This window comes from Oenanthe melanoleuca, chromosome 5 (genome assembly GCF_029582105.1).
Source record: "Oenanthe melanoleuca isolate GR-GAL-2019-014 chromosome 5, OMel1.0, whole genome shotgun sequence".
NCBI lineage: Eukaryota > Metazoa > Chordata > Aves > Passeriformes > Muscicapidae > Oenanthe > Oenanthe melanoleuca.
The window spans coordinates 19,158,456-19,302,634 of NC_079339.1; the positions used below are offsets into that span (position 1 = coordinate 19,158,456).

The 144,179-nt window shown below is 41.8% G+C and overlaps 2 protein-coding genes across 3 annotated transcripts; one reads left to right on the top strand and one right to left on the bottom strand.

The window, feature by feature from the left end:
• The first annotated feature begins 10,318 nt into the window (after window positions 1-10,318).
• Window positions 10,319-112,748, top strand: LDLRAD3 (low density lipoprotein receptor class A domain containing 3). Of its 2 annotated transcripts, none has more exons than XM_056493674.1 (6): window positions 10,319-10,417; window positions 44,015-44,161; window positions 60,221-60,346; window positions 62,718-62,852; window positions 105,518-105,863; window positions 107,974-112,748. In XM_056493674.1, the coding sequence occupies exons 1-6, from the start codon at window positions 10,384-10,386 to the stop codon at window positions 108,233-108,235; spliced, it is 1,050 nt and encodes a 349-aa protein (XP_056349649.1). In that variant the 5' UTR covers window positions 10,319-10,383; the 3' UTR covers window positions 108,236-112,748. The 2 variants fall into 2 exon arrangements, with proteins under 2 accessions (XP_056349649.1, XP_056349650.1); XM_056493675.1 differs by having other exon boundaries at window positions 107,977-108,379.
• Window positions 112,749-136,062: 23,314 nt separating this feature from the next.
• COMMD9 (COMM domain containing 9) lies at window positions 136,063-140,636 on the bottom strand. The gene is made up of 6 exons (XM_056493202.1): window positions 140,521-140,636; window positions 140,318-140,443; window positions 139,899-140,038; window positions 139,128-139,162; window positions 137,851-137,954; window positions 136,063-137,034 (listed from the first exon to the last, which is right to left on the bottom strand). The coding sequence occupies exons 1-6, from the start codon at window positions 140,569-140,571 to the stop codon at window positions 136,894-136,896; spliced, it is 597 nt and encodes a 198-aa protein (XP_056349177.1). The 5' UTR covers window positions 140,572-140,636; the 3' UTR covers window positions 136,063-136,893.
• Between the last annotated feature and the right edge of the window lie 3,543 nt (window positions 140,637-144,179).

Consider the following 144,179-nt stretch of genomic DNA (forward strand, 5'->3'; position numbering starts at 1 on the left):
TGCAGCTTCTTTTCTTTCTGCACAGCTGCTATTGTCATGCAGCTGCATGTGGAGAAACAGGGATCTGTGTTCTGCTACATCTTCTACACCTGCTGTTAGACTGGTATCTTTCCTCCAGCCTTTTGTGCTGAGGTTTGATTGTAAGCCTACATGATAGAAACAGCTTCCCTGATAGTGATTCTGTGGTGTTTCCTTACATCCATGAAGTCTGTTCATTGTCTCTTGAAGTCAGCTGGATAGTCCTTGACTGGGTGTCTCACCATGCCCCTGTGTAACATGAGCTTCAAGTTACCACGTGTGGATGTGTGGCTTTGCACAGTGGAGTATGAGAAAAGATGGCTTCTCTCCTCATCAGCAAGGCTGGAAAGAACATTTCATAAACATTACTATCCTTTATTGTAACTCAAAACTATTCTTTTTGTTGGACAGAGAAGAAGAGGAGAGGGTTTTTTTGCTGGGGACGTCCTGTTGGCCAATGCTGTGCCAGCAGGAATTGCTGGCTGGAGGGTTTCAGGTGAGACTGGAGTTTCTAGGGCTCAAATTCCCATTCTGGTTTGTGGCAAAGTAATTCACTTTGTTCTTGGCCCTGCTGATGTTGCAAGCAGCTTCTGGACCTGAAAAGTCTTCTGTGCTTCTGGCAGGTGAAACAAATACCAATGAATGCATAAGAGAGGTCACTTTGGATTTCCATACAGACAAGTTTTCTTTTTTATTTTTTTCTCTCTTTAATGAGATTTCAGGAGAGAGTGAAAGGGAAAGTGAGTGATAGAACATTATGATGGAGCTTGTAATTGCTTATACAGCTTTCTAATCTACCTGTATTAACAAGAGTGTGATGGAAGAGAGGCAAGGGGCTGACTGCTCTCTGTAGAGTTGTGGGGAAGGGCAGGGATGCATGCAGGGGTAGAGAAGGGCCCTTCTGACATTGCATGCATAATCTAATCTAGGCCATAATAATTTTCTACTGGCTCAGCATCAGTCACATCGTTAGCCTAATGCTGAAATTAGATCTTGTCTGTCACTGACATTTGTTTTCCTATCTGGACCATCTCTGTGCTGCAGTACTTCCTGGCTCAATTCATGTGGGACCAACAATCCCAGTTATGTCGATCCAGACATAGCAGAAAGCTTTTACTGAGCACTCCCTGCAGACAAGGGAAACCATCAAAGTGAGTGTTTCAATATGCCATTGCTCTCTGGTGTAAAATAAGAGCAGCTCCCCATTGCAACTTGGGGTCTTATTCCCATCCAACACCCTGCATTAGTCACAAATAAACAGTCATTAATAAAAATATCACAGAATCATACCCCTTATTGTCCTGGGTTTGGCTGGGATAATTTTCTTCAGAGTAGCTGGCATGGGGCTGTGTTTGTATTTGTGGTGGAAACAGTGTTGACAACACAGGGATATTTTCCTTGCTGATGAGCAGTGTTTACAAGGAGCCCTTTTCTGCTCCTCACACACCCGTCAGTGAGGAGTCTGGGAGGGCACAAGGAGCCTTGAGGGCAACACAGCTGACCACAGGGATGTTCCAGACCACAGCACCTCACACTCAGCACATAAAGTAGAAGGGGAAGTAGAAGGAAGGGGGTACATTCAGAGGGATGGTGTTTGTCTTCCCTAGCTCCTGTTATGCATGACACAGCCCTGCCTTCCTGGGGGCAGCTGAACATCTGCCCATGGAAAGTGGTGAATTCCTTGCTTTGCTTTGCTTGTGTGCGTGGCTTTTGCCTTACAAATACAAACCTTTTCTCAACAGACAAATTTTCTCACTTTTACCCTTCTGACTCTCTCATCCATCCCATACCTGTGGCTATACTGTGTGCAGCCAAGCTGAGATGACTGAGCTGGTGGGACACATCCATTCAGCTGTTGCTCCTCTTCCTCTAAAGGCTCCTCTCTAGGAAATAGAGATGCAGCATTTCTGACCCCTGCATCAGACCTTGGGTCATACAAGTTTATGCTGGGATCTTATATATTAAACAGGATTTAGCCATTATATTTCTCAGTTAGGAAGTATCCAAGTGTTCAGAAGCTGGGAAATGGAAGATGCACTTTCCTCAAATCAGGGCTGCTAGAACCACCACACTGAGAATGCTGCATATACTAAAGTTTTCCTTTTTCCCAAAAAGGGAATGCACACAAAATTGTATTTCATTAAGGGGTTCTTGCAATGAAGTGAGTTTTTCATCCTTCAGAAAATTAGAGAAACCTGGACAATTTCCTGTGTGGGTCATAAATTTCTGCTGAGCCTCCTGTTCTTCCCAGGGTGCACACTTCTTCACAATGATTGTACCTCAGGGGTGGGAGAAGGGATCTGAGCCCCAGTTTAAGCAGCCCCTCTTGCCCCAGGAGGGCTGCAGCTCACAGGGTGTTGGCTCTGCATCTGTATAAGCTCCAGACATTTCCAGTGCAGTTGTTTCCACTGGAACCAGACATTGTGGGCCTTTTTCACATTCAATTGAGAGAACTAGGCATTTCTGGGGATTTAGCTCATCCTGAAGCAGACATTTAAAAAGCCAGATGAACCCTAAAAATGCTTAAGAGAACTTTATCTGTGAGCAGCTTGAGGAACATTAGCCACTGAAAAGACTAAATTTTGGACAAACTCAAAATTCCAGATTATAATTTAAAAATAAAACATTTTAAACACGCATTTAATGTTAAAAAAAAAAAAAATCAATTTATCCTTGTTAACAAACATAAAATTATTTAATTCACAGTTTTTCAAATACCATCCAGGTTCCCACTTAGGAACTGCAAACACCATGTAGGTTATCTTCTTCTGACATCTTGTTGCCCTGTATTTCAGGAGAGCTTCGAAGAGATAAGATGCATTCCTCCCTTCACCTCTTACCTAATCACAAAGTAATTTTGTGGTCAAGACCATTTTAAAGGAGTCTGATTTAGAACCTCAGGGTTCAATTCCAAAAGAATTAATTTAAGATCTGGCACTCAGAAAATTCAGTTTTAGCTTAGGGCTTATTTTCCTATGAAGTTTTTGGGATCCTGGCTACTCCATTGCCTCCCACCTTGTGTTTTTAATTACTTGCCTGCTTCTGGTTATATTTCCTCTACCCTGTATACAAAGGCATCAGTGCAAGACAGCACCAAATATTTTGTGAAAATATTTAGAAAAAGATTCCCACATATGCACTTAAAAGGCAGCTTTCATTATGTGATTTTTAATTTTTTTTTTTTTTTTACATGTAGCAAAAGTCAAGACTCTACTTCTAAAATAGGCATTAAACCAGAGGCAGGAGTTAAACTTTCAGACCTTCAGATGACATAGACACCATGGGAGGTGTAACATTTTACATTAGCAGGGGATTTACATGCATAATGTAGTTTTAGGTCATCCAAATGTCTAAATTTTCATTATTTAGACAAATAAATTTGACTTTTATATATTAATTTGTTAGAATTTCTTTAAGGGACAGCTGGAGCTAGACCACTAGGGGATATGTATTGATCCAGGCATTCACCTATTGATTAGCTATTTTACTGTCAAATAATCCCCCCTGTTTACTTGTCTTCATCTACTTTAGATTCTGGAAGGAGCCTGGAAATTTCACATGCTGGCCATTACCTCAGTGGAAAGTATTGATATGCTGATTGTCCAGGAGGCGATTGGATGACTTGGTAACAGCATAATCATCTTGCTGTTCTACATGCTGTCTATGATTACTTCTTTCAAAATCATCGGCTAAAAATATTGATATTTTAGGTAATGAATAAAACTTGCATTTTGAATTAAACCCAGCCATTTCCCCCTTAAATGCAATGGATTTTTAATGAGTCCCTCCAGAAAACACAAGTACTCAGAAGATCAGGTATAACACAGCTGTGACCTGAGTGGGTGAGAGGTGGGGGGTGAGGAGCTTGTAAACAAGAACTATGTCTGGCTTTGTAGCTAGAGAACTGTAACTATAGAACTTCCTAATTCATCTCCACATCTATAAATAGGTGACAACAGCCAAGCCCCACACAGCCACTCACTCCATTCCCTCTAGTGGGATGGGGGAAAGAATCAGAAGAGTAAAAGTGGGAAAACTCATGGGTTGAGACACAGACAGTTCAATAGGGAAAGCAAAAGCCATGCTCATGAGCAAAGCGAAATAAGGATTTTATCCATCACTTCCCAAGAGCAGGCAGGAGTTCAGCCATCCCCAGAAGAGCAGGGCCCCCTCACATGTAATGGTGACTTGAGAAGAAAAATGCCATCACTCTGAATGTCCCCCTTCCATCCAGCTTTTTATGCTCAGCATGATGTCATATGGTCTGGGCTACCCTGTGTCAGCTGGGGTCAGCTGTTCCAGCTGAGCAACCTCAGCCTCCTTGCTGGTGGGGCAATAGAATAAGCAGAAAAGACCTTGACACTGTGCAAGCACTTCTCAGCAATAACAAAAACATCTCTCTTTGTTATCAATGTTTTCAGCACAAATCCCAGACATAAACCCATGCTATCACTGTGAAGAAAATCACCTCCACCTCATCCAAAACTGCACAACAGGTAAAACAGAAAGGATACAATATTTTGGAAAATGTTTTTCTTTGGCAATTGATTCTGCAAGTGTAGCCTCCTGTCACTCCACAGAATAGGATTAAAAGATGAAACAGCTATCAGAACTTTCCACCAGCATTTCTGATTTGGAACACTGTCCTTTGTATCAGAATAGCTGGAACTGGGAATTTACTTGGCTTAAGCAAGCGATGTAGAATAGTATAAATAGACTGGTGCTGGCAAGTATGGGGAGGTGTGTGTGGGGAGGTGGCTGGAAGAGGGAAAAGTGCTCTGAAACTGACCCAACTGAAATTTAACATAGCTCAGAGCGAAACAAGGATGAGGAAAAACAGCTGTGTGCCATCTGAGTGAGAAAAATTAGGGGTGAGATCCTGCACCTTTTGTGATATCAGGGAACACAGAGACATCACCCAGTAATACTCCCAAATTGCCATCACAGTAGGCAGAGTCGTGAGCTAAGCCCCTTGCCCTGCTGTCAGGAAATGCTGCTGCTGCCAAGGCATTCATCCTCCCACCATGGCTTTGGCAGTGTGGGACAGCTCAAGACCAAAAGCATTGCACTATCAGTCCTACTTGCCCAGGTTATGGACAAATTGACCTCACAAGACTTTTCATCTCTGTTTTCCGAGTCCCAAACAGGGAGTGTTGTTAGAGCTGCAGCTCAGGCCAAACAGGAGCTGTGCAGCAGAGGGCCCTTTGCAGACTGGGCAAAGAAGGAAATGAAAATGAATGGGCCAAAGCTTTGGGACCTCCTCTTTTCATAGCACTAGAGCAGAAAAGAGAGCTATGAGTCTCTAACTTGCTGATCCCAGAGCCTGTCAGGAGAGGAGGAAGAGGGTTCCACACTTAAGATAGCCTCATTCATACCAGCAGAACATCCCAGGTTTGGTCCATCATAACATCCTCTTTCTGGAGGCTCATTAAACCCCTTTAGTGCACACAAAGTATGGAGTAGCTCACATCTCTAGAGACCAGTCCTAGAACTAACCATTTGCATGCCTGAGGAAGCTGTGAGAGTGTGCTCCTGGGAGCACAGAGGCAGGCCAGGGAGGTTGGGTGGATCCCTGAATTCAAGCCTGGCACTGCTGGAGCTCAAGGGAAGATGCATGAGTGTATTCAGGTGCTTCCTGTCTCTGCAGGCTCTGGAGCCCATGGTATGCAGGGGGCAGGAGAGGCTTCTCTCACTCACTCTTTGAGCTCCATCCTAGTTCAACTTGCTTTCTTTGAGAAGGCTGCCAATGTAACTGCACATGTCTGAGCACTGTCCCTTGCTTTTGATTTGATCCTTATGTTTTAAACTGGCACAGTGATGAGGCCACGTCCACCCACACAGTTCATACCCTTCACATGTCAAGATGAGAGAAGAAAATCAGTCATTTCAGAGAATGCAAATAGCTGGAATGACTCCTTTAAAAACTTATCTCCAACCCTGTTTTGCAGAGAGAATATTGCTTCAACTGCCAAGAGACTAGAGATCAGGACATTACAAAGCCCTAATGAAGATGAATTCTAATGGATAGATGGATATGGGCTGATATGCTAATATACCTGTTTAACCTGATAGATGTTAATGCTGATGACAAATTCATAAATATATTTGGATCTACATTTATCATTTTGCTGCAGTGTGTTAAAAATTTGATTATTATTATATTGAATCCTTCAAAAAGCTGTTGCTAACCACAGCTTCAAACTCCCAGACTTGCTAAGTGTCAGTTCTGTCATATACAAAATATTGCAATATATTATTATAAATTTTTATCCTTAATTACAACAGTCTTGACTTTTCATCATTATCAATCCTGTCACTGGGCATGACACATATAAATTACTAGTATTAATTTTGATCAGAGCCCTATTTACAGATTGAAGTCAGCAAATTTAGATTGCACTTAGAGACATTGCATTTTGCTCTTTTGCCTCAAACCAACGTCAACTCCCTAAAAAATCAACTTCTACTTTATAATGATTGTGAAATTAAATATGTGTTGTATACTGAGCTGATTAGAAATGATAAATGAAAATTTGAGCTTCAGCTTACAACATGCTGAGCATTGATACTTCCTAGAGAGGTCAGGTTCTCTTGGGGATCCAGATCCCTTGCAATGTATTTAGGAATAATAATTTGTCCCCCTTGATAAGAGCTGGCAGGTATGCCAATGTGAATTGGAGACACTCCATGGCCTGCAAAACCTAAAAAAAGAACAATTTTATACTCAGGCTTGCTGCTGCCACATCTGGAGAGCTGGGTCCAGTCTGGGCTCCACAGTACAAGAGGGCCATGGAGCATCTTGAGCAGGTCCAGTGGAGGGCTACAAGGATGATCTGGGGACTGGAGCATCTCTCTTACAAGGGTTGGAAAAGGAAACTGTTCAACCTGGAGAAGGCTGAGAGGGTTTTTCATCAATGTATCTGTACTTAGGTATCTGAAGGGGGTTGCCAAGAGAATGGAGCCAGGCTCTTCTTGCTGGCTCCAAGCATTGGCATGAGAGGCAACAAGCAGAATCTGCTGCACTGCAAATTCCACCCGAATATATGGAAGAATTTTACTCTGTGGGTGTCTGAGTACTGGAACAGATTTCCCAGAGAAGTTCTGGAATCTCTCATGGCAGAGATTCAAAAGCTGTCTGGATACAACCCTAAGTGATGTGTTCTAGGGAAATCCTACTTGAACAGAGAATTTGGACTGCATGGTGCCACCAGTGGTCCTTCCAAACCTTACCCATGTTGTGATCCTGTAATTCTGTGATCTTGTAGGAATACCAATAGCCTTCTGTGATGAGCTTATCTGAAGAAAATTTCCCTTTCTAGCCTTTAACCACAGTGCACAAAGCTAAAAAAAATGTGGCTTTCTTGTAATGGATCCTATGACAACTTGTCATTACTTCAGCATAATTTACTATTAAGCTAATCTCTTTTTTGGAGTATATTCTTTGTTTGTCCTGATAATAGGCTGGTACCCTGCATTACTGGTAGCAACCACATTCTGAGCAACCTGAAATTATTTATTTATCCTTTATCTTTGTGGTGTAGTTTCATCGAGAGTCAAAACATGGGTTGACAAGAGTGACTTGCTTGAGGCCACACAAAGTCTGCAGCAGAGCTGGGATCACATCTTGTTTTGAGAGACAAACCCAGAAATCTCCCCTGGTGAGAGGGGAGAAGGCAGTTCATGTGAGGATAATCTGAGTGTGAATTGTTGACCTGAGGCCTGCAGTCCTATTCACTTACACATACTCATTGTTTGTTGGCTGTTTGAGGTTAGTGTTCACACATATCCCCTCAGAAGTGATAGTGTGTAAGGATACATGTAAGGTAGCTAGAAACAGGATTTAATTAGAATATAGGATAGGCTGTGGTGATCAAACACAGGGCTCAGCTAGATCTGGCCAGCCCCTTTCATCCGGTTTTTCCTTTATTTTCACACATTTCTTCCTCCTCAATCCACCTCATAGATTTCCTTCTCCCTTCCTGTGTTCTTTGCCCTAAACATTGTGTGGTAAGTCTTGCAGGTTCCCAAAATGCTGTTCCCATTGCATCTCTTCATGTGTTCTATACCATAGGCAATAATCACCTTTAGTTTGCAAGGCATCTGGGAGACAGTTTCTTGGCAGACTTCACATCAGCTGCCAAGGTTTAATCTGATGTGCTTGGGAGCAGCCAGTGTTGTGCAGTCCATTTTCCCTGATGAAGTTACTGAGGTTTCTCTGCCTGTCTTTGCTCTCCCTGCATCTTTGTGTTAACAGGGATTACACTTTTAATCACGTAACCCAACATCCAAAAGGTAATGAGGAATCACACTGGACCTTTTATTCTGTGCTGGCTAAGAAACTGAGGTGTACAAAATGCTTTTACAGACAAAGAGCTTCCCACTTAATCTGTCAGCAAACTAGAAGATCCTGCTTTTTGGGAACTGCTAAGGAGGCTCCCATCCACCTTGCTTTGCCTCTGCACCCCAATTGCTGCATGCAGTCAGGGTGAGTTGGCTGGAGCCCACCAGGTGGTGAGATAATCACGCTGGGGTGTCACACTGGGACCCCAGGAAGGGAGGGCAGCAGCTGGAGATTGGTGCCCTAGCAGGCAGAGGAAATTCCCACAGCCACATCCCTCAGGAGTCAGAAACCACTCCTCCTTCTCAGACCCCCTTCCAAGCTGACTTCTTTGTGGGAATTAGCTATCAGTGGTTAATATACAGCTGAAAAACTAACAGAAGCTACGTCTAAGTATTCAAGTAAAAGCTTTATTTTAAATAAAAAATTAAATTCATCATTGCAAATGCTGTGAAATCCTTATCAGTCAATCTTCACAAGCTACTCTGAGTATGTTGAACATGAATAGTAAGAATTCTGCTTGAAATATTATTGTGCAGATTAGCTGAGCTCAGTTTTAGAAATCATTTGGCAGCTCTTTACTGCTATAAACTGGCTTTAATTCTTAGCTAAAATACCTTCTGCATTAAGCCTTCCTCTTCAGCTCTTAAATACATGCTGCATGCTTTTTAGAGAGTTAAACTTCTTTCTATACACATGCAGATCTACTTATGTACTTGACACACACACACAGGGGAATATTTTACAACCAAAAGGTGCCACTTAATGAACTGCCCATGATTTTTGCATGAAAGCAGAATAGCACACGGTAGTGTGGGCTTCTTCCTGGTCTCCATATATTGAAAAATGTTGTTCCTTAAAACAAGGCCCACTCCTGCTCCCACTGAAGCCCAGTAGGGTCAGGATTGGGCCCCTAGATTGAAGATGCAACATAAATGTCCCAAATGCTGTGTTTCAGAGCTTTACTAGAATAGTAAACCCCACAGGCTGGCTCTGATTTCCCTCTGTACTTGGCACTTCCCCCTGAACTGGGCACTGGTGAGGCCAGACTTCGAGTACTGTGTGTCCAGTTCTGGGCCTCTCAATTCAGGAAGGACATCGAGGTACTGGTGTGTCCAGAGAAGGGCAACAGAGCTGGGGAAGGCTCTGGAGCACGAGCCTTGTGAGGAGTGGCTGACAGAGCTGGGATTTGTAGCCTGGAGAAAAGGAAGGTCAAGGGAGAATTGACCACTCTCTACAACTGCCTGAAAGTTGCCAGGTGGGGGTTGGCCTCTTCTCCCAGCTAACCAGTAACAGGATGAGAGGACACAGTCCTGAACTGAGCCAGGGGAGGTTTAGGTTGGGTATTAGGAATTTCTTCACAGAAAGGGTGACAAGATGTTGGAATGGACTGCCCAGGGAGCTGGTGGAGTCACTGTCCCTGGAAATGTTTAAGAAAAGACAGAACGTGGCACTCAGCGCCAAGGTCTAGTTGGCAAGGTGGAGTTTGGTTATAAGTTGATGATCTCAGCTTTTCCAATGTGATTCTGACTGACTGGCTATGGAAATACCTCGTCTTCTAGTTAGGGAACGGAGTTTAGAGGAGCATGCATCAGAAGATGTAATGGGAGCTTATTGAAAGCAGTACACCCCATTGTCATTGCAGGAGGTGTTGAGCGAGCATTCATGCCCCTGCGTCTCCGCAGGGGTGCAGCTCTGACCCAAACTCTTTCAGGTGCTCCTACAGGGCTCCTGTCCGCCGCTGCACGGCGAGCGGAGAGTTTGCTGTGAGACACTCTAAAGCCAACGCCAAACGCGTCCGACGGGCAGCAGGGGAGAGCAGGCTGAGGCGGCCCCTCGGCCGGGACGGCAGCGGCGGCGGCGGCGGCAGCGGCGGGTGGGCACGGCCGCGCAGCGGGGCGGGGCGGCGGCGGCACCACCCCCGGGCCCTCCCCCGGCCGGCCCGCACCGCCGCTCCCCGCCGCAGGCTCCGTCGGGCCGCGCTGGCGGAGCAGCCCCCAAGTTTGCGGGGCGGCCGGCGCGGGGCCATGTGGCTGCTGTGGCTGCTGCTGGGCTCGGCGGGTGAGTGCGGGCGGGGGCGGTGCCCCGGGGCGCTGCCCGGCAGCGAGGGGGCGGCTCCGCTCGGCGGGGGAGGGCGCCGGGGCCTCCCCGCCGCCCCCGCCTCCCGGGCGGCTCGGGCGGGCCGGGGGCGCCGCCGCCGCCCCTCCCCGGGCCGCTCCGGCCGCTCTGCCCTCCCGGGCTGCCCGCGGCGGGGGCGCGGCGTGCGCGTCTCGGCCCCTCCGCCCCTCGGGGCGTGCTCGGTGCTCCCGGCCCCGCGGAGCGGGCGGCGGCGCCGGGCCGAACCGGGCGCTGCGCTCGGGCGCCCTTGGGCCGGACCGGGCGTCGAAGGGGCCGCGGCTCCGCTGGTGCATCCCGGGCGGGCCCGTGTGCTTGGCGAGGCCGCGGCGGGTGCGGGCCACCCTTCCCCGGTGGGCCCGCGGCGGGTACGGCCGAGTGGAGCGCTCGGCTCCCGCCCGGCTTTGCTTGGGGTCCGGAAAGGGGATTTCATACTTCTTGTTCGCATTCATCTGTACAGGAACACTTTCCCCCGCCACGGTCGGCATATGCCTGTCAAAATTGGCAAGTTGATGATGTTTTGTGCAGCTTTGCTGCAGGTGTGAATTATTTCTGCAACATGATCTTAGCGGGCTCTTTTCCAGACAGTGTAAGTAGCCTGGCTGCATGCTGCTGTGTCTGTTTCCGAATCACGCCTTGGCGATGAAGTGATGACACACAGTGTGTAAAACTCAGATTATCAAGCTCAAATTATTTTCTTCTCTTCTATTTCAAGAGTATTTGTTGTCACGAAGAACTTGTAAGTTTCACGGCTTCCGTGGTAAATGTTCGAGTTTGTTGTAGATGGGTAGGAAGGAGAAGAGTTACAGGACTTGCACTGTTTTGAAATTACACAACTGCAAGCTTTGACTGTGGCGTTCATAAGTCTTTGGAGGTTTAGGTGTCTTTGCAGAACTATTTCCGCCGTTCCATGTTCGGGAGACTTTAGACGAAGCTCAGGTTTGTTTATCTGAATTGTGTTGCATTCTTCCTTATTAATTTCCATTCTACTGCTGCCAAAAGTTCTTCTAATTATTCACAGCAAGTTACATGTTTCTATGTGTTGAATATATTTGCTTGTAATACCACCCTTTAGATTAACAAGGAGGGTTCCCATCTAAAAGATACTGATCTTTACATCTGAAGGTTTCCCAGCCACCCACACCCCATGTTTCTGCTCCACCTTGGCTTGGGGGCAGTGACCAAGACCTGTTTCTTGTGTGGAAGTTGGTACTTCAGCTTTTTGACTGCTGACTGCCATTCTTGCACAACATTCTTGCAGTTACTTAACCAGAGGCTCTGGCTTACTTTGGGGCAGATTCAAAGAAATTTCTGAAACTATTTTTTCATGTGTTCTGTTTTTCTTTTGAAAAATAAAGTAGGGGGTCTTCAGGGATTTGTTTTTTAGATGTTGCTTCCTCTGTATATTTTGGCACTCCTGCAGGATTCCCACAGGGAGCATAAGTTTGTCTCTGCCTGGCCTTCACTCTGTTTTGAATTTTACTTCTGGTAATTCCTGATATAAAATATAAATGCTTCTTTTCCTATTGAATCTTTTTTTGGGTACAGATGGGAAACCTTGAAACTCCAGGGGTGAATTTCAATTTACAGAAGATAAACAGCGTATAGTGTCCCTGTCTAAACAGTTGTTCTGCTAGCCTGCAGAGGTAACTGTTGACTTGCATTGGCAGTGAATATTTAAAAGGCAAAATTAATCTTTTATTTTTGCCTTTGTTCATAATATTGTAGTTGTATCAAATAGTGCTTTTCATCCTGAAAGAGCCTATCTGCATGGGGAAGGTTTTACTTTGTTATGACATGCAAGTTTGAGCTCACACCAGGCTGATTAATTTCAGTCAGTAACTAACTGGTAATTGATCAGAAAGAGACCACTGATCTGAAGTTTCAGCGTCGGTTCCTGGCACAGGAGCTTCCTGATTGCCTTCCTTTCCTTTCCTAGTCCCCACCTCATTTCAAGTCTCATCAAGCTCTTGGGCAGCTCACACACCATGCACACCCAGTTTCTTTCATCTCTCGTGCTCTTGCCAGTATCAGCAGGTCAGGCTCAGCTCTGATCCCCCTCCTGCTGCCCTGTACATGTCATAGTGTGACCCAGTTTCCAGAACTTTACTTTGGCTCAGTGTCAGCCCAGGAGTTCCTGGATGTAGGTTGGGTCCTGCAAGGATTCCTGTTTTCAGCTCAGACTGTAACAACATTATTGGGTTAAGTTAATATAGAAGAAGGTCTGTTAGTTAGCAAACAGACATCTATGTTTATCTTCTTCTACTGCTTGCATGAAGTAATGCAAGCTGATCTACACACAGTTACAGTGAGTTTTGGAAAGGATTGTTTCAGAAAATTGCAAGTGCGCTATAGCTGAAAAACCAATAAAATGTAAACAGTCCCTAACAGAAAAAATGAGTTCTGTAATCCTGACTGCCACTGTACTGTGTATTCAAGACAATTCTTTTATTCAAAGAAACCTAAATCTACTGAGTGTGTTTTGAACATAGATTGATGTGGGTTTTTTTTCTTCAAGCATTTTTTTTCTATCATCCATTAAGGAGAGAAATGATGGCAGGAGTCACAAGCACTCAGGTAAATTAACTGCTTTTAAAAGTAGGATTACAAAGTGAGCAGGAAAGGGACATTGTTTTTTCTGACAATTACAGACCTTTCTGTTTTAACTGAAGAAGGTTTTAAAACATTAATCTTAAACTGACTGGAGAATCAAAATGCAATGCACAGCTGGAATTTCTGAGTATCATCCCCAGGTGTCACAGTACAGTATAAGGACCTTTCTGATGCATAAGTCAAATATATAATGTAGATGTTATGCCTCTTAAGATATACTTAAGATTGTTCTGTATTAAGGGGAGGCTTCTGTGTGTTATTCCCTCCAGTCTTTTGGTCTAATATTGTTAGAATCAAGACCCATTCCACAGATAGCATAAACATGAAGAGTCACACATGCTTTCATTACATTTTGCAGCTTCACCTCAAAAGCTTGCAAAAAACCAGAACATCCCTAAAATCAAGCAGGGGTAGGAGCTATTTGAATAGTTACCACATTAGCCTGCATTGTGTAATATCTGCTAACTTAAAACTTCTACATGGTGTTAAGGAAATAGCCATTATTTCCTTACATGGGTCTCCATTTGTGCTGACATTCAGAGGTATTGCTAATAGTGGAATTTCTTTGCTGAAAACCTTAGGTACTGCATAGCAGGAGTAATCAGCACTGCTGAGTACTGGTCTCTACTGTTGGATAAGCAGGGAGAGAAGAAAATCACTCTCTACTTGAAGACTCATGTCTGTATTGTGTATTCAGTAGGTCTGTTTTGTATTTTTCAGGCAGTCCTCTTAAAAGCTCTTAAACTGAGTCTAGTGCTTCATAACCAGTGTTTGCATTTCTTGGTACGTAAGCCAGCTGTGGGCATGGGTAGCACATCAGTGTGGGAGTGATGGAGAAGGATTCCTACAGTTGGCAAGTCAAGAAACTTCCTGCTTGGGACAGTAATAAATAACAAACACTGGATGTTTTCTGAAGATGTGAGTCTGCCTGTGGTCAGAATGAGAGCAGCCAGGAGTAGTCACTGTAATGCAAAGCTCCACAGCCATGCTGAGGAGGATGTGGGATTTCTCACAGGAGCCTGTGCCCACGCACAAGTTGTCTTGAATGTTGGACATTTTGATGTTTGAGGCTGTTGTCAGACTTTACTCTTGCAAGTACATTTTTGTTGCAGGGACAGAAATAAGCAGAGGATGACTTGGTGGGAGTGTGGCCTTGGCTAGATTTAAACAGATTTCTCTTACTTACTGAATGTGGGGAGTTGCAGGGTCCAGGAGCTTTCAGCCATCCCATCTCGCTTGGGATAGTTGCTGCAGAGTGTCACCAGTTGCCAGGTTGAGGGGATGGAAGCATGACTGCAATGTTGCAGTCACATGTTGTGATAGGAAGTGGAGATTATTATAAAGAAAATAGGTAGTAAAAATGCACCTTTCGCACAAATGTGAAATAAATTGTTACAAGCATGCAGTCAGTCTGTAGTGCCTGATACACAGACCAGCAAGCTCCATACTTCTTTAGAGGAAAAAGTTTCCTAGTGATACTGTAATATTTTTATTGTGACAACAGGAACCTGCATCCTGCTTTCATTTGTGATTATCTACTGGGTGAGGAATAAAATGGCTCCCTTTGCTATAAATCTGGAAGACTGTAACAGGGATATGTTCATTTGTTAAGTAGCAGTGATGAATTGAACTGAGATTCAAAGCATCTCTGTGTTTCAGGGCTGTGTGAGAAGGCCTAATTAGAAATTAATTTCTCACCTGGGTAAAGAATTTGTTTGTGTTTTTGTTTGTGTTATTTATGTTTTTTAAATTTTAATTTATTTTTCCAGGCTGGTACATTTTACCAGAGTACTGTCTGTCATATATCCTGTTCTGTGGTTACTCTCTGTCCGTGTGAGCAGAAATGCAATAATGGAGTAGCCTGACTAATCTGTAGCGTGAGATCTGCTCTGATGGTAGCAGTGCTCTCCATTTCAGTCTCTTGTCTGTTGTGGAGGCTGATGAATTTTATGAGCTGCTAGAAAGCCTTGTAGGCTGTTCAGTTGTCCTGCCTACTGCAGACTGGAGCTGTGGATATTCTACCTTTGGTACAAGGCATTCTGTGATAACTATTTCAACTGGCATTTTCAGGGTCTGAATTTGAAAACAGCTTCATTATCAGTTGGCAGGTTTTGAAGATGAGGAAGGAGAAAGATCTTGGGTCTCAATAGTAGGGTTTTGGCATTTTTGTTTTTTCAAGTATTAAAACATAATTCTTCTGCTCTGGCAGGACCTCGTAATGGACTATGTCTAAGATGCAGAATGGAATAGTTCAAGTGAAAACAGTTTTAATTACGTAGTTTAAGGTAGCTGTCAAGTGAAACACAGAATGACAGGTTGCCCTTTGCTTGAAATGTAAATAGATCATGGCTGGAGGTAATTGTACAGTCAGCCATTAGGATAATCAGTTTATCATACATTTACTGACTGCTATAGAGTTTTTGAAGGGGAGCTCATATATGTTAAGAAATAAAAAAAACAACAACAAAGAATGAAAATTAAACAAATAGCTTAAGAAAAGCAAGCAAACAAAACACCATGGCAGAAAGCATTTGTCTAAATTAGTTATCTCTGATAGTGAAACTTTTGACTTATATGATCAGTGGAGTTTTGCATTTGCATGGACTCTGTGTGTGTGTCCAGATACTGGATTATCTGACATGTAGAATCTTGTAAGCTGCAGTAACTTGATCAGATGTTTAGTTTTTTTCATGCAGCCTCTTGTGCTAGTACTGTCAGACTAAAAGGCATTTTAGGCCAACCTTGCCTTCCATGCAGTGCTGTCTGTCAGGAGGGGAGAAGATGGTGTAGTAGTAGGTGGCTTGGTGTGTGTGTGTGTGTGTGTGTTTTAAGTTGCACATGGGAAATGCTGAAGCAATGAGATTTCTAAATGGAGCCATTGGTCTCTCCTTGTTCTCGGTTGTTTATGCAGATCCTCACCCACTTCTTGGTTGCAGAGAAACTTGTGAAATTGCATACTTATTTTACTTACAGCTTATAGAAATGTGTACTCTTTGAAAGTTGAAGAGAAATAATAGGTAGCTCCTGTTAGTGTGAGAAATGTGTTAAAGGATTGGGGAATCATGTGGGTGGATATTCAAAAGGGCCCAGATGAACAAAATGAAAATGGAGGTGGCTGCTAACTTTTTCCTCTGTGTTCCTTAAGCCTTCTTCCAGCCATGGGCTAGACAGCTGTGAACTTGTCACAATTAAAACATATCAAGCAAAGCTGCTCTTTGTCAGTGTGTAAATGGTTGAGTAAGTTGCTGTGTCACATGTCAGAGGGAACAGGGAGCTGAGATCATGAATGGAAGGTGATGTGGCTGTGAAACTCTTCTAAAATCTGGGATCATTTAAGATTGGGAGATAATGAAATCTGGGATCCTGATACTATGTCCTCTTAGCCAAAAGATTTGCATTTTTGAATGGTTTTGGTGTCTCTCAAGGAGGCTGTGAGACTTAATTTATTAAAGATTGAGAAGCATGTAAGTTGAATATGGTTGAAGTATGCTGTTGTGTTATGAAATAGGTTGTTTCAATAGATGCAAAAATACAAATTTTCAGGTTTTAGTGCTATTTTTGTTCTCTAGTAGGGATTCTGATTAGTTTTTTCCTTTTAAATTAAAGGAGAAATCCCTAAGTGCCACACCTTGCTTTGGGTCTCTGGTGTTATTGTCTTTCATCTACTTAGACAGGTTCCAGATGGTTCCTAGGGAATGTGATGGGCGAGATTGCTGGTTCAGGGTTCTCTTATTGGAAGTTTTAGATGGAAACCAGTTACATCACATGAGGTAGCCCTATGTTGGTCTATTTTGAAACTGTTAGGTTTGTTGGATGAAAAGTTCGATTTTAGGTAACCTTTTCCTATGAGGATTTATCTCTATTTTGATAAAATGTAATACTGTTACTGCAGCAAGTAGGTTATGTTTCCATTAAAAATTAAAATGTGAATTCTGGCTACTAATATCACTTTGTGCTCAGATTCTTTAGTTGCTTGGAGTAATTTCTCTTGCTTTATGTATTTTGGATGAATTTATCACTTCAATTGTTAATGAGTCAGATGATGCTTATAGTTCCAGACAGCACACCATTGCCAGCCATATGTCTCTGTGTCAACTGAAGACTTGTATTCTTCTGGGCAAAGCTGTTCAGGGTCTTAGTGCTGCAGGATCTACTCCAGGGTGTGTTGCTGATCAGCAGTATGACTTTGGGCAAGATAGAATTCTTTCCTTACTGTACTCTCTCCCCTTTTACCTGTTCAAACATTTTTTTTTTTTTGGACACCAGTTCTCTTCCCATCTTTCTCTGATGTTTTCTCTAGTGCTACCCTAGTTTTTAGTCGAGAGCTATATGCCACAAATATCAGGCATATGGTTTTACAGTTAAAAATAGTGGGTTTTTACCTTTAAGACATGTTCTGCCTTGCCTGGTATGGATTTGATATACGGTAAGTAGATTTTTCTTGATATGATAATTTTTAGTCAAGTATTCCTGGTTTTTTTCATTCTTTTTGTTGTTGTTAGCATAAAGGCATTAAGATTCCTTGAGCACAGGAGTGTTAGATGTACAAAGATGTGAAGCATGATAGAGACACACAAATTGAGATACTAGTGAAAATCCATGCATTTGTCAAGTTGCACTTCCTCTCCCTTTTGTGAGGCAGGGCAAGGGTTGACAACTTGAAGGGTTGTTGCTGTTCTTGTTGCTTGTCTGGGGTGCTCTGCACAGGTAACCCGTGGTTCAGACTGTGTTGAACCTGTTAAATAGTGGCTGCTTGGCAGGGAGTGGGGTCATTGCTCGCACATGGCTACAGAAGGTAACACTTGAGCTTGCACTTTGGAGTTCCAAGGCTGCTGATTCAGTCTCAGGGCTGCTATTCTGCTGCTGTCTCTCGATGCAAGAAGTTACACTAAGGGCTATTAAATGTTTCTGCTGCTCTTTGTATAAGCTTAGCTAAAACTCTGCAGCTAAAGATAGCCATTATTTCTCAGACTGTGAATCCCTTTCTTGTCAGATTCAAACTCCTTTCTTTTTCCTTCTTTGCCTGCCTCGTTCTCTTGTTCTGAAGCTGCATGCTGATGACTTAGTCTTTACATGCCTCTTTTCATAGATGATTTGTGTCACTTCCTTCTTCCTCTCAGTATCCTTTTCTTGTTTTGTCCTTTGTTTCTCTGACCTCACCAAATTGTACCCATTGATGCATACAGCTAGCCATGGATTTCCTCATCATGCCTCTGTACTTAAATATGCTGTTATGTATACTTATTATATCTATGCCAAACCTGCAGTTAGGGATTGTCATTTTTCCCTTGCCTCTTCCTATTGCAAGTTCTCCGCTTCACTCTGCCACTGGTGCTGTGCTTGCTTTTCTTCTCCCTGTCTGCCCTATCCATTGCTTAGCTGTGCTGTGTGCTAAGGCTCAGCTTTAGGCTATGTGGGACTTTACTGCTGCTGAGTCTGGAAGGTGGAGTTTAGTAAGGGCAGACTACTTGGGGCTTGGTCTTACTCACTCTTACAATTTCTGAGTGAATTGTGCATCTTAAGCAAATGAGCTGTTTCTCAGGGATCATTTACAAAGGACAGGTAATATTTACTTGACACAATGCAAGGTGTGATTTATAAATGGCTAAAGAGTTAGTGAATGCATTGTTAAATATGTGCAGTCATAGACTGGTTAGAGAATTACATATATAGAGTTGCTTCACCTGCCAAAGCACATCAGTTCTTCATAAACACATAAATTGGTGGAGTCAGCATGTATGACCTTCAGTTCACACTACAATCAATGAGTTTCAAGGGCCAAATAAGTCCTCACTTGTTAGCCAGCCTTCTGCCAATGGCACAAGTTGCTCCTGTGTCTGGGCCCAAAACTGTCAAGTCTTAAAAACTGGGTGAAACTGACTCTCCTAAACTGAATATATGGTTATTTGGAGCCTGAAGTGCATCCTTTTGCAATCAGATGGGGGACTTCCCTCTGTTATCTGCAAGCTTTATTTAAATTTCAGGAACCTATTCTTTTTATCTCCTCTGAAAATGGAGCCTACCGTGTGCAGTATACAAATCAGGAATGTACTTCTGTCCAGAATTAAAGTGGTCGGTCTAGAACATTAGCAGAGTACCTAGAAGATAAAAAGGATGTTGATAGTAGAGTTCCTAAGAGTATTTATAAACAATACAAGTTGGCAGTAGCAGTTGTACCCTGAAAATCTTCCATGAGGAATGTGAGCTTCTAAATTTGAAACACATTTGAAGTAGAGTGTTGTCAGATTTTTTTCCCTGTAGGGAAATTACTGACTGTGTCATATTTTTTGAAATGTTTTTCATTGCCACTTTTCTTTTCAAACAAAGAGTCCAGAATAGTTTCAGTGACTTTATTGCATACTTGAATTATATGTCCATTAATGTTAAGAGCACAATAGCCATTTTTCTTCTTCAGGTTTTCATAAAAGGAGAGATGAAATGTTGTGCAGTGTAATTTCCTATTTGCACTGCAATTTCAAGTGATTGAAATGCCTGCCCTTTTCAACAACTGAGGTATTTTTAGTCATTTCACAGAATACTCCTGATTCAGAGGTGCTGTATGTAGGCTCTTTTGAGGTAGCATGTAAGAGTGTGTATCTCTTAGTTACATCAACAGAGTCCACCCCAAAGCAGTGGGTACTCGATGACATTGGTTTGCACAGCTGTACCTTTTCATCAGTCTCACATTTTTTAGTATGGTATAGAAAGGGTTTGCCATTCTTATGCAAAATTGTGTATGTTAGTTACAGAGGAAAGGCACAGTGTCTCTTCCTGCTGCGGCTTTGAAAATGTTCAGGCTTTCAAAGCTAAAGACTCTTTACTTATTAATGACTTCTACATGAGATAGATTTCAGTGTCTAATCAGGTTGAATATCCTTAAAATTTCTAATGGGATCCCTGAAAATCTGCCAATGGACTATATAGGTTTTCTGATTAATTGTTTTAATTGAGCTCTGCCTTGCTATTTGGTTAACAGTTTTCAGGGTAGCCTCAGGCTGCTTACTTTCCAATTTCCTTGTGTTATCTGTAGATAAATGTCCACCCCATTGGAGCTTAATGGCCAATTAGCTGAGTCAAATAAAATCTGGGAACACAAGCAACAGTGCTGATCATTGGCAGGATATTTGTGTCCTAACTGAGGTTGAATCCAGAGTTGCTGACCTGCTGACTGCCACTGCTCCTTGGGAGTAGTCTCATGGGGAGACTGTTCAGCCTGTAAAGCATGGTTTAGCTAATTTTTCCCTGCAGTGTTGGTGCTTTATTTGTTTTCTCATCAGTAGTTGCAAAATTAGGCAGATCTCTATTGTGAGCAAACTCTCCAGTTGAAGAAGCAATCAATGTAACTTCCTTTGGGCCTGTATCAGAGAGACCTCTGTAAGGTCTGTTAGATCCTGTTAAAATTAAGCCCACATACAGTCAAAGACTCATCAAGGTTGGGAAAGCCTTCTAAGACCGAATCCAGCCCTTGACCGAATACCACCCTGTCAGCTAAAGTAGCACTAAGTGTCATGTCCTGTCACTTCTAGAATACTTCAGGGATGGTGGCTCCACCATCCCATTCCAGTGCTCACCCTTTCAGTGAAAAAATTCTTTCTAAAGTCCAACCTGAACCTCCCCTGATGCAGCTTGAGGCTGTGTCCTCTTGTCCTGTCACTGGGAGAAGAGGTCAAATCCCACCTGGCTACAACCTCCTTTCAGGCCTTTGTAAGAGTAATGAGGTCCCCCTGACCTCCTTTCCTCCAGCCCAAACAACACCAACTCCCTCAGGACCTTTCACTTCACCTTGTTGAGCTTCACACAGCTGGCTTTGGCACATTGATCCAGCCTGTCCAGCAGAACAACACTCCAGCCCAAATTAGCACTGTCTGCAAACTGGCTGACAGGACCCTTGGTCCTCTCATTCAGGTCATTGATAGAGGTTTTAACAGACTGGCCCCAACACTGAGCTCTGGGGAGCATCATGTGACTGGCCAATAGCTGGATGTATGTCCATTCCTTACTGGGCCTAGCTATCCAGCCACTTTTTAATCTAGTAAAGACTGCATGATTCAGACTTCTAAAATATCAGGTGGTTATCTCCATTTTGGAAAGGAAGCATGTCTGATGGAGATGTCCTGAAGGAGCAGTGACATTGAGGAAATAGAATGGTCTTTACACCTTTGCCAGTCTGGCCCTTGAAGATGGTGTGAGTTGGGTGTTTGCAAACACAAGCCTTCCAAGCTACTTTGCACATTCCTGTAACAAAACTACCTTGCCACAGATTGAGTTACTGTTCCAGTGTTGTTTGCTTTGGTTTAGAAAGACTGTGTTGGCCCATTGTGTTGGAAAAAATGTGTTACTGAAACGTTGTAGTAAACGTTTTGGTTAGAGAACAGTTTGAGTGAGCTCAACTGTCAAAATTAAGCCTTAGGTGTAACAAGAGCTAGTCATTGTGTGTTTCCATGGCAGAGTGATTTTGGATACTTTGAAACATACAGATTCATAATCTGTTTGCAAACAAGCTTCCCAAGTTGATCCCTTTTGGCACTAATCACACCCTAGCATTAAACAAAGTGACAGGTAGGTGCAAAAGGAAAACAGATATTGAACCCTACCAGGTTCTTGTTGGAGCTGTAAGTGTTGAATAAGAGGGCAGTTAGTTTCTGTATCTAAAATGCTTTGAGTTTCTTAGGTCTAGGGGATCACTTATCTCTTGAGAGTTACTATGTAAACAGTTTAGCTGGTAGTTGAAGCTGTAATTTCCCAAACTCCTTCCTGCTTATCTGTTACGGGGTAGTCCTACTGATTTTAATCAGAATTCTAGAACTGGGTATTAGCTGCATGCCTGCATTCCTCAAAGATTTTTGGTTATAAAAATATAAAAATGGCTGTTTACTGTTGAGGAATTAATGGAACTTGCAGACAACACCAGGCTGGTGGGAGTGTTGACCTGCTGGAGGCCCTTGAGTCACAGCAACCCCATGCAGTGCTGTAGGCTTAGGGGGAAGTGGCTGGAAAGGCACCCTGTGGAAAAGGACCTGGGACTGCTGGTTGGCAGCAGTTGAACACGAGCCAGCAGTGTGGCCAAATGGCCAAGAAGGCCAATGGCATCCTGGCCTGGATCAGTAGTAGTGTGGCCAGCAGGACCAGAGCAAGGACTGTCCCCTGTACTCTGCACAGGTGAGGTCACACCTTGAAACCTGTGTTCAGTTTTGGCCCTCTCACTGCAAGAAAGACATTGAGGTAGTGGAATGAGTCCAGAGTAGGGCAGTAGAGCTGCTGAAGGGTCTGGAGCACAAGTCTTGTGAGGAGCAGCTGAAGGAGCTGGGGTTGTTTAACGTGTAGAAAAGGAGGCTCCTGGAGGAATCTTACTGCTCTCCACAACAAGCAATAAGACAAGAGGAAACAGCCTGAAGTTGTGCCAGGGCAGGTTTATATTGGGAATAAGGAAAAAAAAATTCTTCACTGAAAGGGTGATCAAGCATTGGAACAGATTGCCCAGCAAAGTGATGAAATCACAATCCCTGGAAGTGTTCAAAAAACATGTAGATGTGGTCCTTAGAGATATGGTGTAGTAGTGAACTTGTCAGTGCTGGGTTAATGTTTGGACTCAGTGATCATTGAGGCTTTTTCCCTCCTTAATGATTGTATAATACACAGATTTGCTTTAATATTAATAGTTTGCATTTTTAATGATATTTCTTTAAAAAAAAAATTTATATATTTGGCAAACAGCTAATCAGTATATATCTTCAGGTACCCATCTTCTCAGCATCCAAGCAGGGTGGAAACATAAATTATGGATGTTGGCAGTATTCCCATGGGATAGGAGAGCATTAGTAATCATTAACAGATAAGGAAAACTGAAGCCAAGGGAAGCAGAATAATATGATCATGTAAGACATCTGTGGCAGGGCTGAGTCCTATCTCCAGTCATCTCAAGTTCCACACAGAAAGCTGCCCTTTCCTGAAAGGCATCCTGTGTGCAAGTCTGAACTGTGTTGCAGGTACTGACATTCATCTTCCCCCTCCTGAAGCTCATGCCACCAGCATTCCTGACAGAGAGCTGACTGCAAGTCAGCACACTCACAAACATGTAACCATTGTGGTGTTTGAAGGGGCATCGTGGTGTTTCATACCAGTTGGATGACGTATGGCTGCTAATTTGTAAAGCTGCATCTGTGTCTGCCTCAGCTCTGGCAGCTGCTGTTGAGGGTGAAAGCTGTAGAAGTGTGAGAGACTTACCTGTAAGTGCATGTAGACAATAGCCTGTCTGCTTGCTAAGTCTGATGAAAAATTGTGAAGGGGCTGGATAGGTAATAATGTGCAGTGAATGCTCACATCCTCCCCTGTGTGTTTGGTTTTTAATGGTATAAATTGATAATGGCATCAGTTGGAAAGGCCAGGTATGAAGTATGCTAGGAGTAGAGTGATTTCTCTTTCCTAGAACAGTTTTATGTGTTAGTGATAGGGAATATTCCTGTGTGGCATTACTGACAGCCTTGAGTGGCTGGCAAGAGTGTTTTAAATCCAAGACTAAATTCTTGGCTTTCTTCTGAGTTTCTAGTTGAATATATTTGCATTGGCAAAAAAAGTTGGCTGACTTAAAGACATGTTAAGCACAGACTTAAAGTATCTTGAAATAGTAGGGCTTGAATACCTTCTTTGCTTTCTCAAGGGCAAATTCTGCCACTGAACATACATTGTAGATCACATTTTAAAGTGTTTTTTCTGTGGCTCCAATATTGCTACCATTTGCATTAAGCAGCATTTTTCTCCCCACCTCTGAAAAGGTAGTAGGATGTGGTTACTGAAATTATTGAATTCTGTACCTGGAGCATTCAGTGTGCCTCTCTGGAGCAGGAATATGTTACAAGTCAGGGTGATGTATGACCATGTACAAACAGAACTGAGATAACATGCTAGAGATAAGTGATCCTCAGCAAGGCGTGATGTCATGGAATTGTTTGCTGTCTGCCTAGCTTTGTGCTGTCTGCAAAATGGGCATAGCACTTACCCACCTCAGTTTCTTTAGTTTCATAAATGCTGGTAAGTGCTCAGTTCCCTGAAGTGAATGACATCAATAATTCATTATCACTTAATTGCTGGAGCTGATTTCCGATTGATTAGCTAAGTAAGACGCTAGGAAGTGGTAGTTTGGTAGCTGTCACTGTCAGTTCCACTTCTCTGCTTTTGCCAATGTTTTATGAGGTTGTTGTGCACATGCCTTTTCCTTTCTCCTCCATGAATGCATTGCCCTGAAGCCACAATAAAATTGGAGTAGCTTACAAAAATAATGGGGCAAACAGCATCAGGTGAGGTGGTGGATTTCTTTTTGCATCAGCAAAGCAGCAAGTCCAGGAAGGGCTGAAACTTGGACTGAACTTGAAGGACTCAGTGCTGCATGTGTGACACGCTGTCCCTGTTTGTCACTTTGGCTTTTCTTTGTTCAATAGGCTACTCCTGGACTGCTTTTTCTTCTTGCTCAAAGTGCTTACAGGTCATCTGCTTTTGTCTAGTGCTGTTGTCTCTAAGCTTGTGTGAGAAGGCTGTTTCAGTTGTCCCTTTTTTATCCTTACTTTGAATCAGATGTGAGTTACTTCTGATCATTTTTCATTATAATGGGAATATGTAGGTTGGAAGTGGATAACAGTTGTATATGTTTTGCTTTTTTTATGTGAGGAGTCATAGGTGAGGATTTGAAAGTGTGCAGGTTCTTCTTCCAGTGTTTCCTGATAGGAAGAAGTTAGTTCCTCCAGTCTTTCAGGGTGGAGTAATGGCAGATTTATTTTCTGAATACTAGAGAGGGGAACTTTAAAATAGATGTCCTGGAAAATATGTGGTGCTTATTTTTATTAGCATAGGGTAATCTCTGTTCCGTGTAAGATGCAAGCTAAAATACAAATGGGGAAGCAGGGCACTAACACACTCTCTCTTATGTAGAGATGAGAGATGGGGAAGTAGTATTCATTTATCTGTATAGCTTATCCTCTAGGACACTGCAAGCATCTTTCATCATTTCCTAGATTAAGGTCCAAAAATAAATAGCTACAACTGGATTTTATTCATAGGTTTTCTGATTACTTGCTTAAAATTTAATATATTGCCTTACCTTGCAGAATCTGAACTGTTTAACATTTGTGCAGCGTTTGGCAATGCCAAATGTTTTCAAACACTGTGCTGCTTCCTAAAAACCAGTGCACAGCCTGTTGGAGCATGTCTTTCATCTGAGTCTGGTTTGCCAAGGAGGCATTAAAGGGAAATACACAGTTTGTTTTTTGGGATGGGTTTTTGAGTTTTTTATATAAACTTATATAGCTTCCAAAATGATTCAGTTCTATCTTAAATACACATCAAGAATGATTTTGTTACTATTTTTATACATTCTTTGGAATTTGCATCATGATTCTTTAAAAGAACCTAGATGGGTTTGTTTCAGTGCAGTAACTTTTTGCCTTCAGCTGCTGTGGGTATAAAAAATAATTGACAATTCAGTTCTCAGAGATCACAGAATATCCTGATTTGGAAGGAACCCACAAGGATCATCAAGTCCAGATCTTGGCCTTGCACACTCTATGCCTGAGAGCATTGTCCAAATGCTTCTTGAACTCTGGCTTGGGACTGTGACCACTTCCCTGGGGAGCCTGTTCCAGTGCCCAAACACCCTTTGTTGGTTTTGTTTTAATGTGTTCTGATGTCTTTAAACTTCATTAAAGGGACTGGGCTGGGAAGAATATCAATGTCAATCAGCTGCTTTGTGGGATTCCTTAAAGACCTACTGCTTTCTTGGCTTCAGTTTCCATTTACCAAGCTTCCTTTAAACAGTATTGGTTTCAAAATGAAATTTCAAATGGTGACATTTCATTAAAATTAAAAAGTTCATCTTTACAGCCTGCTGCACTTTGTTCTGTCTGTAGTCACTCTTTCCTCTCTTCAGGGTAAAAGGAGGACACAAAAGATGCTGCTACTTTGAGTAAATAGTTTCCATGGAGGAGTTGTCAAACTGAGAATTTTAGCTTCAATGTGTTGCAGCTAGGATGTTTTGCACAGCAATGTACCTGCATTTTGCACAGCAATGTATCTGCCTTATGTTCCTGAATCTATTAAAAGGAATATTTATTGTCACTCTTTCTAGGCATTCAGAATTCAGAAAGGGAAAAGAGTATTTTTCAAGTCTGAGTACAATGGCTTAAAACTTTACTTTCCACAAACAAAAGTAGTCCTTGAATCTATGCTTTTCTCAAGTGAGATTTTTAACAGCTTCAGTGGAGCAGCTGTGATATAAAGGTGCAGCAGAAAAAAGAATTAAGACTTGGGGAAGGGGTAATTAATTTCTGGTTTGCAGAGGCACAATGAATTTTGTGCTTTTGGTTTGGGAATACATGGGGGAAGGAAATTTTTTCTGTCTTACGTTTAAAGTTTTACTGTGGTTTTGATCTTGCCATACTAAATTTTTTCAGTGCTAAGTAAGTGTTTGATCACAAAGCATCTCTGTCAATGTGTGCTTCTTGTTGCCAAGATGCTTCTGAAACACAGAAGGTACAAGGACATCCTGGAAAAGTTGTCACCACCCTTCTGGAAGTCACTGTGATTGACAGTCTGTTGTGTCTGAGTGTGATGAAGAATGTCAGCCAGGTACAGGGTTATCTGCAATACACTGAAAAATTCATAATGGCCACTCAGATGATGACAGTGATGAAGCTGCAGAGTTACCTTGTGGTAGCAGTCTCTGTGAGAACATCTTCCTGCTTTTTGGATGAAGCTTCCAGACTGCTGAAGGATACTCTGTACCATTTCTGATCACATGAATGAACTTGTTGATCCGGTAGGGCGAAAGGAAGCAAGAGCTTTTATCCTCAGCTTAAGGATATCTGTGTTTGGGGTGTTGTATCGTAGACATTTTCACATGACCTTCTTTTAAGTTCACACATGGAATGAACAGATGCTGTTTGGTGGAGGTAACACTTCAGTTAAGTGTGTGCAGTCATCAGCTGTAATGCAGTCAATACTTAGCATATTACTTTTAATTATATTTTGTGGAAAATATGGCGAAAACACAGACATAGGTCAAAGAGCTAATAGAAAATATTAAGTTATTCTGGTTGAGCCATATCATCTACTTTGTGTATGAAACACAACAATATGATCTAGGGCACTTACAGCTTGAACAAAGTTTCTTGGTCCTGGGTGAATTTTCGCACTCCATTATATTTTCCGTGTTAGTTTTCCCTTTATACTTTGAGATTGTTCACAGAATGTGGGTCAGTGTACATGGTCAAAAATAATGCTGTTTTTTGTGTTAACCCCTGAATCAAAAACATGTATACATGTAATGAAGCAACAAGCGCATAAATATTTTCTTTCAATGTTATAGACTATATTGTGATTGAATATGTGAAAATTAATTGCATAGGAGATGAGGAAAATGGGAAAGGTTATAGTAATCACATTCAACCTTTCTTGAGTGATTAAAAATGAAGTTAAATTAATTCTACTTACTAGTTGAGCTTCACCTCTTTTTTTTTTTTTTTTTCCAAAGGGACTAAACCTTGAAATAAAGAGAAGTCCTGTTGCTCAAGTAGAAAGCAAACACAATTGAAGTGCTTTCAGTGTAACAGACAACTATACAGTTAATTTTTCCTGCAGCCACTCCAGTTACATGGCTGTTAACAGTTACATTATGAATGAGGTATTCTGAAGGAAGCCTCTCCTGACTCTCAGCTATCCTCTTTTGTTTGGGCTGGTCACCAGGGTCACAGGAGTCTCATTCCACATGAAGCAGTATGAGATGCAGACAGGCTTTCTTCCACACTTGAAGAGAATGCGACTGAGTTGTCGGTGTCATTCACAAAACTCAGTTCTTCTGGGTCTTGAATGCAAGGAGTTCACGTTCTTTACGATGAATGATGAGCATCCTCGTACATACTGACGAACAAAGGCTTGTCTGGAATGATTTGGGCTGCGAGGTGCTTGCTTGGGGGGTCTCTGAAAACAGAACAGCCTGATGTCTTGTATAATATATGGGGTCACAGGTTAGCCAGTGACATCACCATTCTCATCAGGTTGCTTATGCTGTGTCCTAGACAGTATGGCTTATTGTCTTTTTGTGTTGTGTAATGTCTCCTGCTAACAGGATGGCACAGCTGTCCTGCTAAATTGAGCAGTAGTGATAATAACAATGAAAGCATCCTCTTTTTGGGAGCATCTTGAAGGATAGTGACTTTTTTGTGTGTAATAAAAGGAATATTAAAGGTGGTCCCAAGTTCATGGTTTTTATGATATAAGCACAGGATTTGTCTTCTTGGCCAAATACTTCTTGCTTTTGTGAGACTGAATTTTTAGCTAAGTGCTGATCTCCACATACTTCAGTAATTTGTCAGTATGGGGAAATAAAACTGAAGGGAAAATTTAGGGAAGATAATTGTGTTGAGTGAAAGCCCCCTCCTACTTTACTTGTAGGAGGAAAGTCTTCTCTATCTTTAATCTTTTTTTTCTATTTGCTTTACATCTTGTCTGATGCAAAGTATGTGAAATCCTTCTGAAGTGTTTAACTAATTTTCCAAAGTTATAGCAGGGTCTGTTACCTCAGAGCTTTGTACCTCACCTGTGAAGCCTGTTTTTCTGGTGCTAATGGGGTGGCTTCAGAGAACAGCAAAACCTCAGTGTATGGATGGTTGGAGTTTACTGGGCTTTCCAGCAGTGAAGGTGGGAGCTGTGACTGCAACTCTTCAACACAAGATCTGAGCAGAATTTGTCACCTTCACTTTTAAGAAAATTACTGCAGTAACTGGGAATCAAGATTAGAGAAATGAGTCTGTGAAGAATCTCAAGTGCCTTTTTAAGAACTTAATTGCTCCCAAATGTCTTCGATTCAGGTTTCCCCAGGAGTAAAGTAAGTTTTGAATGTTCAGCAAGATTCCCGTTCTTTTAAATAGGGGCCGGTGTTTTTAAAGAGAGGGTATGTGTGACAGAGGCTCTGGTGCTGAGAGACTGAAAATCTCAGTAACTCTGGAGTAAGTTTGCTTAGCTATTTGGTTAAAAAAATTCAACCCTAAATGAGCAGAAGCAAGTAAGGACTGTGAGTGGGTTGAGACATTGTTCTGCCAAGGAAGAATCAGAGTTGTCATAACAGCAGTGATGCACTGCCACGCTGACTCGTGGAAATGCAAAGGCTGGAGGCTGCTTTGCTTTTGTTGCTTCTGTTGCTCACTTCTGTTAAGTAGGATAGACCTTGGCTAGAGTCTGCATGCATTACCCTGGTGGTCTCTTTTGATGGCAGTGCCTGTCAGTCTGGCACTGCATATTACTTAACAAAGTGTCCTTAAAAATACTATTATGTACAGTTTTCATTGTCTTTTGAACTTGCAGTGTGTGAGAAAGTCAGGAAGGTGCAAATGTGTTTGTGAGTAGTAGTGGGAGAGCCACAATTAGAGCTAGCCAGTCGCTGATTTCTTGGGGCTGTGAAAAAAAAAATGAACATTTGTTGTAACAGAGAAAATATGTTCAGGTTGTCCTTGTATTCCAAAGACATCTCGTGCTGCTTGTTTTGTCTTACCAAGATTTGATAGCTGCTTGGCAGAAGTCTTGGCATTGCTTGGCACTAGCAATTCTCTGTTCATCAACTTGAAAAAAATGACTGCTGAAACTCAGAAATGCATAGTTTTGAGCTGCACTGTTTTCATCATTATCAAGTCAATACAGTTTGATTTTTCTTACTTCTTTCTTTCCAGAGATCTGGGGAAAAACCAGAAAAGCTTTCATAAAGTGTGGTATGTTTATTTTAATTCTCATTAATCAAATAGTCTCCAGCAGTAAAAACATGATGTGAGACCCGCTATGCTAAATATACACCCTGCAATTTTCAAACATTAGTTGCCACTAAATTGGCAGAGTGACTGGAACCAAATATACCTGCTTTGCAATTATATCTGCTGGGTTGGTATTTATGGGAATAGCCAACCAGGCTAACAAGAGTCAGTATTAAAATTAACCCTTAATGGCAGCATGCTGAAGCTACTGTTCATTACTGTGTTGAGCAAGGTGCTGAAGACCCTCTATTCTGGCCAGCCTCAGGTGCCACTGCAGTGATAATGCTTAGCTTCCAAGAGCTTGAAGAAAGATTGGCAGATTTATGAGCTTAGTGCACTCTAAGTTCCAGTTTGGATTTTGTGTGAAAACAAATGCTTCCTGCCTTGGGACCAACTAGTATACACTTTGAGAATAAAAAAATTTATTACTGAGTATGTAGAATGTCTTTTGTCTATGCATTTTGAGTGCTCTGGCTTACTGAGATATGAAGATTTTTGTTTTGTTGAAAATTTATGAGGTTCCTGAGATCTTGTGTGTTTCTCCTGATCCCAGTCTGTGCAGTTCTGTACGTGATTCCCCAGCTCATGGGTTTGCTCCACAGCTCTCACAGCGTTTGCTAGTTTGGCACGCTCTGTCTGGACATGTCTTTGCTCCAGCTTCTACAGAATGTACACTTTGTAGCATACCTAAGTATGATAGGTGCCAGAAGGAATGTGGACCTTTCAGTTTGTTCAGCCAGGAAAATTATGTGTGGGGTTACATCATGGGGCTTCTGAGATCTCCTGGGTTTTGATTTGGCTCAGTGGAGAATACCTGATGCAAAAATGTTGAATGAAGCCTTAAAAGGTAAAAATGGTTTTGTAGTTAACCAGAGATGTATTCATTTTTGTTAGCTGAGTTTGTCCCCAGGATTGACCCATCTGGATGAAACACATCCAGGTTTGAAAGTTGCAAGAGGGCTCAAGTGAGACACCCAAAATATTTGAATTAGGGGCTGAAGTATGTAATCTCTCCTAGCTAGAGCATACTGGGAAGCTTTTTTTATGAGGCTTTTTACCTCATAGGCTCTTTGAGTAGGGTGGATATTTTTTTCTTTTGAGACCAAGATAGGTGTTCTTTGCTCTTTGCTGTGCTGTTAAATACAGCAACTGTTAAAATAGCCAAACTCCAAGATTACCTGTATTGCACTCAACCCCCTGATTTTGCTGCTAGCTCAGAAGCAGTTTGGGGTATATGATGTGTGGAATGGCATCTTGCTAGGACAGTATTTGCTGGTCTTGTAGGAAGATTGCAAAGCCCCACTGTGCTTCCCATGTTAATATCCTGTTGTGTGGAGGCACTCTGTACATTCCTCTACAGGGAAGCATCATTGCTCTTGGCTATGGCTTCTGGTACAATAAGTGAAAGACATAAGGTGAAACTGAGCTCCAGTGAAAAGAGTGAGACCCTCAATTTAATATAATCCCTTCCATAGATCTGCCTAACAGCATGTTTCCTATTGACAAAATGCAAATGATATTTATTTTTCTGGTTTTGATTTGCTTACAGAAAACAGCAGTAGTCTAATCCATGCAGCAAACACTGAGTAACTTTATCTTCTGGATATTTTTTTATTATTGCTGTATAAAGCACATCAAAGAGCTCAGTTTGAATGGGAAAAAATCATACTTTAAGTAAGTGGATATAAAAGCTGTTATTTTTCACTTTTTCCTGTTTTTCATAGGAAAAGGGCAAATACACAGTCTTCTATAAAAAGAAACCTCACAATTCTAAAGTAATGGCAAAATCTCTTCAAGTAGACCTGGGACATGACATTTGAAGAGGCTTGTGTCCTGTGGTTAAATTTGACCAGTATGTTAGCAGGAGTCTCCAAAATACTGTAAGAGTGGTGAGAGCTCCTGGACAGTCTGGTTGCTGTGGCTATTCCATGGCTTATCATGGTTTCATATATATAGGGCAGATGAAAATTGGCTGATTATAACCCAGCCTGGTGATGCTCTGATATCAAGGCTCTGCTTTGGCTTGTTTTGTTGAAATATTTTTTCTAACAGGGTCCAGTTCTGCATTCTGCAGCTGGTAAGCAATGAGTTGCCTTTCTCCTTAAAGGTTCAGCGCTGTTCTAAGTTCACTTTGCATCATGTTTTGTCAACCAGTACACATGATATTCATGTATTCCCTCTTTTCACTCTCTTACCTCTTTGTTGGATTTGCATGTATTTGAAGAGGTTATCATACATTTTCAGGTGATGCTTCTATTTAGGAATACTATCCCATCTTTGGTGTCTATGTGCTGTCACTACCACCTAGTAACTATTGCCTTTCCTTGACTCTTGATTGTCTTCTGATAATTCTCATAATTTTAACTGTTGTTTCAATGTATTTAGAAAAATATTCTTGTTCCTCTTCCAGATTTTTTAGGAGCCCCAGCAGAGAGGTTTCTGGTTTCCTTGTTTTCTTTTCTTAGGGCAAGACTTCAAAGCAGGAGCTGAGTTGCTTTCCTAGGCTAGGGAAGTCTGCAGATCTGTCTCTTGCCTAGATGAAAATCATGGTTATCTGTCATCAATCTCCTCACACTTGGAAATTAGCTCCGTGTTGTTGAGTGAAGGGTTATGAGATTTTTCTTTGTTGTTAAGGACAGTGTTGATGTTTTGTTTTGTTACTCTGTCCTACATCCTGGCCTTCCTTGGGCTTGGTTCCTCTGTGGAGCCTTTCACGTATCTGTCTCTTCCAGGATTTTTTTGAGGTGTGACCTTTTCACGTAGTGTCAGAGCCTAAGTTCTCCCCTCATTACCGGTGCCACAGCTTATCTTCTCCTCCTGATGTGGTGTCACATCCTAAATGCAAACTCTCTCGATGGGATGGTCCCTCTGGCTCTCCATCATCAGGAAGATGATCATTACCACAACGTTATCTTGGTTTACTTTCTCCACCGTTATTACACAATGAGTTTGCTTTCAGAGCCCTGTGCTTTTTGTCTCTAGCACACCTTTGGAATTGTCAGTGACGGTGCTGGGGGATACTCTTGGAGCAGGTACTGGGTGTGCAGCTGCAGGTTGTGCCCTGGGTGGGAAAAATGTTGGGAGCCCCCGACAAGGAAGGGGCTGTGACCTGATACTGACCCTTTGCACAGCAGAGGACACAGCGGCCTGTGGCACCTGCCAGGTGAGCAGACACTGGGACCCAGCAGGAGCCAAGGGCTCTGCAACAGGACCCCAGACAGTCAGCAGCACAGACTGAGGGTAGGAAATCACAGGGATTCCTTTGTTCAGGCTCCCTCTCCAGAGGCACCAGCTTGAGCTGGTTTTGTGTTATGCACCACGATTAAATTACTTAAAGGAACCAGAAATTTGGGACTTTACTATGGGAAACCAGGGTTAATGTGGTCAGGAAACCTTATCTGGCAGTGTGAGTGTGGGTTTGGGTCACTGTAGCCACCCACTGTGTAGGGGTTTCAGTCCCAGCAGTGAAAGTGTCTGGTAGTAGGAGTGTGACTGCTAGAGTGAGTGACACCAGTAAGGTGTCAGCATGGGAAACCAGCCTTTACCATTTGCATGTATGCTGGGATGCAGAGTAGCATGTTTGGTTCTGACAGGCAGCTTTCCTTACTGAAGAAGACTGATAAACTACTGATAAAGCTACCAAGAAGAAATCAGAGCTCTTGAAAACTTTGCTGCTTAAAGAAGTAATTGTGGCATAGTGTTAAAGATAAGGAACTTTGTGAGACTAAGTGGTGCCTACTGCATTTGAAAATGGCAGAAGTGTTCGCTTTAGGTTACCTGACAGCCTGAGAAGAGGCTACAGTGCTTTTTGTGTTCTTAATCTGGAGGGGGTATGCATGTTCTTTACTCTCTCTTCTGTGATGACATAAGCTCTTGGAACTTTGTGGTGGGTTGGTTCAGAAAGCACTGAGAACTACAGACTCTAGGCTAATTTTTTTTTAAAGCTTAGTGCTCACCTGTGGTGGAGTTTATGCAACAGAATAGTAAGAGGAAGACAGGAATTTATGGCCAGGCTTATAGAAAGATGGGGCTATTTGCTCTGATTTAAATCATCTCGAACTATTGAGGATATGCACCCTTAGGTTATCACAGCTATGTACAGAAAGCAGCATAGAATAGTTTGACATGGTGTTTCTGCCCCTGACCTGCTGTACCATTCCATACTGTCATCATTGCATGGACTTGGATTCTCTGGTCTCTGTAGGTGCAGAGTGTCATTTTGTATGGTTGAAACATTCTTTTGCCTACCAGTTAGCCACATCTGTTAATTGTTTGTTTGTATGTTTGTTTTTCCTGTAACACGTAGCTCTTGCTTTAGCTGCATTCACTTACAAAGGTCGGTTCTATGTCTGATCTGTGTGGTGAGACATAAGACTACAGAAATATTAAATATTAAATATTTTTAGAAGTGCTGAGTGACTACTCATTGAAGAAGAGGCAAGATAATACTTTGTTAGCATCCTGCTGAAGCATTCTTTTTCCCTTCTGTGTTTTTGTATGCTGGGATGTAAAAGAGGAGGGAGTGTGTTCAGTATCAGCTACCACCTCCAAAGGACTTCAGTGGTTTTTCTGCCTGTAAGTTACAGCATCCTTTAACTACTGCCATAGTGAAACGCTCCTAGAGCAACTGACATTATGGAGTTATTTTTTTTCAGAGAATTAACACTTTTACAGCCTCACTTCTGCCAGTCCTTGTGATGACTTCTCATTGGAGCAGTGCTTTAAGTGATTGTCATGTGACACGGCAGAACAGCTTGAAGTACCACTTGCCTGTGAGGAAATAACCTAATAGTGAATTCAGTTGTTATCTCCAGTCAGAACAATTATGGGATTTTTCTTACATCATGTGTAAGGCCTAGATGAATTTGCCCATCTAGTAAGACTCAACATCCCAGAATTGCACAGCTAACCATCTTCTCTGAAGGCCTCGAAATGCAGGTAATTCAGTACATGTTTTTAAGCAAGAAAATGTGGTTAACTGCAGCCTTTTATTATCTCTTGCATCTGCACACTGCAAAAAAAGTCCTTGCAGAAGCACGTCTCAAAGGGCAATTAAAAGCTTTTGATCTTTGAAAGCGAATATTCTGATTCTGATTGGGAAACTTAATTGTGGAAGGTAGGTTTTTTTATTGGCATAGAATATCATGTGAAGAAATTTAAACCTAGCCCCTCCCAATTGTTAGAAAAACAATAGAATACTCATAGTACTTCTTGTTAAATGGAAGGAGTTTTTTCACCGCTTCTGTTACTCCTTTAAATTTGATGCTGAATGAATCGGACTCAGTCTTGCTACTGTCACATTTCAGGCATGATCTCAGTATTTTCTGGGCAGAATGTCAGCTTGGCCTGTGTTTTGGGAAATTGGAGTAATGTGATGGATCACATGAGCTTATTATCTCCTTGTTTACCCCTACTCCCCATTTAATTTCTGGTTGGTACATCTGTTTGATACAAAAACTGATGCCAAGTAATTACAAGTGTATTGTTAAATGAAAGACAGGAATAATAAAATCTAAATTCTGTCCTAAGATCTGTTGTAGGTTTTCTGCATTATTGTCCGTAAATCCTTTAGTCTTTTGTTTTTGTGAAGACAAAAATAATATTTTCCTTAGGGTGGTATTATAGCAGCATGCCATCGAGTCGTAGAAATGTTGAGTTGGAAGGGACCACCCATCAGGATCATCAAGTTCAACTCTTTCCTGGCTCTGCACAAGATGCCCCAAGAATCCCACCCTGTCCCTGAGAGCATTGTCCAAAAACTTCTTGAGCTCTGTCAGGTTTGGTGCTTCCCTGGGGAGCCTGTTCTGGTGCCCAGCCACCTCTGGGTGAAAAAACTTATTCTAATACTTAACCTAAACCTGCTCTAAATACAACTTCAGGCCGTTCCCTTGGGTCCTGGCACTGGTCACCAGAGAGAAGAGATCTGTATCTGCCTCTCCCCTTGAGGAGAAAATTGCAAACTGCAGTGAGGTCTCCCCTCAGTCTCCTCTTTTCCAGGCTGAACAGACCCAGTGGCCTCAGCTGTTCTTTATCCAGCTTCCCTCAAGGCCCTTCCCCATCCTCATGTCTCTCCTTTGGACACTCTCTAACAGCCTTATGTCATTTTTATCTTGTGGCACCCAGAACTGCCCCCAGCACTGGAGGTGAGGCTGCCCCAGCTCAGAGCAGAGCAGGACAATCCCCTCCCTTGCCTGGCTCTGTGCCTGATGCCCCCAGGACAGGGCTGTTCCTGATGCCCCCAGGACAGGGCTGTTCCTGATGTCCCCAGGACAGGGCTGTGCCTGATGTCCCCAGGACAGGGCTGTTCCTGATGTCCCCAGGACAGGGCTGTGCCTGATGCCCCCAGGACAGGGCTGTGCCTGATGTCCCTAGGACAGGTCTGTTCCTGATGTCCCCAGGACAGGGCTGTGCCTGATGTCCCCAGGACAGGGCTGTTCCTGATGCCCCCCAGGACAGGGCTGTTCCTGATGCCCCCAGGACAGGGCTGTTCCTGATGTCCCCAGGACAGGGCTGTTCCTGATGCCCCCAGGACAGGGCTGTTCCTGATGCCCCCAGGACAGGGCTGTGCCTGATGCCCCCAGGACAGGGCTGTGCCTGATGCCCCCAGGACAGGGCTGTTCCTCCTGGCTGCCAGGGCACAGTGACTCAGATCCAGCTTCCCAGACCAGGATGCCCAGGTCCTTTCCAGCACTGCTCTCCAGCCTCTCATTTCCTGATCTATCCACACAAACAGGGCTGCCCTGTCACAGGTGCAGAATCTGGCACTTGCTCTTGTTAGACTTCACATAGTTGCTGTCCTTCAAAGGTATTAAAAATAAAATGTTTTAATTTTTGCTGCTTCATTAAGGAATGGGTGTGGGTAGCTCTAGCTTGGCTAAGAACAGCATGAAATCTTCATCTGACCTTGCTGGGGAATGCTTGTCTTTTGAGGTGCACCCAGTACTGTAATCTCAAGTATTCCATCCTGCTTCCTTTTTCTGTTTAAACCTGTACTAGTTTGGAGCTGTGTTCACTCTGCACTGTTCATGGCCCACAGCCTCTTTCCCTTCCACCATGCTAAGTGTGCCAAGAGCCTGCAGACCTGGGGGATGTATTTTTGGTGTGTACTCAAGCAGCTGCACTGCTGCTGAGACAAGCAAATGTGGAAGCTTTAGTGAAATGCCCAGTCCCCCAAATATAGAATCCAGCCATGAATGGTGCAGGATTAAAGTAAGCCTGTTCACTTTGGCTCACTTCCTGCACATGTTATTGCAAGGAAAAAAAGCAAATGGTTGTTTGTTAGGGAGTGGTTTAGAAGATTATATTTCATATAAAGGTGCTTGCATGGCTAAGTGCTGAAATGCAGCCACCTACTACAGGGAATGTGCTAGTTGCTTCAACTAATGCTACAAGGTATTTAGAAGACACTCTGGTCTAGGCATGTTGTGTTATTTATGGTGGGGACCATGGTGGATTAATTTATCTCCAGCTCAACAAAGGCAGGTTTTGCAGTGAGGAATTAATGGGTGAATGATGGGCATTGGATAGTAGTCAGAGTTCCTCACCACAGTAGTTTTTCTGTCTAAATTAAAAGAAGCTATCCATTTTAGTGTCTGAGAAGGTTGGTTTTCCCATTGTTTTTGACTTGCCCCTCAGTAATATTTAGTGTTTAATTTGAATTTACCATAGGAGTTCCTGATCTTTTGACTAGGACTGATCCATTTTAAATCTTGAAAATGCCAAATATACTGCATCTCATGGATGATGGCTGGAAAACTGAAGGAAGGGAAGTCGAACCTGATCAATAAGCAGTTCCTTGAGTAATCTCTAATTACCTGCTCCTTCAGTGAAGAAACATTTTTGGGCACTCGTACTGCAGTGGGACTATCAATCTGCCTTTACAAATAACCCTCATAACTTCTAATATATCAGGCAGTTTAAATGAGGATAGGGAGGATAGAGATTAAAACTGTTCTAGGGGATTTAAGTTGTCAGATAATTAGTGGCAGGTGTCCTTCACTTGTGGCAGATAGCTTAGGTGTTGTCAGAGATTTCACTCCAGAGCAAGAGCATGCGTGTCTTTTTCTTTGCTTCCCAAAGCCAGCCTGAATGTGTGCTGGTGTGCTTTTCTTCTGTTCTGGCAAGGACCTTTGCAGTGTGCATAAAGCAGATCAAACTGAAGACTGCCATTTTTGCTGATTTACATGATATACTTCTGAACACTGAGCTGCAAACAACTTTTGAGGTAATTTCAAAAGCGTTTATTTGAGAGATGGAAAGTAAACTTCACCCTCATTGATGTATTTTCCTTACATTTTGGTACTGTTAATGAGCAATCTTTTTATACCCTGTGTGTTTGAATTCAGCATTGGCACCTTCCTCTCAAAGCTAGTGCCTTGTTTTCATTTTAACAAGAGGTGAAGTGTAATAAAGAGTTTGAGCAAGTTTGTCCCACAGTCTCTGGGTGGCTGCATGAGTCCTGACTTTCTCCCATGAGCACAAATTGTCTCTGCCTTCATTTTCAGTGCAGTGAGCATTAATCCAAGTGTACCTTAATGCCACTGGTGTAATCTTGCTGACAACACACTTCTATTGCCACTGAAGTTTGTGCATGCACATGTTAAACTGAAGTTTATAGGCAAAGCACTTTCTTCGTGCTCAGCTTTTGAATTCCTCCTCTGAGTGCATCACCTGCATTAGTAGATCTCTGTAAAGTAGGCATGGAGTGAGTCACATGCTTCATCTCAACAGAAAGAAATATGAAAAAAAACATCTGTCCTGAGGGGCTAAATTCACAGAAGCAACTGGACCTGAATGTAAGTGTTTGGGAGTAATTTTGTGTTCTCTGAGGAATCAAATCTTGTAGTAGTCTACCAGACACTTGACAGTGCTTATTTGCAGTCTTTTTAGATGGCAGGGGAAGATGATAAAATGTTTGTTCAAGTCTGCTAATATTGTTGGCTTTTCTTTAGTTATGATATGTTTTGCTGGTGATGAAATATTGGCAGGTATTGAATGTATTTCTTTTGGATGCTATCTTGCTGCAAATTCCAGTAACTGACTTGCTATAGTCTCTCTCCATTTGTTTTTGTAACGTTGCAGATTTCAGTAGAGTTAAAACAGATTTTTGATGTGCTGAAATCAAACCTGGTGTGGATTTACACCTGGCAAAGGTTTAAGCAGAAATTAAAAATTAATATGGAGTATAATGTGTGCATGGTGTGACAGGAAAGTATCATCAGTAACCCTCCAGCCTCACAGCTACGTACCAGCCTGATCAAAATAATTCTCTTCACATATGAAAAGCTTTAAGCAGCAATCCATTGAAGGTATCCTGTGAAGATCCCATGATTCCTACAAGACATGCCAAAGGTTTGGCAGTGGAGTTCAAGCTTCATCCTTGGAAACAGATCCTTTTTGCCACAGGCTGATGTTACTGGCATTGTTCATGAGGGCAATGAACACATTAAGTGTCCTGTATTTCTTCCTCAAAACCTCCTTGGCCAGGCTGATTGCCTGCTCTTACTGATTATACTTTCTGATACAGAGCTGTGTGATCAGTAATGATCTGTTCTGTAATGTGCACAATTCTCTGGAGTGCTTTCAGGTAAAGGTGTGTTTGTGAAGGATATCCTTAACTTGCTTTCTTAATACAGTGTGAAGTGTTTGCTCAGTATGACTTGTCCTTTCATTTATTTTTTCCTGGTTCTTTTTTTGGGAATATTAAATATTTAGATACCAGTATTTTTGGAAGTGGCTGCTAAAACAGATTGATTTTCCTTACTGAGTCCATTTCAGAGTGAAACACGAGTCCGTTTTTTTATATTCAGCCCAGATGGTATGCTGCTTAAAGTGAGCAATGTGTTACAGTGAAAATGGACTGCTTTTCCCCTTCTTTCCTTCCTCCTTTACTTAACTGAACACATCCGTGTAGCTCCTATTTGGGTTGAATTCAAAATTAATCAGAGGCTGCAGGGTAAATATGCCAACTATTGGAATGCCAGCTCTGCCAGATTGAAGGAGTTTCTGCCCCTGCCAACAGGCAGTGCTGCAGGTTGGCTACACAAAACCTGACATCTGTATGGACCTTGTTAGAAAAATGGACATAATGATGTGGTGTGGTCCTTTCCATGTCTGCTCTGAGTGTGTCTGTCAGACTGCTCCTCCTTGTGCCCATGCAGTCCTGCGCTGGGCTGTGCGCTGAGTGGGCAGGAGCATCGCATTCCTGAGGGCTGGGAGCTGAGGGCAACACTGAGGAGTTCTTTGAGGGTTTGTTTTTTTTTTTTTAATCCATTAGGAGAGTCCTGCAGAGTGAGGGAAGCAGAAGAGAGTAATACCATTTAAAACAGTTCCACATGTGCTGTTGTTTTGACAGTTTTTTATCCACCAATGGATTTTTTGGGCATGGAGTAATGCACGAAATGAGTTTCTAGATGCATTGGCTGTTACTCTCAAATTGCTCTCTGTAACATGCAACTCTCCTAGGAGCTGATGCAAGTCGTGTTTTAAGAAAAGTGTTGGTTGCTTTGAAACTGGACTGAATCAGAGTTCCCATGTTCCCATTCCACAGCAAAGCTTGGGCAGGGCTGTCTGCAAGTATCTTGAAATACTATCACGCCACTATTCGGTGAAAGGGTTAGTAATACAGCCTTGCTTTAAAAGGATATTGAGGATAAGGCTATTATATGACAAAGGAAATCCTGTAAACAACTTACTGGGTAACAAAATTTGATACCTGTTCCTGGAATGTTGCTTCAGTCTAATAGGATATAAGTATGGCATTTATTTAAAGGAGTTGTTAAAAGGAACAGGGACTTGATAATGCTTTTTTAGGGAAGTTGTTTTTTGTTCATGGTTTTTGCTTTTTGAAACTATAAACATTTCTAAAATTGGTTAGCTTGGTCTAAAATCTTTTCATTAAAAGAGTGTCGAGATCATGGCTGAAACTTTTCAGCAAGATAACAATAGTAGCTCTGACAGGAGCTGACCTTTGATTATTCTGCACAGGAGGTGTTACAGTGTTTGAGGTGCATCCAGTTATGTTTTTTTCTCAGGAGCACCAGGATGCTTCGTGGGGCAAAGGCAGTTCTGTAGCTGGGGCAGGTGGCTGTGAGACCTGCTGTTGGTTCTTAGCTAGCAGCTTGCCCAAGTCAAGAGGAAGTCTCACTAAAATATGCACAGAAGGACTTTTCATTTTTTATAGGTGCTGCCTCTATGTGGAAGAGGAGTAGGTTGGATGAGACATATATGGGGTTACATAAGAAGGTAGTGCAGAGCAATGGAGAGAAATACCATGAGTTTGGCACCTTTTTGATGTTGCTTCCTAAATGTACTGTCTTAGTTGCTTAAGTTCTGAGAGGGCAAAATCTTGGCAATTTCTAGTTCTCTTGTCAAGCTTGAATAAGCTCTGTTTTATATCAGAGATTTATTCTTAGCCAGGACATTTCAGTTTTGTAATATCTGAGAACTTGTACATTCTTGGGAAAGTTAAGAAAATTACCAGGAAAGTCTCCCAGTAGTACCATACTGACCTGAAGCTGCTTTTTTGGGGGACTGTGGAGAAGGGAGTTAGATTTTACTGTTGGAGCTCTTATGTGCCTTATAACTAGTTTGACACTAGTACATTGAAATTCTACATTGCCAAGAATACTGAGGTATCTTTCCTATCTTCATCTGACAATGGCATCCTGTATTTTGTATTACTGTGGTAGATTTTCTCCAGTTGCAGACAGAGGTGGTTCCTGCACTGGAATGGTTTGCTAATAAAAGGTTGTGTGAATGCTGGGAGCTTCACCCTGCAGCTATTTAGGTGTGGTGATTTTCATTTGGTCATTACTTAGCAGGTACAGGTCAGTGCTACAACGACTGAGTTGAATGTGTTTGGTTACTGTTGCAAGGGGAAAAGAACACCTTAACCAACACCAAAGGCCTCGCTGGTTGAACACAAGTGCAGAAGTCAGTTAACAGTGATGCTGTAAGGCTGCACTAGCCTGGGTGTGCCGACTGGCAGCACGGTATCTGTTCAGTGTTTCATGGCAGGAGTAGCCAAGGACAAACTGTTGCCATGGCTCATTTCAAGTCGGGGATTCAGGCATGAAGCAAAGTTGTGTGTAGAATTTCCCCAGGAACTGCTGGGGCAGTGAGGACTCTGCCTGGCTGGGCTGGAACTGAGCCTGTTCCAGTGTGCTGTAGGCTCTAACAGTGTAGAGAGCAAACCTGCTGTTCTCTGTGTGAAGAACAATGATCCAGGGCATGAAGCTGAGGTTTGAATGACACTGCTAAAAGATGTCTAATTGCCAGCTGCATGCCTTAGTATGCTTTTTGGGGGCTGTCGCTCTCTTTCTTTAAGGTGCTACATGCAGCAGAAGAATTTTACAGGTGGCTCTGGAGACCTTATTTCCACCTTTTTTTCCTGAACTACATTGTCTTTTAACAGCTCAGGGCAAATTTCTATTAAAGCATCTGCTCTGTGCTGGCAGATTCTTGAAACATCCCCAGGAAAGTCAGCCATTTGCAAGAAATAACATTTGAAAGGAAATACATTGTTTGAGAGAGACATAGGCTTAGAGAGTACCTCCCTGAAGCATTTCTCTCTGTCTTTTGAAATAGTGATGTGTAACTTAGCAGTTTTGCCTGTGCCATGGATGCAGCATTTTTATATCTTGTGGGGGAGGAAGGGAACAATCTACATTTGGCTGATTCAGAAGTTTCTGAAAAGCCTCATGCACTAATCATGCTGTAAAACTTATTATTTTGGTCAATATGTTCTCCAAAAATGTCTGTACAAAGCAGATTCCTTCCTGGGACTTCAGGAATGAGTTAGGAAAAAGGTCTTACCTGAAGCTTCTTATGCTGGCAGTTGTGATCTGCTCTGTGCCCTGTGCAGCACTGTAGAATTAGGCACTTGTTATGTTGTGTTCATAATAGTTTTCCTCACCCTTGGTGTTCAGGCCTTTCTGGGAGGGGAAGGAGTTGGACTCCAAGGGCAGCAGGAAACAAGGTGGCGTAGGGATGGGCAGTGGAGGGAACCAACTACAGCTCTGCCATTCCCCCAGAGTTCCAAAAATGATGTACTTATCCTCAAAATAGATAAATGATAGGTAAATGGTTAAGCTTTGTGTCAGCTTAGTTTGTTCTTCCTGGTTCTAAACCATGAAAGTATGCAGGTTGATAGGGGGGACATGTTTTTGTGACTCCTCCATCCATACCTGGGAAGGTTTGTATTTCTTGGGCTTTTTTGCCTACTCAAGTGCATGTTGCCTGGGACTAGTCTGGAATATGACAGGAAGACAAGGGGAAGAATATTATTTTTCTCGCTGTCTGCCTTGTCTTGCAGCTTCCCCCAGCTCTGTGACAGGTCGTGCCATTTTGATGCTTATTAAAGCCATCGAGTGTCATTATCCTTCCTTCACTGAAGCTAGAGTTTCTCTGATATCTGCATTCCAAAAGACAATGCACAAAGTGTGAAAAATGATAGATTAAAATGTCTGACTAGCATTGTGTCTAACCTTGAAGGCAAAGCTCTGGGTTCCTTTCTCTTGCTGTTCTCTGGATCTCAAGTATCCTGCTCTACCTGGCAGACTCAATGTGCCAGCTGCCTTACTGGCCTGTGGACAGATGTGTGCCAGGGGACTGTATTGACACCAAGAAGCTCAGTTCTAACTTTGATCAGCAGCACTGTGTTTAAAACATAATTGAAAACCTGGTATGAATCAGTCAGTGTGTTACCTTGTGCATAGCTCTCTGCTAACAGCAGCAAAGTCTTCTGCAGGCTAAGTATTAATCTGACAAAAGCATGGGAGAATAAAGCTGAATTCATGTAGCCTCATTCATTTGACTTTTGTATAGACTGACCCTGTGAAAAAGAAAGATTTTTTTTTTTTTTTAAATTGTTGCTTTGACCTGAGTATATATAGAGGCTGCATGTGTGTTCTAGAAAGAAAATAGCAAGATAAAATCTGCAAAATATTGTGTGAGAATGGAGAACAGGTAAAATGAGAATTTAAGAAAAAGAAAGTACTACCATGATTAGGATACTGATAGGATAATGACAAAATAACCAGGGTCAGGGTCCATTTGTTTCATTTTCATTCAGCCACTGATAAACAGCTTTTGCTGCCTTTGTTAATACTCAGTGAACTTACCTCTCTTTCATTTGCCGCAGACAGCCAACTGTTGCCTGGGAATAACTTCACGAATGAATGCAACATTCCTGGAAACTTCATGTGCAGTAATGGACGCTGTATCCCGGGGGCCTGGCAGTGTGATGGGCTGCCAGACTGCTTTGATGACAGTGATGAGAAGGAATGCCGTAAGTGACCACTGCTGTGACCTTATCGTGCTTTTTATCACAGGGCTTGGCTAACGAGTGTTACCCTGGCTCCTGTGTTAGAGGAGGAACAAAGCTGCTGCCACTTTCCTCATTTAGATCTTGTTGGAAAAAACACTTAGGCTTTATTGTTTCAGGTCTTTAATGTTCTTCCATGTCCAGTTTTAATACAGCACTTGGGGAGGTACCTGAACAGATGGATGAATTGAGCTGGACTTGACTTATGATTCTTCCATGATGCTGTGTGGTTTTTAGGGATCCTGCATGTACTGCTTCAGCACACTGGTGTAGTGCTGTAAGCTGACCTTCACTACTATCAAACCTAGTTCCTTCCATTTCAAAATTATTGACGGTATCCTGTGATTTTTTTGTTCTCTCCAATCAAAATGGAATTCTTAACTCTATGAACTTTAACAATAACTTTCTAAAAAATAGGCTAAAATAATTTGCTAATTGGTGTTTTTAAGTTTTAATCCTTCCTGAAGAACTTCTAGTTCTAGAGAGCTAAAAAGTCTGGTCTGGTTCTCATCTGTGATTTTGTCTTTTCCTTAGCATTAAGATTTAGTTAATGTTACTCAGTCATAACGTGAAACTTTCTAGCCTACATGTGTTAACCAGGCAGCAAAATTATGCTATAGCATAATGCTGTGATTTGAAATCCAGTTGAGAGTGAAAAAAATCAAATTTCATGTGATTCTAGAGCAATTGAGAAATTCCTGAGATGCTACCGGTTTTTATGTAGCAAATGTGATTTCTCTATATGTGTACTTTACAGAGGTTTTCATTACACTTAAACTGAATTTAGAAGAAGCTTACCTTTCCCAGGACATTTCCAAGACAATCATTAGCTTTGTTGACTGAGCAGAAGGAAAAAAGAATAGCTTCTTTCAAATTACCTGACTAGAAATACATGTGTTGTTAAATGTTCTTGCTTTTTTAAACTTAATTCCTCTTCTTTAACCCCAGTAATCCATCCCTTTTAAATAATGGGCCTTTAATAACTGTGCTGTGTAAATCTCCATATATAGTTTTGCTTTAAGCCAGTGAGCTTTGCTCGTTTTCTAAAGAATTAAAACTATCTGTATGAAGTAACTAATGCTTTGCAGTCTTTATAAGGCATCAGGCTTGTGTTGCAACATTGAAGACAGGTTAATTTAATTTTCTTTCACACTTAAATGTTAACATAAAAGGATAAGCCTGTTACAAGGATTGATCAGTGTCATCATATCTATTTAAACCCTAGCAGAAATTATATCAGTAGGAGCTCTGGCAAGAATAAGAATATCTGTAGTTCAGCCTGTACCTTTCAGTGAGGTGTTCCTGGTGACAGCAGCTGTGTGGCTCAGGTTCCTCATTACTTGGCTCCTGAATAGACTGCTGGCATGACTTTGGGTGTGCTGCTGCTTCTTTTTAAAACATGCTGAATGACAGTACTTCCTTGCATTTATGGGATACACACCAGGAGATTCTGTGTCTCTAAGACTGTTGTCATTATTTGCCTTGCATAAGTTTTTTTTCGTTTGATATAATTAGATGATATTTATGAAGTTTTTCTTAATGAAGGCTGGACTGGGTATTTACTCAGGAATCAGTAAAAAGGAAATATGCTGTGTGACTCTCTGTTCAAAAATTTCCTTACCAAAATCAGTTGGGTCTGATGAGTTACAGACAGTAGTAAACTGACAATAAAATATAAATAGCTGTAAAATGGCAGTTCATAAAAGCTGTTCTTGTCACCACAGACTCAAATAAACCTCAGTGATGTAGACTAGGCTGCAACTATGAATTTTAAGTTGCTGCAGAACTGTTCTTCCTGGGTTTTTTTTCCGAATACTTTTATCCAGCTTGATTGGCTGACAGTTTCCTGGATGAACATCCTTTTGATCCTATACAAATTGATGGAGATAATTAGACTGTTCTTTCCTCTTGCCATACATCTATCTGCTATTGGATCACCCTCACAAATGTAAAATTAGCATACAAAAGAGACTTGCAGGGAGAGCAATTGATGTGAATCCTATGCTGGCCTGCTGTTAACAGGTCAGATAAGCCAAAACAGAATGGAGATAGTGCTCACTTGAATCTCCACATCTGTAGTGTTTCCAGCCAGTCTTTCACATTATAAAGTAATCAGAAGTTGGATGGGCTTATACAGACCAAATCTGGTGTTAGATTTGTTCCTAGCTCAGAGATAAGGCATTGAAAAGCAGCGTTATAGCTATACATGCTTATTTTTTTAATCAATTTAGTCTACACTTTGTTGCATTCCTTCCATCTTAACAGGGCTCTACTTCCTAAAACTTACCTTGCAGCAAAATTAGAGTTCTTTGTTTTCTGCTGTGGTATTGCTTTGCAGTCGCTGAACTGTTGGTGGTGAACACAAAGCCATAGGAGTTGCATTAGCAGCATGAGATGGCTGAGTTCCCAGTGTGTTACTACTCACAGCTGTGCTTTAGGCTGCTTTGTGTGTGAATCCTCTGCAAGTAACTATTTCACATTAAAATGTCTGTGTGTGAGTAGGAGCTTGGTTAAAGGGTTCATTTGTTGTGAAGATAAGTATGCTGTGTTGTGGCCTGACCATGAGGAAGTAGTTGTGCACATGTGTGTGGTTATCTGGGAAGTCCTTCTCTTCTGATTTGTCTTATGGTTGAATGTGTATGTCCAGCAATAATTTATCAATTCTGTTGCTGTAACATCTCATCCTGTCTGTCCCCCATTTAAACAGGAAAACTTTGAACTCCAGGTCTGGTTCTCATATTTTGTGGCAAGCAAGTGGAAGAGTGGTGGTCTGGGTGAGAGGAGGAAATAAGATGCAAAGTAGAATTACCTGCACATTGTCCATTCTCTTCTCGTGTCTTATCTCTTCCCTATCTTCCTTTTGTGCCTTTTCTGTTTCCTCTCCAGGACCATCTTTGTTAACCATGTCACTTTGCTTGTAGGTTTTCCTTCATCTCCTACACTTGCCAGAGCCCACATACCATCTGTCATCTTCTGTGGTTCCTCTGTGCCCTTACCTGTCACCTTAACACGTCCCATGCCAGCTGTCTTCGTGCTGTTTAGTGTACAGAACATTTCTCATACTCTTGCCTTCTCTAATGGTGATGTGATGACTGAAAATGTTGCCTGTTTTTATCTGGGGAAGAGGGTTGAGGAAAGGCATGGAAGCAAGGGAATAAGCTGAGACAGTGACTTCTCATTGTTGTGCATAAGAACTGCTTCTTGAAGAACTACCTCGCTTTGTTCTTTCCTCCAAGCAACTAATTGAGCTTGAAAAAGATTAATTTACCATATCAATGTGAACGTTTTGTGAGTACTTCCAGTTCTCTGTAGTTTGAGTAAACTGCTATCATCAGTGTATTTCCCAGTGGAGAACTGTTTTGCAGTTCATCTCCCTGTCTTCTGGTTCTCATTGGTTGGATTGCTCCTCTGCCTATGTAGTCCAGTATCTGTCATTCACATTTCTTTTTAGTGTTGCTATTACTACTGCTTTTCACCATGATGATTTTTAAAGGAAGCTGAGGCTGTTCTTAACAAATACAGAATCTTTACCAACAGGACTTTCCTGTGAAGCTTGGAGGGATTGATTGCATAGGTCCTTAATCCTCCTCTGGTTGCATACCAGACATTATAGATACCTGGGTTAGTGCTTGCCCTGATCAGGTTGGGAGCTGCATGTTGTCAGCACTCAGTTCTTTCTGTTATCAGATATGGAAGATCAAAATTTTCCAAAATAGGCAGCCTGAATAATAAGAGCCTAGAAATGTGCTTGCGTGTTTCGAAACATTTTGAGGTAAATGGATTATCTCTAGTGCTGACTTTGATACCTACCTGCTGACCTATTCCTTTGGAGCTAAGACCTGTGTCTCACTCTTGGAAGGATTCTCATCCTGAGATTTAAGAGTGCACTAATATTCTTAGTTAAGCTCATAATTTACTCTGTCATCTCTGTTTCCTCTTTCCTTTGCTCTTTGTACATCTTTGTATTAGATTATTACAGAGAGAACATTGTGAACACAGAATGGCTTTTGTCCCTAATGAGCAGCAGCTAGTGGGGAGATGGCATGTGCTGCCTTTGTCAGCTAACGAGCAGCAGATGGTGGGGATTCAGAGCATGGCACATCATCCACGCTAAGTGCCTGGCATGACAGCAGCCAGAATTAGAGACATACCAAATACCCAGGAGCCTAGATTTTCCTTTGTCGCTCTTCTGAGGGATGCCAAATTTGTATGTTCAGCTATGAGCAAATAGTGGCACACAGTGGATCAGTGACTATCTGTGTTAATCCAAGGCCTAAAGAGTGTAAGCTGTGGGCTAGAAAGAAACTGTGTGCAAGGATAGCCTTGGGGCAGTGTGTTCTCACGTTCGAAACCTCCGTCTCACTTGTTTCTCTTTCCGGTTGGCACTGTTGCTCATCCAACACAAACGTAAAGGTAAAGCAGGTTTCTGAGTCAATGTTAAAAGCTGTGACTGGGTTGTATAGATGTCTGAACCAAGGGGCATCATCCATGCTTGTAAGGATGTGCTGCCAGCACACTCCTGGGCTGGCTAGCAAGAGCTGGTCTGTAGGAACATCCGGAACTGCGGTAATAAAAAGCTCATTTCATCACCAGCAATCCATCGTCATCAAACCTTGCTCTGATCGTCCTTCAGACAGAGCAAGTCTCCTCCATGGGGGAGAATGTCTTTATTAAATGTAGTGCTGCATGAAAATGGTCCATTATCATTAGGATTCCCCAGACAGGTATTGAAGCTACCTGCCAAACAGGCTTCCACTAAAGGTCAGTTTTGTCTCTTTGCCTGAGACACGTGTGCTTGCAAGGAACCCAGTACAATCAGAACAGAAGGTTTTGTAATACCTGCAGTCCTGGGTTGCACTCAGAATGGTGTGGTGGGCCAAGCTTCCCTGCAGTTTCACAGCAGCAGGCTAGCTCTCATGGTCCTGAACACTGACTTGCATTTGGGCAATCTGAGAAATCAGTTTAATCCAACAGTCCAGTAGATCTGGTAAGAACATTTTTGTTTCTGTCAGAGAATTTAAGCCCTTGGCACTGCTGCTGAAGCCAGGGTCCTGGTGACAAACACCCTAGGAGCTCCTTCACCTGGTGGGCTGCATGCCATAGTGCAAGATGAAGGTGTGAGGTGGGAGTGTGTTCTGGTTACAGTTGTGACCATGCTTCTGTTGCTTGTTTTGCAAGCATTTTTAATTGTCTTTGTCAGGTAAGTAGAATAACATTTGAGATAATCCTGTAATTACTCGTTCACTGCTGATATGTTAGCATATTAATCTTTGATTTCATCCTCTCTTGTGTCTCTTAACTATATTCTTGCTTTTACCCTGTAGAGTTGGAACTGTGTATTTATGTATAATAAACATGACCTATTTTGTCACATTCCATTCTGTGTCTATCTTTTCTATGTTGAGTATGTTTGCATTTCCATTTAATCTGTCTAAATGCACACAGGGTTTTGTATAAATGCTTTATAGTCTCAGAAGATTTTATAGGTCTGGTTTTGTGGTGGTGAGGAGTGCTGGGGTGGGAGATGTGGCATGACTAAGCCTGCATCATTCAAAGTGTTTGTATCTGCACGCTTGCTCTAAATCTTCCTTGTCTCTGCACTGGTGGGGACTTAAACTGGATTAGCAGTATATTGTAGTTGGAAAGTGCAGCCCACAGTAACCATTTTTTAGTTTCCCCGAGGTTTGCTGTACCTTATTTTTCTTATTTTTTCCATCTCCAATATGAAGCTTTCTTACCAGACAAGTGTTTACTGCTCCCTCTGGTGTTCACTTGCAACAGGTGTTGGAGCTCCCTACCCTGAGGAGCAGTGTAGTTTGTAATGATCAGTTACATGCAGCCGTGGAGGAGAGAGAAAGAGTCTTTCACAGGAATGCCAAATGAAACCCATGCTCTGCAATTAGTAGCCCAGGTTTCCTAGATCATGCGAAGAATATTTCCCTGTGCTCTAAACCCTTTCATTTTAGAAACTGAAACTCTTGGAGAACAAAGGCAGATTAGCTTGGTTTTCTTCAGGTGAATTTTGACTGACTTAATTGCACTCAGTTTCTACAAAAGAGATAAGTTTTTTTAACAACTACATTTGAGGGCTGGAAAGGATTTAAAAAAGAAAAAAATCCCACTGAAACCAAAGTCGTGTCTGAGGAAGTTGGTCTGTCATTGGAGAAACTCTTGAGTGCAAAAAACTCCTACACTTGCTGGCACAGGCTGCAGTTAGGAAGGAGGTGGATTGAATGGGGACTGTAACAGCTTCAAAGCCGTGTCATAGGCTTGGAAGCCTCAAATGAAACTGTCAGACTGCCTTGTCCTGCCCTCTTTGATGTAGGGTATATTTCAGGAGGCAGCCTCTAGATTTGTTGCTGTTTGCTGCTTTAAAAAAAAAACAAAACCAAAGGCAAATCATGGAGTTTGCCCTCAATCAAGAGCACGCTTTGAGTCTGCTCTACAGGAAGCTCACAAGTTGATATACTAAGGCACATGATGTGTGCATGCTTTTCCCTTTGTAAGTCCCAAAATTGTAGTAGAGGCAAAGGCAAAATTCAGTACTAAATGGTCATTGCTAACAGCTCAAATCAATCTGGTGACAGTCTGAATTTAGATGTGTGTCCTCACCTTGTGTTAAGGTTTGCTGTGAGAGCAGTCAAGATCATGACTTCTCCATTGCTAAGAGTAGGGAACCAGCTTTAGTAGCCACTTTAAAAGATAGAGAAAAAAAGTCTTGTAGAGACAATGAGTCCTGCAATCTTTATAAGGTATTTAATAAGTGCTTATTATGATAGTATAGTTATTACAGCTGAAGACATTTTGCATGAATTTAACCACTCGGCAGGGTCAGTCTAATGAATGGCTTTCATGTACAGGAACAAAGGGCACAAAGTAACTCTGGCTCCTATCCTTTTAAATACCAGGCTTTCAGTTCAACAAGCAGAACTCAGTGCACTGAAGAATGAGATACGGTGTTTTGTTAAAAAGGAATGTCTGCCCCATTCAGAAGGGATTGTCTAAACCAGTTAAGATCTAGAAATACAGCAGTGGGCCAGGACTTGGCTCACTACCTATCAGTAAAGATTACTGACTTTGAATTAGTATTCATAGCCCCAGAAAATTATTCTTAAAGCATCAGTTAAAGCCACGTTAGACTAAGAGTAATTCTACAGAAGATGAGGAGCAGGGTGATGTTTTGGAGATGCATTCAGATTCCTGGGATTAAGATTCAGCATTGCATACCTGCAACAAGTTTTTGGACTGCCCCATAATGTATAAATGTGAAGGCATCTCAGCTGCTGCAGTCTGTAGCTTCTAGCCAGGTGCATTTTTTAGCTTTGAGAAGTTCCCATTGCTGATAAGTTGTATTTTGTCTTGCTAGTGAACAGCTTATGCACAGTGTGAGCTAAATAGCTGTGAAGTGGTCTTGTATCAAAGCTTACTGCATTTTGGAGAAGATAAGTATTCATTAGTCGCTTATTTGCAAGTAAGTGATTTAGTGATCTGCTACTTAAAAAAAACTAGGTAAACCTAGAAAATCCTTAAAGGGGAACTCCGGCATTGAAATCCCTTTTTTACATCTGAGGATTTTGTTACAACCTTATGATTGTAACACAATTCAAAAGTATTAGAGCTGAACTTGTAGTCTTTAGTTCATCAAATCTCTGTCTGCTACTTTGGGAAGTGTGGAAGGCTGTGATAAGGTTTGAAGTACTTACCAGAGGGATAGGTGGCTGTGAACTTCGGTCATTGTCTGTGTGTAGTTGTGGAGGTGATGACAAGCCTCTTCTGCAAATGGATATGTCCCAAGACAGAGGAATGGTCGATAGGAACAGTGGAGCTAGCTGTCAAATTCTGAGGGATTTGAAGTGCTCTGTGATCCCCTGTGAGCAGGAAGGAAGGTGATACAGGCACAATAAGAAAGGTAAATAGTAAACAGATTAATATAAAAGCAGTATGTTGAAAAGTATAATTAGAGCAGATTGAATGCTCGATAGCTCTGAGTAGTGCTAACATCTATGGGAAAGGTGGGAGTGTGAGGCTTGTGGCACTTTTCGAGAGTGTGATCTGGGAGTTTGACTTGCCTTGTGAACAGGACTAACAGTCTACCTTTGTGGTGCCCTGCTTTACATCTCCATCTAGTGCATTTTAAACGATTAGAGAGAAAACAAGAGGAGTCACAGAATCTCAGTATCACAGAATGATTGGAATTGGAGGGGGTTTCTGAAGGTCAAAGTCAAACCCCCCTGCTAAAGCAGGTCCACCTGGAATGAATTGCACAGGATCATGTTCAGGTGGCTTTTTAATATCTCCAGATGAGGAGACTGAGCAGCAGTCACATTTCAAAAATCATTAAATGCTTTTAAGTCATCTTCTGTGTCTCTTGCTGCTTCCTGTCATCTCCTGGTTGACCAGGATTCTTGCAGATAGGTAAAATCATCAGAATTCTTCAGCAAAGCTGAATATTAAGCAATGCATGAAATGAGCATCTGTATTAATTGGAAGATTCTGTAAGGCAGCTGCTGATCTTTTTGCCACTTACTTAGATAGTTCTCAGACTTGGAATATCAAACTGAAATTAGCTCTTGTTTTTACTCATGATTAAGCAACCAAATACTCAGTAGTTATAATAAGATTTGTGATTAAGTGACCATGGTGAATGTTTCATTTGAAGCTCAATTACACATGAGAAAGGGTAAGTGCAAGAGCTGCTTATGTTTGTAGCTTTTTATGCAGGGAGATCAAGAGGGTTTGTGGTGTTAATTATTTAATCCTCTTGATGGGGGTCAGTAAATAGCCTAGTTGGAGAGCTTGGAATTGGGCAGGTTTAACAGTTGAATGGAATCAGGGGCACAGCTGAAAGAAAAAGAGCAGGTAGGTGGTATCCCAGAATGGAGTGAGGAATTGTAGCCCATCAGACACACAGATGCTCCTGAGGAGTACTGCTACTGAAATGCCTTAAGGGCGGTGTTCTGTCCTGCCTGTTTGCATCCTCAGTAACGTAATGAGTTTGAAATTGTGGTTACTTTGTCCTTTACTATGATGTTATTGTTCAGGTTGTTTAGTGAGTAGTAACTTCTAAAATACTTCTCTTAGTGAGAAACTGCTTTACTGAATGTCTGAAACCAAGGTTTTTGTCTGTGCTCTCCTCTGACATTTCTGCTTTGTGATGATTTTGAAGGAGTAGAACATAGACTCCTAGACCATGAAAGTTTACTTTAGGGCCTTACTGTCTGGCAAGAATTAGAGGCCACTGACTCATGGTAGTTCAGTTCTGAAGTGCTTTCTTTTTTCACCCTTTTAGAAGAAAGCCATTTACTCTTCATGGCAGCAGACTCCCTTGGCTTTTTTTGCTTTAGCATTGTCTTTTTCTCTCTTACTGTTAACTATAGTGTAAATATTACTCATGTAAGTGGTTGATGGTTTACTATATTGGAGGCAACCTCTGATGCTTCCTACTGGGCTAATTTTACTACTTAAAAAACTATAAAATTGCTTCCTTTAAAATAAAGCACATTTTAGGCTTTTTTTCTCTGTGTTTGCATTAGCAGTTTAAGAATAGCAACTCTTTCACCTGCCTTTTTAAACAGGGAGCAAAAGCAAGAGTGAGGCAAGGGCTTTTTGTAGATGCAGTAAATGCTCTGCAGTTGGCTGTGTTTTATATCATATCTCAGTAAATTAAATAGTTGTTTTGTTTTGAATTGGAGACGTTCTAGCCTAGTGGACTGTTGTGGGTGCATTTTATACTGGTAATATTAGTCAAGTGCTAACTTTTTTCTACATTAAAAAAGCAGGATAAAAAAGATAGGAAAAAGCTAGCAGAGGAAGTGAAACTTCTCTGTGTTGTTCTGCAAGACAGCCTTGTTCCAGAGCTCTGTGAACCAACAAATTATATATTTGCCTTCAGTGCTGAGGTAGCTGAGTGACTGCAGGTAGCAGTGGCTTTCCCATTGGGAACAGAACTGAAAATACTGTAGGGCCCAAACAGCAATTAACTAATGCAAAATAACTAAGTGTTCACAGGGTTAGGGTTTATATCAGTTCTTGGGGTGAAAACAATCATATTCTGGTGCCATCCAGCTTGTGTTACATAATGTTGTTAAATCAATCCTTCTTTGTTAATTAAAGTTAAACCTTTATCTCCTTCACATAAAGCCTTTACTGAAATGCTGCATCTCACCTCACATTCATCAAAATAATCTGGTTTTAGAGTGCTGTCTGATGTTGCTGTGGCATCCCTTACCTAAATTACAAACAGCAGAGGAGTTTAAGGTGGTTCAGTATCAAAGTCAGGAAAATACTGACGGCTTTGCAATAGTGCAGCATCTGCATGCAGTGGTTTCTGTCTGGAGAGCTGCTCTTGTCACATGTAAGTAATCAAGTTTTGATTAGCTGAATAAATCATTGTCTGTTGTTGACTTGAGATGTGTAGCTGTGAAGCAGCATAGAGTTACTTTGCTTGATTGCTGCTTGGAGACGTTCTGAGGCAACAATTTAGTTCAAAGATGCTCAGGTTCTGTGCAGTTTGCTTCTATCTGTACGTTGTCACAAAATGCCAACTCTTATATCTGCTACATCCTATTTCCTCACTTAAGATTATAAAATGATTGAGAAACATTTTAAAACAGAAATATTTGTAAAGTTAAAAGAAGAAAATAAGCTTGTCTACTGTCCACATCATGTAGAGTGTCTGCTGTGTGCTCTCTTTGCATGTTGCATGCAGTGATTAGTGCCCAGTTCACTATAACTAGCTGTGAAATGCTTGAGGTGCAGATAAGCTGGCTCAACACTAACAGTCATAGAATCACATGGAATGGTTTGGGTTGGAAAGGATCTTAAAGATCACCTAGTTCCAGTCCTCTCTGCCATGTGCAGGGATACCTTTCACTAGACCAGATTGCTCAGAACCCCACCCAGAATGGCCTTGAACACTTCCAAGGATGAGGCAGCTGCAGCTTCCCTGAGCAGCCTGTTCCAGTGACTCACCTCCCTCACAGTAAAGAAATTACACCTTATATCCAGTCTAAATCTACTACTGCCTTTCATCTTAAGTCCTATCACCACGTGCCCTTGTAAATAGTCCCTCTCCATCTTTCTTGTAGATCCCCTTCAGCTACAGGAGGGTCACAGTATGGTCACCCCAGAGCCTTTTCATCAGGCTGAACATCCTTGACTCCCAGCCTGGTCTCATAGGAGAGGTGTTCCAGCCCTGTGATCCATTCTCTGGACTCCCTCTAACAGATCAATGTTCCTCCTGTGCTGAGAACCCCAGAGCTGGATGCAGCACTCCAGGGGTCTCACAAGGACAGAGTAAAGAGGCAGAATTCCCTCCATTGGCCTGCTGGCCATACTGCTTTGGATGCAGCCCAGGATGCATTTGACTTTCTGGGCTGCATGTATACATTGCTGGGTCAATGTCCAGTCTCATCCAGCAGAATCCCCAAGTCCTTCTTGGCAGGACTTCTCTCAGTCCATTTACCCTCCAGCCTGTCTTGACACCAGGGTTTTCCTCAACCTAGGTGGAGCACCTTGCACGTGGTCTTGTTAAACTTATAGTTAATATTGTTAATTATAAAATGGATTTGATGTCTTTGCTGCTCCATCAATGAAAAGAAAAATCATCTGCCCGTTGCAGATCAGTTGTAACCTTCTAAGCAGGTTCCAAGTCGTTGTAGCCATGAGTATCGAAATTGCTTTTATTCAAGAGCATTATCTATATACAGCATAAGGCTTTACACAGCATATGCCAAATCTGATTTCTTTTCCTCTGCTACTGTGCATCTCTGCTGAGAAATAATAAAATGGATCACACTTCTTTAAAAATAGTACAATTTCACACTTGGATCCTAAAGATAGCAAAATGTTTTTCTGTTACTGCTGTAGAGCTATGCCTGCAAACTGTCACATCCTCAGTGGAGTATACTACTGGTCCTGATGGGAGGCTAGTATTTTTTTAAGAGCTTTAAAAGAAGAGAGTGGGAGGATTGGGTTCTGTGTAGCATAAGGAGCAACTTCATGCACTCACACATACAACTGCCAAAATAGTTTTTTTGAACTTAGGCAAAGCAACCTGGAGGGAACATTTGGCAAACTTGTACTGTGGCCAGCAGCTCTCTGCCACCATCTTCAGCATTTGCTTCATGTTTGAACTTTAAGAGATGAAAAGAATATTTTAGTGAAGAGCATTTTCTTCCCATGGGTAATGGAGTCACAGGAGGCTCCTCAAGTTCATGGAAATTCACTGGCACGTCTTTTAAAATACCACAGCAATTCCCTTTTGTGTAATGTAAATACTGATTCACATTAATCTTCCAGTTCTGGGTCACTTCTGCCAGGAGTAGGTAACAAATGAAGGGTGGAACTGTAGTGAATTGATCCTTTTTGCCATAGGCTCCCAAATTGGTTGAATGGCAGTTTTTTGGGGTGTTTCTTGTACTTGCTGTATTGAATCCAGACAGGATCTGTATTTGAGTAGCCTTTCTTTAGCCACACTTTTGCAAGCTGCTGTGTGGTTTCTTGCTGTATTTCACCCCTTCCTGTCCAATGTGTGGTCTCTATTTCTTCCTTTCTGGAGACATGGGTTCAGGGGGACTTGCCTGTTCCTTTAAAAACAACCAACTTCCTCCCTTTCTTTTAACTAGTTGTAAAATAAGGTCAAACAATCCTCATGTGCCTGTGTCCTTTTTCACTTCTCTCATTTCCTGATATCCCTGTAATTCTTGATCATCCTGAGTCTATTTCAACCAAGTGCAGCAGAGAATATAGAGTGCAAAGACAATGCTGTCCTTGAAAGCTAATAATTGAGGCTGAAATCACTGAAATAGCCAAATAGATAGCTGCTGTTAGATAAACATAAAGCTTCTCACATACAGATCTGCCTGAAAACTTGAAACCTGTGCAGTAGAAGACACAATGATGAGCAAAGGAGAAGAAAACTCTTTTTGTGACAGTCATGTAATGGGACTTGGAATTGCAGAGGAATGCTGGGATAGTACAGCATATGACTTGAATGTGCTGTAGTGATCCTGATATATGTATCTACTATTTGTTGGGATGCCAAAGAACTGAAGAAAATTATAGCACTTCATGTTTAGGGTATTTCCAGAGATTCTGCAGAGTGGCAAGGTAGGTTTCTGCTCTGGAAGAAATTATTGTCCCTTCCATAGGAACTTTATGAGCAGTTACCAAAAAAGTTACTTGAAAAACTTGGAAGACTATGCTGGGGGACAAGAAGGATGTCAAATTAAAAATAAAGCTGAGCAGAGTTCTCCAGAGTCAGGGGACATGACTTGGACTAAGTCTTTAGTGGTTTCTCATTTTTCCTGCATTTGTGTACAGCATAAGAAAAATGCATTTTGTGACTGGAATTGGATCTAGAAAAACTAAGTTCTATTTGGGAGCAAGACTTGTATCTAGTAAGCAGCTGACTGAGTGGCTAGTGAATCACCTTGGTGGCTAAAATGCTCTTTTATATCCCTGGTGTCTCTAATGTGGGTATGAGCTTGAATTTGGATTGATTTATATATCACATCTGTTGCAAATATAGAGAATTGCTTTTGCGCTTCGTTTGTTATTTTTTCCTTCCCTCCAATTAAAAAAAATATAAAATCAGTGGATCAGCGAATCTTTTTCTGTAAAAGAGAAAATTAGAAATAATTTGAAGTTGTTCAGTTGCTTGTTTGTTTTTGGTCTGTGGTTACTAGTATGCGGTTTTTTTAAAAATAATTATTCTAAAACAGAATTTTCTGTTTTCTCTGGCTGCTGTCTCTGAAGGAGGAGGAGAAGATAGAAAAATGTCTGGGGATAAAATGTTTAATTAAACATTATATAACTATCTAAGTAATACTTACATTAGATAATTGTCCTAAATGGTTTCTCTCTCTCTTTTGGTGGTGTATCTATATGGTTTATACAGAAGAAAGAGTTCATCTTCCAGAAACTTGACTTTGTTCCTGGTCATTCCAGCATGGTTTTCTTCCAGGTGTGGCCAAACATTAAATATTATTTATGGCTTTACTGTGGTAGCCCAAGGGAATGTCCCAGATGTGCTTTGTACACTTTGGGGGCCAGAGCAGCTGAGGATGTTGTGACCTATGCCTGTCATACCTGAAATGGGGCTCTTGCAGGGCTCACAGCTACTTCTGGCTGCTCACTCTGCTTGTGAGCATGCAGCCACATGACCTCCCCTCTTTAGAGGGCCAGAGACTGGTTTTGATGACTCAAGCCTGAAATCTGTCAGGAAGAATAGGCTACCAGAGTAAGAGAATGATCCATGCTAGAAATGTTAGAAGTAAATAATTTTGAAGCCTTAATTTGTCAAGATTTTCATTGAGAACAAAGAGCATCATTGAGTGTGATTTGCGAGAAAGTTGACAGCCTCTGAATTCAGGCCCCAAGTGACTAAAGTAAACCTGCTTGGAGAAATGGGATCCAGTAAATGTTAACAAAGGTAAAAGCACAGTTGCTTCCCACTTTTCTTATTTCTTCTTCTTCTTGAAACTTCTTTCTTTTGTCCCCCCTTTGGCTCAAAACACATCTTTCAAGTAAGTTGTCTGGAAGCACTTTGGGAATGTTCACTGTACGGTTTCAGAAAGATGTTAGCTTTTATAGAAAGGAAAACAACAAAAGCACAACATGTGAAACATTGGGCATCTCTTCATGTACCTGTGCTATTATCACTCTTCCAGCAGCATCTTGGCTGGCTTGTTAGTGCATTAATACAGACTGCTTGCTTTGATGACACTGAATCTGTTGCTGAGGTTGTTTTGCTGCTTTTGTTTAAAGACTGGGAGTATGATGGTGCCTCACACCTTGTGGTTATTGAATTATTTAGCTGAGATCAGTCTGTCTCAGAACTCTAACACAGAAGCTGCTCTTTGAAGTTGTGTGAAGAATTGCAGGGGCTCAAATGTCTCTGCTGATGGTTTTCAATTGCAGAGGTTAAAAGCACGGTGGCTACTTCAGGGTAATTTATCATCTTTTTCTGCAAAGTGATGGCTCACTTTCTTTTCCCCAAGTGGACCTTGGATGCTCTTCAGAAAAAGTGATAGTTGAATATATGAAATTTAGTGATATATCTTCATTTATACTTCATAATTCTAATTGAAAACTACTAATAGAATACCATGTAAAACTGTGCAGGTTGGTGTATTGATCCTTAGGGCCGTGTTAAAAAACTTGCCTCTTGCTGTGATACCCAGTCTGTCGTATTTCAAACCTGTGAGTAGTAAGCACATCTTAGATTTGATAGATTTTGTGTTGGAGTAGGAAACATTTGCTTAAAAGACCAGCAAGCTCTGGATCTGGTTTCTTCCCTGGTGTTATCCCATCAGTGGTGTTACCACATTGCACGTACACACCTTCCTGCAGTTACCAGCATGCGTCTCCTGCAGAGACTGCCTTTGCTTTAGAGTGGACTGTCTGAAGACTTTAGTGTCTTGTGGTGTGGTCCATTGAGTCATGAGATAATTTGAAAAAGCAAAAATGTAATCTTTGTCTTGTAAAATTGCTTTTTTTTTGTTGAGAGTTCTTTTGTTGTAGGCTGGTGATAGATAGCACAGGATTTAACCAGTGGTTGCCTTGAGCATCATGGTGGCACCATCTGCATTACTATGGCTGAGGGAAATGTTCTCTTGCTGAGAAGAGTTGTTGTGCAGTAAAGTAAAAAATGTGTAGTACTTAAGATCTTAATGAGATTCTGTAATCATGTGTTAAACACATTTTGATGCTATTGTTAGTATTTAATGTTTTATGAATAGTTGTGCTGTGCAGCAGGAGATACAGTGGTCCTTTTGCACCCAGTTTTATATAAATCATGTTAAATAAAGCCAGTGTTACTTGAATTTTCAGCCTGGAAAATACTTTTCTGAGGGTCTCATGTGTTTCCTAGTCTCAGAAAAACACTGGTTCGCTTGGAAAGCACCTAACATCTGTGCCAACAGCACTGCATAGAGCACCCTTAACTGTACTGCTACAACAGGATCTCCAACCATTGTAAATTGTTTCCTCACCTCTGCCCATTTCTGTCTGTTCTGGCAGCAAAAGCCAAATCCAAGTGTGGTGCCACGTTCTTCCCCTGTGCCAGCGGGATCCACTGCATCATTGGCCGCTTCCGCTGCAACGGCTTCGAGGACTGTCCCGACGGCAGCGATGAGGAGAACTGCAGTAAGTGGGGGCCTGCTTGTGAGTCGGGCACTGCTGCTTGCTTCTGCTAATTGGTGCTGCTTAGAAGGGAAACCTTCAGCAGCCTTCAGTTTCTGAGTCAAATATTCTCCCTGTCATTTACAACCCAGATGATCCTTGGCTTTTCACTTCATGAAAATTAGTCTGTCTTTTTTTTTAAGGTCCATCTCAGTCTTGCTTTGTATATAATGCCTGTGTGATACTTCAAGCCCCTGAAATGAGTTTTAAGCTGCATGTTCTCTGTACTGAAATGTAACTCAAATTGGACAAATACTAAATATAATTTGAATTGTTCCATTTCTATTTGCCTGTTTCTTGTCACTGAAGAATATGATGTACTTGGTCATCAGCGCATCTGGATTTCTCTGTTTGTACACATTCTCAAACAACAAAAAAGCACATAATGGCATATTTAGTGAAACAGGTTTTTGGAAGGAGAAGCAGATTCTTGAATCCAGACATGCCTGCCAATGCACAGCAGCAGGAAAGTTGTAGCAGAGAGATGATCTGAAGTACTGCTTGTTTTGGGCTAAACCCTCTGTGTGTGGCTGCACAGATCCATTTGTATCTGTAAGTCTAGCACGGATATATCATAGCAGTAGGGAAAAGCTATGTTGAATCCAGCAGCTCTGTTGTTACTATTGAGAGCTGGTAAAAGCATGGGTCTCTAGGTGAAAACTTGCAGCAAATACTTGCTCATTCTCCTGTCAGAGGCATGCTGAGGTTTTGTTTTCAATGACTTAAAGGTCAGGAGGAGGACAACAGACAGCAGCTTTCAAAGATAACAAAAGGGGCAATCTTTAGAGTGATCTATCACTGTCTGCTTTATGGAGGACTTATCTTTCTTGTTGGTGGTTGGTGTGCTTTCCACACAGCATGAACATCTCTTAAAGTGGCATCTGTTGTTGTGCTGGAGAGTTTGGTTTTGGTCCTGTGAGGACTGTGTGACTTTGGCAGGGAGTCAGCACTTCTGTGGAGGAAGGAAAGCCAGTGAAGTGTTTAAGGCTAAGGAGATGACTCTGGCTTATGCTTGAACAAGTGGACTAAAAATAAGTTTTGTCGAAAGTGCTTTGAATATCCTTAAGTGGTGGACTGACAAGTGGCAGGTCTCAATTGAAAGTACTCCAACTTACTGAGTTCATTAGGAGTGGCATGATTTCCTGTGAGCTTGTAGTGTGTAGCTTTAATGGGACCTTACAGCTACTGATCTCCCCATTATTCTGTGCCATTGAGGCACTTGGTAGTTTTTAGTGTGTCTAAATTTCTAGTTACTGCTTATGAAGAGGAATGACCGTGTAAGTTCTAAGATGCCCTCAAAAATCTCTGTGGTGTGCAATTGTGCAGCAGTTTCAAACCAAAGGAGTTTTAGCATGTTTGTGCTAAACAAGCTCTTGGGGAACTGGAGAAGTTGGGGGTGTTTGTTATTTGTCCTGCAGTGTTGTGCAGGGCAGACTTTAAAGTTTTATTTATTTATTAAAAACTCATTAAATGTAGTTGCTACTTTAAAAAAGAAAAAATGGAAGCCAGTTGGTATTTGGAAATTGTAATCCCCTTTGTTATTGTGACAGGCTAGTAGTAGATAGGGTACCTAAGCAGCCTTTTTAAGATTTTCAGTTGGAAAGTTGCATTCTCTTTCAGTCACCCCATTAGCAAGAATTGCTTGGAGTTCAGAGAAGAGTGCCAAAAAGTGTTAAAGGACAGAGATGGATTTATGAGTAGATATTAAAACCAGCTAAATTATGCACATCTCAGCCAAGAGGTGACTGTGTTGGAGGATATGATTATATATGACCTATATGAAGGGTGCAAGCATTATTTCTTAAAAAGGAGTTGAAATTCAAACAGTGAGAGGCTGAGAGATTTCAACAGTGCCATTGTATCAATTCAAAATACTGAGGAGAATGGGGAAGAGAATAGAGGTAAATAAACCACTGCCTGGCAGTTCTCAGTCAGAATTGTTGTCTTATAATATGGAACTTCAGCTAAACTGAGTCTTCTGTAGTGGGAATCAACAGGCAGTGTTTATGGTAGGCAGTTCTACCCTCCATATGTCTTCAGTGTGAGCAAATGTGTGGAACAGCGATCATGATTGGGCTCTTAGGAAAATGAACAGAAGGCTCATCACAACTGTGGGTGTGCTAAATCTCTGCTAATTGTAATGAATCTTGCATAAATTAGAAGGTTCAGCTCTCCCTGGCTAGAGGGCCAGGGCCGGTTTGATTGCCAAGTTACTCCCACACACCCAGCAAATTGACCAGCTGTTGAGTTGTGACCTGTGGTTGATGCTTACCAGCTATTTAACTACCTGGGCTAGAGAATTCCTAATGCAAGGTATCACTTTCTCTTTTTGCAGCAGCAAATCCCTTGCTTTGCTCTACTGCCCGATTCCACTGTAAAAATGGTCTTTGCATTGATAAAAGCTTTGTGTGCGACAGTCAGAATAACTGCCAGGACAACAGCGATGAAGAGAGCTGCGAAAGCCCTCAAGGTAGGCACGGGGGTTTTATTCTCTTCTGCAGTATTATACCAACTCAAATTAACACAGAACAGGCTCAGCAGGAAATATGGTTCTATTGGCTTGCTCTGTGTTGGCTAGCACTGCATATAGAGTGAAATGTGTAGAGAGCGTGCACGTGCATACATTGCGTTCTCAGTGCTCAGAAGAGTGGTATCTTTTTCAGGATAGTAAAAACACACTTTTGCAGGAAGTGCTTGTAATCTGTGATCCACTGCTCACTGAAGTTGTTGGGAGTTCATCTAGTACTTCAGTGAGATGGATTGGACCTGGGGGGATTGATAGTAAAACTCGAATTGGAACTGAATCTGTTTACCAGACGAGTAAATCTTGTATATGCTTAAAGCTTTAGATCTTCATTGCTCAGTTATCTTCTGAAAGACATGTTTAACTGCAGGACAGGTCTAGAGTGAAAGCATTTTTTCCTAACTTTCTCTTGAAGACAGGGAAGAAAATTTTTATTTGAGAATTGTTGTGTATTGAGTCTTGGGAGAATCTCAAAACACAGTGACATTTTTATTATTTTTACCTATCATGTAAGTCTACAGGTAGTGGTTCTCAGTTTTATTTTCTGTAACTTAATACCATAGTATTTTATAAAACATGAAGTATATATAACTGACTTGAGGTTAACAAACAGTGTGTATTGGGCATCTTAATGTCTGAGTTACTACTGAGAAACCAGAGTAGAAAAAAGTATGGGAAATGGTGGATATTTTCAGGGGAGACGTGGTGTGCTTATAGAAAGCAGGACAGATAAAGAGAGATATGCATATGAAGGAAGATACAATTAGTGAAATTGAAGGAGAATTATTTTACTGTGTACATGCACTGGTGAATTAATCCTTTGTGGAAAATAAAATAATCCTGATCTTAAGATGTTGATAAATATTCTTGACAACTCACAGAGGAAGAGGAGAAACACACAACAGCAATGCCAACAAAACAGAGTTTATAGTAGTGGTGTGTGACAGTCTCTTCTGTGTCATACCTCTGCCTAACCTATGAGCTCTTTCCTTGGCTCCACAGGTAAAGGTTAGCGGGGTCATCTTGGTAGCTCTTCTGCATGCTGAGCATCATCACAGCCTGGGAATATAGCTGTGCTGGGATCAGAGCCTTGGAGAGGGTCTGGCCTGCCCCTGCTCTCTGTTGGGAGTGGGACAAAAGGGCTGCCAAGGGCCTAGCACGTGCCCAGGGCTGGACTGTTCTTCACTACAGCTCTAAGGCAGCCTAATCAGATTAATGTGGGTGGTAAGGTTTCTTTTACTTTCTCTCTTTTTCTTTTTTTTTTTCTGAAGCTTAAAGCAGCAGTGCTATTCTTCTAGGTTGAGATGACTGCTTCCTCTGCAGATTAATTGGCTGGATTGCCTCCAGGTTGTTTGTTGTCATGACAATCTGCTTTTGGAACTGACTGTCAGGCTCAAGAGAAGAAAAAAGCTGTATTTCATGAAGCTGTTACTTTTGTCCTCATATTTGGTCCTTCTGGAAATGTTAGATTAGTAAGAGGGTAAGCAAAGTAATTCTTTCTGACTATATGTGTGAAAGAGGCTCAAACAAGGAAGAAGGAATTCTCTCCATTCGGGCAAGAGCAGCCTTGGTTGCAGGCTTATTTGAAAAAAAATGGTCCAAGTATGGGGTTGGGAATGAGGAGTTCCCAAAGTGAAATGCTGGTTGTGGGGAGCCTGTGTAATTGGCTTTTCCCTTTGGCAGCTCAGAGCCTCTCTGAATTGCCATTTCACTATCTGTAAATGGACGATGTGTGGGTACCTGTCTTTCAAAACTGGGATTAAAACAATTCCCTCTGGGGTTTGCAGCTGTAGGTATGTCTGTCCTGGCTTGCAAACACACCAACTGCTTTGTGTTAGTTGGGTGTTAGATGCTACTGTGGGCAGTGTTTAATTTCTCACAATTCTTTCTACACTAGATCTTGTTACTGTAATTACAGTGTGTTCATGTTAGCACAGTACCCAAGGATCCTGATCATCAGCTAGAACTCAAGTGCTCTGGGTACTTAGGAACAGAGCAAGGCAGATCTGTGTGGTGTTATAAAATGAGGATAGAGGGGTTTTTTCCCACTGGCTATGTTATGTCAAATGTGGTAGCTTAGTTCAGTGTGACTGAGTGTAATCTGACATATGAGATTGTACTCATGTGCTGTTTTTCTATCTGTAAATGTGTTGATTTAGAAGTCACTAAGCTTCTGAACCACTGCATGATAGTGTTGTTATCACCATTTAACAGATGGGAAAGAGAGGGCATAGATCAGCTAGAGAAAATGCTCCCAGGGTGCCATCCTGGCTGGTAGGAGTAGTGCTTCAGCTGTGCTTGTCTATTTCAGGGGCATGTCATTAGACTTAATCAATGTTTGCAAACTGTTTTGAGATACTATTATAACATGGGAAATAGAAGTGTGAATTATTAATTGATACTTTGCTCTCCTTCTGCTCTTGGGTATACTGACAAGCTTTTTAAATTATCACCTCTTCCTGCTCTTCCACGAACTTCAAAGGCCTCCTTTATCCTGCTGTCATTGCTGCAAAGCTGCAGCAGCATATCAGCTTGGTTTGTGTCAGATACTCCTCCATGCATAAGGATCCTTTCAGCGAAGAAGGGTCACTCTGCAGACTAGGAAAACAGGAATGTGGCCTCCTACTGAAAAACATATTGACCCAGCTTTGACATGGAACACTTCAAAATGTGTCATCTTCGATTAATTACAGTTTTGCTAGCATGCTGCAAATTGAGATGATCCTGAAGATGTGCATTTATAAAGATAATTTTAGTCACAAATAAGAGAAGATTCATTTAAGAGGAGGGAGGGCTCCATGATTTAGTTGTGAAAATGAGAGGAAGATCAAATTTCAGAGGGCGTTCCTACCCTCATTTCTCCTTACCACTTGTAACTGAGTGCTGTGTATTTTACAAAGGTTTGCATGTCGTGAGGAAAGCGTCAGATCAAAAAGCACCAATTTAGCAGCAAGTCAAAGAGTTCTTCTCTAATTCCTCATAGAAGTTATCTCTATCTTGTCACTGCCATGATAAACTTCAGAGCTGTACTTTGGTCATCTCAGTTTTCCAGCAGTGAAGTAGCACTGCAAATATTTCCCTTAATCTGGAATGTGATGTATTCATCAAAGTATGTGCTTGACTCTTGGAATTGGATGAAGGATATAATTGCTTGGATTATCCATATCAGTCAAATATATTAATTACTTAAGAATTGTTCTTTCTAGGGCATTACTCCAGGTTTAACACCACCAGCAGTAATTAGAAATTTCTGCTCCTGTTTTTTGTTTAATTGATCTCAATTCAGAGGAAAGTTTCTCTCCCCCACACACTTTTCTCCTGTGCCTCTATTTAGCTGACAGTGTTAATCTTAATCATTCATAGAATCTACTCTGGGTGTACTCCTCAGGCCTGTCTGTTGCTGAGGGGATTTCCTATTCTGTGTCAGGCATCCACTCAGTTGGAAAGGAATTACTCATTTTCAGTATCTTTCAACAACCATGTAAATTTGTTCAGCTCTAGGACTGTGTTTAATTTAGTCTCTTAATTGGTTTGGGTTTTTTTTAATCCAAATTGTCCTCACAGTGCTTCTTTTCCTCCATTTTGTACTTTTAGTTTAGAAGACTTCAACACTAACAAAAGCATACTGTGTAGTTTAATTCAAACCTGTTTTTCTTTCAAGGCCCTTCTTTTCTTTCCACCTAAGTTGCTAAATACCTTTACTAGCTTCAACCCTGTTGCCTAGGAAAGGGAGTTTTATTGCTGCTAGTCTGTATTCTACTCTGTCAGCTGCTGTAAAGAGAGGCTCTTGACTTCAGTAATATTCCTGGAATTCTAGCTCTGCAGTTGTTTGTAAACAGTACCATTGTGGTCAAGTTACAAACCAGATATTTCACAAGTGTTCAGAAGTTAATTCTTGTCCTGTGTATTTGGTAATGTCCACTGCTGTCCATGTGGATACCTCCTCCTATTGTTTTTTTGCATATCTTTTCATTGAATTTGCATTAGAATTTTTATATACTCCAGTATTCCAAAACAAATTTATAAGCATACGCAATTTTAGAAGTCCCTGTTCTTTTCTCTCCGGCATTTATAAATTGTTTATATAAAGCTTGTCAACACAGTAAAAAATAAAAATAATGTCTCAAATAAGAAGAAAATCATTCAAATATTGATGTCTTAAAATTATTTTTCACATGATAGTATGAAGTCTGTAATGGTAATTTCTGTGGATTAAGTTATAGGCAAAGCTGGAAGTCAGCTGGCTGAAGAGGTAAGCACCAAGGCCATTGCTAATGTTCGCACGATTGAGTTGCAATGCAAAATGGGGTTTAGAACTGACAGCTAAATGGAACAGACATACTCTAAATTTCAGTGAAATACCATGAAACCTAATTTGTGAAACACAAGTAGCTCCCTGAACATCCCACTCTGTATGGAGCTTGTAACCAGCCCTTTGCACGTGGTAAATTAAAATTCTGAAATTCCCAAATGCTGCGGTATCACTTAGACATCCCAAGGCTTTGTAGTCTGATCCTGTCTGTATACAGGATTTTATTGAGTCTCTCTGACTCATTATTGTTTCAGTCTGTAAACTGAAGCTCAACTTGCAATTATTGTGCATAATCTTAGCCTGGATTCAGCCTGCAGCAGGAATTTAATACTCAGAGGCAGACTGAATAGAAGTGGAAACATAAGGAAGGATACAAATAAAATGTTACTGAATATTTTATTAAATGAAAGCTTTGCCTGACCATTTAGCTCTCTAATATCCTTCTTTTGTGCTACTTGCTAGATGGAAATGGTTTTGTTAGCTGTGAGTTTTTTCTTTCCTGTGTTCCTCCATTCCCTGAATCCACACTTCCTCCCTCTTTTTTTTCTCCTCAAAAGATTATTTATTTGAGAGGGTTCTTGTCAAGGAAAAAATGGATCCGTCTCCATGGGAATTAACAGGTAAGGTGAGCTACAGGAGGCAGGTGTTTATGTAGTTGGTACTGACCTTTCAGTGGTGAGTTCAGCTCTATGTTAATTTAGACAACACATAGACTCTGCTCTGTGCTGCTTCCCAGGGCCATTATTTGTAAAATGGATTGTTGATCACCTGATAAGAACAGCTGATAATAACCCTGGCATTACTGTAGATGGGCCCAGATTCATTCAGACACATGGTATCTTCTGAGTGGGATTGAGAGAGGAACTCTTACTTCACTGTGCCTGGAGGCTTTGGAATTAAAGCAGTTTAAAACATGTGGGGATCTCAGGGAGAGGTCCAGACAGCTGGTACAAATGGATTTGAGTTGATATGTCTCTCAGCTCCCTGAGCTTGTATTGATTGAAGTTGACAAGATTTTGTTGCAGAACAGGCAGATGTAGCTGAGGAATAGTCTCCTTGTAGACCAGCATGTTGCTTCTACAGGCCTGTTACTTTGGCAGAAAAATAAAAGACATGCTGCCAAAATGTTATGCTGCCCCTGTTTGGAGAGCAGATGTTCTATTAAGAGCAACTGTAATGTGGCAATAGACAAGCAATGACTTCAAGCCTTCAAATGGACAACAAAAAACCAAATTTACTTTAAAAGATCTAGATCTGGGAGGTGTCCAGACTCTTCACCCAATCTCCTGCTCAGCTCACCTTTGATGGCTTCAAGCTCAAAGCTACTAGATGATGATGACTTGACTACTGTAAAATTCAGTTTTATGATCTAGGTCAAATCTTGGATGGGGCGTTGTGTCACAGGAGTTACCATGTTTACCAACAGCTTTATCAGGGATAGTAGGGAAGAAAAATAGGATCTGGCAACAATTATCTTGACCTGAAAGCAATCCCTTGAAGATAGTAATGATGATAACTACCATTGTGCCTCCAGCTTGTGTTAAGTATGTTCTGTAGACAGATGTACTTCAGAATGCCTTCCCTCAAGGCACAGCTTATTCCCATCATGGACTCATTGGATTTTTACTGGAATACCATCATTTTTAATTTTGGTTGGTAGGTTGGTTTTTTTTGCTGCTGGAACTGAAATTGCAGTTCTCAGGCTACTTAAAAAAACAGGAGGTGCAGGGATATTTTTCTTTCATCAAATGGCTGATGAGAAGAACTGGGAACTGAGCCTGAAAAGGCATGGGGTATTCTCACCTGTGCCGAGATGAAATGTGAGCTCTGGACGCTTGTGTCTAGATATTCTTACCTTCACTTTTTGGCATTTATGTCTAGTTAAAAGTTCCAGAAAGAGGTGATGACATGGATATCCAGTTTCATTGCCTGTGCTTCAAAACTTCAAAAACAGGTTATAAAATGTTACAGTTGAGGAAGACAAGTATGAAATAAAGGACATTCTTTTTCCCCATTGATCTTGAGGCTCATTAATTCTCTTGAGCTCTCATTAGTAAAAATAAATAAATTCCTGGGAAATACATTTTCCACAAGTTTATAGCATCATGTTGGTGTTTGAAATACACTGTATGTATTGGCTTGTGATGCCATGCCCTGGCTGCTGAATTGCATTAGCTTTTCATTTGTGTCAGTGTGATTTAATTGTGCAAAAGGCTCCTGTTGCTGGACTGTAGGTACCAGACCCAAGTCTTTTTGCTGTCACTGGGGTTAATCCAATAAAAGGCACAGATGTTAATCTTTGACTTGCTGTGAAACAAAATCACTTCCAGGTAAGGTGACCAAGTGCATCTTCTACTTAGTTACTGTAGGAAGTGGTTATAGCATTTGTATTTAAAATTAAACCTTCTGTTAGTGAAGTTTCAGTACAGAGACAACCTGTTTTTTGTTGGAAAATGGGAGTTGTGATAGCAAACATGTGTCATGGAAGAGCCCCAACAAAGGTTTCCTGGGTTAAGTACTGAAGAGACACTCTCACTAGCAGAGGGGGAGTTAGCTTGGCTCTGTCTTCTGCTTCACATTCTAACCCTCATTCATCAGGCTGGCTTGCCCCAACCTGTAATTCTACTTTCAAGCCCAGCTGGGAGCTGGTGTGCATGGCTCTCCCACCAGGTCTGGCCCCATCAACCCTGCACTTTTAGTTAACCTGTTTAGCCTGATTATTGCCATTAATCTCAAGTAAGTAATAATGCTTTAGCCTAAATCTAGCTTTGAGACCTGTGTGCATTAACCAGGTCTGCAAAAAGTGTGAGGTTAATTTATGCTTCAGTGCCTTTGTTAATCTTGGTCTGGCATTGCACGGCTGTAACCTCTGGTTAGAAATTATTTCCCAAGATAATCTATTGAGGATAGTGGCTGCATTCAGCAGCTTACACTGGGACTCGGGCAGAGAGCACCGCTGTCCCTTTCTTTCTTTTTAGGAGTTGGGCTGGTTTTTTGTGCAGCAGTGGAATTGGCAAGAAGACCAGTTTTGTTGTGTATACCTGTGGGGTGGGGTGGGGGGGAAACAGATTTTGAGTGTCAGACTTTGGGGTAAGTTTTTTATCTTGGTTTGGTTTTTTCCTCCTGCAGCTGCCAACAGTAAAGTTGGAAGGTGTGGCTCCTAAAATGTCAGGCTGCAACTCTGTCCCTAGCTGTAACTAGTTTTGCATGTGGTTAAGATCTGTATCTTTTCACTACTTCTGTTATATCTGGGAATAATCTGTGGCATGTGTGTGTTGCAAAGCAAAAGTCACAAGCAGCACCAACATGGCCAGGTGTAAAAGGGTCTCCATTCAGATGCTGTAGCAGTTTAGTACATAGCCAATTATGTGATTGACCTAAGCAGTCTTTTCAGTGTAGACAGTCCCCTAGAGCAGGGTTACCAAGCTCTGCTCAGAAGTTTTACTGATACTTTCTCAACAAGGATAAGTGCAGTGACTGCAAGTTGCCAGATGTCCCTTTAGCTAGAATCTGTGTTGCTGCAATGCAACACGGGTTCATAGGAAGGAGAGCAGGTAGAAATGCAGAATTGTCCCTGGAAATGTAGGTGATCCCTTGAGTGGAAGACCTCAACAGGACTTGGCAGTTTGTGTCTATTAATTTGAAAAATCCTTGATTAGAGTAATTCTTGGTTTTCTCTAAGTGGTTTCACTTCACTGTGCTAGGATAGCTGCAGTTTCATTCTGCCTTACAAAAAATATGATTTTATATCATGCTATAGGACAAATAAAGGTATGGAAAACTGAATTGTAGGGGATACCAAATCACTGAGGTGGTATTAATGTCAAAGTGCATCTACTAGACCTTACTGATCTTCATTCCCACTCCTTCCAAATGCTGGTCCCAGCCAGGTCAGTGGAACCATTAACTTTCTGCAGCTGAAGCTAAAAGCATTTGTTTCTTTATTGTAGATCACACTTAAGTTGCTATGCCATTGTGCTGTATTCACTGTGGAGCACAAATTGCTTGAGGGTGACTTCAAAGCCCAAGCAAGTTGCCAGCCAGGGTTCCAGAGAAAGGTATTTCATACTGCCTGAGCTAAAACTAGCAAATGAAAGTTGGTAAGTAAGTGGATTATCATGAAAAAGGAAGTTTCTTGCCAGGCTTTAGATTAAGCTGAGATTCATCCTCAGCCAAGCATTTCAGTATCTGTAAATGTGTGAAGGATGAGGCTGTTGAATTCTAGATTTTCCTTCTTTGCTGCTCTTGCATTAAAACCTGTGTCCCAGAGTCTGGTCATGCTTCCTAGCAAAGCTGGGAATTGCAGCAGATTTTCTTCTGCCTGCTGAAAATTGTGAAGTGATGAGAGACATCTCACCAGTATTTAGTCTTCGTGCTGTTCCCTGAGCTTGCCAAAGTAACTCATGCTCCCATCTCACATTACTAGATTTTTGGTGCTAATTTTCTGTAAAGCATTGTGTTAAAAAATCCATATTTATGAGGGATGTTAAAACATAAAGTAATTATATGGTTTTCAATTACATAAACATCAACGTGCAATGCGAATTAGAAGCTGAATAATTAATTTTCTTTTTATTTGTAATATAGAGTCTATGCAAAAAGAAAAACCTGGAGTATGAGCAGGGGGGAAAGTGTGAAGGGTATGGTGCCATAAAGTGCTTTTAGCATCTCTGCTCAAGTTCAGATGTCAGAACAGGTAATGGCTATTAAGGGAGGTCACAACCTGGTGAGTGGAAGCACTGGGTTCAGAACTCCTGTTGATGTGTATACCCTATGATTAGTGTTTTCATTAGCATGGCTGAAGGCAGGGACACTTGGGAGTGCCTGTTCACATGTCCTGAGCACAGAGGCGGCAGCAGCTGGAGCTGCTTGATGCTCACTGCTACTGGTGTGGTAAATAACCTTGGGCAGTTTGGGTTGTGTGCCTCAGCTCTGTTTTGCATGGGAAAAATACCAAACTTTTAACTTTTGAAAGGTATGTAAAAGATTATTAAGTAATTTCAAGAAAATAAATATGATTAATCATTTCTGAATATTGTCAGTCACCTGCAGTGCACCAGTCAGTCACTGTGGGTTCTGATCATTGATGCTGTAGTACATCCTCTGAGGCTTCAAAGCAGAAGCTTTCAAAGCTTCATTTATTCTAACAGCATATACTGTGCACTACAGTAAATGCAGTGATTACTGAGTTCTTAAGTGGAAATAATTTTGAGGATCTGGTGGTTTTTTTAAGAGGTTAGGAAATGTGTTACACTGCACTAAAATCTGGAGATTCAAAACTAACTTGTTCCATTTGTTCAAGTATTTCTTTGTAGATTGTCATTTCCCTCTGCCTCCATGCTGAATAGCAAGCAAATACCAACCTTGATTTAGTGATGGCTGTCAGGAAAACACTTTTAGACTTTTTGAGGTGGTTTTTCCATGGCAAATTGTGTTTATGATTCTCTAGAGAAGACTAAGGACTGGGCTGCAGCACAAGTTCTAGATCTCAGGTTTTCTGAACTAAAACTTGAACTGTTCTGTCAGTCACCTTTGAAGTCCATGGTGGCTGGAGATTGGCTGACTGGTTTGTGAGGATGTGGTTTGGAGTTAGTTTGAGGGAAAGGGAATATTATGTGCAATTAAAATGGAAGCTCTGCAAGGTATCTTGTACTTATACTTGTAAGAAACCATAGTTATGGGAATACTGTACTGATGGTCCTTACAGTAAGTGGCCATCAAATTTAATTTTCTTTTTCCTACTCTAGAATTAGAAAACAATAAGTATGTGACTTCAGGAATGCGGTGCTGTGAGGGAAGTTGTGTCCTTGCTTAGAAACTGGTCAACTTGATCAACCACAGAAAGAGGGATGAGAAGACCATATGTTCCATTCAAAACAGAACAAATTCCAGGTTGATTTTCTTTGTTGCTTTTACTTGCTATTAAAGCTGAATTTGTCTGACCAGATTGAATCAGGTGTGTTGGGGATAGTTCAATAGAGATTCTTCAGAGATGGGCTCAGCCAGTAGGGTGGTTACAGCAGGAATGAGAGGATGGAAGCAGCTGTTGTGATAAAAGGTGAGCCCTGGTGGCAGTGAGCAGAGCTTACTGTGCAGATAATGGCTGCACATCACAGGTAGAGGCTTAAGCCATGCTCCTACCTTTTTTTTTTTTTTTTAATTGCATTTTATGAAAGAGTCAGTTGGCCATGGTCTTGTCAATTGCTATTGTGTGGGAGGCAGCTCATATAATTAAGACTGAGGTGATAGTAACCTGCTGTTCATATGCACACACAATCAGTTTTGTGATGAATTAGCTACCAAGGTTTACAATCCCGAGCCCAAATTCTTGCTTTTTTTCATTGAGTTTATAGCACAAATGTGATTGAGTCACTGAGTGTTTGTAGAAACCACTTGCTGGCCCCTCCCTTGTTTTCCAGACTACCTTTTGCACCTCTTGATATATAAATCCCAGTTGATGGTTAGTTGGCAGCCTTATGAGATCAGGTTCTAGTCATGACTGATAATTGCAAGAAAATATTCAGGGAGTGCCTTCCTGGCCAAGGTGGATGTAATTCAAGATCTGTGTGTGAAGGAGTGCTGGCTGGAAGTGCCTGAGGAAACGTGCAGACGTGGTGCTGTGAGCCCACATTTTGGAGACAGATCCCAGCAGATGCCTCTGCAAGCTGTATGGCCTGTCTGAAGTGGAAAAACACTGTGCAGTGAGTTAACCTTTGAATAATGAATTTCCCAGCAAGGTACCAGAATGCTTTTGATTTGTGTCTTTCTTACCTGTACATCAGTAATGTGGTCAATCTTTCCAGAAAGCCTGGTGTAAAAGCAGAGTAGAGGAAACATACAGAACCTGTTTCTCCTGTTTCCGTGTGCTCTCATTCATCATTTCACCCTCACCATATTCTCCACTTTCTTTTATTGGAAAAGCTGTTCAGGTAAAGAAATTAAGTCAAATGTGTGCTGCTCCTGCCTTTTTTTTCTTTTTTGCCTTTTTTCCTGCAAGACATCTACAGCTTTTCCTCACGTGTCTCTGTTTGTTTCCTTTGGGGGTTTTTTATCTTCAGATTTTGCATCTTGCTCTTTTGTCACAATTGTTTTAGGCTTTTCTGGACATGTCAGACAAGGAGAACTCTACACTAAGCCATATCCAGACTTCACTCTTACCTCTAGTTAAAACATCACAAAGTTTTGTTGCCAGGTCAATCTCTCCTACACAATCATTGTTTTCCTATTGAAGTGTCACCTTGGAGGAGTAGGAGATCGTCTAGGCTTAAAACATAAGTAAATATAATAAAACCCCCAAAACCCACAGGCAGGAGGAATCACACATCTCTCTGAGAAGACTGGGTATATGTTCCTTTCTGTTCCATCTCTGGACCACATCTCCCCAATGTGATTGCCAGACAGTGGCTCTCTACAAGAACATTGCCAGCTGCCATTTCATACCAGTCTCTTCTTTCAGCAGAGATTTAATGTAAGTTTAGTGGTGTCTGCAGTTCACAATCAGGTAAGAAAGGAGCTTCTTTCTGCTCTGGTTGTGCTATAGCTGTTGGAGCAGGAATTTTCTTTCTGCCTTTTTTACCATATTGTTTGTATTGCTTATATTTTATGGCCATGATTTATAGCATATGTCAAGAGTTTCTCTGATGCTGCTAGCAGTTCCCTGCCTGTGGTTTGCTAGGTGGGGGCAGTGTCCTGATGCTTTTGACATTAGGTGTGTTTGTTGGCTGCAGTACCTTCCCATTGGATGCCAAAACTGAGCCCTTGCAGTGGAAGGAGGTGGTGGGGGGAGTGTCTTGAAAGAAGTTACTGCATTAAACATCTGCTAGAGGAGGAAGTTTGCATAAGAATTGGGTTAATAGCCCACTTCTGGAGTGTAAGTTGGGGGCAAGCCTTTGGCCAGCCCCAGCCATGTGCAGCACACAGCAACAAATGTGGCTTTGCAGAGGTTGGGATGCAGAGCAGGAGCTGTTGCTTGCTCATACATTAAAAGGGAGGAGGGGAGGAAGCCTCTGCAGCTGGGTTGAGTGCAGGCTGCTGCCAGAAGTTGGCTAGAGGCATTCCTCACTGCTATGAGTTCTGAGAGTGATGCTGCAGAGAAAAATCTCTCCTGGCTTTTTTCAGCCACAAGTCTTTGTGATGTGTAACAGGGTGGAGTTCTCTGCTGTGCTTTTCCCCAAGTTTTTCAGTTGTGGGAGATGGAGGAGGGAAAACAACTGACCAGACTTCTTCAGTTTGTTCCTTTCCAGGGGCTGCAGGACTGCCTCTCCAAAACCATTACTTTATTCTTATGGCAGTTGTCTCTGGAATTGCAATCACATCATATTCTTTCTCTTCTCCTGATAGTTAGGACAGGCTTCTTTAGCTTTTTCCTTTTTCCTTCTTTCTGGTTTGTTTTTTTTTTTTTTTTTTCCCCATACCCTTTTCCCTTCTACTTTTACTATGCAGTGAAAAAGCCAAGGAAGTGAAGAGGGTGCTGCACACCTCTGCCCTTTTCACATTGAGAAAGGAATGTGTCTCTTACGTGTGCTATGGCTCTATCCCAACAAGAAAGCCTAAAATTCTGAAGTGGATTTTTTTCCAAAACATATGTTTAGATGCACAAGTAAGGTGAACTTCAAGTAAGTTCTGTACTCTTAGGCAAAAAAGATCACCCATTTTATATAATGTCTATGTGGGTTTTCTTTAAAGCAGGTAAATAATGAGGCACCAAAGATAACTTAATACAAGCAAAGCTTCTGCCTGCTTGAAAGAATGCTGACTGGAGCAGACACCACAGAGTCCTTATTTCCACTTATTTCCTTGTTAGATGCTTCAAAAAGGATCACCATAGCTTGTCAATTCAGTTTGCCCTGTCCTGTACCACTCTGCTATGCTTTGTTCAGTCTAAGTTTCAAGGCCTCAGGCTGTGAGGATTTAATTTCTCTTTCTGGGGGATTATTGTAACTGCAGCTCTCTCAGTTTTTCCTGTTCTACCTTCACCTCTGCTCTAAAGCCAAGGAAAACTCAAGTGTTACATAGCCTATGTGGTTTCAGGGCCACTACAAGCCTGTAGTGCAGAATAACTTTTACCTTTCCTTTGTCTTTTGCCTCAAGAACAAACTCTCTAGATGTTTTGGTTTCCTGAATAGGATAATGAATTTATCTCAGTTGTTTTGGGTGAAAACCGATGATGAGATAAGTGAGGTTTGCCCTACACTGAGCTGCTTCCCCTCTTTCTGTGAACTGTACATTAAATGTCCTTCCTGCTTTTAATAAGCACTCCATCCCAGCTGAATTTTTTTATTAAGGTCTCATGGACCAGTTCTTGCTGAGTCTTGCTAAATAACTCTTGAAGGAAGATTCTCATTATCCAGAGGTAGGATCATGTAGCGCTGAGCTTGTCTTTTAGCTTGTTACTTTTCCAGTGGTAAGATCAGCTGCATTTAGGCCCATTTTGTCATTAGGAAGTTATTGAATTGCTGCCCTGTGGCTTCATCTTTAAACATTGACCTTTTTGCTGATGTTTTGTGCGTAGTTCAGCCTGGCCTGATCTCATTCTGTCCTCTGCATTCTATCTATTACAAGGATTTTTTCCTGCAAGTCTCATATGTTTGCATAGGTGCTTCATTTCAGAGGAGTACAGGAGGAATACAGATGTTATGACTTCATTTTTTAATATTTATTATACTGTTTGGGCTTTTTTGATCTCTAGAACTCAAAACAATGATCAAACAAGGATTCTCTTTCATTTTTCTTGGCACTAGTTTCTCTCTTCATGGATGGAAGTGATGGAGGTTGATTTTCAGAGTCAGTGACTGGTAAATCACATGAATCCATCCTCAGTCCAGCTGAATTTATTACCTGTTTATGTTTTTGATGGATCACAATTTTTAAGCCTTACTTTTGCCCTACACAGTTTACATTTAGTGTTCCAGACTGAAAGTGTATCTTGTGAGCCTAGGGGTAAATGCTTTGGTGTTTCCTCCTCCTTATTTAGCTTGTTCCTTGGGCTAGATCCAGTTCCAGCCTGGCCCAGGGAATGCCAGGGCTCATTGCAGGAGGGAGGGAGCTCTGCCTGGTGTCCAGCTGCTGTGGGTAAAGGTAGCTCTGCTGCAGCCTCAGCAAGTGCTCAATGACATCTGTTTTCTTAGGCACTTTCAAGCTGCGTGGAAATGATTTCAGGCAGCAGAAAAGCATTCATACTACCCAAGCATTGCATGAAAACAGATCTGGTTAGGAGACATTCCATGGCAGGGTAGAAGGAGAAGAGGAAGAAAATAATAGAAACTGTCTATTCTAACTGAGGGAATTCAGTGAGGTAGAAAGGGAGATCTCCTTGGCCATAATAGTGAAGTCTATGAGTCCTACTTTTCCTTTCTTCCACCCCACCAGTCTCTCTTAAAATTTCCAGTAGTTGCTACTGCTTGTTAGAAGGTGTTTTCCTTCTGTCATTCCTTGCTCCATCTCACATTGATTCACTGGCAGTGCTGTATCAGCCTGTCTCACCACTGCTGGTTAAAATCCTTACCTTTGTCCTTCAGACAGTGGTCTTCATTTGCTGAGACAGAGGTGCTCTGCTGAAATGAGGGAGTGTTTTACCCAGTGCAGAACATGAAAAGGAGTGGTTATTGCTTGTGATGGTTATTCTGTTGGCACTCTATTCTCTTTTTGACTGGAGAAAATTCTCTGGAGTCCCCCACACCAGCTTATTTGGCATTTTCTGGTGAATCTGAAAGGGGGTGCTGACTGTTGCACAGTGTCTTACAGTGACATGAGAAGCTCTAGGTTTTTCTGCTGGGCCTTATGGGCTTGGCAGTTTGGTGTCACCCTTCCCCTGGGCAGTTTTCCACTTCTGGTGGTAAATGGTGTGTGGTATGGCTGCTGTTTGGCTGATGTGGTTTTTGTTGGTGGAGAGGTGGTAGTGGGAAAGATGCAAAAGCAGATGTGAGAGACAAGGTCCTTTACCACTATGCAGTCTAAAAAAGAAGAGGGAGAGGTCTGTTATCTGGCAGTAAAATTTGAGTGGGAGCATTTTCAGAAGAGATTGTCAACCTGTCTTTTCCCTCTTGATTTCATGCAGCACCTTAGCCATCTGTTCTGTCAGCCCTGGAGAAAGCTGCTGCTTTCTCTAGTTTCACTTGCTTAACCAAGGTTGTGAACGTTCATTCCTTGCAAGGACAAATCTCCTGCCTGTTGTCATTTAAAAGCATTTACTATTATGAATTATGATGCCAGCTATGTTCTGCCCGAGTGGGCTTTAAATGAAGCACAGGTTTGGTTCATCCAGGTGCAGCTGTAACTGCAGCAGGAGTGCTTAGTGTTGGTGTAGTTCTCATTCCTACAGGAGAGAGGGAATCTCCCACTCTACAGACTCACCAGCATTTCTTACAACTTACCACTGCATCCTCAAAATGCTTCCAATGCTTCCAAAAGCTTAGGCTTTTCAGTCTGTCTTCTGTTAGGTACATCCTACTGTCAGTTTTTCCTTGCAAACTACCAGTAGCTGAATTCATCACAAGAACTTGCTCAGAAGAGACATGTTCAGAGAAATCCAGAAGTGGGAGTCCTGAGAGCTTGCACAGAAGAACTGCTTTGCTCTCGTTGAAAACTTTGTGCTGTGGTAGTTCTGGGGTTTGATGGGTTTATTTTTTTGCTTTCCAGAGGGATTGCATTGAGGGTGATATGGCACGGACTAAGGGAGTCCTGTGGAAAATGCCAACAAACTGCAAAAAATGTATTGGCACTTTAAATACAGGACTATATTTCAGCAAGGATCTTGTGCTTCCACCTGAGACAAAGCCTGGAATATTATGACTTTTAGCATGGTAGCATGGCAGCATTCCTGATAAAAGTGAGCATTCAACTTGCTGAATTCCTGTTTCTACTGTTGGCAGTAGTTTTTTGATTCCCTTTCTTCCTGTCTTGTACTGTCACAGGCATCTCAGGAAACTCATTTACCCTAATCCTGTGTTTGACTCATGAGACCCAATGAGCTAATAGCTTGAGAATAAATTGCTGTAGCAATTGCATTCATAAATATCATGAAAAGCCTCCTTAAAGTGGTGTTTGATTACTTGAGACAAAGCTTTCAAAACATTAAAACAGTTTAAAATAATCACTTGGCTAAAGCAATAACATTCTGTGGATGCATTTCATTTTTCACAGTCCTCTATTTATTTCCTTTTTCAGAAAATGGACAAGAAGCCTGTATTAAAAAGTGATTAAATCTGCAATCCAAGCAAGACACAGAAAATTCAAAATTTAATGCTAATGTAATTTTTTCATTTTGCAGATGATTGTTGCCCACTCACATGCACACAACTATGCACATCATTAACATTGACAAAGAGCTGACTGTTAACTTTGAGATTCTTGGTTTCCAGGAGTTTATTTCACAATCTTATTATGTAAATGTGGTTTTGTTAACTTGTGCAGTTGCCAGGAGAATTAGTGTCTGTCTATAGAGCTGCATGAGATGCATCTGCAAAAGCTGGGTAGGACTATCTGTACTGTTGAAAAAGTGTTAGGTTACTTCGATTTATAACTGATCTTTAAAAGTTTAAAGCATCCTGACAGTATAAAGCAAACAAATCTAACAGTGTGATGGCAGTGTTTGCCAAATGAGACAGTGTCCTGCATGGCATTCTGTGCATCCCACTAAGGCTTGGGGGTTTACTGCTACATAATTGTTGGCTTTCTCTAAGACAAGGGGTGTGTTGTGAGGCTGTGTGAAAATACATAGAACAAAAACTTCTGGCTATTTGGTTCAAAAAAATTAGTGTTGGGTTCCTAATTTTTTCTAGTACTATACAGGAAATGTTTGTTGGGGGAGTGATGTTTGACAAAGCCTTATTCCTGTTACCTCTGGAGACCTGATGTATTTATTCTTGATTGTATGTCTGATCCAATATGAGGGGAATGAAAATATCTCATGAAACATCCTACTGTTTGTAACTTTCCTGGCTGGAAGGCAGCTCTGGGAGTTCTCATGTTAGGTAGTTCACCTACCACAAAAGTAGAGTTGGAAGGTTCCTTAGAGTCTAGTAGTGGGTGGTAGTTATGTATAGGCAGGAGCTGGTAGGGACAGGTGATGTGCATAGGAGGATTTATTTATACTGGGAGAGTAGCGTTCTTCTGAGAAGCTACCATGTGTGGTACATGGTGCCAAAATTACTTTTTGTGAGTGCTGTCAAATGCTATTGGAAATAGCATTCACAAATTGTCCTATCCTTCTGTGAAAACAAATTCATTCTAGCTTTTCACAGTGGAGTGGGGGAATCTATCAGCAAGTGGTTCAAGATCATACTTTAAGATACATAAGTTAACATGTCTTTAACCTTAAAATGTTGTCAGTCCATGAATTCTGACTTTGAAGCTTGCAGTAGATGAAATTGAGATTGCTGTTCAGGATGAAAGTGGATGTCACCTGTTAAATAGAGACTTATATGTTTGGCAGAACCTTTCCTCCTTGGGTCTGTGTGATGCTGAGAACATGGAGAATGCAGCTACTTGCCACTACTAGACTTGTAGTTTGATTGTTGCACAATATTTAATAAATTATATATGTAGCTGGAGGTAAGGGTCTGTTTTTTACAATATGAAATCTGATCACTTTGATGTGGTTTTAAGCTTAGAGTGAAAAGTAGTAACTTGATAATTACTCAATATAACCTCTGCAGTGTCTTTACAGCAGAGTCTGTTTTGAACACTGCTCTTCATCATCACACCAGCGAGATAAATATTGCATTTTGTGTTGTCCTGGCATCCATGGCCAGATAGGGATGACGGCAAGGCTTCATTCTGAAGCAGTGAACCATCACAGGTTTGTCACACCCCAAGTGCTGTCTCGCTGTCAGGGGAGACTTGTGAGCTGCAGTGTGAGTGTTCAGTGGTAAGAACTGCCACCCTCTGCAACGGGCATGGTCTTGGCTTCCAGGGAGCAGCAGATCCAGAGCACCTCTGCTACTGCTGGGCTCATTTTCCATGATCTGGTTCATGCATATTCAACTCATCACTGTGGGCTTTAACAGTCAAAGATTTTGTTTTGCTCCTTGTCCAATGCAGAGATTGATTTGAAAGCTGAAATAATGTTGGAGTTCTTCCCATATTTTGCCCTAGATATTTTGCTGTGGATATTCCTGTTTCTTCACACTTTTATTACTTGAAAATAGGCCACTTCAGACATTTTCCTGTGTAAATTTGAGCTAGACCTTTCTCAAGATGAACCTTTAAAATTAGAAACTTCACACTTGAATGTCACACTTGTGTATAATTTCCTGTGTTGATAACTACATGGCCTCTGTCATGGATGAATGGAATGTCTTGTGCTGTTACTAAGTAAGTTTGTGCCTGTTTCAAGAGATCCTGTGCTTCTGTGGCACAGATAAAGAAGTCAGCTCTAGGCTGTATTGTGGCTGAGCTTTTCTGGTGTGTTACAGTCACTCTACAGGGATTGTCAGCCTTTCATATAATTGTGTCATGCCAAGGTTATGCTAGTTATAGTTTAGTTTCTGTTTTGCTATTATTGGTATTGTGTAAGTGCTGAGGTTTCGTGTTTAAAAGTTTTAGAGCAAAGGGAAGATCATTTTTCTCTGGGCTACACATAGAAAGCTCTGGAATAACATGTTTGATTTTCTATCAGAATAAGTTACCATAGCCTCTGTCACTCCAGTGGGTAATGTTTTCCCTTCTGGCTCACATTACTATAATTAAATGCATTCAGAGCATTCTGTTTCTGTCTATTAACATGTAATCATGTGATTGATTCTTGAATGCCAAGTAGATATTTTTTCCAAAGGAAATATTTATTTACATGGGTTTTCAGATCAGCTATGTAAATCAAGTGCTTATGAGTGGCATTTTGATGTGCAGCTTGAACACTGGTATTTCCAGCTTCTCTCCTCTCCACTTCTCCCTATTTAGCTCCACAGCTTTCTGCTACTTTAATTGTTAGTTCCCTCACTACCATGCTTAGTCAGATGTTCAAAGCACTGGTTATTTAACTTGCCAAGAGAAGATGTTACTCTATCCTGTGGATTTTTTTTTTATTGATCAGGATTTAGAGAGTCTGACTTGCCTTTCTGAACAGATCACTTGTGTCAAGGAAAGCTGCTGACAAAGGATATTTTTACACATTGTTAATGATCCAGAGAATGTACTGTCAAATATTTTCTTTTCAGTCTATTTTATTTCTTTGGCATCTCATCAGGTTAACATTAAGCTTTTTGTGTTTGCATCCTTCCGTACTATAAATTCATTGCCTTCTTTGTTATAACTGTCTATGCAAACCATGTGACTCTGTTTCTCTGCCCTCTATTTCTTTTGTTCCCTGATCCATGGGAATAATATTGCCCTGGAACTATAGCAGAATTTCTAAAAGTAGCCAATAACTGTAAAATTGAACAAACCTAAAGCACTCACAGAAACAAACACTGTTTTTCAACCCCAAAGAATTAAAATGTATGCCCATGGATAAGGCATTGATGATCAATACTGTCTTCCTTCAAACTGCATTGTGCCAGAGGATGGGATTGGTACGAGACCATGATTCCAGAATTGTTAATCCTGGGAATGTGTGCTGTTGTGTCAGTCAGAGGTACAGATTTGGCCACTATTTCTGTTGTTAACCACAGCATTGAGTTTAGGTCAGCTGAAGAAAGACTGATGATGATGCCTATGCAGCATAATGTTTTCAGACACAGGCACTTGTTTTTAAGAAATTTCTTAACCCAAAGTAGCATTTTGCATTATGGCCCAGGTATTTTTGATTTCAGACTGCAGACTTGTGCTGGGGATGCAGTGGCTCAGCAGAATGTCTCTAATCTAGGAAAGGTATTGGAGCCCCATCTGTGAGCAGATACTGCATGCCTCATTTACTGCCATCCTGTGCTGAACAGACTTCACCTGAAAGCAGGAGCTGTCTTAATCCTCAGAGATGTAAAGAAGGATGTTTTAACGTCATTTCTCTACCCTGAATCTTCCAGTGCATTATGGCTTCAGAATTTATTGTTGTTTGTACTCCAGACCAATTGCAGAGTAAATGAGAACGTCCCAGCTGCTTGTGCTGGCATAGGCATTGCTGCATTGACAGACTCAGGAGCATTGCTGATAAATCTTATTATCTTAATCTGCTGTTTTATTGATATTATAATGATGCTAATGATCCCTCTGTAACAGAGCATATTCCTAGGGAAGAAGGGCTTTCTAGGTGTATTTGTGGAGCTTTTTGAATGCATCCTCCAGAGAAGGAAGAGAGCTGCTGGAAGGAGTCTGACATTTGTAATGACAATGTAATTCAGGGTGCTTACTTGACGAATACATGGAGGCATTCCTTGCTCTTGATCCTTCTCAGTGTTACCAAGAAGATCTGCACTGTTGGTAATTGGTTTTGCAAATCAAGGAAGATATAGTTTTTATTTTTAAAAATACTTTCCTTCTATTTCTGCTCTACTTTTAGCTAGAGGAGAAATATAGGCATGATCTGTCTCAAGGCTTCCTGGCACACTGTAGTCATCACCAGAGATCTTAAAGATGAAACAAGGCATCCTTGACACTTGGGCCATCTAATCAAAGAATTGAGAGGTTGAATTTAGTTCCTTGATCATCTGGGATCCTACGATCAGCAGGTTTGTCGCAATAATTTTTTCCCCAAATTTTTAAGATAGCAGTGGCACTTCCTTTATCTTCAAAGAGTATAGTTAGTGATTTATATAAACTATTTGTTGATTGCTTACTTAATCATAGAATCCTACACCAGTTTGGGTTGGGACTTTAAAGATCATCTAGTTTCAAGCTCTCTGCCAGGGGCAGGGACACTTTCCACTAGAGCAGTTTGCTCAGAGCCACATCCAACCTGGCCTTGGACAGGATGGGGCATCCATGACTTCTCTGGACAACCTCTTCCAGTGTCTCACATCCCTCACCATAAAGAGTTTCTTCCTAAAGCATAATCTGAATGTGCTCCCAGTTTAGATCTTCCCCCTTTATCCTGCCCTTGTAAAAAGACATTAAAAAAGCAGCAGCCATTAGTGTTTTGTCTTTAATATCCAGCAGGATATTAACATACTGTCACAAGTTCACTTGAAAACAGTTCAGGAAGAAGTTGGGAATCCATTTCTCCTTTGGACATGCCTTGGAAAGGTTAGAAGTTAATTCATGCAGTTCCCCAGGGCACCTACAACAAGATGTTTTGGAATAGGGTGATCTTGAATGGATCCTGCTGTATGTTTGCAGTTCAACTCAAATAATATTTCTCCTAGTAGATTATTTCACTCCTAGCAATGTGGAGTTTCCCACAAAAGCTTTTAATACTTTGTTCTGCTGGCTGCCAGCAGAACTGCTGTCTGACCTCTGCATGGGTGAAATGGGCATTTTTCAGTTTGTGGAAAACACTTGTATCAATCAGGAAGTTGAAGTGCAACAGAAAAAATGTAGTTCCCCTTCTGATCAATACAGTTTGATTGTAGGCTTTAGCCTTTGTTTTTTAGTGTGACTCTGTTATGCCTTGTTAATCCTCTTGAGCAGCAAGAAGAATTTGGTACTGGAGATCCATTTCACCTCAGAATTCGTGTAAGATAACACTTCATAATTATATAAAAAAATTATGTGGTAACAATGAGCTATTCACAAAATAATACATTATGATTTCAAAATACACTGGCCTCTAAATCTCGCTATCAAATGCTTTTAATCTCTCTTCCTATTTTTGCATTTTCATTTGAAATTAGTCCCATAATTAAATAGAAGTATCAGAACATCAGAATATAATTAAGTCACTCTTTTGCTTTGTGTGTGCAAGTAAATAATGATGAATTGAAGTCGATAATTTGTCTCTTATTCTCTCTTTTGAGGTTTCTTGTTGGGTATTTTTTGCTTACACAGGTAATTTTTGTCTCTCGAGAAGATAAAAGGCTTGTGGATAGCCTTTTTGTAGTCTTGACATATAATTTTAATGACTAGGTATGTTATCCCTACTTTTGATTTTATGTAGGTTTCTTTTTCATTAAGCTTGGTGTGCATTAGAAAGTCAGATTTTAGTTCTTTGAAAGACTGTCCTTATTAATTAAATCCACTAATTATCAGGAAGAGATGAATACCTTATCACTAAAACAGTGCAATTAAAATGTTTCCAGAGCGTGCTTCCTCAAAAGATAAATTCATGCTCATTCACAGCTGCTCTTCTTGGAAATAGAGAAAGAGGAATTTTTGATGCAAGTCAGTGATGAAGGCCAAGACATGAAGTAAACATGAGAACAGAGAAGGCACTGAGACTCATTAGGTAAAATAACTTTTGTTCTATTGCACAGGTGGGGGAGAATTTTTGCTGTTACTAACCGCAGGAAGAAGCATCTGGTGCTCTACTGAGTCTTTTTACTTGGAAAGTAATTTCTTTGTTGGCATCTTCATAATGACCATGTTCATACAGTCTGTGTATATGGCAGCTTCTGTTCCCCTGAAGCTACAGCATCCCAGCCCTGTGGAGTTTGGGGGATGACACAAGTGCTGTGGAGGTACTAGGGAGAGGAGACTCATTGCTTCTTGATTTATTGACAACTCAAAGCTGGCACACTCCTGTGCCCCCTCAACTCGGCAGAGAACTGCTCTTGTTTGTTAATTGCTTATAATGGTATGTGAGAAGACACTGTTTTGTTTTGGCATCTTCAGATTACTTCTAAGGTTACTTCTAAGCCATTAAAACTTAAACCCATTTACCATTCTGAAGCCAAATCTGAATTTTATATGATTCTGTACACACTGAAAAGAATTAATATAAACCCCACATCACATAAAATATTATGTGGGTTATGCAGTTCATTGATGTGAATTCTGTGTTCAATGCTGCTCATTCAGCTGCTGCTGTTCAATTTTTGTGCATAGTTAAGTGAAACGGTGCTCAGGTTACCAAATTTAAAAGATATCATTAATTCATTCACAAATAAATGTGGTAGAAATACAGTGTCTACCACTTTAAATCATCACTTCACAGAAAAGGCCAGTCAAGCTGAAAATCCAGCAAACAGGGTCAGTATGTTGTGTGAGGCAAAAACATCATTCCCTTAAAGAGTATAAAGGCAGTGAGAAGGACAGAGGCTGGAACAGTTATTAACATTTATGGTGGTCAATGAGCAATAAAACAGTTTTCTGTTATTGCATTTCTTCATGGTGGTCACACTTCCAAACCAGTATGATGTATATATCGTATGTACAGCTCTGTTATACTGAGCTAAGCAAAAATTAGAGTAATGCAATAATCAGCTCTGAAGAGGAGATCTGATGCTGCTGGTGACAGTGGTTTTTCACTTAGCTATCTGGGTGCTGAGGGATGCCATCTTAAGTTCCTCTGGGTTGTGTGGTCTCAGAATTGCCCTTTTGCTTGAAAATAAGGATATTATTACAAGTTTTGTGCCAAGACAAATGTTGGGACTTTTATAAATTAGATTTAGATTTTTTTTCACATCTGTAGGGGTGTCAGAGAAGGGAAGGAGAAAAATGGTCCAAGAAAAAATTTATTTAAGACTTCATGAATGCCAAATTTTGAGTAATTTTCTTTCTAAGTAGATCTGCAGTGCATGTCATTACCCACCCATTTTGTTGTAATGCAATTAAAAGAAATGCATACCCAATGCTTTAAGGGGAAATGGTCTAAGAGTTAAAAATGTGCTAAATGTTACCCTCTTGCAGTCACTCCTCTCATGGGCCAGGTGAAATTTATAAATAGTATAGAGAAGACCTGATTGACTATTTTTCTTGTCTTTCAAAATGAAGTATTAATCATTTAATGATAGAAACAGCTGTTGGCCATAAATGAAGTCCAGTGATGAAGGAAAATGAAGCTGTGTAGTTTTATGTATATGAAGACATGCCTAACAGTATATTGCTATCGACATGGAAATTTTTACTCAGCCATACATTTATGTACACCTCAGATATTCAGCTGACAGCTCTTGGATCACTTGTGCTCAGCAGGAGGGGAGGAGTCTGTGTCCCTACCATTGTCTAGGTAGATTTCTACCAGACATACATGTTCTCATCCACATGTCCTACCTGGAAGCTGTTGGCTAACCTGTGGTCCATAGGATTGGTTTGTCACTCAGATGAAGCTGTCTTACTTCAGCAGTGCAGCATGTTAAAAAGTTTACATTTGCGTCACTGCGAACAATGAAATGTCTCTGTCATTTTGAGCCTCAGCAAGTGCTTGGAAGTACCACACTAATATTGGAGCATGAAACTGTTACCAAGTACTGATTGAATTTTTTGTGAGTGCTTGACAGCCAGTCTTGAAATTTTGTTGGTGATGTTGTTTAAAAAAAAATAAATTAAAAGAATGGCTTTGTAGCTGTTACCGAGAGCAATTCTGCAAGACTAGATGCTGTGGGGGAATCAATATTGAGATTGTCAAAATGTTAAGGACCTGATCTGAGTATAACATACTCTTTTAAATTAGTAGTAAGTCATCTGGTATTGTAGTAATTAATCTGGTGTAAATGAGATTAAAATCAATATCAGATTAGTGGCTAATGGGACACCACTCATTGGCGTGGCTGTGATTCCAGGGACTGGGGAGAAATTCCCATGGCCAATCCAGATGTGCAAACTTTTCTTTGTTCTTTCCCCTGTTTTCTACTATGCTTTTTCTCTGTGCTTGAATTTGCAAACTCTCATAATCTATAAGTACAATTGAAGAGCTCTCCTTAGGAGAGAGCATTTCAAAGTTGCCTTGTAATCTCTGCTAGGAAATATAAACCTGAAACCAAAACAGATGGAGAAAATTTATATTTATTAAATAGATGCTACAAACTCAAATCCTCCTGCCTGATATTGATGCAGTTGGTTTATACTGTTTTTGTTGAGCCCCAATTCTGTCTGATTTTCTCACACAGTTGCTTTATTGTTCCTTGTTACTTGCATTCAGGTTGCAGTTTAGCTGGCTGACAGATGAGGGGGAATTGCATTTGTTTTTCTTTGAACAAACTGTATTAATTATAATGCCTCCCACTGGGCTTGCAGTTCGCTTTAAGTAGCACATATCATTAGCTTTTAGAAACCGACAGGGTCATAAACTTCATATTATTTTATCTTAAATGGTGTATGATTTAAATGCACAGTATAGCCACGAGGCAGAACAGCAAACAGCAAACCTGCATTCACAACTCTAGGTACTACAGAAAAATGTGATTTTCTTCCTGAGGAAAAAGCATCTATGTTAATTAGAAGGGGTAGAAAGATAATTTTTTTTAGTCAGCAGTACAGGCTAATTGTTAACTGCTTGTCCAGAGCAATCAAAAGTGAACATTAATGCAGTCTTAACAAATATGTTCTTTCTTCATATACATGTACATATATTACTGGAGAACAGGTTGCTGACATGTTTTCTTCCTGCCAAAAAGCTTTTGGTAATGAACAGCAGACTTCATCCATGGATGAGTTGTGGCTTGAATACTGGAGGTCTATATCTTCTGTTTCTTGCTTTTCAGCCTAGTTCAGAATATTCTTCTAGACAGATGAAAGCACTTGCATCTTTTTATGATATTTTAATCACCAGTTTGTCAGATTGAAGGGGTGAAAGGAAAATTCCAGGACACCTGGTTTGCTATAAGGTATCAAGAAAAATAGAGAAGAGGACATAATATGTGTTTTATAAGGGTGTTCATTAGTTACAGGAGGTGGTCAGAGCCTTGGGCTATTTCCATACAATTCAGTCTGAGTTAGGGTTTATTTAAGCCACCTGATTGAAGTGCTAAAAATTCACGGTATAGGATGGATAGAAGCTTTCCTGGGCTGGAAAAGAAGGAATTTGCCTAAAGTATTTAAGATGTTTATTACACACCACGTATTGCCATGCAAATGCTTATGCTTTGTGGCATGCATTCACCAAGTGTAAGTAAATAGAACCGATGAAGTTGGTCTGTAGGCTTCAGATGAAAGGAAATTTTCCTTATTTAAGCAAGTGTTTGCCTTATATGATGTAATGCAGTAGATTTTTTCACTCAGTCCCTTATTTAAAAGCAGTGCAGTATAAAGGATTGTTAAATAAGGATGTACAGTTCATTAAGTGAAATGGTCTGTATCCTGTTAGCAGTGAAACAGCAAGCAACTAGTAAGCAATTAATAATTACATTTAGAGTTTCAATAAAGAAACTATGCTGAAGACATAGAAAGTTTGTTGCTAATCTATCCCCCATATGCTGATGGTAATGGTGGAGACAGCAGAATGAGAAAGATGTGGTTTTGAAATATCTGTGCCACTGTATAGCAAGCAGTTAGTCCAAAAAGGGACCTGGATTAATGCAGCTGAAGTGTTCTGTATCTGCTTCCATTTGGGTGGAGCAAAGCACTTCGGCTTTGGTTTCACACATGTATCTGACTGAGATGCTCTCAGCTGGAGTTCATTTACCAAAGACTCCTGAGGTGGAGGGCTCACGTGCACAAACAAGATTAATTTCCACCAGAAATGTAACATTTGCATTCACTTACCTCAGAAAGACCCAGGATAAGTTGATTTTCCCTTTCATCCTCTGTCATGGTTAGTTAAGTCTTGGTTGGAGAATGGAACACCTTGCTGCCCTCATCCTAAAATGATTATGAGCAAAACACCTTAAGAAAGAACCTTGAACTCTACAGCTTCAGGGTATATGGGTGGAAACACTATTTTTATTACATTTTATTGCTTTGTAGGAGAGAACTGGGGAGTCTTTGGGCAGATAAGGGAGAGAAGGAGGAAGGATGATGCAAGAGAGGCATGGGAAAGGCAGCTCTGTATTCCATTCTCCATAAGTAGCTTCATGTATTTATATGTTGCACTGTATTAGAAAAGCATAAGCAGTCCTTGCAGAAGAGATGAGACTTGGCATCTCCTGTTTCCTGGGTGAACCCTGTAATTATTAGGCCACAGCCTAAAGGTTAGGTGGGTTCAGTAACTTGGGGGAGATGAAAGAATCCTACAGCCCCAATTGCTTTTGTTATCAGATGCTAGTGAAGAAGGATAATAGAAGAATACTGATTTTGTGTTAAATGTCATAATGCTGTGGTTCTGTTACAGAATTAGCATGCAATGAAGAACCTGCATAATATTTGTTCTGTACAATGAGTGTCAAGTTTGGAGTGTTTGTGTAAGATGCAGCATTAAAAAGAGGGTGTGCAGCATTGAATATGTCATTGTTTTCTCCTTGATCTCTACAGATCCTATTACTTCAAAACTGGTTCAGTTATTTTCCTGGATATGATCTCTTGGTACTCATCCTTAAAGCATCATGAGTGTATTCTCAAGGGCCGAAAACCTTTCCTTTTCTGAAATTTGGCAAGTCACTTTCAAGAGAACGCAATTTTTCTGAGTCTGAAAGTCTGATTTATTGCTTAATCCCCACAGAGGATGTAGAAAGTGTCATATGTTATACATTCTATGGTATTTTTGTCTAGACAGAGTATTAGAGTAGGGTTGCAAAGATACTCAGGAACATCTGCAATTTTTAAATGCAAGAGGACTGTATTACTAAGTACCTTCTCAGCTGCCAGTTGCTTTTCACTGCATACTTATGTTTTTTTAATAAATACAAATGTCTGTAGTTGCTTCCTACTAAACAGCTTTGCCCTGTTTTCAACTACTCAGAACTATCACTAAGCAAGTAATTGCTTTCATTGCTTGGGTTTTGCCCAGACCAGAATCACTGTCTGCATCTGACATACAGCCTTTGAGATTCTTGGTCAAAAATCTTAGTGCAGAAAAAGGATGAAGACATACACAGATTTTCCTTCACAGAGGTCTGGAAATCAGTGGGTGGGTTTCAAATTGCTGACAGCTATCCCAAAAGTCCCTGTAGGACATAACTCAGGAGAGAACTTCTTACCATCATGGTGGTGGGCATGTTCTTGGTCTCTTCCAAACCCTTGGTGTGAACAGGAAGACTCTGCTCAATGTGACAGTCCTCACTCTCTTGTCTGATGGGAAGTGCTTTGAACTGATACCATGTGGCCTGAAAGACTCTTCTGTCCCCTTTCCTGTGCCACCTATTGCCCCCTATGAGAGCTCTGACCATTTCACTTGGAGTGACCTGACCCTGACTCCTGTACCCAAGTGGCTGAGTGAAAATGGTCACAATGATGAGTCAGAGGAGAAGAGTATCAATCAAACATGCAGATGTTTGGGGATTTCTGCATCAGGTCCACTCCTACTGAGCTGACAAAGTTAATGCTGAGCAGGCTTTTTCCCTAAAACAGGTTGATTTATTTCCATCAAATATTCGGTTGCCATAGACCTCAGGTATGTTTGGATTAAAGTTGTTAAAGCAGTACTTCTTTGTGAGCATTGTATTACTGAGAATTATATTTAAACTGTGCCATAAGGGACAAATTCGTGTCCAGCATCCTGCCAGACTGAGGATTTTCCATTATACTGAGGTCATCCTGCTAACCTTCACTGGCTTCAAGGGAAAATAAGCTCATTTTAAACCACAGCAGTAATTAAATCTGCATGCCTACTTGACTGATTTAATGTTTAATTAAAGCAGAAGTATTGTGGTGGGGTAGTTGAAATAAATGACTGTCAACATTTGTAAGGCTGACAGAATCTGATTTTTCTTCTTTTTTTTTTTTATTGCTCTTTTTAGGAGTCAAAAATGCTTCTTAGTTTAGTATGTAAGTATGCACTGAGAAATCCTTAGAACATCTGAACTAGCAGGAACTTTTTGAAGCGTGTTTTCTGGGGTTTGAATAAGAGTATAGAACACTTCCATCAGATAAAGGTGCAGAGTACAAAAAATAATGAATTTCACACCAAATAATTAATTGTATTTTTGTGTATACATCTGTGTAATCCCTGCTAGCCATTAGCAGAATGGAGTTCCTTTGGTTAAGAAAATTTGAGACTGGTTTACAAAGAGCTTTGCAATTTTACATGGGTAGAAGTACTTAACTATAGTCAGTCTATGAAAATGCATGAGTGAATTCATGTTTTGCTTCACTTTAAACTGGACATAATAACAAGTAGGGATTTTTCCTCATTGAATTGCAAATTATCTGTAAAACAGAAATCATTGCTTTCTGATGCTGTACCAGTCTAGTTTGTTCAAAACCTCCTAGCTAATAATGCACATGTGGCTCACAGGTTCACAGCTACTCACAGGCAGCTCTTAGTCTACTGAGACAGAGCAAACACTATTCATTTGGTTTACTGGTGAGGGATCACTTGTTAAAGGTCTTTACAGCACTTACTGGAAGAGCTTCCTTAGTGTTCATGGGCTCTTGACTTTTAATGCTTTTTTTAATTAATTTCTCCCCAACCGCCTTGATTTTTGTTGTGCTATATCAACAAGATATTGAACTAATCTACAGAAATTGAAATATTTCTACAGAAATTGAAAACAAAAGATTTTAAGAGAAAAGCTACCCATTGAGTCATTGGCTTATAGAAAGTGTGTCCTAGCAAAGTTCTCTTGTGTTTTTGAAAATCTTCTATCTAATTAGAAATTTGCAAGGTTTCTTGACAGATGGAAAACAATAAACACAGCAAGATTGAAGCTTTGAGGTTAAGATTGAGAAGGTGTTTGAAATACAGATTTTGCTTTGTTTAAAACAATAAAGAATTATTTTAGTGAGCAAAACCCCCCAATATTGCTACTGTTGTAAGATACTAAGGATTTGGGGGTTTTGGGATTAGGTTTAAATGAAAATAATAGTGGAATAATAAAAATAGTGGATTGAGTCACATGGGGCTATATGGTGTGGGCTCCTGAAATGTCCCCTGGTTTGCTGAGATGTGTCACTGGCCCTCTTTGAGTACCAGTTGTGTGTTGGAAATTGCTGGGATCCTTATCCAGGGTTTCTGCATCTTCTGTCTGTTGTCACAGTATGGGATTTAGATACTTCTTTAGCTGATAGGATGATTTTGCATTGTACAGTGTCCTTCGTTAAAGGCACTCCTAAATCAATAAATTACAATTGATTGCAGAGATTACCCTAGAAAATGAGGACACTGTGTCCTTCCTGGGATAAGTAAAAAATTTTCAGGCAATTATTTTCTAGACCAAGTCAAATTTTGGCTCTTCCCCTACCTCTTAAAGCAGGAAATGTTTGTTACTTTTTCAAAATCGATTGCAGAACTGGACATCTGAAATAATTAGTCACCCTTGAAATATTAAGTACAATGCTTAAACCATAGTCAAATAAAATTCTGGGTTTGAGCTTGGTCTGAGGTAACTGTGGCTGATAGTCTCTGTCTCAAGGGATGGCATGCTAATACACTGCATGAGAGGCCAAGTGGCACTGGGCAGGCTGAATGTTCTATGGAAAGTATAGCACTACCAAGCATATGGTACATATGTATTAGAGCAACACTCTCTTACTTTAAATGATAAAATTTATGCTACCCCTTTATGCTATATTACTGAGAACCATTAAAATAACATTTTGGTTATGGCACCATCTGAGGTAAAAGCACCATGCTTTCAAGAATGACTGGTTTGAAAAATTTTAATTTTCAATTAAGCTTGAAAGGACAAAGTGCAAAATTAACTAACTTGCAATTAATTTCAGTAGTAATTATGTAAAAAATTCCAGGCATATAGAAGATGAGAAGCATGGCATAATTAGTTGTGGAGGGTTTTACTGCTGTAATTACAGTGATAAATATGTATGAGGCTGTTTGGGGAAGGGAAGCACAGCAAGCAATTGTATTTAATTAAACTTTTAGCTGGCTTAGTTATGGAGACTGCTCTTTGTTTTAATCCCTTCAAAACTGCAGTGACACTCCCAAGGCAGGGTAGTTACACCCCAGAGTGTGAATATTGTATTTTAGGATTTATTTTTCCTAGGTAGAAGTCTCCCAGGTCATCTGTCACTTTATGAATCACAGGTAACCATTATGTTCCAATTTTACAGCTCTTGAAACTTTTGTGAAAAGCCCAACGAAAGCAAATTGCACCATTTGTTGTTTGTGTATTTAAAATGTTCAAAGAGAAGGATGTAGAGTTGCACAGGTGGGCATGATGCAGAGGAGCCATCAAGCACAAGGCAGGAGTGGCTGCTAAACAGTGATGTTAGGATCAGTCAGCCTTTAGCATCCAGAGTTCTTTGCTTATGGAGTCCTTATCTACAGGAACAACATCAGCTGAAAAATTAAAGTCATTTGTAAAGGAAGCAAGGAGTGATGCAGACCAAGTGTCCATCTGTGGTTTGTTTTGCAATTTTATTCAGTATTTTTTAGATACTTGGTATGTTCCACTTAGACTAGAATTCAGTGTAATTTGGTCCTTTCTTTTCCTTTTAATTTTCTTTCCTAATGTGTGTTTAGACAAGTTTTTAAGCTGAGACATAAGCATATTAAATCAGCCTCCATCTTTAACGTGTGAACACTGTATGTAGACAGCTTGTTAAAAATACCACAGAGTGCTGGGGAGGGCAGGATTGGGTTGCTCAAGGATAATTAAGTGCACCTTAAGAGTGAAGTAATAAAGCTGCCTCCTCTTTGATAGTAAAGGATAGTAAAGAAAAGGTAAATAATTCATTAAAGTCTCTGTGTGTGTGGAGAGCAGGGTATGGCTGACAGAAGCTGAGAACTCCCCATTTCTGATCCTGGCTGACAATCATTAGCTCTGCAGCTTGAAGTGAATCATTTTATTAATTTAAGTCTTGCTTTTTAGGTAAGGAATATGTTTACCTATCTTGTTGGATTACTGTAACATTTATGTGATTTGTCTTTAAATACTTAAAGGAATAGTACTATAAAAAATACTACAGTTGGTCATTTGTATTTGTACTATAAAGGAGTAGTAGTAAATGGTTTTGTTTCTTCCTCTTTCAAATTAGATAAACTCTTAACCTTTCTTAATAATGATCTTTAAAATTGCAGCAGACACTTGTGTGTGTAAATGGAAACATGTCTCAGCTATTACAAATCATGCTCCCTGGAAGCTTTTACCCAGCCCACACAGTCCCCCAGCTTTTGTTTAAATTTAGTCATGAAGAATCATTTTACCTATTTTCTCTTCTTCCTGAGGAGTGTTTCATTAAATTTGTCTTGCATCTTTTCCCTTTTACCCTTGTTCACCTTTAGTTCTGATCTGCCCAATAATCTAAGAATTAGTCACTGAGCTTAATTTTTATAACCCGTGGCTATTATAAATACTTCAGTCATATCTCCTCTTAATAATATTTTCTCAATACTAAATAAAGCATGCTTTTTTCTCTCTTGGTATTTAAGCCCTGTTTCCCCCATTCATCATCTTTGTTTCTCATGCTGTACTCTCCCTCAACCTAATTCTGTCTTCAAGTAAGCTGGCCAAAATAGACTGCCAGTGTTCAAACATGGTTTCATTGGGGTTTTGCAGAATCGTGCCATAATACAGTTAATATCCTTTCTTTGTGATAAGCCAGTTTTCTATTAACCTTCTTTACCACTGCTATGCATTAGCCAAAGTTTCTGTCAATAAAGGTTTGTTCTCATGTGACACATTAGCTAATTCAGTGTCTTTTAAACTATGCTAAGCTGTACTAATCATTATTATTTGCCTCCAGTCTTTTCAGGCAGAACGAGAACTATAAGTATGCCACCAAAAATCTCTTCATTTGCCCTTGCATACAGTAATTATCTTGACATAGTGATTAATAATTATGATTCTTGCCTCTTAATACAAATTTTAAAGTACATATTTCTTTCCTGCATTGTACACATGCTTTTCATGTCAAGAATTGCACAATTCAGTATGACTAGTTTAGTTAGTCAGCCAGGGTCAAAGGGAAAATAAATGTTTCCACAATCTCTCTGGAACCAAGACTACATCTTCAGCAAGAATAAAATCTGGCACTCTCACATTCATTAGGCTGCATTTGTCAGTGCTGAACAAACAACCTTTCATCAAGTGCAGCAATTTTCTTCGTCCTGTAATTAAATATATTTTTTGCTTAATTTATTTATATGAAAACTTGCTGAAGTGAGACCAACATTTTTATAATGCATATGTCAAAAAAAAAAAAAAATTCTGGAGAAAGTACCAGGTACTATAATATCTTGATTTACTGTCTGAAATGTTACGTTAAGTCCATCCACGAGGATAAGGTATCCAAGTGTCCTCTGCACTCCAAATGAGGAGATGAGCTCCTACTGAACTTGGGGGAAGAATGGGATCACGTAACAAGTGATATTAAATCCTTTACAAGAGGACCTCCATTTTCATTGTTAGAAGGCATTTCTTGTCTTTTTTCTGTTTATCTGAAAACAGGTTTGGTGAAACAAACACAGGTTTGTCAGCTCAGAAGAAATAACCCAAATTTAGGTTTTATGGGGCGTTTTGGGTTATTTGATTGGCAGGAGGAAAGCGGTATTATTTTCTGACTACAGGCCAGTGTTTACATTCAGGACTCTCAGAGGTCTCAGGATATTTCCAAAGCACACCTAGACCATTGTTAACCTGATGGGATCTGTTCCAGTGCTGCATTCTCTTTGCCACTTTGCAAGTTGCACCTCACACCAAAGCTACACATGTAGGTAGTAAGTTATTGTGGTGCTTTGCCTTTGGGGATAAGTGGTTCAAATTCAACCTGGTTTGTAGATATTTAAAATTTGTAGGACTTTTTATATTCTTCAGAAAAACTTTGAGAAACTCTCCTGAGAACATTCAAGAATGATAGTCCCTATGATAAAACCATCAGAGTAGTCAGTGTAACTGGAAATCTAAAGGCATGGAGGCATGTGGTGCTACTGCTGTTTATTCAGTGACAGAGGTGACAGCTCTCATCAATTAGATGTATGAGATAAAGCTCTGATTTCTCACATTAATAATTTGGGACTCTTGCCTGCAGTGTTTGAAAGCCCTGCACTTATATTGTTAGAGCAGGCATGGTTTTGATTCTCATTCATTTCAAACTTCTCTATTTAAAAATATTAAAAGCTTCCTTGCAATGTTTTCTTCAGCCTAAACAATCTCTTCTTGGTAGTTGGTGTCTATATGGGCATCTGATAATTCGTGTGGTTCTACACCAAGCTCTGATTCACCTTTGCTGGTTTTTTTGTGTGTGATGTCCTGAGCTGGGTATATACTCAAGCACACACCTTGCTAGAGCTAGTTTCTGTTGGGGTTGTGTCTTTCACTGCCAGTGAACATGCTGTTCCCTGCTGATACCTGATCCTGCTGACACAGGTGATCCTGACCATTTCTGCTGTTTCCAAGTAATTTTCAATTTTGATCTCATCTAGCAGGGTTGATGTCGCCTCACAGCAAGCTGAATAAGAATTCTGTGCCATTCAGGTAATTACTGAATAGTTCAAGTTCAGAGCAGAGCCTTCAGGACCCTCCTGAAAAGCTTTCAATTTTCTAGTGAGCCACTGGCAGCCACAGCCTTTGGATGTTTCCCTCCCGCTCCCTATTTTCAGTGTCATCTTTTCTGATCAAGTGAGATTTTTATCAGGAGATGAAAAGCACATGTTTATCTTCTTCCTGGTGTTAATGCCTTCCAGATGCTTGTTAGTGTCCCATTTGTGTACACTAGCTTTCAAATGCAGCTTTTTTCTTTTTCTTCTCTTTGCCTCATTTGCTTTTCTGTTTTTTCTTCCTCCCTCTCTCTTTCTCTGGCATTTAACAGCCTGGGTCTTGTGATCAGGAAGGCCAAAAAGGGCTATGCAATAGCTACTTTCACAGCCAATTTCTGTCATCTCTGCTGTTGTATTTTGCTCTTTTTTTTTTTCCCCTATTGTATGTATGTACATATAATATTTAAGGAGATATTTAGAATTTTATTTGCAGCCAGGTACAATGTTTGTTAAGACCTTCCTGAAGCTTCTGAGGCCACTGTTTGGCAAGAGTTTCTTGAGTTTACAAAGTTTGTGGCTAAAAGGAAACGTTAGTTTCTATGTGAAACAATTGTAACGCAAAGTCAGGATAACTTTAAGAGGCAAAGCATCTCCTAGTGTAACTTCACACAGGTTGTCTGTTGGAGCCAAGCACTGAGCTTCATCTTGGATTGGACTGTCTACCCACATCACTCAGTTTTAGTCTTCTTTTCCTCTCCAGTCTCCTTTTGATTCCTAGAGCCAGAGGGTAGCCTGCAGGCTCTTGTTGGAATGGATTTGCTGTTGGTTTCTTCTGTGGCACAGTCATTGAAGGGGCATTGAATAGGTGTGAATGAATGGGTGATGTGAAAGGTGATCCTAGGAAAGGGATTTAGGTGACCTGGAAGGTATTGTCTGTCTCTGGGATTTGGTGCTTCTTTTACTCAGGATCACAACCTTCTCATGGTTTCTAGATTGTTAGTATCTGGAACCAGCAAAGCCATGTGTATCTAACAACATCTCTTCCTCACAATTCTAGAAAAAAATAGGATTGACAATATTAATATGTAAAATAGGACATGGATGCTGTACTAACACTTTTTCAGAAATCAGAGCCATTAAAATACAGTTCTTGAACAATTAGACTAAATTTATAAACTTACTCTACAAGAGATTTAAATCACACTTAAGCAGTATTTCTTGCCATGTATACCTGACTGCAGGCTCCATAAATCCTGCACCACATTTCTTCAAGCCTTATTATCCTTCTTATGCTCCAGCTGTTCATAGCACTAATCAGCACCCAGGAAAAAGTTAATGTGCACATTCTAGCTGAGCACTGTGTGTCTCTTCTTGCCAGCCTCCAGAATAAGCACTATAAAAATGTAATTCAGCTGTCCTGCACAGCATCCCATGTTCAGCTTTTTCCAGACATTCTGTTGAAATAACATGTATTTTTTCAGGCATGTAGATCACTCAATTATTTGTAGATCACTAAATTAATTGTTAACAGTTTTGCAATGGGTGTAATTTAGTTTCAGAGTTGATAGATGATAGTAATAAAAGCATTTCATCCACAAATTTTCGTTTCAATTAGTTTACTTTTTGTTTTTATTTTTTGAGTTTTTCTGCCTCCTAGATATTCACATGATTCTTAGGAATGTTAGCAGGGTATGTCATGGAAACTTGGATTCAAAACACTTAGGGAATAGGAAAGGCAAAGCCACCTGTGGCCTTAGCCAAACCTGTTTCCCTTGATACTTTTGACTTGGTATTGTACTGAAGACCTTTCAAAATTAATCAAGGTAGGTCATGCCTTTGCACTGGCAGGGAGATAATACAATGTCCAGGCTCTTACCTGGCTCAGAACTCCAATTAACCTTTGCAGAAGACAGGACTGTGCACTTGTGCATAAATTTGCCAGTGTTGCCAAGGTTATTTGGTAGAAAATAGTATGCTTTAGTTAAAGAAGTGAAGATGTAGCTGATGTTACAGAATCAAGGAATCACTCTGATTGGAAGAGACCTCTTGAATGTCTCCAGAGAGAGAGATGCCATGATTTCCTTGGACAGCCTGTTCCAGTGCTCTGCCACCCTCAGTGTAAAGGAATTCTTTCTCATGATGAGGTGGAACTTCTTGTATTTTAGTGGATGTCCATTACTCCTTAAATATTGGAGACCGAGTACACTTGGGTCTTGCTGGTTGAATTTCACAGTTCTGTTAACTTCTCCATTAAAACATTATATTGTTTTAACTTCCAAGACTATCCTGTACTACTCATTAATGGTACACAAGAGATTACACAGCAAGCAAAGACCCTAAACCTGGACTTTTTATGCAGCGGGGGAATACTGTTTGTGCCTGGAACAAGGTGAGACTGGAATATCTCTTGGGAAATTGGAGGAAAGAGCAGGCTATGCTTTTAGGATCAGCGGCTGTTATCTCCAACTTAGGCACCTTGTTTGAACTGCACTAGAGCCTGGGAGATGTGTGGTTGTCATGTGTCTCAGCAAGAGCACCAGAGCATGTTTATGCTGTGAAGATAATACTGTTTTTCTTTATTTGAAGCAGATTCTTGATATATTTTATAAGCTTGGTCTACCAAAGAGCCTTCTGGTGGGTTTGGTTAGAGATTTTCCTTCTGCAGAGAGGGTTTAATTTAGTACTTGGGAGGGGCCAATAGTACCACAAACCCCTAAAACTTTCCGTGCCCCAGACTCTTCCTGAGTGGCATCTTCTGTCATAAAATGTTACAGGAACTCTATAGAAACAAATTTTGTGGTGACCATCCATTTACAAAGGAGAAAGAGGAGACTGACAGGACAAAGTTCTTCCTCTTTATGTTCTATCCCTGCTTTTGGGCCTGGGTTTTGCACTGGCTATGATGTAATCAAAGTATTCAACTATCTTATCACGTGTCCAGGAACTGCTGCATAGATCAGTGCTGGAGTAATCCTGAATTACATTTGAGTAACACTTTAATTTCCTCCTTGGGCTCTATCCAGCTGCCAAGTCTGGACCTTTTGTTTCTGTGCTTTATGGCAGGTTTTGGCTTTGCAGGTTCTTACATTGCTGCCAAGTTAATTTTAGAACTTTAGTTGCCATGACTACTGCTAAGTATTTCTTAGTTCTCTACTTATTTGCTCAGTTTGCTGCTTTTCTTTTCTTTGTGTATGTGAAGTGCATGGAGTAATTATCCTAGCCTGCAGAAGATAAAAAAGGATGGCATGTGAGAGGTGAGGCTCTTGATCTTCAGGCTGACTCAGCTGCTCTTTTAGAGCAGCTGCAAAGACTTGAAAGCACGGCTCTTGTAGCGCGTGGTCAGGATGAGGATTTAAGTCTGGGGAGGAAGGCACTGGTAATGCACTCATTCTGGTGCACTGAATGAGACATGCTGGCACTGCTGCTAATTCTGCTGACTGCTACTGTCCTTAGGTTTATCTGTGTCTTGCTGGCTACTTGTATAACTATATATAGTTCCAAGTCTTATGCTTAGCTTTACATTCTTAAACAATAACCATATGTGAACAATAAACGCTGTTTTGCTCAGAGCCTCTGAAGTGCATTATACAGAGAAATTCTGTTTCATTGCTCAGAGCTCAAGTTGTTACACTAATACCATTAGTGATGTAAAATATATATATATCTATGTACAGCTAACAAGTTCATATCAAGAGGTCCTACTATGTTTATGCAGGCAAGGTCATTACTGTCTTTCCAGTCACCTGAAAGAATAGGTAAAGACAGAGCATCCAGTGGCATTTAAGACTTCTGGTTAATATTTGTAACACTTAAACTTTTCAGGAAAATGTAGTTCTTGTCAGTATGAAAGAGCTTTGGAGAATGTCCTGAGAACATGAGAACATCACTATCTAGTTTTTGGGTGAGGATAGCCAGGCAAGGAGCCAGGCAGAGGTGGAGAAAATCACCTGATGGGCAGCTTCAGGCGCTGGGAATAGATCCACCCTTTGCTCCAGTTTCTCAGATTGAGGGCTGTTCTGTTTGCTGCGTTTCTGATCTGTGGGCATTAAGGACACCTGTGATTAGCAGGGAGTTAAACACAGGAGAACCTTGGTGCCATTTGAAGCCAGGATGTCTGTGTAGATGGCCATTGTCTGTCTTTGTGAAGCCATCTCTGTTATAGACATATCTGGAAGAACTTCATCCTTGTGCCCTCCCAGAAGTCTCATCCATTTACCAAGTACCTGTTAAGCAAAGATGTAATCGTATTGTATTTCTCTGGCCACTTCCCATAGATAAGGTCTGTTTAGTATGTGTAACACCTCCATTAGTGAATCTCTCTTCTGTGCCTGAAACAGAGAAACCCATAGCAGGGCAAAAACACGCTTTGAATGCAGTTGAAAACAAATCCTTGTCTCTGGTGTCTATGGGAACTGTGAAGTTGTTCAGGAGGGGAACAATGGTAACCTGGCATGAGACTTCATGAGGTTAAGGTGCTGTGTTGTCTGAGAGAGGTCTTGTTTGTAACGCTGAGAAGGGCAATAGGGGAAAAAAAGATAGCTAGAAAAACATCACTAGAATAAAGAATATTCTGAGAGTTCAGTGCACAAAATCTATGTGAGACTTGATTTGCCACATAAAATCATGAAGGATGAAAAATTTTATAGGAATGTTGGAGACTTAGCAGGGTGCCCTAAGAGCTCCAAACACAGAAAGTAAATAGTGTGCAGAGGCTCTGTCTGTCTGCATTTGATTTTTGTTGTCTTTAACCTTCCAAGCTGCAGCTTTGCACTTTAACCAGTTGGAATTTAAATGTGTTGTTACAGTAGCATCTTTGTTGGAGATGGACCGTGACTCGTGCTCATTAAGGCTACAGATGTCTGCTCAGATTATGTATTTCAAAAGCTTTTTCTCCAATGAACTGTGAAAAGCCAGGCTTAAGCAGAGGATTGTGAAAGATAAAATAATAGCCTCTCATCCCTATGTCTGGCAGACTTAATGCAGTTGCTCTCAGATCTTTCTGAAACTTTGAGACAGCAAATTTGTTCACAGTCAATAAAATAGACCTCTGAGCACAACCTGCTATGTTTCCTTTATCAGTATTTTCCTAAATTATTCACAAGGCTTTTTACACTCCAAAAATCTCTAATCTGTGAATTCAGCACTTCCCAGATACTAGGGTTTAATAGGCATAAGTGGCATTGATAAACTGTTTATATGTGGCATGATAGAAAACGGGTCTTCTTAAGGGAAAAAAGGAGGAAATAATAAATAATCCATGAATTTAAATTAAATTTGCTTACCCATTCACTCTTTTTCATAAATTTGCACTTAGTAGTAGAGCAGATAGAACTTTTTAAACCTTCCTGGATAATGCCTGCTTCTCCTGGGAGAGGATAACTGAATTACCAAGAAATTCAGTTCAGTGGCTTCTGTGATGTGTAAACATTTGCTGAAAGTTATTAGAGCAGAGCTAAAGAGTCATGGATTTTGTTTCCTTAAGCAGTCGTGCATGTCCAACTGAGAGTTTTCAGGTGTTCTCTGTATCTCACCTTCTCTCTTTTACATCAAGTGCACAATGGATAGAAGTTCATCAGTCAGTCTCAGCTCAGCACCCCTCATTCCCTTCCAAACAGCTGAATATTCATCAGGCTCTACAAAAAAAACCCCACCAACTGTTATCAAGGAGTTCTAAAAAATTACTTATTTCAATATGATCAGGTATATAGGAAAACAAAGCAAAAACTTAATGTAAAAGTCTCCTGTATGCAAAACTGACTCATTAGCCACAGTAATCCCAAATCATCCCAAAGTTAACAGCATGTTAACTGCAAAGTTACCCCAAATCTCTGCAAAATATGTCAATGGTTGTATGAAAATGATTGTAAAGCCAGATAAGAGATGTTTTGTTTCAGACTTTTCTAAAGCTGTTCACCAGATCTCATCTGACTTTTGACAAAGCAGTTTTTCTTCAGCAGTCTAGTTAACTTGTTTGGATTTATAGAAGTGGTTCTTGTAGGACCTAGATGGTGCTATCCTAAACAGGTGGATAACTTGAAAAGTTTGGGAAAAAATGTTCATTGATAATTCACTTCTCATTTTTCCTCCCTTTTAGTAAGATAGGGATTATACAGAAAAGAGACTGTGCTGCTGCAGAATGACCTCATGGTAGCTAATTAGGTCTCATCAAGTCTGCCAAGGCATCCTGTTTTCACCCATAGGCCAATGCACTGTAACCACTGAGCCAATTTGAATGAGAGTCTTGTGGTATTTTACTGGGATGTCATAATAGATTTACCTTCCTTGCACTTGCTGCAGGTAGTAGTATTCATCCATGGGTCAGTCCTTGCAGATAAACTTCTTAATGTTTGCATAAAGATGATCTGCTTGTCATTATATTCCCTGTGCTGGCCCTTGTCTGTGATACATGACATGAATTCATTTCTCAGCTGTTGAATTTAGGGAGTGTATTGAAGGAGCCAGAGTAATATGTGATGAGCTGTAATTAAAATTACTAATGCATGTCAATTCCTTTCCTTCCTTCTGCTTTCATTTACATTCCTCATGCAGACTTGGTTTGCTTTGCTGAGTGAGCTGGAGACCAAATGTTGACTGGAAGCAGTGATTTCTGCTTTCTCTAGCACAGTTACACAGGGAAATAAAGTTAGCAAAGATCCTCCCTGAGGTGTTGCACTAAGTATCAGGAAAAGTCTGGCTTGCAGCTGGCCTGGAAAGCTCTGGTCTGTGGTTGTAGTGGCATCATCAGTAGAACAGCTCTATCTGATGGTAGTTTTCATAGTTGGTAGCAGGGCCAAAAATCACAGAATAATTTGGTTTGGAATGAACCATAAAGACAATATTGTTCAAACCCCCTGCTGTAAGCAGGGACACTTCCCATTAGACCAGGTTGGTCAAAGCCCTATTTAGCCTGGCCTTGAACACTTCCAGGGATAGGGCATCCACAGCTTCTCTGAGCAACCTGTTCCAGTGCCTCACTACTCTCATAGTGAAGAAATCACATTTTCTTAGTTCTGATAGGTTATTTTCCCCCATCTCATCTCTTCTTATGAAAGTATCTATGCTTTAAAATGGAGATGTTTAAAGCTTTAGCCATTTTGTGTTGTATTATCTTATTGACAAATACAGAAGCTATTTTTAGTGATGCTGGAAATTGTGGTTTGGTGTTTAACCATGGAAGTAAACCACCAAAATCAAATATTGAGAGAGATACCTAAAGCATCTTGATGAAAACAATGGGTGCTTGAGCAAAGGTCTTCCATTGTGCTGGGCGCAGTCAGTGTATATTTCATTATCTGTTGTTAAAGAAATATGTTTGTTGCTCTGTTGCAATTCTGAATGACTGAAAAGCAGTTTTGCTTGATAGGGAAAAGAAAGGAAAATCATATGCCAAGACTTACTGTGCCAGTCTTCTGCAGTAGGAATTTAAGAATTTGGATGGATCATCCTCTTGTAATTGTGTGGATTTGGGGTTCTGTTTGTTTGGTTTGGTATGGTTTTTACTCAGCCTCATATTTTTCTTGAGGTAGATGAATGTCAGAATAGTCTGTTTGAGGCTATAAGGAATTACAGGCTGCACAGAAAGAGGAATTCCTGCCCAAAAATATATTGCTCAGTGGCTGCATGATCTTGTGAACATGAGGCTTAAATGGTATCACAGGAATGTTAAGAAAAAAAAAAAATGTTGTGCCTTCTACATCTCTGATTCTACTGAGCTTTTCCAGGTGCAGCTGAGGTACTGTGGTTATGGCTTGGACCTGGGTGTCTCATCTCTGGAAACAAAAGCTATGACTGTTAGGTAGGGGTGGGGGAGATACTCCCATGGTAACGCTCATGCTTCCTACTATGATGTGTATTTTCCTCTTTCTCAATTTCTCTCTCCCTAGTAGTTTATGTGCTGGCACTACTGCGTTGAGGAGGGACTGAGGGATAATCTGCCAATCTGCAATTTGCATACTGTGCTTTTAATAAGCTCATTTTTCAGAATCTGAAGGGAAAAGGAAAACTTTTATTTTGTCACACAGGGTAGGCCAAGAGCAGTTTTACATTGAATCCAATCTCAGGCTTCCTTTCCCTTCTGTCTTGCAGAGGCAGGGAGCGGCCAAGATTACGTGACCTCGGAGAATCAGCTGCTGTACTACCCCAGCATCACCTACGCCATCGTCGGCAGCTCTGTGATTTTCGTGCTGGTGGTGGCTTTCCTGGCCTTGGTGCTGCACCACCAGCGCAAGCGCAACAACCTGATGGCGCTGCCGGTGCACCGGCTGCAGCACCCCGTGCTGCTGTCCCGCCTGGTGGTGCTCGACCACCCGCACCACTGCAGCGTCACCTACAACGTCAACAGCGGCGTCCAGTACGTGGCCAGCCAGCCCTGCCGCAGGCCGGCGGAGCTGGACTCCCCCCCGTCCTACTCTGAGGCCGTGCTCGACCAGAGGTATGTCCAGGAGCTGCTTCTGGGCTCCCAGAGCGTCCCTCTGCTGCTGCAGCTCTGGTCATCTGCGCTGCTGCTCCCCCCAGCTGCTGCTTTCAACAGAGGTCAAATCTGAGTGAATCTGAGCTCCTTCTGTTTATGAAACGTTCATGGTCCTCAGGTCCATTTACTGTTACTTGTTGGGAAGGAAGTAGAAAAATCTTATGAGTAGTTCTGAAACAATAAATGAAATAGAGATGTTAGCAATCTTCGACATAGAGGCTGAAAACAGCCATGTGAAGGTTTGGGGCCTCTTCCTTTGTTTAGATGATACCAAATGCCACAAATACCAAAGAACCAACAGACATCCTGTCCCAAACCGGGCAGGAAAGGTCTGAAGATAAGGGTTACAGATTAGAAAGCCATAAAACATGGTAATTTAGTAGTTCCTATAGGTTGCATGCAAATATTAGGAAATTAGTATACTGTATTAGATTGGTTAATGGAAATTAGAATATTCATCATAGAAGAATACTTACTGTATTGTAAATGGGAAATCTCTCTCTTACCTCTTACTCTCTTACCCCCTTGGTCTTACTCTCCATGCTCTACACTCACTCTTACACCCACGCTCTTATAATAAACTACAAACCTGAAGAACAGAAAATAGAGAGCTCCTGGTCTGTCTGACCATCCAACCAACAATATAACCCCCACAATTACTGGCATTAAAAGGGATTTGAGGCAAACTGAAGTCGTGTTCTCCTAGCATATGTTGGTAGTAAGATTTTGAGAATGGCAGGAGAATGTATCACTTGTCTAGTAGTGGTAGCCTGTGCCAGTCTGGAATGAAAATGTGAAGACTGAATTTGGAGTTTCACCAAAAAAACCCAGCTAAGTTGTAGGTCATAACACTGAAAAAATACAGCCCTGGTCATTTACAAGAAGTATATAAAGGTGAGAGAGTTCTTCAATTCTTGTATAAAGAAATTGTATAATTCTTCTGTTCTGCACTGCTTTACCTTTTACCAGGAGAAGAACAGAACTCTTCTTAATTTAAATAGCTGAAAGTGCTTTGAAGTTTGGTGTGGGTGTGGCTTGTTTATGATGCTTTTGTAGTAATGTAGTTATGACACCGGTTTTATTTGTAGATAATTAACCTTCATTTTAAACTCTGTCTGTAAAATCATTCCAAACAGAATTTGTAAGCAGACATCCTCTCTACTTAAAAAGGACACAGTACAAACCTTAACAATTCAGATTGTTCACTATCACCTCGTTGATATTTTTAGTATGAACTGTGGGATTTAAGAATAATAGTAAATTTATATTCTCTACTGCTTTTGGGTGCAGGTCCCTTGTCTTAGTGTTGACTTTCATAATAATGATATATTTTCATTATTAAAGACAAGTAAATGAGCAGGTGTCCAGATTGTAATCACTTCTCACCTGAGCTGATAAAACCATCAGCAGTTTCAGAGCTAATTGCTCCCAGGGCCAGTTATCAATGTGCTCAACCCTTCAGTGCCTTTACTTGCTTGCTATCAGAACCACAGAGCAGTTTTCCTAAATGCAGTTCTTATCTTGCTTGTGCCTACTTAATAGTTGCTCTGTATGTGATCTCATGACAGCCAAAGTGATTTGTCAGTGTGGAGACCTCAGTTTGTTATTTATTTGTAGACTGTAAGCCATTAATCTCTGTCACTTAGTGGAGGTTTTCTTGGAACTTTTTTTCTGTTCACATCATCATCTATAGGTGTAAATCCACCACTTAATGTTACTTCTTTTAGTGTTTTCTCTGGTGTAAATGTTAAACAGAAAAGTTTTTTACCTCTTGTACACCTGTCTTTGAGCCAGCTTTGTTGGAAGTCTATAGGCATCTAACTCTTCATGTGGATTGTTAAACAGGTTGTAATTACTATGTTGCACCTTGGCCAGAAACCTTGCTTCCCAGTGATGGTGTGGATATTTTGAAATCACCCGAATAATGTGAACAGGTCTGAGATCTCTTGATATGTGTCATAATTGAAAAGCTAAGAAATACCGTTTGGTTTTTTTTCATCATTGGAATGCTATGTACTGTCTTCTGTCCCACTGTTTTCAGTAACTTCTTGCTCTGTTGTGTGTCTTACAGCAGACCACCTTGGTTTGACCTTCCTCCACCACCTTACTGTTCCGAATCTGAATCCCCAGACCAGCCAGACCTTCCTCCTTACCGCTCTCGGTCGGGAAGCTTGGCCAGCACAGACACCCCCACGGCAGAAAGTCCTGTGGGCACATCCAACAGCTGGAACAGAGACAGCCATGGCAGCATGGATGGGCACAGAACTCTGCTGGACAGGACAGTGGATCAGAGTGATCCTCTGGTCAGCCACATTGCTGAAAGAGAAGTGTAGCTGCTCCAGTAGTTGGGATGGCCAGAAGGCAATTACTGTGTCTGTGTGGGTTAAGCTGCTGTGGCTAATAGATTTCAGGGGGACATGTGCCTGACTGATGACTTGCTTTGAATTCACACTGAGTAAATATTTGAATTTAGCATTTTGAGCAAGGAGAGCTAAACCTAGAGTCACAGTCTCCACAATATTTCTGTGAGCAAGTTCTGGTTCAGACAAGTAAGAGAAACATCAGTGCTTTGTCAAAAGAACTGATGTGATGTATTTATTGGACTGCTTACTGTATATGAATGTATATATGTGTGTGTATAATATTTACAGAAGTTGCACATGACAACTCTGCCAGGACTCTTGTTTTCAGACTGCCTTCCATCCTGCCGACGTGGGAGCTGTTTCTTCTTACTGTCTGGTGCCAACTGGTGGTCACTGAAGCACATGAGAGGCAGTCTTCTGCTTGGAGGTCTGGTGCCCAATGCCAGCCACCTGGCAGTGCCCAAATTGCAGAAAATCTCCTACTTGACCCATCTCTGTATGGCCTGTGAAGGTGGTTTCAGCTTGTTATGATGCAACAACTCTGGCTAAGCAAGGGTTTTTTCCCCAGATGCCAGTATCTAGGCCAAATTTGCATGGGTTATCTCAGCAGCACCACAAAGGTTGGCTTATCTGTCAAATGTCAAGGCTGAGTATAGAGGCACTGAAGCTTCTCAAAACAACAGAGCAAGACTTCTTTTCCTGTGTGGCATAACGTGTTCCCCCTTAAAAAAGCCCCACAACTAAACAACAAAACAAACCCCCAGATTGTTCCAGCAAAATCTTCAACACCAAAACTGGTGTGAGGCAAACACCCAGTGCAGAAAGCTTTAATGTCAATGAGTAGTTTGTTATATTTGCAAAATACCTGAAAGCAGGTCATGCAGGGAGAGGTGTTGGGCTTGGCATCCCATCTACAGCATGTATGTGTACATGCATGGATACACATGTGTAATATTATATGTAGATATGTACACAGTGTATCACTTGGGTTTAGTTCTCCTACAGCACAAGAACTCTAAACTGTCAAAGTTTTGGTTTTGGTAAACTCATTGGTTTTCCCAGAGTTAGCATTTTTCACATTCATTTGAATATGAAAAATGGTTGAAATTCTAACTTCTGCAGAAAACCAGAATTATTTATGTCTGTTCTGTCCTAAGTCTTGTAATGGTCTCACTGTGTTTCAGTGCACCTTGTTGAATCACTGTGTGAAAGCACTTCTGAGATAAAGGCATTTAGAGTGGCAAGAGGGAAGAAGCTGAGAATTTAAATGCCACTGCAGTGCCATACTTGTGCTTAGTATACAGAACACAGTGCAGTGTCTTCCTCTTGTCTGGGGGGCAATTTGCCTTGAAAAATTATTTGTATTTGTTTATCCCACATTTCCCACTCTTTCTATGTAAAAGAACAGTGTTGTTAAACAGACTTTGCTGTTTAAATGAATTGAAGGGAGCTGACTGCCCACACCTTCTGCTTTCTTCCTCCCCATCTTTGTAAGATAGATTCTTTTGCCCAAAGGTTACATGCTCAGAACCCAAGAATTTGGAATGTAGGTAAGAGAACAACTCAAGTTCGGTCTCAGTTCTCATAAATACACCTGAATATTTAAAGAAGGGGGTTAGGGTGTTGTTGGTTTTTGGGTTGCATTTTTTTCATTTCCAGCTCTGGATTCTATTGAGGCAGGGATATCTTGCAGATAGATTTACAAGCACAGGTCATTCCAGGACTGAGGACATGGTGGGGAGTCCTGGAGAATTCTAATGCTGATGGGCTGGGCTGACTTTGGAAGCAGATTAAGGGCAGCTTTCATTACAGGCTTAGGCAGCCTGTGGTGAAGTGCATTGGTGAAGATCTCCTAGGTCCTTGCAAAGTAATGTACAAGAGGGGTCAGATTTCATCCTTGCTGAGAGCTCAAGTGATGTAATTATGCTGTCCTGCACAAAGCAGGATTTAGCTTTATTACTGACTGACCAAGGTCATGGGCAGACTGTTGTCAATGCACAGAGCTATTCACAGACAGCTATTCTTTGTTTTGCAGGTAGAGCAGACTCAGGTATGTGAAGGAGTTAATAGTACAGGTGAATTCAGGGACATCTCCTGTGATCACTAGACCCTGCTGTCCCTCTTGCCTTTCATTAAGGTTCTGCTTGGCCTCTGTAAGAGTTCTGTTATGCTGTATCAGAATCAACCTCAGTGATTTTCTGTTGGCAGTTTTAGAAACTTTATATTGGTCTTGAAAACACACCATTGAAAGAGTTTGTAGTAGTTTCATTGTAATTAGGTATTTTTTAATTTTAAAGTTGCCTAAAGCTGTATTAATAAAACTAAATCTTTGTTTCCAGTATCCCTCAGACAAGCCTTCCACAGGGGATTGAGTTTCACCATGTGTATTCTAAGACACCAGAGGGTATGCAGCCCAAATAGTGTGCCTATGGCATCTGAAAAATGTTGTCTTGCATTGCTAAGAAGTAGAAGAGTGAATATAGCCTGTTTCTTCTGTCTTCTGTATCAGTCACTGTCATATATGTATATATATATTAAAAAAAGATACTCTTTGAGGATGTATATATTCATGTAATTTTTGCATTAAGATAATCCATCTGGACTTTTAAAAAAAAAAAAGGAAAAAACATTCTTTATGGTGTTATGTTTTCCCTTCCAGCTAAGGGTGTATTTATCTTTGTATAGGAATCTTCTAGTTTTTGAGAACACAACTTAAAAAGAGGATTGTGCCTTTCTGTTTGAATGTTGATTGGAAAAGTTGTTACCTGCATTTCTGGGTGTTACATATCATTGTCTAGATCCAAAAAGAGCAACAAGTCTTGTCTTCCTCTTCATTGTTACTTGTGGGGACCACTGAACTTCAAGGACTGCAGCAGTTCAGTATCTTGTTCCAAAAAGGCATGCTAAAACTTGGGGTGGCTCGTCTTACTCCATTTTTTGGTCTGTGGAACAGGTTTGCTAGGCTGGTTTCTTTGGAAATTGCTGTAGTATCACACAGAAATTGTTTATGATGTGTCACTTCTAGTGTGTTAATACAGCATTACACTGCATTATTCAGTGGAATCCTTGGGAAATGTGCTGATGAAATTAAATATTTCATTGAAAATCCTGCAGCTTGTAAGGCTGAAGTTAAATGTTCATCCAATATGACATGGTAGGGTTTCTTTTCAGTAACACGTAGAATTGGAATTGATCATCCTATTGTATGCAATTGTTCTTAACCTTTTAGTTTGATGTTAGTCATCCAAGAGCTTTCCTTTCTACTTAGTATTTAAACAATTGGATGTTATTTCAAAGACTCAGTCTTACAAAAGTAAAATCAATTAAAGTTCTCTTCAAGAGCCAAATTCTGTTTCTACATTTGTACTGAATGGTGACCACTGTATTGAGTAGTTCTCAGTGCAGCTATTAATCTATTTGAACAAAAGAGTTTGAAGAACTCTACTTAAAGTAAATGAAGGCATGTTGGAAAGAAGGTAATTTAAAAATAAATAAACAAAATTCAGAGCTTCAAGTGTATGTAACCTCCGCTGAAATCAGAGTACTGTGTGTTCAAAATCAAGCCATTACTGATTCTGTTTGATAGTAATCTGAAGTTCCTTGTAAGGTAAACTGCAGTTTACCTCTCTGGTATTGGAAATGGAAAACTGGCACTAATGCTTTTAAAAGAGAGCCTGTGAATCATTTTCTTGGCTTTTGTCTGCAGTGGCATACACAAAAACACTGACTACATTGCAATTTTTAAATAACTGCATCCCTTCTTCCTACTTTTAAGCCGATCAGTTTTATTTACACCACTTCACTTTGATACAGCAAATAGGGCCCTTGTGATAGATTTAAAAACTAAGTGGAGGAAAGAGATGACTCTCACTTTAATTAATGCTGCAGCTTGTTAATCTTGTGCTCTTTACTTTTAGACATCTTAGCAAAGACAAATGGTTTTAGTAGATAAGGAAAACTATTAACGATGAAAAGGATGGAGGGACACTGATTCTGGTTTTTAATGAATATTTAAAATTGTACAAATGAAGAAAAAATTTAATGCTGCATTTTTAATGTGGTAATCAAATGACAAGCACTGTTTTTAACTGTTGCTTATTGGAAGCTACTTTGCATATAATGCCTGGAACTAAAGTGGTAAGACAAGGGCTTTTCTTGCAGTTCATATTAGATCTGCAATATTTTTTTTATTAATACACAGTTATATTACACCCAGGGACTAAAATATGGACTGCAGGAAGAATTTCAATACTGTGCTGGATTCTGCTTGAATGTATCCCAGTACAGGACTGTGGCCTTTATTTGTCTCTTTTTTATTTTTTTCCCCTGATTTGAGGGGTTTTGTCAACTTGAAATGGAGAAGTTACTTAAATGCTTTAATGGAGGTACGTTGAAAGCCAGCCTTATCTTAAACTTTTGTAAACTGGAAATCTTCAAAAATGTATTCTGTATTCCTGAATAAAATTGATGTTTTAATACTGTTCACAAGTGAGCATGTCCCCTGTCTCATAAAGTCTCAGTTGTTCTAGTTTTATAGCCTCCTACCTCCATAAGAGGTGTCTTATGACTTTTTGCATTCTATGGTAAGTTTTGTTAACTCTTTATGGGTTTTAAATATATTTTTTAAGCAAAGTGATATTGGAAACTCACATGTACCTGTGAGTATAAAAATCTACTGGTCCATATGTCTCCATATTTATACAAATGAAAATTGCTTAATATCATAATTTCTCATTGTGCTGTCCCATTTTTGTTATCAAAGACGAGGTGTCTGAACCAGTTTTCTTGTCTGCTTTGTTGCAAAGCTCTAGAGGCACAGCAGAGGTTGGTGCTCTGTGCTGGCTGCTGTGGATGGATTTACCAACAGAGCTCAGGGGCTGTCAGCACTGGCCTCTACCTCCCCCTTTCTGCCTGCCACTTCCCCACCACTCCTGTTCCCAGCAGTGTCCCATTTTCTCCAGCTCTGTGATCCACATGCCAGGTGCGTGAGCCAGATTCAAGTGCAGATACTCCATGGAGCAGCGTGTCTGGCTGTGCTCCTGAGTCAGGACTCTGCCCCTGACAGATGCCTCCTGCAGGCACCACCACTATCAGGGAGCCATCCAGCCCCACAAAGTCCTGTCATTCAAAGGATGACTGTAAGAAAAACCCCGATGTTACAAAGTTATTTGCCCAGACTAAGGAGAACTAATTCAAATGTTATGTCTAAGTAGTTGAATTTCTGTAAGTATACAGAAGTTGACACATTCCACTTCCATGATTCTTTTCCACTTGCTCCCTTCACAAAGGCATGCCAGTTTTATTGTTATCCTCATTAATTAAATCACATGCCCTGATTCTTAAATGTAAGTCTTTGTTTGGGGCTGGCAAACTGCCCCGTGGATCCAGAATTCACACCAGAGCACAAGGAGATGGAGCTCTTGAGGCTGCCACAATGGGCTCTCTGCAGGGGAGGGAATACTGGGGTCTCAGGGCTGGCTCATTCACTCACATCCCAGCAAGAGCTGTGCTTGAGAAATGTTGATAATAAATACCAAACTCTCCAGCTAAGCTCCCTAATTAAGCTTTTTATTCAAAGCATACTCTTTGCTTTGATTTGTTTAAAGATCCTAATTTTTACACCTTAAAAATTAAATAGGCAGCAGTGATTTCTGAGTGCAACATCTTTTCTTGCTGGTTTGCAAGCAGTCTGTTAATCAGTCAGCCTCAGTTATCTGTTGGAGAGAGAACTAAGCAGCTTTTCACTGTTTGGGGAGCTGTAGTCCAAAATTATGTGCTGTTATTAATTGAAGCAAAGACATCTTCATGTGGAAATTCACAGCTCTTCTTTGCTTTTCAAAGCAAAGTTAAGGGTATGCATATTGCATAAAGCACTTTGGAAAAGTACTGGATGGATCTCTCTAGGGAATTAACTTTTCTGTTTATCTGATAAACATACTGTGAACAGATAAATTGAAACATGATTCTCTGCTCCCCAAAATCCTGATAGTATTCCTTACAGCCTTTTTGCAGAGACCACTGGAGAAGAAGAGAAGTAGAGCAGTTTGGGGGCTGATCTGACCTTTAGCATTTCTATAGGAATGGGGACAAAGTGTTTCAGCAGGTGAAGTTGCTTTGATGCTGGATACTGTGCAGAAGACCCCCATTCACTGAGAATTTATTTGGGACTGTCACTTCCCAACAGCCACTGTACAGGTGGCTTTTCTTTTTTTTCCTAGTTTCTTCTTACCTAAGGTTAATTCCTATCAGCTATCCCGAGGTAAAATCTTTCATCTCACATTATTTGATACCACAGCCTGTAACTCCTTCAAAGTTAAACCACTGTCATTTTTCAGCACAAAAGTACAATAACCTTCACCTGTGTAGGAACAATGGGAATAACAGCTTTGCTTCACCCAAACCTCTCACTCCTCCAGGAGCACCCTGACAGCATCAATTTCACTGAATGAATCTGAGACACTTCCATTTATTTGGAGCACCTGCTATTTCCTTGACAGATGCAAGTCCTGTTGTGGCACAGTGATGAAGAAGTACGATGTTGTGTTTGACAGAGTAGATTTTTCTTCTCATTTGTTTGTGACAGAGTTATTTCAGAAAATGCTCCAAATGCTTCTCACCCAACACTGCATCCAAAATAGCTCTATCTCACAGAGGTGTGGAGTAAGGGGAGGACATTAAGGTTGGCTGTTTAATGTATATATATATATATGCGTGTGTGTGTGTGTATATGTAACTGCTTTGGAGATTTCTTTATGTTCCAGCTCTTGTACCTGAATAAGAAATATTTACGTGCTGCAAATAAGTGAATTTGCAGACTAAGGAACTATGGTTGATACTTGGCTGCCCTTTTGCTAATTTCTGTTTACTCAAATATGATGTATAGTCAAGAGCAAAAATTCTCTATGCATCTGTTGCTGTATTTATTGTTCTCCCTTGGCAATCTGTGCAGAGCAGAGGAGTTAGCAGAACCAATGAATTACCCAAAGTGGATTTGGAGAGTGCTTTGCTTCAGAAATAAAGGAGCTGGCTTACATATCCACTTGCAAGGTGTCATGTTAGATATGCTGGTTAAGACATGAATTACATAAAATAAAATCATACCTGAGCTTCTACAGGGAAAAAAAAAAAAAAGACAAACCAGCAAACCTGTGAATCTGAGAGATGCAGCAGATCTTTATCAGCAAGACCAGTCTAGGAGCTGGCTGGAGGTCAGGGTTAGAAATTCCTGCACTGTGACCCTGAGTGCAGCTGCAAGTGCAGCACTCTGGAAAAAACAATGGTTGTTTCAGGTTTGGTAGCATGAGTTATTCTGTCTAGTATCTGATACCTGAAATATGTGAAAATCATTCTAGATAATTGTCAGCTTCCTTCTAGAAGCTACATGGAAATAGTTCAGCTGCTTTGTTTACATCATGTTTCTCAAGCAACTAACCACACCCTCTCCCTTTTTATCCATTGTAGGGATGGGAGGAAGATTTGCACCGTTTTTAGTAGGGACACCTGAGACAGGGAGAGATATCAAAATGAGTTTCAGGAATAACAGAACCTGCATCTTCCAAGATCCAGCTTCCTGACACTGGATGGTGTTGTCTTATCCAGGTATTTGAAGTCTTTTAAATTCAATCCATTTAACAGAAGATTTTTTGCAGATCTGAGGAGGGGAAAAAAATATAAGTAATTCTGGACATGCAGGTAACTGTTTTAAGTTCTTTATATGAAAAATTATTGTAGTAGCCAAAAAAATATGAACAAATATTTGAATTCCTTATTTTCTTCTATCTTCTAGGTATTTGTTAGCCTTGTTATTTCTGTAGACTCATTTAAACAGTTACCTCTGTATATCTCTTCACATGGAGGAGGATTTTGCCCTAGAATAAGATTCCGGGCTGGGTATTAACCTAGAGTAGGTATTTCTGTTTCCACAAAGGAAGGCTGTAGCTTAGCAAATATATAGGCTCCAGAAGGGAGCTGGGGGACCGTACTGGAAATGGGTAAGTGTAAATAATGCTAGTTTAAAGATGCACACTGGAATTACAGTGTGTGGAAGGGAGGGCCACAGGTACTAGAGGCCCTGAAGGAACACTTTGTCAGGTGGCTGGCACCAACATTTTCTGCTTTATGGAGCTGGAGAAAGGAGGGGGAGGAGGTGGGAGGGAGAAATGTCATTTTGACCCTGAGTTTATAGGTAGCCCAAAGAGATACAAGGAACTACAGAGAGAAGAGTGTGACCTGGCTGCCTTTCATGCTGGCATTTGAAAAATTAGCTCAAGATAGTGCTTTGAAGGGTAATATTATTAAAAAAATAAAAGAAGTCCCCACTTTCTTTTCTTGATATTGGTATCAAGAATGAGATGGCTAATGTGGGCGAGAGAGTGATTCAAAATGACTTTTGGATGGCTTTTTTTTTTCTTCCTTTGAAAATTTAGGTGAAGTTAATTATGGAATGGCAGCAGCATCCTAACTAAAGTGAGTGCTTTCATCTCATCTCCTGCTTTTAAAATAGCTGCACTCTTATCTCTGCTTTGAGGAGGGGGATGTGGGGGGAGAGCACCCTGGTGCTCTTGCAGCCTGGCAGTCACCAGATGAATGAAATGCCTTAGAAGACCTGAGGCCATTAAAGCCTGCCAGCAGAGATATTAAGAGCCTGCCAATGTGCTGATAGCACGTTTTGTGTTAATCTGATGAAGCAAGCAGAGGAGCTGTTCCCAGCACAGGCCAGGTGGGGAAACACTTGCTGTGCTCAGCGGGATGGACTTTGAGCTGCTCCGGGCTGTAAGGGGAAGGTGTGGTGTGACACCAAAACAGAGTACCAAATGCAAAACCCTACGAGGATGAGGCTCTGGCTGGGGAGGAAAAGGCAGACAGGGAGCTGGAGTGCTAATAGCTTTGCTGCCTGCTAATCCCATCAGATGTCAGAGCAGCCCCTGCTCTTGGCTTTTTCCCTGGGGATGCATGGTGAAATTCCAGGTCAGGTGAGAGCTGAAGGCAATACCACTGTGTCAGGGTGAGCCTCCCTTCAGCTGCTGGGTAATGAGCCTCCCATGGTAAGAAGGGGTTAATCCTGCAGTGTGGTGGGCTGGTAGCACCAGCAGCTCCAGGACAATGTTCATTATCTCTTAGTGCACAGGACATGCCTGCACAGGCACACCTGAGGGTTTCACATTCCCTTGAAGAAACAGGCAGTTGTTTCAGTGGATGCAGTCTGATCTGGCATTCTGCAATCACCTGTAGCTAATGGATCCAGGATCCATGTGAGGAGAGACCTTGGATTGCTAGATTTGCTCAATACAAGGGCTTTGAACTTCAGCCCTCTTATTGTGTCTGAGGATGGTAGCTGAACCTCTATGGCAGCCCCAGGACTAAGTATGTCTGAAAACCCTTGATCCACATTATGAGATCCAAGTATTTCCTTAAACAGATGCAGCACAGATAATTTTTACCAAATGGGCTGTGACAGGTCTGAAAGCAAAGGGGAGGAAATGAAGGGGAAGTGGGTATAAGAACATGAATTATCACTTGGAAACAAGTTTGTGCTGTGCTCTTTGGCAAGTGTCTGACTTCACACTGTCAGTCACCCAAGAAGGATCCTTGAGGCTATGGGGAGGCTTCCCATCACTGCTATCAACTGCTAGGGAAATGGCAGAGGATCTGTCTGCCCTTATCTCTGTTCAGTCTGAGAGTTTAATTAAGATGCCCTGAAGAATTCTGAATTTTATTTGTGCCTGTGGTTAGATCTCTTCTGTCAGCTTGGTATTACATGTCCCTTTGGTGAGGGTCTAGTGCTCCTGTGCATGCTCTGTCTGAAGGCTGCTTTCTCTTGCTTTCTCTTCAGCTTACATGACTGCTTTACAGTGCCCTACTGATAAAATGTATTTAAGGAACTAAAGCTTTTATGGGATATTTTTCACAGCCCAAGATTCGCCTAATATCCAATCTAAACCTCCCCTGGCACAACTTGAGGCCATTTCCTCTCATCCATGTCACTTGTTAGCTGGGAGAAGAGGCCAACCCCCACCTGGCTACACCCTCCTTTCAGGCAATTGTAGAGATAAGTGATATGACCCTCCTTTTCCTCAGGCTGAACACCCCCAGCTCTCCCACAAGACTTGTGCTCCAGACCCTTTCCTTCTCTGGGCACAATCCAGCCCCTCGGTGTCTTTCCTGTAGTGAGGGGCCAGAACTGGACACTGCTCGAGGTGCAGCCTCAGCAGTGCCCAGCACAGGGGGACAATCACTGTTTCATCCAGCAGCCCAGGCAAGGGGCAGTGCACTTCTCTCTAAGCAGTATTCTGCATTCATACAGATGAGCAGTGCATTAGTTATGATGTGTTTGTGTTTTTCAAGTGTCTTGTTTTTTCCAGTGGGAAATTAATAGCTTCAGCTGCAGTCTGGTGAGTCTAGGAGTCACAGCTTAAAGAAGAACCTTTCAAAACTGGGTTCTAAACCAATAAAACATCTTAGATGGTTACTGCTGAGTTAATGACTCAGTGAATAAACAAATCACTCTGTGACCCTTCATGTTTCTAGTCTGCCTGCACTTCCTTTTCCCCCTGCAGCCTACCTGCATCACCCAAAAATCAAACACAAGGCAATATAATCAAATGCAATGCAATAGTCTCCTTTTCCTTCTCTGGCAGGGCTTGTTTTTCATCCTGTGCTATAGAACAAGGCAGGCAAGAAGACATGAAGCTGAATTTGTTGCACCCCCTCTGGTTCAGCAAGAAATTACGCAGATTTTTTTCCAAGATCAATGAGTTGCCATCATCTCCCAACAATCTTGCACTCCCTGGTAGAAGCATGAAAAATGATCCTTTGTCTCTCATGTGACACGGGCACTGTGGGTGACAAACGCTTCCCTCTTTATGTCTGCTTATGTTTCAGCACTGTGCATTTTTCTAGATAAGCTGTGTGACAGCCCTCTCATCAGTCAGACGTGGTGCTGATCCATGAACTGCTGGCCTAGAGCACTCCTGGTTGGATCTGACCCCTCTGAAAGCAGGGTAGGAGGAGCTGGTGCTTCTGGGGAGACTGGGATTGTGTCCAGTAACATCACATTTCTTTGCTGAAAGGTAGCTCAGATAAATAAGTGGACCTGTGGAGTATTGGCCTGATTATTTAGCAACCTCTCCTTGAACTGTGTGAAGCATTCAGTCTTTAGCCTGCAAGTAAAGCAGTGATTCTCAGTTAAGGGAAAAGAAAAGGGGAAAGTATCAAGAAATTGGCACTGGGTTGCTTTTAGACAAGCTTCTGGAAAATGCCAAAGAGAGGTGCTTCATCATTTTCTAGTTGAAGAATATTAGTTCCAAGCTTTTAATTTTGAAATGTTGAATGACCTCCTCAACACAGCCCACCCCCTAAATGAGACTGCTAATGAAACAAACAGATGGTGATTTAAATAGAGTAAAAGGACATCATAAGGATGTGCTTTGAAACAGCCAGACAGAACAAATTACACAGGAGACTGTGGAAAGGAAAGTGGTGGAAAACTGAGAGCAAACCACCACAGTATTCAGATATTTCACCAAATGGCACAGAATGGAAATGAATGGAAAGCTGTTTAATTATCTTCCATAATCTGATATGAAAAAACATTTTCTATGCAGAAAATGTTGGGCTGATGGTTACAGAATTGTAGTCTTGATCAAGCACAGAGGCCAGTGGCAGGCATCTGTCTGCATCTGTGCATCTCACTGCTGTCTCCAGGGCTGTGCATGTCAGCAATGACATTTGTTTGCTTTCTATTTTAAGCAATGCCTGGGAGAAAACTAACTTTTTTTGTTTGCCTCTCTCCCAAACTAATGCAATTTGAAATGCTGTGCCAAGGAGTCTGGGAGACCTGAGGCAAAAGTTGAAACTGTGACCTTCTGCATATTAAACTGTATCGTGGCAAGCTGAGCATCCCTCATTCAGGGAAGGGGCTGGGGAAGATGGCCCTTGGGCTGGTGGCTTCATCACTCCCTCTTTCTGCTCCCTGTGCCCTGTGTCTGGACTCCTTGGGCTCCATGACAGCACTGGCTGAGGCTGCTCACTGGCCTTTTATTGGTGCTTTCTCTCTGGGAACTGCTGACTGCTGTGCAAACACTATGACTTAGGCTTTATAAGCTGCTGTGAGCAGAGAGAATGACAAAACCAAATAATTTGCTTATTTTGAGTTCAAAGTAAAAATAGTTAGTGAATCCTGCCCCAAGAGTGCAGGCTGAGGAAAACCCTAAACTGATTTTATTTCTGCTCTTTCCAAAGTTTTCTGTGCTGAAGCAATGGAGTGTCTTCCTTTTGCAGCACTTTCCCCTGCCCTAGTTCATTGCAGCCTGCTTTGCTGCTTTGCCCCTAGCAAGGCACTGGAAGGAGTTGAACTCTTAGGAGAGTTGGGAGTGATTCATTCAAACTAAGATGAAGTCCCTTAGGATGGGAAGAGGGAAGATGACACCTTCTTTTGGTCCCAGCTTCCAAAGCTGGGAGTAAAGGAATGTGATAGACTTAACTGCAGAGTAATCCCTACTTCATCTGCACTGACTACATGGAGGTGACAAGTAAATCAATATCCAAACTGCACACATCTCCAAAGCTTTGATATTTCAGTGTCTGATGTTCCAGTACTTCCAGTAAAAAATATTGGGCTCTTCTGTTGACCCAATCTCCACAGCAGCCTCATTAACACACAGCCAGAAGTTTCTGTCTTCCAACTTGCTGAAGTAGAAATCAGTTTTGTTTGCTTGGCCGGGTTATTTTTTGCTGTGAACAAAATGCTTCCTTGTTTCTACTCTACCTGCAGTTGCACCCTGAAAGGAGGAGGAAGGCAAAACCACCTTCAGTCTCTCCATAATCATCAAACAACAGTTTTGCAGTCTTTGAGCATCATCTTGCACCTTCCATTGCTGTATGGCAGGTTTTCTGGTTCCCTCCAGCTTCCTTCTGTCTGATTATTAAAATTGTAATGATCATATCTCCCACAGTAGAAACAAGTAGGAGCTAGGAGGGTACCCTGATGGCCTGGCTTGCTGCTGCTCCAAACAACTGTGGCAGCTGCTCAGTCTCAGAGACAAACTTGGTGCCTTTTACTAGATTTAGTGAATAATAAATATGTACCTAAACAAGAGCAGATTCCTCTCGTGCAGACACACATCAATTCTGTGTGCATGCACCCACTCCTGTCTCTCTGGAGAGAAACTGAAACATCCTTCAGTCAGTCCTGCCTCAAAATCCTTATGCAGGCTATCATACAGTCTCTTTTCAGAGAACTAAAGCTTTCCAGCTCCTGTGTGTGAGCTATAGGAAATTATGATCCTGCTTTTACCCTGGTGTACCTCATCAGCAGGGAGAGGTGAAACAGCCTGAGCACAAGGCTTGCTGTGTGAGTCAGGCCAGGACCCCTGGATCCTGGCTGATCCTGGCTTGCTCTTTCAACCTCTGAACTGTGGGCACTGGCTTCAGCTTAAAGGCATGATGATGGAGAGATCTGTGAAAGCATCTGAGGGATTTAGAAGTGCATTATGTATTCCAAAATGTAGCACTTAATGCAGGTTCAGTATGCCACTGGCATGGTCTGTGTTACTACAGGATGTGTGAGAACATGCATTGCCCACAACAGTTTTGAGGACAAAGTTGGATTATCAAACACTGGCCATAAGTAGTTAAAAACCTGATCAGCACATGGTTGTTTTTCATTCTATGGAATCAGCTTTTTGGTGGTCTGGGCATCATAAGCTCAGTCCTGGTGACAGTGCCTAGAGAGCTGCTTTTAGCAAAGGAAATGTCTCAGTTTTCCTCCTGTGTTCACTGCCTGCCACATGCCCTGATGGCCAAAGCAGCCCACCAGCCTTTCACTAGTTCTACTCTGTGTGTTGCTATCTTTCTGCAAGGAGCAGGGAGTCATCCCAGTGATGTTGAAAAGGGAATTTTGCTGTACTTTGGAAGACTCTTGAGGCAGCAGCCGAGGTCAAAACCTCAGACTAATGTGATTTGAGGTTGGATTTATTACTTATAATTTCCTAGAGGTTCCTGTGCAATGCCACCTCTTTTTAACCTTATTTCAGTTTCCCTTGCTTAAACAAACTTTTCCATGGTCTTCCTGAAGAGCCAGAGCCTGACAGGACATCTCCAGGATGGCAGGGACCTGCTCAGTTTTCAGAAGTGTTTCTTCATAGCCTCTGATGGCCAATGACTCCCTGAGCTGGACTGTGGGTGAGCAGCAGTGTCTGCAGTGCCCTCCTGCAGTGCAGGAGGAGAGTGGGAAATAGGGATCACAAACTCTGTGGCCAAGGTCACAGCTCCATGGGGAAACATGGAGGGAAGACCCTACCACTGGGGCTCCCCATTGTTTCTGCCTGTGGAAATGGCTCCTTTTCTGGGGTAATAATTGCTGTGGGGATTGTAGTGAGGCAGGAAGCAGCAGGATGGCAGGAGCTAAAATGAGACTGGCAGGGGGCAGGGGGAAGGCAGGTGGCTCCAGGAGGATGGTGAGGTGTCAAGGTCAGGACTGCTCCCCCAGGTGCCCTTGAGGAATTCAGTGTGTCAGTGCCTGCTCGTTTCACAGGGCCCGCTCAAGCAGCCTCAGGAGATGAGAGGAGACTTCAGTGGCCACAGGAAGGGAGAGAAGGTCCCTTCATCCCACCTGGGTGGGTTGAGAAGCAGCTGGCTGAAAATTCATATCCAGGCTGCGGACTGGAAAAAATACCTTTGTGAAAAAGGCAGCAAGGCATGGGTTGGGCTGCAGGAAATGTCTTGTGGGAGAGTCCTTAGAGTCCTGCAAGTGCCTTCTGCCCAAGTCACTCTGCAGCACCCACCTGCCAGGCTCCTTGTGAGCTGTGGTCACTGATCCTCTCCTGGTGTTGCACTTGCTGTGGAGTCTTCTGCAGATGTCAGTGCTCAGGTTGCTATCTTGCTGTCCTTTCCAGATGTCCACTTATTTCATGGCTTTCAGCCAGTGGTGTGGAAAAGAACAGAGTATGGTCTCTAAAGAAAAATTTCCTAGCCTTGGGCAGTCTCAGCCTGACCTGATGAGATGCAGGCAACAATGTATGAAAGAAGTGATGCAGCCATAGCAAAGAGTTAACCACTGACCCTTTCAAAACATTGTAATAACCTGCTGGTGGAGAAAGGATAGGGAAAAATCAAACAGTCTTTACACCAAAGGAGGAGAAAGAAGCAATTAGCATGGTCAGATGTGGGAAATTTGACAGGGGAGATAACCAGAACCAGAATTTGCACTGATATCCTTCTCCAATCAATCTTGCCAGAGAACTTGACAGGCAAGAAAAGTCAAAGAGCAGCCGAGGGATTCTGAAATCAAAGGGCTTTGAAAGCTGGATCAGAGAATAGAGCAGTTTTTCCATCTGCTTTGAATTTATTGTTGCTAATGAGGAAGCAGGCTCTGGTCTGAGTGAACATGTTTGACCAGAGGGGTCACTTGATATATCCATCACATGGGTACCGAGGGACTCTCTCCAAGTTAACCCTTTCACTGTCAAATACCTACAAATGAGCAATTCAGAGGAGGGAAGGACATGCTGTTTGGACTGTCAGATCCTATTTATCCCTGGGACTGGTGGCAGCTCCTGCAGGCAGAGCTGAAAATCCAGCATCAGCTCATCCTGCTGATCGTGTCATAAGCAGGTGTGAATCTTCTGCTTCCTTGCTGGTGTTGGCTGTGGTCAGTCTTATTTAGCTGTGAATCCGAGATCATGACTGAGCATTGCTTTGCTCAGTAACATTATTCACTTATATACAAAGCTGGAAGTGGTTGTTTCAAACACTTATTTACAGCAAGGGCCCCTGTGCTGCTCAGTTTGGGTGCTGTCTCTGTCAGTAGGATTTGCATAGGGGGACCAACTTCCCTCCCCCAGCCTCCCCATCAGGGTTCCTAATCAATGGAGACTCCAGAGAGTTTGGGTGAAGGAGCAGATGGGAAAATAGGCTGATGGGAAAAAGAGGAGAGTTGGAATTAATTAGAGGCCTTTGGCAACCCATGAGTATTTATCTTGAAATTGGTAGCCTCATTATCTAAATACCAAACACCAACCTTCCCATTCCAGATTCCTAAAAACTCTTCTGTGTCCCCTGCCCTTTCCTGCACTAAATGCTGATGCCATCACATCTGATTTTCTCTGACTCCTGATAATGCTGAAAGCACAACAGCCAGAGATGAAAGCCATGGGGATCTGCTTGCTGAGGTTATGGTCCCCAATTATCATTCCAGGCTGCTGCCTGTCTGCAAGGCAGGAGCTGTAGATGAGGCTCCCAGAGTGGGACAGAGTGTGCAGGGGGAAGTGTTGGCATGTGAGCCACATCTCTGACTCACCACTGAAGAGATTGCTCAGGGAGCCTCAGTTACAGCAGGGAGCTTGGTGGCTCACACTGCAGAATTACACTCCATTTCTTCTCTTGAGCACTGCAGAGCTCTGAGCCAAGCTGGCCATTGGAGCAGACATGGGTTGCAAAGGTAAGTTCAGGGGTGTGTTCAGAAAACTTGCAAAGCAAGAGACTGCATCCTTAAGTGGGTCCATCTCCTCTTCTAGCTGTTGTGTTAAAAGAATAGAAATCTAGCAGAAAATTAACCTCCCTGCTTTCCAGGTGGTCCTCAGAGATCAGAGGGGTTGAGTGTGGCTGGGCCTAATTTCTGGAAGTCTGGTTGCATTTAATAAGACCCCAGATGCACAAATCCTGTGGGTCTGGTCACCTGCACCATCACTGATGCACAAATAGTGCAGTTTCTGGAGCAGCAGTTACAGATTGCTGTGAGATTGCTGGTGATAAATTCACCAGACCTGCAAAATATAAATGGATAGCACTATGTGCAAGTGTTCCTCAGTATACTCCAGTGCAGTCAGAGGCAAAATCTGATGAAAGAGGCTCCCTGTTTTTGGGAGGAGAGAGGAGCAAGTTGATCTGTCTGCAAGATAGGGTCGTATTCTCATCCTCTGCCACTGAGGATTTCAAATGCCCATTTGTACTTCTGGCAGAAGTGGAGGTGAAGCTGTAGTTGAAACATCCTGTTATTGCCATCATAAATGGGAGGGGGAGGCAGCCATCTTATATTATGACATAATCTCTCAGCATATCTGATGGAAATCCTTTCACTACTTATCTCACGGTTTTAGGCCTCCTTCCTGCTCTGCAAAACACACATAAACCTTTAAACCACATTTAAAGCACAGGATGAGACAGATTAGTCCCAGAAGGGAGCACAGTATGGCCTTACCTTGGCATTTCCAACCTGTCCTGCCCTGGGTGAAGGGTGTTGACCTGCCCATGGCTGCAGTTTAGGTCAGTGCAGCTGTGTGTGCTCTCAGGCACAGTGAGTTAGCATGGTTCAGCTCGTGTGCAGTAACATTAAAAGGTGCTGGGCTGAGTGTGTGGCTGAACCCTGAGATTTGCATGAGCTCAAAACCATAAAGTGCAATTACTCTCTGGGGATTCATTTACAGCCAGTCTCAGTTTGTGATCAGGTGAGGGCATGTGAAAATGTCTTTACTGTACCTTGTCATCTTTTTTCTCTTCTGGAAGACTGCCTTTCCTGAAGTACTTCTACTTTAGTTGTCTCCTTGAATGTCAGGGTATGTAGTTTTAGGGCAATCTGTCATTTGGCTTCAGCAGTGTTGCACAGAGTCTCTTAACAGCACTTCTGAGGCTGCTTCAGTGGATGGTGATAATGTGGTAGATATCAAATAGCAAAGGATCTTGGAGTGGATGAAGGGTGTTGTGGCCATTGGTTAATGAGATATTTAGGATTATGTTTTCAAATAAAGTGTTGGGAATTAAAGAGACTGAGTTTTCAAGGGTATTTTATCTACTGGGAGTGTTTAAACCTAGAAATACACAGTATTGGTAACACAGCAGGATTAAAGTTTGCTGCATCAGATTCAGCACAAATTTGGTTGTCAGCTAGCAGAGACAGCACAAAGTCCTTAAGCAGCAGTTAATTCTCTTATTTGGAGGCTTTCTGCTTGCTGACTGCTAAACTCCAAATACTGGCTGACAATTGTCTGTTTAGAGCACTGTCTATTCTTAAATCTCCCTTCTGAACTGCTCCCTGGCTCCCTGCTGCTGTACTGGTCTGGCCCACTGAACAGCTGACTGAAATCAGCAGCACCAGGTGCATTCACTGCATTCTCCAAACACGGCATGGCTTGGGGATCTGGCCTTTCAGGGCAGAATTACTAGATATATTTTTAACACAAGTTGTTTTTTCAGCTGAATATAGGCATTGTTCTCCTAAATCCACGGCTTTGCTAAGTCCAACCAGAGTTAGGTTAGTTAGCAGTCAGGTCATGTGTGTTAAAATAGGCCCATGGTGTGGGCTGCTCTCAGCCTGCCATTTCTCATCACTAGGTGACTGGGGAACGTTTTCAGGCTGGTTGCTTGCAAAGAGCAGAGCACAATTGATCCATTCCCTCCCTGGATCACTCTCTCTCACTTTCTTTTCTTTTTTTCCCCTGTAATGCACCTAGCACCAAATAAAAAAAGGGAAGCTGTAGTCACTGGAGCAGTATCGATGCTGTTGTTGCCTTCCTAATAGCAGCCACCTGGATGCAGAGCCCTGTGCTGCTGCAGCCCTGTCACAGATTAATTAACACCAGACAGCCCAGTCCTGTGTCCTCACTGCAGAGAGCCCTCCAGACTGTGCTCCAGACTGGCAGGAAGGTGCTGCCACGGCATGAGAAACAGCTGGGGGTGAGGAGGGGCAGTCTGTGGAGTGGCTTGGGCTTGCCTTTGTGTGCAGAAGGTCATGCAAAGGCACTACATAATGAGAGGGATGCTGGGGACAAGGGGTCTTTTTGGTCATGCATTCAGAGGACTCCTGATGTAGGGCTCCTGAGAAGTGTGAGAGGAGGAAGAGAGGCAGAAATACTGGTTGAGAGGTTGGTTTATAATTACAAAATGGCTTGTTTTTCTGTGGTAGCCAACATACAATAGATCTCAGAGGGAAACTAGCAGACCCATAAAGTTCTTTGTTGGTCAGCTCAAATAAAGGACAACTCCTGAACATAACTAGCTCATTGCAGGCATTTCTTTGTCATATGTGAATGTCCAAATATCATAAATGCTGTAATAAAAGTGAGTTAATAAGGCAATAAATGACAATGATGACGTCCCTGGTTGATTTCAGAAGAAACAATAAATCTGTATTTCTATTTCACTTAGGATGGCTGAAGGCCCCTTCAGTGTTCCCTGCATCTGCTTTATCTCAGGTTTATTTGAGCAGTACATCATCACTCCACCCATGAGACATCCCTGGTATCTGCAGGCTCTGCAGACCTCCAAAGCCTGCTGTGGCTGTACTGCCTCCCAGGGCATATTCATTCTGTACCATATCTCACAGTAAATGCCTGGAAACCAGTATTTAAAACAAAAATGAAAACCAAAACACCCTGAGCAAAAGGGCCCTTAGGTGTGACAATGGAATTAATGTCAGTGAGTCCATCAGAATCGTCCAGGCTTGTTCATTTGGAAGTGCCATAATCCCTCCCTCCCTCTGCATGCACATGAGCTTCATACAGCAAGGACTTTAAATACATGGAATTTATTTCCTGTGCCCATTCATCCAATCACAGCAACATGAAAGGAGAGACAAGGCTGGGGATAAGATGCTAATGGAGAGGTGGAGAAAGGAAGGGGGGTATGCAGGGAAATCCAATTTACATGGAAGGTCTGAAACTGAGACAAAGCAAAGGGGATTCTTCCTAAACAAACAGATGGGCTGGTCTTCCACTGTGGCCTTTGTTCACAGTTTCCTTCTGAAGCCTTTCATATGAATGAGGTAGAAGGACACACTGTTAAAGTGGGTCAGGGAGAGGTGAAGAGCTGCAATCAGCTATAAAGCCCAGCAGGATGTGATTCCTTTCAAGAGCGTTGTGGTAGTGATTTAGGTCCAGGAGTTGAACCCCCTTGTATTTTCAAAGCTGTGTGGTACTCTGCTCCTGAGAAATTTGAGAGCAATTCTGCAAAGTACTCTTTTCTTTGTAGGCAGCAGAAAATCTTTTCAGCCTTTGCTGATGTAGGGAACACAATACTCCAGTATCAACGTCTTTGTCTTGGCAAGATGCTCAGAACACGTGCAGGTTCCCTTACTGCTTAATACCAGGTGGATCAGTTAATTATTCTATCACCACCAATATAGGTGTAATATAGCTTTTTACCTGCTAGGCAAACCAGAGGTACAGTGAGATGTTCAGAGACACTGCAGGGACAAGCACTCAGAGGTCTGAGTTTCCAGGTCTCAATCTCCCCCTGACCTGGGCTGCCTGCTAAAGTTTTACTGTGCTCTCAGAGGTGACACCAAGGGCTCCAGGTCTGCTGTGAAAGCCAAACTCAGTCCCACTGCCCAGGGTTGGACATGCTGCTGAGCCTGGAGAGCTGCAGCTGCTCCTGGGCCCTGTTTGTTTCTGCAGCCAAGGAGATGTGAAAAGTTTGATTTCCTGTAGGGCATGCAGAGCTCTCAGCAAAACCAGGCTGTGGTCCAGAGTTGCACAGTGCCTGCTGTTAGAACAGCCCTATGCTGGAGGGTTCTCCTTCCCCAGAACACTGCTGATGTGAGTAAGCTGCCTGTACTTTAGAATAAATATCATTAATGACCAGAATGTTGATTTTGTATGCAGAGATTGTCCCCAAAGATTTTCCCTCCTCTCTAGAGAAATACTAATTAATTGAATTTCATCACCTGAAAGTCAAGTTCATTTTCAGTTACTAGAAGGCTTCATAGCTCTCTTCACCATTTCAACAAAGGACAGTCTGTGTAATTTATTTTATTTTTTAATTTTGGTTCTTTTCATTTATTATTGAATTTTTGAAATAGGATGGTGTTCTTTCAGTGCCAGAGTGTAATCTCCTCTGGAGAAGAATGACAATGTGTATGATACAGAATGATATAAGGAAATGGAATTATAGAGGAAGAAGAAATTTTAACCAAAAATATCATGACACTTGCTTCTCTTGTGGGAAATTGTACTGAGATCCCTGTTGACACTGCAGATTAGATTGGGCTCAGAGGGAGGGTTATTAGAAGTATATCAGAAGTATCTGAAGTTCCAAAGCAAGTATTCCACACCTCTGAAAATTGGACCATTTCTCTGTGAGCTGCTAGTGGTGACACAATCCACCCATTAAAGTGCAGAGATCAGCCTTATTTATCTAGGAAAAGATAAGACTGCTGCTGTGTCAGGCAAGTGGAAATCTGGTCCTGAAATAACTACAGGATTTTGGTGATGCATTAACCAAGGGGACAGAATCCTCGGTGTTACTGGTGGAGTACCAGTGGCAGAGTCAGTGTCCTGTACAGGGCTGTGAAGACAAGGTCTCTGCCTCAGAGAATGTGCAGTCTGGAGAGGTGGTGTGCAAACCACAGGGTGGAATGAAGGTTCACCTTCATTAGATTTCTTGCTTAGCTGTTTTGTTTTATTGTTTTGAAAGCACAGGAAAGGGGTTTTATTTCTGACTTGCCTAAGGACAAGGTGAAAACGTGGCCAGCTTTCATTTTGTTTAACGGGTCTTTGCTTTATTGAGAGCTGTGTTACCACACCCACAAGGGAGTGTTGAATGTGTCTATTTCAGTGCCTTTAATATTAGCCAGAACTTCCAAGACAGCACCAAAGGGAGAAATGAGGTCACTGGAAAGCAATGGCTAGAAATTGTAAATAAGATTGCTTATGTGGTAGATGGGAGTGATAGAGATGTTTGAAGTTTACCATCTGTGCCCAAGAAAACGAAAACATCCTGAGACACAGATGGCCAAGTACACTTTCATGCTGTTCTTTTCAGAGAGGAAAAAAAGTAGTTTCTAAATGCAGTTCTCTTAACTTTCAGTGATGCAGTGCACTAAAGATATGCTTTGTGTTTCTTTGATTTCACTCTGATCTTCTGATTATTTATTTGTCATCAGGCACAAAAGCTTATCAGTTGTTGAGATCCACTTCAAACTTTCTAGACTTTCTACCATTCTGGCTTAATAGAGCATGGAATAATAATTGGCTGACACTAGTGGATTGGAAAAAAAAAACAGTAGGGGTCATGTCTCTGTGTAGGCATAAAAATAAGATAAATGCAGAAACAGTCTTGGGAATGAGATACCAATACCTAAATTCCACCAAGCACTAAGGAACCAGAATATTTCAGACAATGAGTAATTTACTGATTCTGGTCATAAATCTACAGTGAGCTTTCTGTGGGTTGAGCCCTGCCATTGTGTGGAGTAGAGACACAACCTGGGGAGCCTTGCTGACCTGTACAGTGATTTGTTTGGAAGTGAAGATGCCACTTGCCTCAAGACTTACTGATACTGAAAGTGTGTTTGAACACCCTGGACCTACAGTCAGTGATACAGTTGTAAAGAAATCAGCATTTCCAGTTAGCCCTGTCAGTGCAAAGCATTGGTACGCTGCAGTCGTCTCATCCAGGTTTCTTATCACTTCTTTTCAGCACAGTGCAGAATGTCAAAGCAAACCTGATTTTTTTTTTTCTTTTGGTAAGAAACTAAAGGGCCCACTGCAAGGTTTTCAGTATAGAGCTCCTCCTGCATCTTATTTGCCAGGCTGAGTTATAGCCCTCTAAATTACAAACAAAAGCACTGGCCAACTCTAGCTAACAGCTCTGATGGATGCTATTATATTTCTGCTGCTAGTTGGCACTCAACCCTCACTATCTCATCTGCATAAAGGGATGCTGTCAACTTGAAAAATTGTCTTCCTTGGGAAGGGGGGGAAAGCCGTACCTGCTATTGTTCCAAAGCAGCTTTACAAGAACAGTGACTAGAAGAGAGTCAGGATGAAAGCAGGGTGCTATTTCACTGCCTCTGTTCTGTCTGTTTACTCTGCATACTTGACAGCACTGTGTGGTGTGTCAGTGTTGCTAGCGTGCAGTAGCACGTCCCCTCCCAGACTGGCAGGATGATGCCTCCTGGGAGGAGGGGGTGCAGGAAGGTCAGCGAGGGGAGGGAATGCTTTCATCCCAGGCCTTGTATTAACAGCAGCAGCAAAAGGGAGTGGAAAAGCAACAAGAGAATTTGTATATACATGGCACAGGATGGTGCTGTGCTTTGTGCACTGTTTTAAATTGTTTTCTAACATGCCTGGGAAAGAAGGAACTCTCCCTCCCTCCATCATACTTCCTTCTCCAGATGTGATTTTTACAGTGTTCTGCTAATCACTGCTTAATGACAAATTTATGCAAAATTCGCATTGTCTGAGAGAGGCCAGTTTGGAAACATTCAAAGTTGTCTGCATCCCTTTTTGTGTAACATTGTTCTTACTCTTCTAAGTGCCTAAGCTCTCCCTGGAGGACTATGCATCCAAGCTGTCAAAAAGAAGGGAGAGTTCCTCCTTCTTGGCGTTTAAAATGACTGGCACAGTCCAGAGAACTGTCTGTCACTTCCATCTCTGCCAGCTTCCCCTAAAACGTGCTCAGCCTCAACCCACAACTGTGGAAGCAGTTGGGAGACCTTTTGCTGAGCAGTGAATAATAATTCCTTTCTGGTTTGGTGCTGTTTGGACCCTGGCAGTCATTGATTTTGCTCCCAGATTTCGAGGAGGACAGCCCAGACTGCTGTGTCCTGCCGAGAAACTGAGGAGGGAAGAGAAATGGGAGACCGAGCTCGCCATCTCCTGGAGAAAAACAATTTGTGCTTTCAGGAATGTTTCTTTTGTTGTGGCATCCTTTGACTCTCACTCTCCTTTCATTCACACGTGCCCAACGGGGCTGTTGCGAGCCGAGCCCAGCCGGGCCAGGCAGTACCAGTTTAGAAGGCTGGAAACACTCAGCTAAGTGGCTAAATTATGTCAAATTCTCTCAGTGACATTTAGGCTTAAGTGTTTTAGCAAACTAGGAGGACTGTCAATCTAGGCTCATTTTCTCATTCTCTGTTGAATTTTAGCCTGGTTATTCAGAAAAGGTTCTTTCCCCAGGGGGTGGCTGGGCACTGGAACAGGCTTCCCAGGGAAGTGGTCACAGCACCGACCCTGACAGGGCTGAAGGAGTGTTTGGACAATGCTGCCAGGCACACGGTGGGATTGCTGGAGCTGTCCTGTGCAGGGTCAGAAGTTGGACTCCATGACCCTCGTGGGTCACTTCCAACTCGGGATATTCCGTGATTCTTTCTTTCCTAAAGGCCAACGTTGCAGAAAGCTTAGGAAGCTTGTGAGCTTGCAGTGCCAGCTCTGACCCTGCCATGGTCCCTCTTCTTCCTGTGACACTCAGTAAAATAAACCAGAATTGTCACAGGGTGGGTGTACTGTGTTGGTATTTTTGTTATGTATTTCATAGGTAGTTCAGCAGCAGCACTGTCAGTGGCAAGACTCATAGGCATTTTAAGTCCAGAAAAGGGGTTTATAAAGCATCCAGCAGCAACAGTCAGGCTCTTATGTGCTCAAAAGGGCAAGGGCTGTTTGGCCACTGATCCCTACAGTGAGGCTTCTAATGGATACCTATGATTTTTTGAGTGTAACTGAAAAATTCAAGACCTTTAGCACATTCTCATCAGCCTTGCTATAAATGTGTCCCTGCTGTAGTTTGTGAGGTGATGGTAGTGCAGGTGCCTTCAAGCAGGGGCCAGATGAATGTGAATCTTGAGAGCAGATGGAAACACTGGGCAGGGTGAGCACACATTGATGGTGTTACGGTAAGCCAAGGTCTTGCACTGTAATGATACAGGGCTGTGCGGGTAGAGTGATACTGGAGACTAACTTACATCATGTTAACCAAGTTATACCTTGGAGAAGTCAGTTAACAAGGCAGGCCCAAGTGTCACAAGCATTAAATTACATAATACATACATTAACCACAGCAAAAAATCAGCAACTACCTGCACACAAAAATACATGGCAGTTTGTGTAATTACTGTGTCATGGACTAAAGTTTCTGACTAGGGGGTCAAAACATTAGAAAAGGGTCTGGGGAGGTGGGTTTCCTCAACTTCAAGTGCTGCCATCTACACCCCAGTGAGATGAATCTTTAAGGGTATATAAAAAAAGAGTGGTAAATGTATTAAACTGCTACTTTTGTAGGGGTTATTATGACTCAGAATAACCATATAAAGCAGCTGAGGAACTTATACCACTAAGTATGTTGTCCCAAAAACTGAGATTAAGCTGGACTGGTGTGGTTTTTAACAGATATATTTTCATTTAACAAGAGACTTATGCCAGATTCGTCTCTTGATCCCAAAATGCCTTTGTCAATCCTGATCCAGGCAGGTGGTCCCATCTATGTTGTTAAAGAAACTTTATTATATCCAGTGAAAATTAGACAGCAAAAAAATAGAAACTAACATTTTAAACTTAGGTCAAAACAATTCTAAACCAGATTTCTAGTAATAAAATAATTTGTTTGAAGTAAAACTGAAGACCTCAGTTATAAAAAAAGCAAAAATTTTGTATACATGGTAGTTTCAGAAGAGCTTGAATATATACATTTCATGTATTAAACTCAAGACTTTAATATAGAGTAATTATTATACCTTTACCAAATCATTACTAGTCTTAGAAACTGCTTTAAACCAATGTTTAAAGATCAGTAATTGAAGTAGAAGCTAGGAATCTTAAAGGCATTTTCTTTCTAAGCTTTTCTTGTTCTAATCACATCTACACAATTTTTAGTCTGAACACCCTAAAGTGCACATTCTCTTGCAACAGAAGGAAGCACTGTTTGTATTGTTTTGAATAATACAAAGTAGGCTTAAATGTTTTTAATGCCTTTTCAACACTTTGACACAGTCAGATTCAACACAATGTCTGACTGTGAAATTAAAATTTGAATTTAACTTGCATACTGTGTTTTATAGATAAATTTATCACTGTTTTGCTTACTGTAACTGAATTAGCACCATTGCCAAGTGTACATGTAGAAAATGAATTTTCTGTTTCTCAAATACTGGGATGAGGATGGAGCTTTTAAGCTTCACTTCACAATGAAGGCTTGTGGTTTCCTGGTAGGAGTTCATTCAGGTGATTCACATACTATGTTCATTCTTTAGTGATGTCCTTGGATAATCCTCCAGAAACACTTGTAGTGATGACCCCATTAAAGGGAGATGCAACTGTTAAGTGAAGAATGGCCACTGCAATTCTGAAAGGCACAGAATATACAGCTTACAAGGCTTAGTCATCAGAAGTGAAGTGGGATTTTACAGCTTCTTAAATGGGAGAGAAAAATGGAAAGGCAAGAGAGAAGTAAGCAAAAGAGGACAGTGTTGGCACAGTAACAAACTGGTAACAGAGAAGAGATGAATACATCATCTCTTAGACTAGCCCTACCAAACAGCAGCAGTATGTGGAGGGAGGATGAAAATCTAACTCATTTTAAGAGAGCAATAACTTTATGAAAAAGATCTCATATGACTGTCTGCAGTAGCAGGCAATTTATTCTCTTTCTGTGTAGCAGGCTCCATAAAAAGGACTTTAAAGTGAAGTTCTCCTGCTGTCTGGGTAATGACAGTCCTACTCAGCCTCCTTTGTTTTATGTACCTTTTTCTGAGCAGTCTCAGCTCTTCTGGCTAAGGAGATAAGAGTTCACAATAAAATACCTAACAATTAAGGCAAAGATTTGAAGGCAAGCTCTCACAGCATATTAAATATTAGGCTAGAAAATACCAGTGTCTTCTTGCAGAATAACCTGAGATCTACCCCTTGAAGTCACCAGATGTTTGGCATGTCTCTCTGGTCCAGTGGACACTCCTTTCTATTAAGACTCCACAAGCAACTTTTAGCTACCTGCAGAAAGCTCTACTCTGCCACCAGAAAAGCCTTTTCAGTTTGAAGTCTTTTTTCTCTTTACAAATATTCTATAGTTATATAATTGTTTTACCTAAGAACAACTATCAGTTTTTCATTGCACTGGACCCTACGTTTTGACTGTAACTTCAGCATTTACCTCAAGGATTTAATTTCCTCTGTGTTTTGACTTCATCAGCTTCTCCAGGACCACAGCACTTCATCCTGCATTATCTACCTCTTCAGTGATTCTTACCCTCTAAAACACTACTATATAAACTATTTGCTATTTTTTAAGGCCAGACTGCAAAGGCAATGAGACTTCCTTGAACTGAACTGCTCTTAGAGATGTTTTTCACAGCTTGAATCTTACAGAACATACTCTTAAATATCCATCTTCTCCATTTGAGATGTCCCTATTATACATGAAATGTACCAGTTTGCCTTGATACCATACTAAGCATTATAACCTTTGCTCAAGACATTAACAAGGGACTTGCCACACAGTTGATCCTGATGCATGAGCTGCATTTCACCATTATCTTTTAAAGGCACAAGCCTTCACTAACACTTACACTCTAGCCTGCACTCTGGGGGGGATGTGTAAAATTAATTAACAAGGTTCTTGTAGTTTATTAACACCTCTTGAATGATTTCTTATTTCCAAACACAACAAACAATGTTTTGTGTCTTGAAGGAGAGCCCAGTGTTGTAGGAAAGACTGGATTTTGCCATAAACACACTTGGATAAAGACTTCTATAGAAGCTCATAAAAAAAAAAGAATCTGAATTTTGTTGATTTTCTGCATTTAACTCCTCCACACTCTCAATGCACATATTTTTATAAATTTTTAGGTCAGGGTCATCACCTCTAATACTGTACAGAGGTGGATTGCCCATGGAAAAAGGTGCCCTGAAACTGTGTTACAGTGAAGAGAAGGAAGTTTAAAACATAAATCAATTTGAATAGGAAACAAAAGATCCTTCTTCAGCAACAAACATGAACATCCATTAAACCAGCCTAGAAACTTGGCACCATCACAAAGAGGCTGGGGTAACCCAGGACAACATCTCTTCCAGACTGAAAAGGATTCACAAAATCAATTAGCAGTTCATTCTTTAATTAAATGAAGATTTACACAAACAACAGAACACTTTGGAGAAGTATAGGCACGTATTGCCACAGAAGGGTTTCCTACAGCAGAGAAAACAGCCTTCAATTCTTTATTCTCCCAGTTTGGTTTTTGTGCAGCAGAGGCAAAGTCCAGAATCCAATAAACCCCAAACATGAATTACCTGAACTCCCTTTTTCCTTTTCAAACAGAAGGAGGAAATTAGTTCCTGCTAAAGATGTACAGAACAGTCATTTTGCAAATGTGCTATGAAGCTGATCAGAAGGGAATGTGTTGTAGCATAATTGCCCTATTTCAACACATTATCCTGTAATAACAATCTGCAGCATGGCTGTGCTTCATTGAGAGGGAGAGAGTGCTACATCCAGCAGGCACCTCAGTACATGCACATTCCAGAGAGAAGCACCCTCCTCTTCTGATGTTGGAAGGCAGCCATTACCCAGCTTGAGCCTTTCAGATTCTCATTTCAGGACAGAGATAGAACTTGCTTCATTGGCTGCAGCTATTTGCTGTTTCCAGTTATGACCCTTGTGATTAAGCCAGACTCTGAGCCCTCAAATCCTCTTCTGAAACAGTGAACAGCTTTTGTTCAACAACACAATAGCAAACCACTTTTTGGCATCCACCCAAATGAATATTCGAGTGTTAGCTTTTCAAAAGCTATCTCATTAATTCAAGAAAGAAACCTCTTTAGTTTTGTTTTGCTGAAATAGACAACATGTTACAATAGGCTGCAACTTCTGACAGCTGTAGGCAGAGAATACTTCCCTTCCTTGCTGCTGGAATCCATGCCCTTGAGCATTCATTTGTTTGCAACGGCAGAAAGTTGGTCCCGAATCCTTCCCAGGCCTTCTAACATAGTGTCCAGGGTTTCTTTGCTCAGTTCCATGGTCAGTGCAGAAACAACAGGATTATCTCCACATAAGGCAGCATCTTCCTGAATCTTAAAATAGGAATGCAGACGTTAGTTGTATGAAAAATTCACTTTTGTGTTCTTCCAGAGCCATTACAAAAGTCAGTGTTTAATACATAGATTAAACAATATGGTTTGAACTTGGAATCTAGCTCCATCCTGAAAGAACCACAGCACATTGTCTAAGCTGTGTGCCTTACTAGTGAAGTGCACTCCTATTGACAGAGTGCAAGTGAGCATCTACTGTCATGAATATTGGAATATTTTGAAGACACTTGTGGCAGGAAGCCACATCTGTATCAGAAACATCTCAGCAGATATCACATAGGATACTTAACCCCACCCCATACACAGAATTTAGATTTTAATTCCTCTTCTGAATCTCACTCATCTCATTTTTATTGGCTGGGGGGGAATCCAAAACTCTGCAGAACAGAAGCAGTAAGTTAGGTATATTTCCCAAATGATAGATATGGCCAGTGAAGGAAGTTATTAGTAATCTCAGGTCATTTCCCAACTAATGAAGTCAGCTAAACACGCTGATGGAATGCTTAGAATTAAAGGATGATGGCTTCATGGTTTATCTTCTTTTTTTCTGTAGAAAACAGTGGTGACTAGGAACAAACATGGTGACTCCTCATATCCTCATGCATACAAAACTTGTGTGCAAGAGAGCTTTCATCAGAGACACCATTCCCATGCTCTGTGGCATTTCAGGTATCATCTCTGAGAAAGTCTAATGGCCCACCAGGGGAGGCAAGCACCAGGTGCCAGTCTGAACTGGTTTGCTCGGCAAGTCAGGTGCTGGACTTCATTATTTGAGTCCTTCACAGCCACTGCCATTACCTTTAACTGCAGCAGGCAGGTGGGGACTGCCATTCTCACAATGCTGTCTGAAGATGTCTTGATGTCCACCCTCCAGTCCATGTCCACTAGCCGAGGCAGGGAGACTGTGGGATTAAAAAATGGCTCTGTTAGGCTCAGCAGCACATGATGATACAGACCCTGGAACCTGTGACTACCACCATGCACAGCCCTCTCCACTTCTGGCCATGGGAAGCCTACAGGTTTAGCTGCTGCTATGTGGTTTCCCATCATTTTACTATGGAATAAGCCAGTCTCTGAACTGAACCTCATGACACTGGAAGGGCAAAAAGGGTTCTCCCAACATTATATGCAATATCAGTTCAGTGCAAGAAGCAGAGGTAAATTCACAAAGCCTCTTAGAGTACTAAGATGTTATCTCCACATCTTTATGCCCTGCCTTGCTGCCTGCTACACTCAACCAGTGTTTTATCCTGAGTTGCTCTGGCACCTGCTTACTGCTCTGCTCTCAAACTGCTAAGAAAGCACTCAGGAAAACTCATAAAATCCAGCAGTATAAAAAATGTTATTTTAAGTTCCCCAGCCCAGGAACCAAAGCATCCTGAAGTACAGCAAACATACTGGCAAACTGCAATCTTCACATCCCTTAAAAATATTTCAAGTATCATCCTAATTACATGCAGCCTAGCAGAAACTATTTAACAGGTGCAATACTGACATCAGTAGCTCAGAGCTGGAGTCCTCTTGGGCCCACCCAAGGAAAGAGAGACAGGCCTAACCTGGCTGCTAAGAGCTGTCTCAGTAGGCAATTGCAGCCTGTCTGGATTCTGCCTATTGTAAGATGCTTAGTGTCCTCCCCAGGGGTTGACTGACAGCCTTCCTACTGACTACAGACACTCAAGTTGCTTCCTCTCTGTTCTTTATTGTCTAACTGAATTTTTTTTCTGTCTGGGGAAAGGCTCTCTCCCTGCTCCTGCTGCTTCCTTGCACAGAGCTCCAGGGGGCAGTGCACAACTGGCTGCCTTGATCAGCTTTTGGAACAAATTCCAGCTCACAGTCTGTTAGGGCCATCACTTGGCAGCATTTGCAACAACACAAAATACATCTGTTTAGCCTTGTATGTTAATTTTCAAAGACTGATTGCTGGTAGATTGGGAGGGGCAGGAAACCATTCATTTTTTTATGTTAACATAGATCAGTCTGCTGGAATGTCTGCCTCAGTCTGTATGTAATGCATGTCAGACACTTCATGAATACATTTCCTAGCAGACAATCTCATTCCTGAGATTATTACTTACTCTGACTGGCTTGTGCTTCATTCCTCCAAGCAGAGCTGTGAAAAAAGGGGAGAAAACAGTATCAACAGTGCTTTGAGGAAATAAAAAAAAAAAGAGGTAAGCATTTAGCATGGCTTATCCCTGACTGAAGGGTCACCAGCAGCAAGCAGGAGACAGAGCCTGACAATGCTACTGAGTGTCATGGAGAGGCTGGGACTGGTGGGTAATGCAGGCAAACTGGTGAGCAACCATGGGTTCTCCTGGAAGGGCAGCTCATTTAAAGCACACCCCTTTCTCCCTGGTTTCATCAAAGCAAAGGGCTCCAAGCACTGAGATGTACAAGAGAGCTGTCCTCCTCTGCCACCACCTCTTGTATGCTGTACCACATACAGTGCCTCTGCACCTGAGCCATGGTGACAAGTGGATGGGTATCTGGATACTCCCTAGGTTTTCTAGAGCTGAAATGCAGCCTTCTAGGTTTTATCATTAACAGCAGCATTTTTTCACTGCACAGCTGTTAAGGTAAAAGGGGGTTTGCATATTGGGAACGTGTCCCAGTCTGTTTCATAAGTCATGGGACAACTCTCTGTGCCCATGGCTGTGTTTTGTTGGCCATTCTTCAGAAGACATATTCTGTTCAACTCTGCTCATCCCAGCCTGTGTGATCATGCCCAAGACACACAAAATTTACAGAAACAAGCCTCTGTATGCTGCCAACTATCTACATATCAAACCACATCCATAGGCCTTAACTCTCCAGCTGAAAGCAAATGGCAGGTGGATAGCACTTACATGTTCTCCAGTATTATTTTAGTCAAGAGGTTTTTCAGATTTTGGTGGAAGTTTTCTGGGAAGAGACAGAGGATGTCTTCTGCCCTGGTCAAGCCGCGGTACACCACGTGCCGGGTGAGGTTGTGCAAAGCAGACACCAGCTGTGGGGGGCAAGGGGAGAAGGGGCTGCGGTGAAAAGCATTACATACAGCACGGGGCGGGCCTGCTTAGCCAGCAGACACAGCTTACACTGCGAGAGAGCCCTGGGCACCAAGCGCGGCCCGACAGCCTCAGCAGGACGGGGCTGCGCTCCTCGGCCCGCAGCCCCGGCCCGCTCCCCTCTGCCGGCCGAGGCCCGCCTCAGCAGCGCAGGGAGCCCCGCACAATCCCGGCACCGCCGTGCTGGCCCCGCACCGCCCGCTCCCTCCCCCCGGCCCTACCTGCTCCGCTTCCTCGGCGCTGACGGCGAGCCCGGGGCCGGCGCGCTGCGCCAGCGGGCCGAGCGCGGCGGGCGGGCTGCAGAAGCACTCCTGGCACAGCTGCCGCACGGCGTCCTTGGACGGCGCCTGGCGGGGAGAAAGCGGGGCCGCTCAGCCGCGGCCCGGCAGCGGCGGCCCCGACCCCGCGGCCCGGCCCCGCTCACCTTCAGCAGGATCTGCAGCGCCGCGAACTCCCCGTCCCGCAGCGCCGCCATCTTGGCGCCCTCAGCGCGGCCGCGCTCCGCCCGCCGCCATCACGGGGCCGCGCCGGGGCGGGGTCGGGCACGGGGAGCGGGACACGGAGCGGGACGGGGACACGGAGCGGGACCGGGACACGGAGCGGGACGGGGACACGGAGCGGGACGGGGACACGGAGCGGGACCGGGGCACGGAGCGGGACGGGGAGCGGGACGGGGACACGGAGCGGGACGGGGACACGGAGCGGGACGGGGAGCGGGACGGGGACACGGAGCGGGACAGGGACACGGACACAGAGCGGGACGGGGACACGGAGCGGGACAGGGACACGGAGCGGGACGGGGACCGGGGCCGGGACACGGAGCGGGACAGGGACACGGGCCGGACCTCGGTGTGTGGCACCGTCCCTGCCGCTCCGCTCGGGGCCTTTTCCACTCTCTGCCTCAGAGTTGTGCTGCAAGCGCGCCGATTCCAGCCACCGATACGGGAGGTGAAGGATTTGTCACGGCGCTACCGCAGAGATACGGAGCGTTATCTTTGCAAACTGTGCCACTTTTAAAGGGATTTAAAGAAGTTCTCTTTCTGAGAGAGAACGTCTTCTCTTTGCCGTCTGTGGCTTCCAGCACGTCTGGCCCCAGGGCATCACTAATATATGATCTTTCCCCATCGCCGCCTCTGTCACATCCCCATCCTCATTTCCATCTCTGTTGGTTTGTAAGCAGGATATTGCACAGCGAGAAATGCAAACATATAAACACTTCTTTCACTGGGCTTCACAAGCTTGGTAGGGAACGGGGTTTACTCTTGCAGAGGAACAGATTCCGTACTACACACTAGGATAGGACAGAAAGTGAAAGGAAGAATGGTGAGATACTAATTTTTGGTTTCCAAAATGAAAGGTCTGCAGTTAGTGGGTTAAACAATAGCACTCCAGCAAAAAAAAAAAAAAAAAAAAAAAAAAAAAAAAAAAAAAAAAAAAGCATGGGGTAGTGGTTTGAGGTGGGGGTTTAAGACTCAGGAAACCAGAACCACTTTCTCTTGACCCAGCTTCAATTTTTAGATGAATCAAAATAGGTCAGTTTTGTCACGAGTGCCAGGAAGGTAATGGAACTCTGTACAGCACATTACATCCTGCAGTAGTAAGTGTGAGCATTTATTAACATCAGCAGTAAGCCTGGAGGTTGTGAAAGGATAAACAGAATGAAGGCACTGAGAAAAAAGCAACACTGTGTTACAATCTGAGGAAGTATGCCTGAAGGAAGCAGGGGATTGTTCCCAGGATATACTTGTACTTGCATCATTGTCCTCTTATAATCTGCCTACTTTTCTTGTTCCCAAACCAATAAGACTAAGCAGAATTTTTCTAAGCAATAATACTTCTGAAATGCCATATCTAACTGGAGAGAGGGACACTTACATTTTTTCAGAGCCTTTCTAAGACAATGACTTTACAAGACTTAAGTAAAATCAGGCTGATCCATGCCTAGTGTATGGGGTTTCTGTGGCAAGGTTCTGGTATTGGGGAGGCTAAAGGGGTCGCTTCTTTGACAAGTTGTCAGAAACTTCCTCCATCTCCAACAGAGCCTGAACCAGCTGGCTCCAAGGTGGACCTGCCACTAGGCCAAGGCCAAGCCCATCCGTGATGGTGGGAGCACCTCTGCAATAGCAGGGCTAAGAAGAAAGAACAAAAGTTATTGCACAGAAGTCACTGTGGCCAGAGAAGAGAGGAGTGAGACTATGAGAGAGAAACAGCCCTGCAGGCACCAGGCTCTCTGGAGAAAGACAAGAAAGAGGTGCTCTGGGTGCTGGAGCAGAGGTTCCCTGCAGCCCTGGCGAAGCCCATGGTGAGGCAGCTGTGCTCCTGCAGCCCAGGGAGATCCATGGGGAGCAGAGACCCACCTGCAGCCCAGGGAGGGACACGGGGAGCAGAGATCCCTCTGCAGCCCAAGATCCATGGGGAGCAGAGATCCCTCTGCAGCCCAGGGAGATCCATGGGGAGCAGAGATCCCTCTGCAGCCCAGGGAGGGACATGGGGAGCAGAGATCCCTCTGCAGCCCAGGGAGGGACACGGGGAGCAGAGATCCACCTGCAGCCCAGGGAGGGACACGGGGAGCAGAGATCCACCTGCAGCCCAAGATCCATGGGGAGCAGAGACCCACCTGCAGCCCAGGGAGGGACATGGGGAGCAGAGATCCACCTGCAGCCCAAGATCCATGGGGAGCAGAGACCCACCTGCAGCCCAGGGAGGGACATGGGGAGCAGAGATCCACCTGCAGCCCATGGAGGAGCCCACACTGCACACCTGAAGGAGGCTGTGAGCCCCTGGCATCCCATGCTGGAGGAGGCTTCCTGCAGGACCTGGGACCCATGGAGGGAGAAGCCCAAGCTGGAGCAGGTTTGCTGTCAGAACTTGTGACTGTGGGGCAGGCCACACTGGATGTTTCTAAGGACTGCATCCTGTGGAAGGGACACACACTGGAGATATCACAAAGGACTGCAGCCTGTGGGAAGGACTCACACTGGAGAAGTTAATGGAGAGCTGTTTCCCCTGGGAGGGATGCTGTGCTGGAGCAAGGGAAGGAATCTTTCCCCTGAGGAGAAAACAGCATCAGAAACAACATCTGATGAACTGATCATACCCCCATTCCCTGTGTCTCTGCACCACTGCTGGGGAGGAGGTAGTGAATCAAGAATAAAGTTTAGTCCAGGTAGCAGGGAAGGATGGGGAGAACATACTTTTAGGATTTGTTTTTTCATTATCCTGCTCTGATTTCCACTAGTAATAAATTCAGTTAATTTCTCTGAGTCAGAGCTGCCCATGATGGTAATGTGGTGAGTGATCTGACTCTGTTCTTAATTCACGAGCCTTTTGTTACATTTTCTCTCCCCTGTTCAGTTCTGGAAGGAGGTGATAGAATGGCTTCGGTGGGCACTGGGCATCCAGCCAAGGTCAAAACACCACACCTGGGTTATGGACTTAATTTACAGGGTAGCTTTGTCAGACAAGTAAGGGATGGGAGAGTGTTGGGTGGGCAGAGTAGATAACTGTCACTGCCAGCTCTTACAGGAGTGTGTGACAAGGGAACATTTACCTGTGAGTTACATACTCAGAACAAAGATGTTGTCTGCCAGTAAGCACAGCTGGCATCCTACTGAATTTGTTCTCCAGTCCATCTCCTATTGCTGCCATTTCCTCACTCTGGGAGCCTTATAATTATGAAGAAATAATTATAGATTTGATTTAATATCAAAATTGAAATGCTGTTTGTTTGATACCAAATTTGAAACAACTGAAGCTGACAGAAATGCTTTATTTGGTTTGATCTTTTCTTTCTTTCATTTTCTTCTTCCCTCCCTTCCTTCCTTTCCTCTTTCCTTCCTTCCCTTCTTCCCTTCTTTCCCTCCTTCCTTCCCCTATCTTCAAGGTCAAGGCCTCCAAAATGAAATTATCAGGGATGAAATGTGAGACTGCATCCTGTAAGGAAGGCTGGCCCTGTGATCAGTGTGATTATCAGGAAGGTTTGAGAAACACCAGTTCAATTATCTGCTGTGCCAGAGGCACTTCTCTCCGAGTATGAAAAAAGAAACCCACTTAGGGGAGTGAGATGGATTGGATGACCTCCAG

Excerpts from the sequence above, each read along its gene's own strand:
- COMMD9 (XM_056493202.1), bottom strand. The coding sequence starts at position 140,571 with ATGGCGGCGCTGCGGGACGGGGAGTTCGCGGCGCTGCAGATCCTGCTG. Across the intron at positions 139,163-139,898 it reads AAAATAATACTGGAGAACAT|CTCTGCTTGGAGGAATGAAG; the intron begins GTAAGTGCTATC and ends CTTTTTTCACAG. Across the intron at positions 137,955-139,127 it reads TGAAGCACAAGCCAGTCAGA|TCTCCCTGCCTCGGCTAGTG; the intron begins GTAAGTAATAAT and ends TTAATCCCACAG.
- LDLRAD3 (XM_056493674.1), top strand. The coding sequence starts at position 10,384 with ATGTGGCTGCTGTGGCTGCTGCTGGGCTCGGCGG. Across the intron at positions 62,853-105,517 it reads GAGCTGCGAAAGCCCTCAAG|AGGCAGGGAGCGGCCAAGAT; the intron begins GTAGGCACGGGG and ends TCTGTCTTGCAG. Across the intron at positions 105,864-107,973 it reads GAGGCCGTGCTCGACCAGAG|CAGACCACCTTGGTTTGACC; the intron begins GTATGTCCAGGA and ends TGTGTCTTACAG.